The sequence below is a fragment of the Pan troglodytes genome, chromosome 7, assembly GCF_028858775.2.
Source record: "Pan troglodytes isolate AG18354 chromosome 7, NHGRI_mPanTro3-v2.0_pri, whole genome shotgun sequence".
NCBI classification, from domain to species: Eukaryota; Metazoa; Chordata; class Mammalia; order Primates; family Hominidae; genus Pan; species Pan troglodytes.
Window position 1 is genome coordinate 81,942,666 of NC_072405.2, and position 113,409 is coordinate 82,056,074.

The 113,409-nt window shown below is 43.2% G+C and overlaps 2 protein-coding genes and 1 long non-coding RNA gene across 6 annotated transcripts; 1 reads left to right on the top strand and 2 right to left on the bottom strand.

The window, feature by feature from the left end:
• Positions 1 to 4,136: 4,136 nt before the first annotated feature.
• On the bottom strand, positions 4,137 to 7,488 carry RPL7 (ribosomal protein L7). Of its 2 annotated transcripts, none has more exons than XM_063816398.1 (7): positions 7,365 to 7,488; positions 6,187 to 6,295; positions 5,737 to 5,903; positions 5,270 to 5,407; positions 5,049 to 5,158; positions 4,540 to 4,749; positions 4,137 to 4,201 (listed from the first exon to the last, which is right to left on the bottom strand). In XM_063816398.1, the coding sequence occupies exons 2-6, from the start codon at positions 6,187 to 6,189 to the stop codon at positions 4,541 to 4,543; spliced, it is 627 nt and encodes a 208-aa protein (XP_063672468.1). In that variant the 5' UTR covers positions 6,190 to 6,295; positions 7,365 to 7,488; the 3' UTR covers positions 4,137 to 4,201; position 4,540. The 2 variants fall into 2 exon arrangements, with proteins under 2 accessions (XP_063672468.1, XP_519807.6); XM_519807.9 differs by having other exon boundaries at positions 7,098 to 7,419.
• A 612-nt stretch (positions 7,489 to 8,100) lies between these two features.
• Positions 8,101 to 38,442, top strand: RDH10 (retinol dehydrogenase 10). Of its 2 annotated transcripts, XM_528167.9 has the most exons (6): positions 8,101 to 9,077; positions 10,695 to 10,930; positions 32,255 to 32,353; positions 34,081 to 34,226; positions 35,829 to 35,960; positions 36,067 to 38,442. In XM_528167.9, the coding sequence occupies exons 1-6, from the start codon at positions 8,789 to 8,791 to the stop codon at positions 36,188 to 36,190; spliced, it is 1,026 nt and encodes a 341-aa protein (XP_528167.2). In that variant the 5' UTR covers positions 8,101 to 8,788; the 3' UTR covers positions 36,191 to 38,442. The 2 variants fall into 2 exon arrangements, with proteins under 2 accessions (XP_528167.2, XP_016815059.1); XM_016959570.4 differs by lacking the exon at positions 32,255 to 32,353 and having other exon boundaries at positions 8,683 to 9,077; positions 36,067 to 37,725.
• Positions 13,897 to 83,592, bottom strand: LOC107976340 (uncharacterized). 2 transcript variants are annotated; one of them, XR_010159276.1, is made up of 6 exons: positions 83,439 to 83,592; positions 82,479 to 82,612; positions 82,202 to 82,344; positions 58,280 to 58,355; positions 28,710 to 28,749; positions 13,897 to 13,977 (listed from the first exon to the last, which is right to left on the bottom strand). It is a non-coding gene; the product is annotated as an uncharacterized LOC107976340 (long non-coding RNA). The 2 variants fall into 2 exon arrangements; XR_010159277.1 differs by lacking the exon at positions 13,897 to 13,977 and adding an exon at positions 24,138 to 26,630.
• Between the last annotated feature and the right edge of the window lie 29,817 nt (positions 83,593 to 113,409).

Below are 113,409 nucleotides of genomic sequence, written 5' to 3' on the forward strand. Positions count from 1 at the left end.
CCCCTTGCACAGTGGGATCTTAGCATCTGTACTCTTGCCAGATTAAGTTATCATACAAAGCCTCTGCCTTCATGACTTGACTCCCCACTAGAGCTGCAAGCTTATCCCTGGTAACAAGGTTTCAGAGCCCACAAAAACTCCTGAAACTGCTCTCAACACACTTTTCTCCATTCTTATTAAGCTCTACACTAACCTCTCCTAGGTCATTTGGTTATTTTTTTAACACTCAAATTAGGCCTGGTTTTAACACTCAAATTAGGCCTGGAATCGTAACACTGGCCCCACTACTTAGTCATGTGATCCTGGGTGAGGGAAAGTTAACCCACCTAACAAGAGGACTAGGCTGCATATTAAAAATCATGTGGAGTACTTAATTAGAAAAAAGTCTAGGGCTCATCCCAAAACCAATTAAGAATTTAGTTCTGGGGTTGCAATCAAAGTGGAGAAACACTAACCTAGGATTATGTGGATCAAGTGATACACTGGCACTCAGCAAGTGATCAAATGTTTATTAAATGGTCTCCTGTTTAGTTCTGCTATCACACCCCTACCTGACACTTCCCAAACTCCATGCCATTTCTCAAACTGTTCCTATCATCAGGTGACCAAATTCTACCTCTTCCGTGAAACTTGCCACATCTTCACAGCATGAAGCATCTCCTGTACTCTCTCCTAACATGGTTTTCTACTATTACAAATCATTATTCCTACAAAATGCAATTTCTGAGTCCTCCAAAGTAAACTATATATACAGAAATATATATCCATAAATCCACACTCTACCCCATTCCTCCTGTCGCCATCCCCCATCACCAAATACTGAAGGACTACAATATGCCAGTAATTGAAGTCTCAAGATTTTAAATATCTATTTTCCTGATGAGGTTAGATTCCCTTAAAAAAGTGAAGTGCCTACAATGCACCAAGCATTGTTCTAAGTGCCAGAATAGAGAAAGCTAAGACTCAAACCTTACATTGGAGAATGGCTGGGAAAAGCAAGTCAGCAGTTTCAGATAGTAATTAATGCTATGCAAAAAGGTGATATATGAAGACGTGTGTCAGAAAAGACCTTTTTCCAGAATGAAAAGCCAAGTACCCAGACCTGGAGGCTGAAGACACTTTTGAGGAACAAAGAATATAGCTGGGGAGCCGGAAATAAAATATCAAATAATGGGCCTCCCAATTTCCATGCCCTAATTACAGGGACCTGTAAATTTGTTACCTTATATAGCAACAAAAGGGACTTTGTAGATGTGTGCTTGAATTAAGGATTTTGAGATGGGGAGATTATCCTCAATTATTCGAGTAGCCCAATGTAATCACAGAAGTTTTTATATTAAGAGGGAGGCAGGAGGAAGATCAAAGACGATGGAAGCAGAGATGCCACGAACCAAGAAAAGCAAGGGGCTCCCATAACTGGAAAAGGCAAAGAAAAGGAGTCTTCAGAAGGAACACAGGCCTGCTGACCCCTTGATTTGGCTGTGAAACCTATTTTAGATTTCTGACCTCCAGAAAAGTTAAAACAAATTCACTTAAGTTTATGGTCATTTGTTACAGCAGCAAAAGAAAACTAATACATTTAACACTGAGTGCCTACATGTCAGCAAATGGGCAGAAATTAAAAGGCCTGGCCTTAAAGTTTACTACCTAACAGAAGGGAGGCACATGAGAGGAATGTTTTGGCTCTTTGACACCACATTTCTAAGGAAAACCACTGGGAGCAGAAAGCTGTCAATCTTCCCATGGAGGTGGGCCCACAAAGACACCAGACACCCCTAAGAGGCTCTATCACATCCTATACATCCCCAGGGCACTCATTTCACCGTATCTGTTGCCTGTCTTCCCATCAGACTGACACCTGAAAGCAGAGGCTATTTTCCGTAATTCACTGTTGTGTGCCCACATTAAGTGCTGAAGCTATACTGCACAGCAGCATTGAGCACTTTCGAGCTAGGCGCTGCTCTAAGCATTTTACAGGACCTGTTAACATTTAATCTTCATTAAAATCCTATGAAATTAGGCAAAGTTATCTCCATTTTGCTGACATGGAAACCGAGACAGAGATTATTTATTGGCCCAAGCTAACAAATAAGTGGAGACTAAATATGAACCCAAGCACTCTGGCTCCGAAGCCAACACTCCTAATCCAGCCAACCACAAATGAACCTTCAAAGAAGTTACTAACTAGGTTAACACTGGTTAAAGGCCAGTGAGTCCAAGACAACTTTATAAAAACTGAGATAGCTAAGGGACCATCCACTAGAGAAAGCCGGACCTTAGAAGGATGAACAGGAAATAAACATATATGAGGTGAAATCTTGTAGGAGAACCTACTGGGTGCCCAGACCCCTAAGGTTGGTTAGGCCTTCCAGAGGAGGATCCCTTGAAAGCAATGACATTTATAAGAGGTGAGTTTCCTAATCAGGTGTTAATCTGCATTTGAATAGGTTCCACCAGCTCACAAACATTTTCATACCTATTATTGTTCCTCACAATCCTCTTATAAAACCAGATTGGTTATCCCACTTTACTCTGTTCTCTATGGGAATCCTGGTTCTCTGCAACCCCTCCCACATTTCCCCATCCTCCCTGGCCCCAGGCCACACTTACAATATGTGTCTGCACGGGCTATATATTTATATAAATTTTTTTTAAAAAAGCTTTGCTAAGTATCTCTCTGTATATAAAGTGCTTATTCCTATCCCAATGAAGACTTCCCACATTTCATGCACCCACCCACCTGCACCTAGATTAAGCAAGCAATACACCATCTGTACAACTTCATTCCATAATTAGTCTTAATTCTGACCCTGCAGAGGCCACTGATGGCCCTCACTATTCCTCTAAAACCTGGAAGCCAAACAGGCTCTGACATCTTCTGAGGCACAACTACCCTTCACGACACTGGATGTGCTAACACTGGGAACTGTACTCTCTATCTACCAAAGCAGTAAGACAAAACTGAATTTATAACTTAAAAACCCTCTGGAGGCAGTGGGTCATGCCTGTAATCCCAACTATTCAGGGGACTGAGGCAGTAGGATTGCTTGAGGCCAGGAGTTCAGTAACATGCTGGGGAACACAGGCTGGTGTGGACCTCATCTCTACAAAGGAAAATTAAAAAATAAACTCTTTGGCTCTACCTAGATATCCATGTACTATTTCAAAATATTGACCCAACTGCTAAGACAAAAAATATCTAGCAAAACACTGATACAATCATAAATATGTAAAATGATTTTTATAAACGATCATCTTGATTTCTCTCCAAAATTCACTGACCCTAAACAAACTTACTAAGCCAGAGAAATAGGTCCCAAAACCAGGAACAAAGAACTCAAAGAAATTCTATTTGTCTAGCAACTTTCGAATATTAAAAAGCAATAAATGACTGTGGAGCAGTAGTACCAAAATAATTACTAAGGGAGCTGTTTCACAGTGTGTCAGACCTTTGACAACTAAATGAGGACCACAAACATTTTTACTCTCATTCTATGTACTTCATGTTACACTCTACATTGTTCACTAGTCTAGGTGAAACAATACATCAAGTATAAAGGAATGTTATTTACAAAAAAACCTTTGAAGTTTTTGCCCATTAATTTCACCAGATGCTCTGAAATAATTTGCATCCCTGGGCACAAATTTCATGCCTTCCTTCATAATACCCACAGTATGTAACAATTATTAGTAACTCACGTAAGTATGGCAAAAGATGCAAAACAAGAACACAAAAATGGAATGCAAAAGGAAAACAACACATTTACATGGCAGTTTATAAACAAGCGAAGGCCCGAGAAATAAATTTTAGCAACTAAATTCAATTTTTTCCATAAACCAAAGTTGGATTACCTTACCGACAAATCATGTACAAATGCTTGTGAAACAGGCTTTCTTAGAATAAACCCATTTCGAATCACTCAGCACAGTTAAAAAACAAAAAATTAAAATCTTTTGTAGAGAAAAGCCTTTTAAAAACCCAAGAGATGTCTTTCACACAGACTCCACCCTGATTTTGCATGAAATGGGCTGTTGATTTGGCTTAATTTTATCACACACCAGACTTGCCACAGTAGTTAAGGGAAGACAGAGGCAGGCTAACAACAACAACAAAAAATCACAAATACAACAATATATTTCAATTTGAGAGCAAGTACTGTTTATTAACCAACCAGCTTAGAAAAATAATCATGGTAGACACCTGAAAGGAAAAAAGAAAACCATTAGAAAACACTTTAGGCAGCTAACAATTAACATAAACTAGGCAGTTATAAAGTAATGATTGAGTTTACATTTTTAAGACCACCCAATTTCCATCTTTAAAGACTCCCCAAAACAGGCTTTTCCTTTCCTCCAGAAAGGTCCTCAAAAGCAGTAAACAAACCAACTGTAATCATTAAGATAGTTGACCCCCACTCCCCACAAAAGCACTGATTAAAATTCAAACCCCCATCAATATTTAATGGGAAAAGTATTCAAGATTACCACCACTTATACTCTTAACATTAACTCAACCTTTCTCAGGATGAGGTCTCTCACCTTAGTTCATTCTTCTAATAAGCCTGTTGATCTGGTCCTCCCTGTTGCCAGCATCTCCACCTTCTACAAAATGGGTGGTCTTTTTCTTCATTCCACCTCGTGGAGAAGACAATTTGAAGGGCCACAGGAAGTTATTTGCCTCTTTGAAGCGTTTTCCAACAGTATAGATCTCATGAATCAAATCCTCCATGCAGATGATGCCGTATTTACCTAAATATTTTAAGGTTATTTAAGATTATTAAAGTTGCAAAAAGTTTTGAAATAATTATTCAAAATCTTTTTGAATAGGCTGTGAGATAAAAACATAACCAGGAATAAACAAGGTAAATGCATGGCTTTACAAAGATAAGGTTCAAGCTAATGAAACCATGTCTTACGTTTTCTTTTAAGCTAAATCAAGAATCATAGGGAACACATGAAGATTCACAATAGTGAGAAATGTACGGCCACAAGAGGGTGAGAAATTATCGCATGGTCTAATACCAAATTTTCCCCCAAATAGAACCTACCAAGAGATCGAGCAATCAAAGCGTTATCTGTCAAAGCAATTCGCTTCTTATTGATTTTGCCATAACCACGCTTGTAGATTAGTTCATTTACTGACTTCAGATTGGGGTACCTGAAGTGAAAAAGCAAACAAAAATAAGGTGACCACTGTTAAAACATCTAAAATTCATGTTGCTACATAACCAATTTATCAAATAGAAATCAAAGGAGAAAAGAGACTTACCCCCATGCAATATATGGCTCTACAATCCTCAGCATGTTAATCGAAGCCTTGTTGAGCTTTACAAAGGTTCCATTGAAGATTTGACGAAGGCGAAGAAGCTGCAACACCTTTCGAACCTTTGGGCTCACTCCATTGATACTGTGGTGAAAACAGACCAGAAATGCATTTGCCTTTCATCGAAATTTTTATTAATACTAACCATTATAGTTTTGAATATCGAATCCTACCTAAACAGATAGGAATCCTCTCATGTTACACACTGAATTTCTGTATTCTATTAAGAGAAGGGATAGGAGCTTGGGGAACATGGCTCGCAACTAAACCATTAGTGATCAGCACCCTCCTTGTTCTAGCTTCCCCTAAAATATTGTTCCTCCAGTGTTTCAGAATCAGGGCTCCCAGAAGTAATGTGAAGTTTTTTTTTTTTTTTTCCCTTTCAAACCCGAATGCAGTAAAACTGAACTTACCCTCTGATTCTGATGACAAACGCCAATTTGGGTTCTGCAGGTACATAGAAGTTGCCAGCTTTTCTTGCCATCCTCGCCATTCGAATTTCAGTTCTGTACATCTGCCTATATTCCTTGTGATAGTGCTTTGCTTTTTCATAGATAAGCTTCCTCCTTGCCTTTCGAAGCTGAAAACCAATAATCAGTTATTCATAATTTTTAGCTCAATCACAATTAGCAATGCCAATTATTAAAAAGAAAACTAAAACACGTTTCCTTTAAATCTTTTCTTGCCACAGTATGCAATTACATCCCCCACCAAAAAACCCCACTACCTTCAGATTGTAACATTAGGGAGCTAAGCAATTACTCAGTACGGTTAGGAAGTAAATCTTGCCAAGAACATTCACCTCATCCTCAATCCCAATAAGGCGCCTCCTTATGTGCTAGTGCCTCAAAAAGTTTACTTACCATCTTTTGGGCAAACTTCTTTCTCAGGCGCTTGATCTTCAGCTCTGCGAAATTCCTTCGCTTTTTCTTAAGGGTTTCTGGCACAGCAGGAACCTCCTTCTTCTTCTCTCTAACGTTAATAAACAAAAATGTTATCAATAGCTCAAAAAGCTCACAGCGCTGAATTACTCCCGTACTGAGCAGTGTTGTTTACCAGAAATGCTGTCACTGACTTTAGTCACTAGTAACTTTACTTGTTCTGGCATGCTACAGTGTACGATGCATATTTTAGCTCCATGTCAATAACCTTTAACACCATGTTGCCTAAAACGCAATCACAAATATGACAATAGCAATACGTTTTTCCCTATTTCAACCAAGAGGCCCGGCCTCCGACGACTAATTAAAAAACAAAAACAAAAAAAACACACCAACACCCGAATAACAAAATGTACTAGCTGAAAGACTACTGCAAGGCACTGACCCCGAGACTTTAAACGCAAAAATTAAAAAATAAAAATAAAAAAAAAAACAAGCCACCACCACTCTGGTTCAATCAGGATCCACATGTTGAAAGCAAAGGCCTGGCGGCAGGTCGGCCTGTACCAAGCACCAGCCAAGGACGAACACAATGCTGAGGTTCTGCGCCTCCCCCGAAAGACCCTCTACCGAGGACTGGGCCGTCAGCCAACCGACGGGTTCCACACACATTCCAACCCAACATCTCGTTCCCGGGATCTCCAAAACCTCCGTCCTAAGACCGCCCGCATCCCAACCCCAGCCTCGGGTCCCCACTGGTGTCACAAAGCGTCACAATGAAGCAGGGAGGTGGGCAAAGGTGCAAGCTACGGCCAGAGAGAGAAAAAGTGGCACAAAAAGTATCTGGCTCTGGAGATGGAGAAGGATTCTCAAGAGGACCAGAAGCAACTCACTCTACACCCTCCATGGTTCCAGCCGGAAAAAGAGGAAGTTGGCGCATGCGTACTGTCCACTTAAAGACTTCGCGAGAGAAGCCCCACGACTCATAGGTGTCTTAGAATAAGCCGGAAAAGAATCCAGAACTAAAAAGCCGCCTTGCAGACGCAAAGAACTCCCTGATTTAGCCTCTTTCAACAAACTTTCGGGTAAAACTTGTTTGAAGAAAATATATGCATTTGATTAGACTTTTTAATCAATTCAAGAGCAAAGAGTGCTGACACCTTGGCAACTCCGGGTCCTAATCCCCAGGCTGCGCTGACAGGATTAGGCTCCGTTCCTCCCCATAATGTTCCCAGGACGAGCCTCATGGGGACGAACTACAAATCCCAGCATGCACCAGTCTTCGCCCGCCCGGCGGGAGGGCAACGGGTGACCAGGACCGCAGGCAAGCACCGCGGCGACGGTTCCAGCCAGGAAAATGAGAGCCTCTTGGGCCACGTTCCAAACGGCTAGCTGCAATTCGAAGTCACTTTTGGCCGCCCTCCCGGCTCCCTGCCGCGGTAGTCGCAGACTACACCCCTTTCGCCGCTCCGCGAGGTCCTTGTCGTCGCTCCAGCCCACAGGGCTGTCTTCCGCAGCGCCTGATCGCAGGCGGGGCGGTCTGGAGTGCTCTGGCTTACGAAAAGTGGCTAGCCAGGGACCAGTGGGGACCGGACGGCCGGAGGAGGATGGCCGGGGCTCTGCTGACTGCCGAGCTCGGCAGGCGGAGGCCAGGACACCCCACGGGAGGGGGCGTGAGCTGCGAAGGGAGGTGCGAGGAGGGCTGAGGTTGCGGCCACGGCCGTGTGAGAGGGGCTACCCCGCTCGGCTCCGCGGACGGCTGGCGGGCTGGGGGCTGGGCCGGGGGCGGGGTGCGCCCGGGGGCGGGGAGGCCGGGCGGAGGGAGGGCCGATGCCGAGGCTGGCGCGGGCTCTTCCCGGTCGCGGGGTTATATAGCGCGGAGCGTGGAGCCCGCTCAGAGCCGGCCCGGAGCGCTCTGACTTGCAAGCGGGCTACGCTGCGGAGCCCAGTGCCCGAGTGACAGCCGCGGAGAGTGCAGGGCCGGGGAACGCGAGCCCTCAGGGGCATCTGCAAGGCGTTGGGCAGCGCTTGCCTGCGCCGTGCGAGTTTCCCCTTCCCGGCGCTCCGCCGCCCCGCACCCCACTCTCCCACCCTCTCGCAACTTGGGTCGAGTTGACAACTCCCGCGGCAGCCTGCTGGCCCGTGCCGCCTCCGCTGCGCACCCCTCCCCCGGGGTGAGAGGGAGCCGGCGCGCCGGTTCCGGGGACGCTCGGGCGGCAGCAGCTTGGCCATGAGGGCAGTTCGAGTCGTCTAACTCGCGGCTGTCACCGCCACTGCAGCGGAGCCGGCCGGCCGGGCGCTGCGGGACGGGCGGGCGGCTGCCGGCAGGAGGCGCCGAGCCGGGTGACTGCCGCGGCGGGCACAGTCCGGGGCCACAGCGCCGAGCCCGGGCGGGAGTGGCCCCGCGCAGGCAGGGAGCGGCGCCGCGCACTCCAACCCGGCGGGCACCTCGGGGGCGGGCGCGGGGCGCAGCCTTCTCGTCCCGGCCTCTGTGACAAGCGCCCCGGAGCCGGGAGCCCGATTGCCGGGCTCGGGGTGGGCGCGGACGCAGGCACTGGGCTCGTGCGGGGCCCCGGGCGTCGCGATGAACATCGTGGTGGAGTTCTTCGTGGTTACTTTCAAAGTGCTCTGGGCGTTCGTGCTGGCCGCGGCGCGCTGGCTGGTGCGGCCCAAGGAGAAGAGCGTGGCGGGCCAGGTGTGCCTCATCACCGGCGCCGGCAGCGGCCTGGGCCGCCTCTTCGCGCTGGAGTTCGCCCGGCGTCGGGCGCTGCTGGTGCTGTGGGACATCAACACGCAAAGCAACGAGGAGACGGCTGGCATGGTGCGCCACATCTACCGCGACCTGGAGGCGGCCGACGCCGCCGCGCTGCAAGGTAACCTGGACCCGCGCGGGAGCATTGTTGGGTCAAGCCTCTTTCCACCCCGCGCCCTACCACGGCAGGCCCCAAATCCCGCTGCCTGGTCAGCCCCGCTGTGGAGGAAAGGAACACCCCACCGGTCTTTCGGGAGACGAGTGGAATTCGCTCCCTGATAAAGGAACGCGATCACTTCTGTATTACCAGGGAGAAGGTGCCCTGTCCTCGCGGAGGTTCGGTCTCTGGGGACCACGCGGGGGGCGGGGGAGGGTTTCCTAAGCCCTCCGGGGTAGGGAAGGCGGAGGGAACTTGTTACCACAGGTTTGGATCCCAAAGAAATGTCTTGCTCCGACTTACAAGCGGCGCGATGGGAAACTGAAGCGTCTTTGGGAAGTTGTTCTGACTAGACTGAAGAAGTGTCTGTCTTACTGTGGTCTGAACCCCTTAGACGAGGGCAGTATTGACGGTTTCATTATAAGTTTAGCCTGAGGAACATAATTACATTGTTTCGCCAGCGATAAGTGCTTTAGTTACATTCCCTGAGCGTGATTGAAAGACGCCTTGCTTCCTAAGAGAAAGCTCTTGGAGGATTTAGGCTTCGTTGTAAATTTCTTCCATGTTTTTGGTCACCCCAGAAAATCTGCATTTCTGAATACTTATTAACTAACCTGAATCTGAGATTTTTTTTTTTTAAGCCAAAGCAAAGTCCATAACCAACCATAAATATTGGTTCAGGAAATTTGATAATGGCTGTTGGTTTTTAACAAAATTTTTCATTTTTAGGGAAAACATTTACCTGTACGGAGAAAATTGACTTGGGCACTTCTCCCCTGTATTGATAATTTATCATCAAACTTATTGATACCTGCGTTTTTAATTTAAGGGTGAAAATGTACCATTTTCATTGGTGGTATGGAGGTGTAGCAAATACAGATTTTTGTGCTCCCTGCCGAAACCTAAAAGATAAGGGTATTCATTTTCCAGGATACCGATTTTGGTTTTTAAATTGTCAAGTTCTTATGCGGTAAAATTGCATATTTACCTGTAACTTGATTTGTGAGAGTACTTCTTAGAGGAGTCAGCTAGCCCAGTTAGAACAAGCCAGTGATCCCTATTTCTTCATTAAAAATTGTGGATTCATTTCTTGGCTTTGGATGAATTCAGATTATTAATTGCAGTTTTGATTTGTGAGCCTTGAAGTGAGTTTCCATTTTGAGGGTTCTCATACTAAAGACTAAGAGCTGTTTCTCTTGGGCCACTGTTTCCCCAAAAAAAGAGGAGTGTGTAGTGTGTGTGTGTTGTTCTCTGAGCTCTGGGCTGAGATCAGTTCTTTGCAGGTGTCTTTAGCTCCAGCAAGCTGATCCCATGTGGTCTACTTGTATTGGGCTTGTCACAATTACATGACTTTCCCCTAAGCAAAGTTATCCAGTAAATTGCTGTAATTCCCAAAGACTTCATGGGAGGAAGGCAGCTGTAAAGCTCAGTCGTTGGCAAGCCTTGCAGCGTTAGAAATTTGAAGCTCACTGTAGTATTTTTGTTTTGTGTGATCTTTGTCCTACTGATCGCCATGTGACTCACTTTCTGCACTTCCTTCTCTTTTGCATGTTTTCTCCTCATCTGGACTTCTGAGGACAGCTGGGAATGGTGAGGAAGAAATTCTGCCCCACTGTAACTTGCAGGTTTTTACCTACACCTGTGATGTGGGGAAGAGGGAGAACGTCTACCTGACGGCTGAAAGAGTCCGCAAGGAGGTTGGCGAAGTCTCAGTCCTGGTCAATAATGCTGGTGTGGTCTCTGGGCATCACCTTCTGGAATGTCCTGATGAGCTCATTGAGAGAACCATGATGGTCAATTGCCATGCACACTTCTGGGTAAATATAAACATCCTTGTTTTCTTTGCTGGGCCCTCCTCAATGAGAAGGTTGGGAAGGGGAGAGACTTCGGTGCCAGCCTGAAAGCAACCTGTACTCTTTCGCCACAAGGTCTCCTTAGCTCTTCCCTATGGTAAACTGCAGTGTATGCTGGTTACTGTTAGTCGTTTTGTCCCCGCCCACCCCCCCCCCGCCACCCCCCCCGCCACCCCCCCCCCGCCACCCCCCCGCCACCCCCCCCCCCGCCACCCCTAACTCAGTATTTTTGAGAGGGCAGAGGATTGAACATTTTGAACTAGTTTGAAAGATTGCCATAAAAATAACACAAAGGAGCGTAAAACCCTGGGTTTGTTTATTTTACTTTCTGTTGAGTTTATAAAACATTGGTTGTTCTTATGAATTTCTAAAGTCAGGATTTAGGCTTCCAAATTACTGCTCAGCCACATTTTGGAAAGTGCCAAAGATTCTGAAATCAACATTTGTGGTCTGTTGGGAGTGCCCAGGCCACCCTGGCAGTCACTTCGCATCTCCTGACCATCCACTGGGTCCAGGGCATCTTCCTGTTGCAGGACGCTTCGGGACTCTCTCGGGTTAGACAGTGCCTCGCAAATATCACCCTAATAGGACCCTAGAGAGGGAAGCGAGGTGGTGAAACCTGGTAAGCTGGGGATTTAAACAATGTCCGCTTCTAACCATTAAACAATGTCATGATCTACGGAGGGGAGCAGGGCCTTCTGCTGCTCTAGGGGCAAAAGTAACCCCAGTTTTTCATCTCAACTTGTCTTCAGTAAAGGTAGGTGTGACTCTGTCCCCTATAACTGCACACTGCTGACCCACTTTATGCTCTTTTTCCTCACAGTATTTTCCCTTTCCTTTTGTAGACAGATACGATTCAATAAAGAAGGAGTAAAGAAATAGGATTCTACTTTTTTTTTCCATAGGCGGATTAGCCTTCTAATAGAACACAACAAAGAACTGTTTCTCCTAAATAGGTCACATTAAACCTCATTAATTTTTTAGCAACTGCTTAAAAACTTAATCTGGCTTTAAAAGTACTTATTCAAATGTTGCACCTCAAGCATCAGACCTTTTCTCTGCTCTTGGAGGAAGCTTATTTTAATGTTTTATTTTTAAATATGAACTTTATTTATTTATTTATTTTTCGAGATGGAGTCTCAGTCTGTCACCCAGGCTGAATGCAGTGGTGCGATCTTGGCTCACTGCAACCTCTGCCTCCCAAGTTCAAGCAATTTTCCTGCCTCAGCCTCTTGAGTAGCTGGGACTACAGGCACATGCTGCCACACCTGGCTAATTTTTTGTATTTTAGTAGAGATGGGGTTTCATGGTGTTGCCCAGGCTGGTTGCGAACTCCTGAGCTCAGGCAGTCCACCCACCTCAGCCCCCAAAGTGCTGGCGTGAGCCACCGCACCTGGCCTGTTTATTTATTTTGAGATGGAATTTTGGTCTTGTTGCCCAGGCTGGAGTACAATGGCGTGATCTCAGCTCACTGCAACCTCCACCTCCCGGGTTCAAGCAGTTCTCCTGTCTCAGTCTCCCGAGTAGCTGGGATTGCAGGCATGCACCACCACGCCTGGCTAATTTTGTATTTTTAGTAGAGGCGGGGTTTCACCATGTTGATCAGGCTGGTCTCGAACTCCTGACCTCAGGTGATCCGCCCGCCTCAGTGTCCCAAAGTGCTGGGGTTACAGGTGTAAGCCACTGCACCCGGCCAACATGAACTTTATTTAATTCATTTACAAACCTCTAGAAATGAATATATAAATGACCTGAGCTTATATATGTTTTAAACAAGGAAATCACCAAATACAGTTTGGGCAACTTCAGCTTGCCTGTAGGTGTGTGTTGTGTTCAGTGGGGGTGGGGAACTGAATTAAAGTCCTTGCTGTGGCTGGGTCCCCAGGAACAGGCAGCAGGTGTCAAAGGGGTGGTTAGATGAATAAAAGGCAGTCCAACCAAATAAACTTGACATAGAATTTATCAAGAATCTTGTGTGTTTATGACTAATCCTGAGTAAAATAACTGCCATTTGAAATAAAAGACATACATAAGTGGGAGGCGAAGTGTCATTTTCATATTTGAAGAATGGTAAAGATGAAGCTGCCATAAAAACTGCAGTTGATTTAAGTCAGCCCTAAACAGTTACAGCACTATCAGTAGGTTCATTATGAACCGCAGATACTGACTGGGATTGTTTTCTCCCGTAACCTTTGACTAAGATGATGCAAGACTACATAACTGTAAACTTTTACCTACACCAGGTATTCTAAAGTTTAGCCATCTTGCCTACTTTGTCTGCATGATTATTTTGCTTAATTGTAAAATTTTAAGTGTAATCAGGTTTTTAAGAAACCCCATACAATCTGCAGTTAAATACTTACAACAAGAAACCAGCTCCAGGAAGACATCTGATAAAATGAATGCTAATTTAGTGTGTGTAAAGCACAGAAAATTCATAGCCTTAGCTTTGAAAATGCACATAAATTGATATACTGTCTTTCTAATATTAGGCTACTTTTTAACATAAGGAGGAAGTCAAATCAAATCTCTAAATAGAAAAATTATTCTGGACCTGAATCTGTATACCAGGGAGGAGCATAGCACCTTCCTAGAGTCATCACTGTGCTTTGAGATGTTGCTTAACCACACAATTTAAGGAGTTCTTGGAAGCCTTGATGGTAATGACGTCACTTTGTATTAAAATATGGGAGGCTCCTGAATTCTCCAGCTGTTTTTCCCCTAAGCATCTAAACTTAAGAATTTATTTTCAATATTGAGTCAGAAAATTGGTTTTAGAGTTGGAATTTCTGACTTCTTGCTGAAATTTACAAATCTTTTGAGAAGTTTTGATTCAGCAACCAAAATTTAAAGGAAAATTCAGTATAGATTTTACAGTGAATTTTTAACAGGGGTTAAGGAGTGTCACAAGAGCCACCTGAATTCAGCTTCCCTTCCAGTAGTCCTCTTATGCGAAGCGTTGGTGGCAACTTTTCAAAGATGTGTTGACGTTGGCATGTGCTGTTTTCCTTCTAGAAAAAATAATGAGTGTGTCTTTTTACTGTATCTGGGTATGGAAAAGAAGTTACCCCATACATTTTTAAAAGTCCATCAGCTGAGCAAAGAACTGTTCAGTCATTTGCACAGATCATCCTGAACCAGACATTTAAGTAACCGTTAATATCTGTTTTCAGCAGTTAATACAGTTAATACCTGTATTTCAACAAGTAGTATGTTGATCCTGACTCAGAGCCGAAGTGAGTGAAATAGAAAACCATGTGGACTTCCACTGAAAAGCTGTGGGCACTCCCAAACCAGTCCGCATGCTATTCCCCCTACCTGAAACACCCTCTTCCTCCATTCCACGTGTCTTTTAAGGTGTAGCTCAAGTTTCAATATAACCTTTCCTTCCCACTGCAGCACTTCTGGCATTTTTGGATATTAGAGTTGCAAGAATCCAGAGACCTTCTTGTTCAACCCTTTGTTTTCCAGTGAAGTAGGGGTTAAATGACTCATCTAAGGTTTTTCTTTTCTTTCCATTAATCTCTCACAGCATTTGTTATCATTCTCCCAAAGTAGATGGCAAGCTGTCTGAAGGCAGTTTATTATATACATCTTTCATTTCCTTTGCCTGGAACAAAACTCTATTCTTAAGTCACTCAATAAATATTTGATAATAATAGGCTTAAATATTTAGAAGATAACCTATTCAGAGAATACATGGGTCTATGTTCTGAAGTTTTAAAAGGTAAGCATTATGGGCTGGGCACGGTGGCTCACACCTGTAATCCCAGCACTTTGGAAGGCCAAGGCAGGCGGATCACTTGATGTCAGGAGTTCGAGACCAGCCTGGTCAACATGGAGAAACCCTGTCTCTACTAAAAATACAAAAAAAGTAGCCAGCCGTGGTGGTGCTAGCCTGTAATCCCAGCTACTCAGGAGGCTGAGGCAGGAGAATTGTTTGAACCCGGGAGGCCGAAGTTGCAGTGAGCAGACATGGCGCCACTGCACTCCAGCCTGGGTGACAGAACAATACTCCATCTCAAGAAAGAAAAAGGTGAGCATTATGTTGGACTAAAGCTGTGTAAGACCATTATTGCAAACCAGGGCTGTCTCACCCTTGTTATCACTCATATTTTCTTTTGCTTTCCTACGTAACTTTCCATTCTCCCTGTCCCACATGTGTTCTGATTTTTACTATTTTGTGTTAGAACTCTGCTCATTGGTGTGAGGCTAGTGACTTGCTAAGGCTGGTGTTGGTATGCCAGTTTGAATGAAGCTCACAATGAATGTGTAACAGCCATTCATATTTACCAATGATCAGTCCTCAAAAAGAGGACCCCCTTAGCAATTCTTTCCTTCCCTCTTAACCATGTACCATTTCTGTACCCTTTGGAAGCCTTTCCTCAGCCTGGCCTAATTCTGTACAGCCTTCCAGTCTGCTGTGACACTTCATCTTCCAATGTTGTTCCATCACCAGTAGCTCTCCTAGGAACCTTCTCCTGGTCCCCAGTCAAGACTTAGTGATAGATTTGGGTTAGGTTCTAGTCAGCATAATCTACTGTGAAACACCCAGTACAAGACCATGGAAAATGAATGCACTATCATGCACTTTAACACTAGCATAGAAATTATTCATGTGGGCTGTTTGTATCTGGGTGAGATGTAAAAACTTGAAAGATACCTCTCTTGGGCGGGGTGCAGTGACTCAAGCCTGTAATCCCAACACTTTGGGAGGCCGAGGAGGGTGGATTGCTTGAACCCAGGAGTTCAAGACCAGCGTTGGCAACATGGCGAAACCCTGTCTCTACCAAAATACAAAAATTAGCTGGGCGTGGTGGCACGTGCCTGTTGTCCCAGCTCCTCAGGAGGCTGAGGCAGGAGGCTGGCTTGAGCCCAGGGGTTGTAGACTGCAATGAGCTGAGATCGCAACACTGCACTCCAGCTTGGGTGACGAGAGCCAGACTCTGTCTCAAAAAAAGGAAAAGAAAAATATCTCTCTGTATTCTACTTTGAAATATGGAAAGTTGGTCTCCATGCAAACCCATGTTTTCCTCAAAGTACTAACATTGCTTTACTTGTTATTTTTTAAGAGAAGTAGAACCTTAGCTTGCTATTTCTAAAAGCCAAAGTTTATCTGTAGATCCTTTTTAACTGAAGAGCTGCATTTGGCCTTTATACGTGAGCAGCAAATTGATCCCTGATTAACCAAAAGGGGGAAGCAAAAGCATTTAACTCCAGGCCTTTTATATTCTGAAGAATTTTTGCATGGTAAAGGACTAAATCTGTCAAATAGCTAGTAGGTAATTTACTTCTATTGATATGGTAGTCAGACAAGATAATTGGTAGTTAATTAATAGACCACTTAACTTAAAAGGTTTCACAGTTTTAAAATACTAATTACTGAATTAAGCATTTATCTATATCCAAATGTCTAAAGTCTATTTAGTTAAAATCTATCCAGGAAAAGTAAAAGCCCACCAGCTAGATCTGAGTAATGTAGCACTTAAAGACATTAGTGCTGCAGTTGTACCTAATATCTCATGAATGGTCCCTAATCATTAATGTTTAGGTTCTTATGTGATTTACTGGTTTTTAATCTCACATACTGCATTCCTGTGTTCTCTGGTTACAGAAACTAGTTTTGTTCAAGGTTTCTTACATTTAGAATTTCAAAAATCATTTCTAAAGTATTCATAAAAATATTTGGCCAGTATTTCTTTCTCCTTACCATAATAACTGTAAGACTAATTAGTTTATAGAGAATATTGATTTCCTATCTTAAGATAGCTACTAAACACTTGGAATTCATGGCCTATTTTTAGAAGTCTCCAGTAGAACTGGTTTCTGTTATTAAATATATGTCATATGTATAAAAATGTTTGAACTTTAGAAGTACTTTCAATGTCTTAAACAGAGTTGTAAATTGACCTGGGGTCAATTTTATCTTATTCTTGTAGTCACAGTTGAAAACTGAGTAAAACATCTCTTTTGATAGGAACTGCTTGGTACCTGGGACTGAATACCTATATACACCAAATAGGATCACATGCTCATTGAACTTTGAGTTTCTGTATTTGATACATTACATGCTGGGCCCAAATCTGTTGCTACTAGAAATCAAAATCTATGACATGATAAAATATCACTTTACATAGCTGGTGTGAATAGGGAACCAGACGCTGCATCAGATAAAAAGTTCTCCAACATCTTCAATATGTTCTAATCTGTGTCTGTTTTTCTCAGTTGTTTAAAAAATACTGCTAAATAACCAATGTCATAATTTCTAACCTAAATGAAAAAAACAGCAATGCTCCCCTCATTGCCAAATCCAGTGTGCAGCTTCGCCTTTCTACAGAATGTGACCCTCTTGACCGTCTCCTTGAAACTCAAGTGCTTTAGCTTCCATGATAAGCCCACTTTGTCGTGCTTCTCTGTCTGCCTTCAACTACCTTGACTGCGCCACACATTCTCTTAAAGCAGCATGTCACAAAACTGAACAAACTCCTCTTTGCTCCTTCTTGCATTCCCTGGTCACCAGGCTTAGAAACATCAGCATTATCTTCACCTCTCCAGCCTGCATACATTCATGGGTCCCCAAATCCTGACTATTTGCTTGTGCCCCTGTGCTTTGATTGATCGCCCCTTTCCTTTCCTACTTCATCCTGTGTGCCTCCATCACCTCTTGCCTGGACTCTTGAAAGTGCCTCTGATCTTCTTTTCCTGTATTCGCTTTTGGCTTTCCAACCTAGGGTCATCTAAGCAGCCTTGAGTTTGTTATCTGCCTGCTTAAAACGCTTGTATGACCATATTGCTCACAGCGTGAAGTCCAGGCTCATTAGCATGGCATCCTGGGCCTTCCAAAGCTGATTTCCACCTGCTTTTCCAGGTCAGCACCTATTTATCCCCTCATCTACTGTAAACTTCAGATGGGCTGCACTCCTCACTGTGCCTGGAGAGAGCCTTGCACACACTTATGCTTCACACAAGAGCCTCTGCTTGGCTGTTCTGCCATTTGAGTCCTGTTTTACTTGAAGACAACAGAAGTTGAATAGTTCAGAAAAAAATCTGTCACTATTCCTGAGAAAGAAAAACAAGTTCAAAATATTTTCATGTTCACTTAATAATATCTTTATATGTTAAGATGGCAGTCCCTGTAAAATAGTCATGAAATTCTTGGCTCAAGGAATGGCCCTTTCTTGTTTGATCATGGAGTGAGTTGTGCTATTTATCTCAATTCCTGGAAGGAAGCAAAGTTGGTATTTGTTCTTTTCTGCCTCATTATTTCTACATCCCAGGCTTTATCCATTTTCTGCCCAAATAGAAATTAATCTATAGGATATGTCAAAGTGGAAGCATTGTGTAGCCTGTGCTAATGCTAACACTGACTGAATAGCTTTCTCAAAAAGACTGAATGCAAAGTGCCCCGGCAGAGCCCTTAGCCATTCATTGCAGGATTGGGTCACTACAAACCCTATAGTTTAATACTTAACTGCTCACACTCCACTTATTCTCTTCTCCTACATTTGTTTTTACTCTGATCATGCTTCAGATTTTTGAGATCTTTGGCAAATTCTAATGAATCGGTTTTAGTAACTTGAATATATCTAACCCATGACAATCTGAGAAAATTTAATAGCCTCACCTGAGAGTTAGATGAATTTTAAGTAGGAAACCCCTTTACATTTAAGTTTTGTCTTGAGTTGAGAAATATTAATAGCAAATTCATCTAAAATTTCTGCTTTAGTTCTTTCAGAAACTAAAATTAAGCCTCTTTCAATTATGATAAGTAGTCTATTTGCATGTGTCTAATCCAGATGTCTGCCTATATGGATAAATGTGCAGATGACATGCTATGTTTGTTTGCTTGCTTGTCTTTCTATGCTCAGTAATAAGTAGAAGACATGATTATGGTGCAGTTACAGCCACTGGACCTGGGAAAGTCCTAAATACCCAGGATGTTTTTGGACCCCCAAACTGTACTATGCTGAAGTTCCACTAGGGGGTGTACTGGCAGGGTGGATTTGTATCTTATTTCCTGCACATAGAACCAGTATTTTCCTGAGAGAAAGGGTCTTTTGTAACTAATCTTTGGAGTATGACAAAATCTAATAGTCCTTAAGAAATAGAGAACTATTTCCTGCCTCAGCTGAATGGGTTAAGTTCAATATTTTGAGCCTGTAACTCCAGAGATCAGATTAAAATGTGTTAATCTTTCTTATCAGAAGTTGGTATAGTAGTTAGCTATTCAAAGAACTAACACTTCTAGATTCTATCAACTGACCTAGAAGCTCCTTTAGGCTGAGACCCCATATAGACATAATTGAAAAATAACTCAGAAGATAGGGGTTTCTGATTCTTTCTAAAGCATACAGCTGGTCCCCATAATAGGTAGCCTTCAGAAGGTTCCCTGTATTGTGAATTATCATTCTGTTAAGATACCATTGTTCAGAGCCTAGGCTGACAGAGCATGGCCTTGGGATTCATTTGCCTTGACATATCTGGCTGGCCAGTTCCAGTCACCTGCATCCCTGGGTTTATACAGGCCTATGCCATCCCCACACTGGAGTGGATGCGAAGGGACGCAAACCTTTTCATGTGGTCTGAAGGAATGCTAACATTTTTTACTTGAAGAGCTTCCCCAGTGTATTTCATTCTTGAATTTTTTTCTTCTTTTTTACTTTATTTGTCAATTCTCTTAAAACTCAGGTTCACACCTGTCAGGGACCATTTTCCTAAATGCTCTGAAACTGAAATGAAGTGAGCCACAGGGGGAAAAAATGAATATCCTCTTATAATCTTCATAAAACTTTCAACACTGCAGCAAATGCTGCTAGAATATTTAACAAGTAAGGGCAATTACTGCCGCAACCTTGAGTGCTGTCAAATTAGCCCCTTACAATGACAAGCCACTTACAATGAATTCACATTTGGAAACAAAACATTACTTGGTCTGTGAAACTTTCAAAGATCACACAAAGATGTGTGAAAGTGGCAGCGGTGTTAGCATTGTATTTTTTGGTTTGGAAAAAACCACAAGTGTTTCTTACATGCTGCTTGCATAAAATGTGAATTTCTTGCCTTTCCTTCAAATAGTTTAGTACTGGAATTTTTGAATATTAACATGGTGCAGCTTCTTAGTGTTAGCCTAAACAATAGGGCTCAAAATAACATAAGTGTTACTTATGTAAACACATGGGTATTTTGAGGACAAGTGAAACTTAAAATTCAAAGCCTGAATTTTCCCACCTTAAGTTGTAATTAACATACTGCCCCCTACTGATTTCTTAAGGGTTTTTTACATGGGCTAGTCCTGCAGTCTCTTGGGAAAGAGAAGCATAAGGTGTAATGAATTACTTCTAAGTGATTTCGTATTGTATTTTTATTATGTTTGCTGGACTCTTTAAGTGTTGCAATTTTTACTTATAACAGTCGTTTTTTGCCTATAGTAAAATGGGACTGATAAAAGAAGGATTAGAAAGGTGGTGGTGTTGGAAAGTTGTTTTCCAGCGTCATCTAGGACTTGGGATGAAAGGGACTAGGCAGCTGAAGCAACTGCTTAGCAGTGTTTTTGCGACTTCTTTTCTTAGGTCAGATACTGTGTTTTAACCAGAATATGGTCTGCGTGGAGGGCAGGGAGGACTAGGAGCCATACATAGTAGGAACCAGGACTTGCAGGAACTTAAGGAAACAACCTAACCAAAAATAGATAGCACTTATAACAAAAATAGTCTATAAATACATGCTTAATGAGCCTTGTGTACTAAATTTTTATATAGCACTTAAATTTACAAAGCCTTTTCGTAAACACTTTTCTCATTTGAGCCTCACAGCAACTCTGAATTAAATAGAGCCACTATCCTCATGTTTATGGATGAGGAAACAAACCCAGAGAGGTGAAGGGACTTCCCTAAGGTCACTGCCAGGGAAGGAAGAAACTAGGACCCAAACCCTCAGCCTAGGCTTCCAGGTTAGAGCCTGTACAAATACTTAGCTGTGGGCTACAAGTTCAAAGCTCCTGGTACAGTAAGTAGATTTTCCTATGAGTCACTTAGGAGTTTTGCCCTGTGGTATAGTGTAAGAATTAATCTTCAAATGTTGATTTTTTATTAGCATGGTTAGTTTAGCAGTAACTGATTAACCCTAGCTTAATATCCCCAGGAAGCTTGCTCTGTAGATTAGACAAGCATGTAAAATTCAAGCCTGAAGAACCAATACTATACTAGAATTTTATTACGAAAGCCCAACTTGCGTGTTTCTGGGCCTTTTCTGTACTTTTCCATAGCTTGTATTGGAGAGAGTTATTATTTCCTTGAGAATAGTGTAGTGCATCCTTCGTCACCCAGCTTCCTTCTTTCTCTTCCTAGTTTGCATATCAGCATTGACAAATTAGACACAAAAAAAGTCACGAATGGATAGGGCTCTTCTACAAGGACTGGCTGAACAAAGTTCTATGAATAATTGGTACCAAAATATCAGTTAAGTGTGGTTTTAGTTTAGTTCATTTTGTTAGCTTATCTCCTAACAAAATGTAAAACCTTTATTCTGTTATATAATATTCTTATGGGATCAGAATTCCAGATAGCTTCATAAGCTTTGCCTTTGAAATGTTAATCATGGATTTTCAAAATTGTGCACTTTGGGCCACTGGTAGTGTCCAAACTTATAGTCCAAGCATGTGATCTATAAAGCGGTAATTATTCCCTAAATGAGGTTTTCTCACAGGCTTACCATAGTATAAAAGCCTCTATGGTTCACTTGTCCAAGGTAAAGTTGGAAAGCCAGTGAGGTAAGTGCCAAGGCTGACGGAGTCTACAGTCCCTGTCTTGAAAGCTAAGCCTTCAAAGCCTCTGTGGATGCAGAGGGAAGGATTTGAAGTCTTTTAGGTTTCTTCTTTACGAACTTTGTTCTAATGGGATTGGGTGGCTTGCTAGTGCTAAAAATGGATCCAAGGTAAATAGACATAGAGTCAGTCCACAAAGTCCCATGGTCATTCATACTAGGGGCTCTTGCACTAGGGGCTCTTGGCATTGATTTGAACCAGGCTTTACCTGATAAATGCTAGGGGTAGGAGGCACTGGGAACAGAAAGAGGATCAATTATATTGCCTGTTTCACTGAACTCTTAGGAGAGTTGATCTGAAGCCACGTGAGGTTGGGAGTAGACAGATTGCTCAGGCTCACTCTAGAACCTTCTTCTCGGCTTGTAGTCCCGAGCAGCCACAGCAGCACCACCTAACTACTGAATCTGAGTCTGCATTTGATTCAGAGCCCAGGTGATTCCTACACGCATGTGCGCCAAAGTTTGAAGAGGAACTACTCTTCCCACTTTTTCAATATTCCATCTCCCCCTTACCCACATACACACACTTTTTTTTCCCTGAGCTAACCAGCCCTTTAGGAATCTTGTACCTAGGAAGATGTCAGACCACGCACTCTGGGGCCCACTCTGATCTAGGTTTATTTTTTAAATTTTGATTCAGGTCCAGTGTCTGAATGGTTGCTCTGCCCAGGGTGGAGTTTTCACAGCCCTAAGCACCACAGCAGAAAGTCAGGGCCCGCCAGTGAAGAACTGTGTGGCATTGCTGGATAATGGAAGGAATGGTGTCTCATGTATATTTGTTGTCCTTAAAAGGAAGTTTTCTTTTTTCAGTTCTCATAATTTAGTAATGATATTTTCGGTGGTTTAACCAGAGTTGTGATTGGTAAGTGATTGGTGTGATCTTCTATGACATTTCAATATTGTTCCTCTGTGAGGTAGCTAGAATATATCAGACTTGTTGGATCAGTATTATTGTCCTTCAAAGGTACTTCTTAATTTCATGGTGGAGTGGTGGTTTGAAATATAGAAACTAAAAGTGATGAAGTTTTGAGTCCATATTTAAGTTGTTGCCTTTTTTTTTTTTTTCAATTTCCAGCCCCAAATATATTCCAAACCTGGAAAATGTCATTACAATATGAGAATGAAAACTTAAGGGACAATCATCACTGGAGTATATGGGACTTCCTTTCCTAATGTACATGTTCTTTCTAGTGAGTAGTTCTCATGTGGGTGATTTTGCCCCCAGGAAACATTGGTAACATCTGGAGACATTTTTCTTGTCAGACTGGTGGAGCTGCTGCTGGCATCTAGTGGAGAGAGGTCAGGGATGCTGCTTCAACATCCTTCCATGCATAGGGCAATCCTATGGCTTAAAATTACCCAGCCCCAAATGTAATGGTGCTGAGATTGAGAAACGCTGTTCTAGAGCACTGGTTCCCAAACTCAGCTACAAATGGGAGCCACCTGAGGGACGTTGCCTCCTGATGCCTGATTCTCCCATTGGAGATTCTGGTATAATTGGTCTGAGAGGTGTCCTGAACACCAGGAGGAAAAGCTCCCCAGGTGATTCTAATGTACCAAACCACTGATTTATAGGAAAGTTGCCATCTGCAATCTTTAAAATCCTTTAAGAGGTTCACAAATACTTATTTTTGTTTTTTAACAATGCCTATCCCAATGTAGGTACCTCATAGACCCTCATATGTGTTGAGTGAATTCTAAGTTCTAACAGTGCATGTTTAAAAACAGAATAAGTTTTCAGGTGTAATCTCTTGAATATATTTACCCTTCATTTACGTAAAGATTTTAACTTTTTAAAGATTTCACAGTAAGCAAACTAGAAAGCAGGGAAGAATTTGAACTATTTACACTTAGGAATTACAGGGGTTGATGATGATGGGGACATTGAGAGCTGTGCTGTTGGAACAGGGGCTAAGAAGTCTGCCACTGCAGATGGCCGGAGCAGTGGCTAAGCTCGCATGCATGTGTTTATGCGTCATGGAAGTAGTTACTGGTCACTAGAGCAGAACCGAAGCCTTTGCCCTTTGGAAGATCTGTCTTTATTACAATTTCTGAGATGCAGTTTGAGTTTGGGGCAAAGCAAAGAGATCAATGACAGCCTGTTGTTTGGCAAGCTATTTGGCTGCAATTTTGTGGGTTATTTTCATTATTCCATAAAGAGTTATTAAATAGGGGGAGGGGCGTGAGGCTGAAGGAGATCATCGAACACTCGTTTGATCATCTAGGGCCCGGCAGGGGAAAGATCAGGGAAAACAGCATTTCAGAAACACTGTTCAGCATTCATTGTTTAACACATTGAGCCTCCATGGACTCAAGTAAAACGGAAAAAGGATGATTGTTTCAAACAAATAATTTGTAATTTTTTTAATAGATAAGAGGCATACATTCAAGTTATATTATGTTAAAAGGCACAGCTGTGACATCATAGAAATACTCAATGAGATATTTTTGCTGATCACTCAATGCTGGCCACTGCACTAATGGAGTTGATCCCTTATTGAGTCATTTACGAGAGTCTTAGGCAAATAATACCTCAGCGTGACCTCAGTATTCGGGGTGTGTGGTAGGAATTGGAAAAATAATTGTTGAATCTAAATCGTAACATATTTGAGATGAAAAAACTTTGGACATCTCCTCTTTTGTCTCACAAATGAGTTTAGTGAGATCCAGAGAGGTCAAGTAACAAAAGGAAGGTCAAGTAATTGGCAGTCAGGACCAAGTGGGTTTCTGGATTCCAAAGGCCAGTGTATTTTACAGACAAATTGAGTTTTAAGTCACCTTATTTCTGGTATTTCTGCATAGTGAGCTCTAAAATGTAAGGGAACGTTAATATCTGAGTTGCTGCCTTGAGGTAAATTCATCCTATCCTTTAACAGTGGGAAGACAAGTTAATGAAGCATTTATTTTTGCTGAATAACTAATGGTGTCATCATCGAGGTGTTCATTTGAAAAGCCTGGCTCTTTTATTAGCTTCTTGGTTGCAGGGCAACTGTAGGAGTATTCTTGTGCATGTGTGTTAAGTACTAACTGCTGATTCTGTTCAAATGTTGCACTAATCCCTGTGGCCTCACAATAATACATGTTTTTAAAGGGATAGATTTAACATTGGCACAAATTTGACTATTATGACATGTTCTTTAGTCTCTCCTCTATTATCTAAAGAGTGAATGTTTTGTCCCAATCTGATAGAAATTAAGATGAACATCTTGTTAAGTCTGAGAGAGTAGTTCCAGGCTTAAGTATCTTGGGGCTCTATTGCACAATTGGTCAGGGGACCTTTCTGTCTCTACAAACATACCCAACTAGGAAAAAGAGGCTATTACGCAACAACATATGCATGTTAGAATTTCTGTTGTCAGCTGCAACTAGAATATTTAAAGTTGGTATTGCTAGTAAATACAGATTTAGGTTTTACTTCCTAATTAAATATATAATTTTGTAATGATTGTTTTTTTCAAATAATACTTTCTGTGGTCGAAGTAAAATGTCTGAAGTTTGGTCAGTATACTTAATGAGTAGATACCTTTAGAGGTACTTTAGCCATATTTTCCTTACCCAGGTGAGCTGATAGTATGTCACCATTTTACATTTTTTAACACACTAATGATGTATCCTATTAACTTTAACACAGTTCACTATATTTTAAGCACCTTCAGGCATTATAGGAGTTATGGTCCCCTGTGGAAGTCAATGTCTACTCTTTCTTGGATGTTCAAATAAAAGATAAACACTTCAAAACCATTCTTATAAAAGATGGCTTTTTTGAATTGATCACAGGACAATGAATAAAACATTGTGAGGCTACAGGGACTAGCGGAACATTTGAGCAACATCAGCAGTTAGTACTTAACACACATGCACAAGAATACTCCTACAGTTGCCCTGCAAAAGTTTGTGCTTTTGAATCATTTTCCAGGAACAGTGACTGAGTTCTCAGAGAAGAGCGCCACCAGATGTCATTTTAGCCTTGTAAATAAGCAGGAGAGTGTTCCTTTGTGATTCTGATAAAGATAAGTTAACTCTGGCAGCTGCACAGGCAGAAGGGGTGGAACAGTAGAGGAAAGTTGCCCAACCATGTGAAGGGTGCCGTAAGCATTTCCAGTCAGACGTTCTTTGTTCAGTGGAGTCTTGATGGTGTTCTTTTTTATTCAAAGTTTACATCATGCTATTATTTGGAGATTCTGAAAATCCTTAAGCATACGTGAGAAAACTGTACTGTGCTGGTGGTGTTGACCTTTCTCCCAGCGTTATATGATTTATGGTCCTCTTTGGAAATGAATGTCTACTCTCTTTCTTGGATTTCAAATAAGAGATAAACATTTCAAAACGATTCTTTTAAAAGATGCCTTTTCTTGATCACAGGACAGTCAGGTATGTGCACAAAAATAATGAGGCCTTCTCCTACGGTGAGAAATTAACTTTGCTTTTCTCTCAGTGCTCAGGAACCTAGAATTGCTTACAAATATGGAAAACACATTCTGTTATACCTACACCTTTAAAATGTCATCAATCTCAGAATTTCAAAAGTCAGACCTTGCCGGATACCACGTTTCTTCACATTGACTTTTGTTCCACTTTAGGCTAATTTGTCCTGACACTGCAGCTGCAGGCTTTGGGCTGCACAGTCTGTCATTAAGAGTACCAAGAATGGTCTGGAGAGTCGGAGCTGTTGGAAGTTAATTTGGCGTAAACTTTACTTTAAAAGATTTCTCGAGCTATGACATGTCATGTCTATGTGCAGTTACTTACATGTCTGTTTAAGAAGTTCTTGCTTATATTACAAATGTGACCTTTACAGTTATCTTTCAAAGTGCCCAGTGCTTTGAAGAGGAACCCTGAGGAGCTAAGGAGATATTAGACTTGTTAAGCATGTTTCATAGGAATGTCAGTGTCCATTTGAATGTCCTTCCCTTTTTTTTTTTAATCACACAGCAACCCTGTCAGCTGGTAGCAGATTATGGTATTGGAATCTTGTGATCAAATTAATCATGGTAGTCAAAGTTCTAGCTCTACATTTAATAGCAAAAGTCAGTTATTAAAAGTTTTCTCTTTTGCAAATAAGAAAATCCCTAGGCCCCTTCCAACTCTAAATTCTGTAAACTTCCTGTTTCATATATTGGTTACTGACTTTGAGACCCCCTAGATCAAGAGTCAACCATATTTTCCTGCTGAAGAACTTGATGTCCTCTTCTGTTTTTTAGACAGTAAAGAGGACACTGCAATAGAGTGCAATTCTCTGACTTACATTTAGCATCTAGCAAACCTTGCCAACCAGCATGGGCACCAGCTCACTCTGGAGACTGAGCACATGTACTGCATTTAGAGACCCCTTTACTAGATGATAACTCCTGATCTATCCATCCTTATACTTGATGTAACACAGCAGTCCTATTGGTCAGCAAATTATCTGTGCTGCCCTCTCAGATCCACCCATGCGTCACAGGCATTAATCCATACCAAAGCCGTTTGGCTGTGTGTTTCAGATTTGCCCTTTATGTTCTTCTGACGACTCTTTGAGACAAAGTTAAAGATTATGAACCTTAGCTTGAACTGACTGGTGTCATGGCAACTAGCACTTCACCTTTTGCTGGTCTCTACCTCATACATGCTACAATATTTGTGCACATTAATAATTCATTGCAAAGTGCCAGATTTCTTTGTGCTGTCAAGCAGTGTCAAGGACAGAATATGCTGTGCTATCTCAAATGTCATCTACCAGACTGTTGAGGGCAAGAGTAATTAGAAAAGAAAACTAGTCAGGTTACTTGGGAAAATTCCTGAAAATGTGATGCTTTCTAGTCACCCAACTATAGCATTTTTCTTGCAAAGTATGGAATAGAATTCATGTTGATCAAAGTTTATTTAATAATGCGCCCCAGACATAAGGCAGGAGTTTGGAGTAATTGCTCGCCTCTATTCAGGCAGCAAAGGAAATGATTAACAGCCTTCGTGCTCAGTCACGTGTACTGGGCTCCAGCGGGAACCTGAGCACAGGCTTAAAAGAAACCCGAGTGGTCCTGATGTGGGTGCTCCTACCCCACGCCTGCCTTTGCCCGACACAGAGCAGAGCTGAGTAAATGTTTGACACCAGCTTTAGAAACAAGCCGTCTGGGATCTCAGGCTGATTAGCGGCCCTGGATAGCTTTCTTCACCTCTCAGTTCCCTCCGCGCAGCTCTTTGGTGGTTGTTGACGCTGTGAGTGATTGTTATAGTAATTGCAGTGTTGCCTGTAATTAATGAGCCTTTCAAATAAAAAATATGGATCTTTGTCTTAAAAATGTAGAAAATGCAAAGATACATTGGATTTAATTTATACAGAAGGCCAGATTTGTGCTTGATTAGGCAAAGAAATCACGTTTTAAACTGAACATTGACCCACCTGTGCTTTACAGAACAAAACAAATAATCTCCCTCTCAAAAGAAAGCTTCATATTACAACCAGCCAACATGTGTCATACTTTACTCTTTAAAATTGGAATATATTTCTCCAAATGTTTATAGCCCACAGTTGGAAAAGATTTTTTTCACATAGCCATATCTGGATTGTTTGGTTTGTCTTTCTCTCTCCCTTCCTCTCCCCACCGGCCTCCTCTCTCTCTCTCTCCCCCTACCGGCCTCCTCTCTCTCTCCCCCTCGCCCTTTTTTGCTTCCTTTTCCTTTAAACCACTAGCTTAACTCCTCTTCAGACAATTTGGGGGTGGAGGGAGGGTCCCACAGGTGGAAGTGTGACCCCACGTCACATTTTTTAGAATATGCAGCCATACTACCCTCCTTATGGACAAACTGGAACTATTTTATTTAATTTAATACCACCAGATTCATTTCAGGGCAAGAAGGGGAGGGGATATTAATCAGTTTCAGAACCTTGCAACAAATTACACTTAAAGAACAGTTAGGAACTTGTTAATCTTCTGTCACCTACCTTGATGTGGTGCTGGGGATCTGGATTAGTCATTTAATACCTGCAGGCAAGACCAGAGCACGTGAATACAGGGAAGTCATTACAGCCAACCTGCTATGGTGTCTGAGTTTCTAGTCAGAGCCAGCCGCTGGCTGGAGTTAGAGTGGACACGTGAGTGAGTGATTCAGATTTGTCAGGTAACCAAGTAGCAGGTTCTGATAGGAATTTGATATTGGATGTAATTTCTTAGGATTTAATATTGAGTCCTTATACTTTAACTTTTACACAGAAAGATAACTAAGACCCTTTATTGTTAAGTTTATTGCTGTCTTCCAAGACTAGGCAAATTTTCAAAACTTAAAAATGATCTCTGGTTAACGTCAATAATATGTTTTATACTTTTTGGCTAATCTGGGAACAATTAATCATAACTAGATACTTTTAAAAGACATATAGGCTTGATTACTTAGGGATATGTTTTCTAGTTGTTTGAGGCAGGGTCTCGCTCTGTCGCCTAGGCTGGGGTGCCATAACACAATCACGGCTCACTGTAGCCTCGACCTCCTGGGCTCAAGCGATCTGTCTACCCCAGCCTCCCAAGTAGTTGAGACTACAGGCACACACCACTATGCCCGGCTAATTTTTTGTATTTTTTGTAGAGGCAGCGTTTCACAGTGTTTCCTAGGGTGGTCTTGAACTCCTGGGCTCAAGTGATCCTCCCGCCTTAACCTCCCCCAAAGCTTGGGGATTACAAGTGTGAGCCACTGTGCCCAGCTGTTTTCTAGTTTAGCTTGGAATATATAAACTCCATTGTGATGTTACTTTATTTCAATTCTGTGATATAATACCCATGTATAAATTATAGAGCCTAAAGTTGAACCCATAATAACCTGAAGTACCAGTTTTTGACTTTTTCTGGTAACAGATCAAAATAATAATTACTGTCATAATTACTCTTTCTGTTTTTACTACTACAAAGAAATACAATCAAGCTGAAACATGTGTCTCTCTTCCTCAGCAGTGTACTTGGGCAATGCAGTAATGAGAAGTGTGTTCACTTGCTGTATTAGTCTGTTCTCATACTGCCATACAGAAATATGTGAGACTGGGTAATTTACAAAGAAAAGAAGTCTAATTGGCTCACGGTTCTGCAGGCTGTACAGGAAGCATAGAGGCTTCTACTCCATTTCTGGGGAAGACTCAGGGAGCTTTCAGTCATGGTAGAAGGCAAAGAGGGTGCAGCAATAAACACGGCAGAAGCAGGAGGAAGCGAGGGGGTGGGTGGGGGTGGGGGCTGCACACGTTTAAACAACCCGATCTCGCAAGAACTCACTCATCACTAGAGCAGCACCAGGAGATGGTGCTGAACCATACATGAAAGATCACTCCCATGATCCAGTCACCTCCCACCAGGCCATACCTCTGACATTGAGGATTATAGTTGACCTGAGATTTGGGTGGGGGCACAGATCCAAACCGTATCACTAGCTCTCCTCCACAGTGCCTGTCTCAGTGTAGCAAGGTAATTCTCCCTTAATATTTGGAAGATTGATCTGGGTCTTCCAGCTTAGTCTGGGACAGTCAGACAAATAAGTATAAGACAATCAAAATCAAAGCACTATAAAACACATAATCGCATTAAGGTAAATGGTACTGACTATATGTCTTAGAGAAATGTAGACAAAGTCAGGCTGGCCTAGAATAATATTAGATAAAGGTTTAACACCCTAACTACCTTCAATAAAGAATTATTAGGGGGCTCCAGTGACATAAAGCACTTTGAAAAGCATGAGAGACTATATAAATATGTGATGAATATTACACTTTGATTTACACAGGAAGGGTCTGGGATAGATTATCAGAAGAGTTCATGGGTCAAATGCCACAGGTGAGAATAAGCATTTCATGGGTACTGATGAGGAAACTCAAACAGGGTGTGAGTTGGGAGTGGGGTACTACATGATGACTGGGGAAGACCTTGGGATACTTCACAAAAATTCATGGGGCACCTGTATGAATAATTGGTGGGAGCACAGAAAAACATCAGAATTAAGGGAATTGCTGTTTTCAATCTTTACACACAAAAATTATAACAAATTAGGTAAGGCCAAGGGCAGTGGCTCACGCCTGTAATCCCAGCACTTTAGGAGGCCGAGATGGGAGGATCACTTGAGCCCAGGAGTTCAAGACTGGCCTGGGCAACATAATGAGACCCCTTCTCTACAAAAAATTAAAAATTAGCTGGGCATGGTGACGTGCACCTGTAGTCCCAGCTACTCGGGAGGCTGAGGCAGAAGGATCACTTGAGCCCAGGAGTTCGAGGCTGCAGTGAGCTATGATGATGCCATTGCACTCCAACCTGGGCTACACCACAAATCCCTGTCCCCCACCCCCGCCCAAAAAAAAAAAAACCACAAACCCATATTAGGTATTCATGCAAAAACTCAGTGATACCTTAGCCAGCAAATCCTCTGAGAAGGGAATGCAGCTCTTCCTTAAGTCTGCTTTGTAGTGTTTGGTTGTGTGGGTTTTTTTAACTTCATAAATCATGGGAAGCTGTGCTGGCAGTAGGAGATAACTCAGCAGTAGACAGATTGCTCTTCGCTGCTTTCTTTTAAGAAGCAGGTTATAAAACTGTTGGGAGCCTGGTAGAGTAGTTAATAGATCATCGTAAGCAATTTGAAGTAATTTTTTTTTTTTTTTTTGATACAGCCTTGCATTTTGAAGGCAAGCGAGCTAGAGAGAAAAGAGTTTAGTGAGTAAGAAATCAGCGCCACCTCTGATTTTGTGCCACCTCTGGCACAAGTTTCAGGGCCTCTGGGTCCCCCAGCCTGGAACTTGTGCCACACTCTCTGCCTCACTGTGTGGCCAGTCACCTGCATCTGTGGCAGAGTCCCTGCAGTGAAACCCATGTTGGAATGTGACTGTTCAGAATGATACACGTTCTTGTCAGTGCATAGTTGGCATTATGATATGTTTTTCACAAAAATAGTTCTATAATTTAGCCTGTTTTTTACATCCTAAAATACTTTGTCTCCTGCTAGTACATTTTGGTAATAAGCCTTGGGATCCCAGAGCATGCTGCTGGAGTATCTCTTCATTGATAGGTCTGTTACTACGTAGACATCGCCGTAAGGCACACATTAATACAAGGCAATGTTTGTAGTAGGCTGTGGTCCCTCCTAAACCATGAGATAGCTGCATTGAAGTGTCACGAGCAGAAACAAATACCTGGCTTGGGAGTACTTTAAATTAGCAGATAACTGTCACTTGAAAGGTAATTAAGAATCTTCTGCCAATGGCTCTCTTTTTATCTCTAGACACTGTCCCCAAAAGCTTTTAAGTTACAGTCTTGTTGGTCACGACTTATAATAGGCCTGCCATGCCGATGATACAGTGCTAAGTTAGCCAGACACTTAAAAGATCTTTTTGATAAATATAAAATATTTTTAAAGGAATTGGGAAACATAACATCATGTGAATAAAAGTTTGTTTTGTGATCCTGACTGGGTTTTAGATGAAATTCATGAAATCAGTTCTAAAACTTGAATCTTACTTTGTTTCAGACCACTAAGGCTTTTCTTCCTACGATGCTGGAGATTAATCATGGTCATATTGTGACAGTTGCAAGTTCCTTGGGATTGTTCAGTACTGCCGGAGTTGAGGTTTGTCAGATATATAGCATTTCTTTCGTTCAATCTGTTTATCCTGTGATAAGTACACCAGAACCTCCAGGAGAGCACCTGCTGCCCCTCCATTCATGAAAGCTGCACGAAGGCACTCTGCATGTGTGCTGCGTGTAGAATGTTCCACAGGAACCCAGGGCCAGCCACTGGAATGGAATTCTATGTCAGGTGTGGTGGCGCACACCTGTAGTCCTAGCTACTTGGGAGGCTGAGGTGGGAGAATCGTGCGAGCCCAGGTGTTCAAGACTGCAGTGAGCCATGATGGCACCACTGCACTTCAGCCTGGGAGATAGAGCAAGACCCTGTCTCTAAAACAAAACAAACAAAGGGAATGGACTTCTGCCTCTTCTGCCATAAAATCTCTTACACTAGTTTGACAAAGCAGCAGCGACAAGAAAAGTAGATGGGCCAGCCCTCAGTGTGCCCATTTTCATTAGCAGCTTCACTTGACGATGGCAGGAGGCACAGGGCCAAGAATGGAACCATGGAAGGCTGCGGGGAACAGAAGAATGAGGCCAGAGGTTCACATGCGGTTGTGGTCACATTGCCAAAACTGAGCTATCTTATATTAATTAGCCCATCAGATGAGGCGGTCAGGTATCCTGCATTGTAAGTTTGTAGAATTGTAGAACTGGATTTCATCAAACCCTGTTCTTCACGATATTCAGATTATAAAGTATGAGTATATATGTTGTTCTATCCTGTTTGTCCTCTGCATGCCTGTAAAACTGAAAACATCACTCCATGCAAATATGCAAAAGGACACATTATTTAAATAGCACCTATATCAAGGGATTCCATTTCTGAAGTTGGGCCATGGACAATAACTTTTTTTCTATATTCTGTGCCTTTAGGTTAAGTTCTAGTTTAAGATTACAAGGCATGATTATCATTTTCATTTTAACTTCGCCTTACAAAGAAAGTCAAATCATAACAATTTATAGCCTAAGCTAGATTTGCCTTTATTCTTCTTGCATTAATTTAAACAAACTGGTTTTTCTTTCTCCTTTACTGAACAAGAGACCATTTGTATATTTTCCAGACACTTCAAAGTGAACCTCTCTCCATTTTAACTTCAGCTTGTGAGCTTTCATAGAATCCTTTATGGTAACTTCCCCAAAGTAATATGATATTTAGTTGATGTGACAAAAAGTATTCATCTGTTTCTGCTGTTGCTTTGAAAATATTATTTCTGCACTGAACCACATCAGGTATCTGGTTTGTGGTTTTTGTTTTTTGTTTTTTGTTTTTTTTTTTTTTTTTGAGACAGAGTCTCACTCTATCACCCAGGCTGGAGTGCAGTGGTGTGATCTTGGCTCACTGCAACCTCCACCTCCCAGGTTCAAGCAATTCTCCTGCCTCAGCCTCCTGAGTAGCTGGGACTACAGGCACAGGCCCACCATGCCCAGCTAATTTTTGTATTTTCAGTAGAGGCGGGGTTTCACCATTTTGGCCAGGCTGGTCTCGAGCTCCTGACCTTAAGTGATCCAGCCACCTCGGCCTCCCAAAGTGCTAGGATTACAGGCATGAGCCACTGTGCCCAGCCAGGTATCTGTCTTTTAAAATGATTTCCTTTTCTTTGTGTAGTCACCTGTAACCTTATGTATTAGACATCTAAACATGGTAATAGGACCAGGGAAGCTTTAGTTTGGTTGGAGATAGGGGCATATGCTTAGTATTTCTGCTTTCTCCCCTCTTTAACTCAGGATTACTGTGCCAGTAAATTTGGAGTTGTGGGTTTTCATGAATCCCTGAGCCATGAACTAAAGGCTGCTGAAAAGGATGGAATTAAAACAACCTTGGTTTGCCCTTATCTTGTAGACACTGGCATGTTCAGAGGCTGCCGAATCAGGTCAGTGAGAACCTATATTATTACTGATAAAAAGAATAATGTTGGGAGAATATGTGGAACTGGACTTTCAAACATAACCTTGTATTTTAACTATCATTTGACAATCTGTGGCTTTTATTGGTCAAGATTTGTAAAGTTTGTAAAATTGGTGTATAAGATTTGCAAAGGAGAGACTGGTGCTACACACTGATACTAATTTGCAGAAATTAATCCAGAATCATTAGATAGGAAATGGCTTCTCTGTAAAGAGAAAACGTAAGTATCCAGTCTTTTCCTTAGAAGCTCATCTTTTGAAGTTATTTTGTTTCTTTAAAATTGGTATTGGTAAATAAGGATTCCAGAAGAAAATTCCTTCATGTGACTTGGGTCTGGATATGAAGCAATGTTACTGTCACAGAGAGTAACGTGCCTTTCTTCTGAAAAGACCATTGAATATTACACTCCAGATTTGGAAACTTCCTTTTTGCAGCAAGCGTATGTAACTAGATTCACTCTGGCAGAATGAGAAGAACCATTTAGATATACTGAAAAATGAAATAAAATACCCACACACATAGAAAGGAGGTATGTGGGAATATAAATGTCAAGTTACATCTGACTTGAGCTCAGCAGAATAAACAAAACTGTGAATCATTAAGAGGATGCTTGTGAAGACATGCTTACTTTTATCTTTGCTTGGGTGAATTTGAAAGGCAAAGGAAGATAACCAAACCAGTTCCCTGTTGGTTGGGGGCCATTCTTAACGTGTACTGAACTGAACAAGCAGCAAAATAGGTGGAAGGTGATTTGAATCACTCCAAAGTCAGGCTTGGAGTCCCAAGTCTGACCTGGAAAATGGACTCTAGCTCTGCCTCTTATCCCACACATGTATGTGTCTGTGTGAACATGTGTGTGTGTTGGTGGTTTGGTTTGGTTTGTTTTCCTCTTATGTACTTGGGAAGCAGTTGCTGAGGGTCTTGCAGAGCTCTGTTTCCTCCAGTGTAGCATAGCAGCAGGTGCAGGGGTCCAAAGCTATGGTGGCAAAATGAAGAATGAAAGGAATAAATTGCACACTATCATTTCAACCTGTAACCCAGTGAATCAGACTGAAGGTAGGATGTCTATATACCCTTCATTTCAGGGGCCCCTAGAGAATATACCTTAGCTTTCCCTCTTCCGGCATCCTGGAAAGTGGATACCTGTGGCCTTCCTTTCACTTTGAAAGCTTACACCCTCATTTTGACTACAACTAATACTAAAAGCTTGGCATCTTGCTTGAGATCAGTGTTTGCTATGCCAAACACCTTCTCCTCTTTCTATTGAAAGCAAAACATAGGAAAATAATTTGAAATACTTTTAAGGCATCTTAAAAACATGACTTTCTCATCTTATGGAAAAGCAGACCAATTTTGCTTTTTTTTCCCAACTTGTTCTCCAGACTGTGCCAATAAAATGTGTTCATAGCAGGAAAATTTGGAAAATACAGAAAAGCACTATGAAGAAAACAAAATGTACCCAAAATCCCATCACTCAGATAACGTCACTGTTAGTGTTTTGATATGTATTTCCAGTCTTTTCTATTGTGTTAATTTTTCATTTTGTTTTTGAATAAATAACTTTCAGGAAAGAAATTGAGCCTTTTCTGCCACCTCTGAAGCCTGATTACTGTGTGAAGCAGGCCATGAAGGCCATCCTCACTGACCAGCCCATGATCTGCACTCCCCGCCTCATGTACATCGTGACCTTCATGAAGAGGTAACTAACTGGGAGGGGTTCCCTCACTGACTGGGTCTCTACATGCCTGCCTGATGTCTTAATTGAAACTTCAAGTTTGCTAACAGCTGTGACTTCCCTTTTTCAGCATCCTACCATTTGAAGCAGTTGTGTGCATGTATCGGTTCCTAGGAGCGGACAAGTGTATGTACCCCTTTATTGCTCAAAGAAAGCAAGCCACAAACAATAATGAAGCAAAAAATGGAATCTAAGAATCTTTTTGTATGGAATATTACTTCTATCAGAAGATGATCAAGATGTTTCAGTCCAGTGCACATCAGCATTGCTGACATTTTATGGATTCTAAACTTGTGTTGTTTCTTTTTTAAATCAACTTTTTAAAAAAATAAAGTGTAAATTAACCGACTAGAGTACTTGGAAAATGTGATCAGTACAAGTGAACTTAGGTTGTTGCCAACAGGGTCCTTTTAGGCAGAACCCAGAAACCAGTCAAATCTGTAGAGAAGCAGTGTGACATCTTCAGGTTACCATTATTTTTTAATGAGCAGGAAGTCTAGAAATGATAACTAGACTGTATGTTTCATGTGTGTGATTTTTCAGAATTCCCAGAGTTTACTTATTCTTGTTATTAAACTCTAGCCAGTTGACATCTTCGCAATTTCAAGGACTGATAGTGCTGTATTTTCTCACGTTTTCTAAGTTTCCGTTTTGCAAGGCCTAGGTGGCTTTTTCGTGGTGTTTGTATGTTTAGCTCTTTTGAAAAGGAATTTTGAAATCTCCATCAACTGAAGTAAATGATGTCTGAGTGTTACAGTAAAGGTGACCAAGTCTCTTTCTTAAAGTCACAATGACTAAAGTATTAGTTGAATTTTTTTTTTTTTTTTTTTTTTTTTTTTGATGGAGTCTCGCTCTGTCACCAGGCTGGAGTGCAGTAGCACAATCACGGCTCACTGCAATCTCTGCCTCCCGGGTTCAAGTGATTCTGCTGTCTCAGCCTCCCAAGTAGCTGGGACTACAGGCATGCGCCACCAAGCCCAGCTAATTTTTGTATTTTTAGTAGAGACAGGGTTTCACCATGTTGGTCAGGATGGTCTCCATCTCTTGGCATTGTGATCCACCTGCCTCGGCCTCCCAAAGTGCTGGGATTACAGGCATGAGCCACTGCACCCAGCCTTGAATTTTTAATTTTATCTCTGATATACTTCATTAAGTGTCTGGAGACCTAATTATCCTAAAAGATCATACATTTTCTACCTATGAATTTTGCTGCATACAGAAAGTGCCCTTTCCTCAGGAAGTTGCTGTGTTTCATTTCTTTGGATGGACTCTTATCTAGAATACATAGCAGCTCTGCAAAGAAACAGTTTTTAAAAATGGGAACTTCTACATTGAAAAGTCCCCATTTTTGTGCCAACTATGATTAGTGAGAGGAAGAAATCTTATTCTATGGCATATGTATGGAAGGGTGTAAAGATTCTTTTGAAAGGTTTATTCACATTGTAGAACAGCAAATGACATTTTTACAGTATTTTTTTGTAAAGCAAACTATTTTGTGCCTTGAATTTGGTATATGTGTATTAGTGAAACATTGTAAAGGTGAACTTCTACCTCTGTATCTAAATGTATACCATCCACTTGTAAATGACTATAAACTATTATGTGATTGCTTTTTTTTTTAGAATGTCTTGTTTAAATAGTGGCCAATGTTTAAGGCTGTTAAAATAAGCCAACTTTTACTAATTGGGGAGTTTTATAAATGACTGATTAAATTTAAAGAATTAACTTACATGCAATTGTGTGATTATTAGTTATCAGCAGTGTTGTAAGGAAAATTACTGTTTTTTTTTATGATCATTATCCCACTTTAGGTAAAGAAAAATATTGGAATGGAATAGTGTTGGGAAACAGACATTAACAACCTAGGGTGCCTGCACTCTAATATCCGATGTTACTGTCCCTAGATTAGAGATTTGATTAAGGGCTTGTTTGTACCAAAAGTGGGGAAACAATGCCATGACCTGTGTTTTAGTTTGGCTGCACCACAGATCAAATCTGCACTGTGTCTACATATAGGAAAGGTCCTGGTGTGTGCTAATGTTCCCAATGCAGGACTTGAGGAAGAGCTCTGTTATATGTTTCCATTTCTCTTTATAAAAGATAACCAAACCTTATGGCCCTTATAACAATGGAGGCACTGGCTGCCTCTTAATTTTCAATCATGGACCTAAAGAAGTACTCTGAAGGGTCTCAACAATGCCAGGTGGGGACAGATATACTCAGAGATTATCCAGGTCTGCCTCCCAGCGAGCCTGGAGTACACCAGACCCTCCTAGAGAAATCGGTTATAATTTAACAACCCACTTATCCACCTTAAAACTGAGGAAAGTCTTCTTTACATCTAATTTTATTCTTGTGTGTTACAACTTAAACCTATTTCTATTTTTGTTTGTTATTGCCCTTATAAGGGTGTCCATCTCCAAGTTCAATAAACTAATTCGTTTAACTTTTTTGTAGAAGTCTTTCATTCCCATGTCCCAGCCCAGTTCAGTCACTTCTGTGGCTCTTCCTTGAATGTTGTCCATATTCTCCCTCCCATCTTTAGCTGTGGAGTTTGGAAAGGGATACAGTTAATGCAGGTTTAGAACTATGAAATTCCTACAAGTTGCATTTCTTCATCCCAATGTCACGTTCTTATTAATGCTACATTGCTGATTGTGTGCATTATTGTTTCTAAACATGAAATCTCTTCTAGACAAGTCTGCCTGTTTGTGTTGAACACCTATGTAATTGCCAAGGTTGCTTTTCTGGCTGGTTATTTATCTACACCTGCCCCCACCCCTTAACATGAATGCTGACTTTGAATATGTTCTCTTTTTTGTCATCTGGTCCATTCATGTGAACGTTCAGGGCCACTGGACTCAAGGCTGATCCCCTAAGGAGCAGCACCTCTGTCTGTTAGCACCACCCCCAGCTCATACTGGCACTCTCCCTTTCTCTAACCTTTCAACCAATTTAATGATAATTATATTGAGTGGGACCCAGGAATCAAAAGTTCTGAAGCCAACAAACATAAATTCCAACTATTGTTTTCCCCCTTGATCTACCAGGTGTGCTGCTCTGTCACAAAAGATTAGATTAGCCTGACAGGATTGAGCTACGTAAAGCCAGGCTGGGGTGTGTGTGTGTGTGTGTGTGTGTGTGTGTGTGTGTTAGGTATCCTGTTTCCTTAGAAGGCTGTAGCTTTCAAATTTTCTCAAGTTAAAAGAAAATGTTTTCTTTTCCAACTGGCAGAAATAATTCTAAATTGACATTGACCTGAATCTTGGAAATTTGCTTTTGCCTCCAGCAAAATATAAGATCAGTAGGGGTTGGGGGAACAGGGTCATTCTTTCTATGCCAAATGTATTGCCTGTGCCTGAGTCAGAAGAGTAGGGAAAGCAAGGATGTAATGGTTCGGAAGTGGTGAGATGTGGGCCCTGGGCACATGTAGTCAGCATTTGCACACCAGGCATCTGCCGAAGCGCCCATCCCAGGGACTCAAGGAGCGTGCAGGTAACTCACAAGTACACATGTAAGTATCTATGTGCACATGCCACAAATGAAGCCTCAGAGTATGATGACATCTCAGTAAGGGAAGGAAAGGTGGCCTGGAAGGTTGGTGATGCAATGGATGGATTTGGGAATGGGAGTTTGCAGATTCCAGGGAACAGATTCTCAGGAAAGGCCCAGAGATCAAAAAAGGTAGATTATACTCATTATGACTGAAGCATAGAACATGGGAAGAGAATGACATGCGTTCCCTAAGGAGATCCCGTCTTGAGAATGGCCTTCATTCCAGGCTGAGGAATGGGCCCTTCATTTGATACAGAAGAGAGAAGCCCTAGAAAGTTTTTTTTAGCAGGAAAGTAACAGAAGCAGAGTTGTAAGTTAATAGGATCAATGAAGCCGCTGTGAAGAATTTCAAGGCACAAGAAGTAGGGAGCAGTGAGGAAGGAAGTTATTGCAGTAGTCCACGGGGAGGTGCTAAGAATGGGCCAGCAAGAGAGGGGGATAGGGAATGGAGGGAGAAACCCAGGCTGAGCAACCGATACCGCAGGAGGTTGAACTTGCAAGCCTAGGTGACTGAAGATAGCTTATCCCTCGAGCCAAGTGGTTTTAAGTGGGAAGAACAGAATTCACCAACAGTGAATCTGATTTAGAAATGTTGCATTTGAGATGCCGGGTGACAATAGCTGGCAGACAGGCGAATGTTAATTCTGGCCCTCGGGAAACAGGTTGGTGCTGGGATCCTGAAGTCATCCACATAGAAGCTGTGAAGTGAACAAACCTGGGAGGGGGAAAGCACAGAATGAGTGGAGATCCAAGGACCCAGCTTGGGGAATGTGGGAGAGCAGCAGCAGAAGGTGTAAAAGGTGACAGAGTAAAGTTAAGAAGGGAACTTTCTCCTCCCAAGGAGAAACCAGACTAGAAATAATTATCTCCTCTGCTTGGACCTAGTCCCCAGGCTGAGTCACACTTAAGAAACCTCAGTCTGGCCCAAGAAAAAGAGTCTGTGTGGCCAGCCCTGGGGCAGAGGCCCAAAAGGTGAAGGGCAGTGTTAACAGACAGCACATGGAGGCTTCGACCATGCACTCGGGTTTCTAGTAACTGAATCCATTGTTAAAAGGACCAAAGGAAAATTTCTTCCTGAGTGAATCCTGGAAACTGTTGTTCTTTGGCAATTTTCTTTGCTTGGCCTCAGAAGCATGACTTGCTTAGATGTGCAAGCAACGTTTCATCAGAACCCTGGGGAAAAACAAAATGCACTTTGAGTACCACCAAATGGATACATGTTAGTGCAAATGAACTATTTTTATGTGCCAAAAAGATGAGACAGGACCAGCTTCTATCAGGGTGCTCAAAAAGATGGGTTCCTATCTGGTCCTTGAAGCACTAAACTCACAGCAGGCCAAGAACCTCTCAGGCAGGTCCTGGGTCAAGGTGGACATGCAGTGACTCCCAGCTTTCCCAGGAAATGTCACGGCAGAGCAGTGTGGAACCACAGTCTTGCTACTGTTTATTATGACGCTTTCTGGGGATTGCAGTTCCTACATTACGATAGCTATACCAAAGCACTTACACATTTCACAACTCATCTATTATTTGGGGGAAAGCATTGACAACACACAGCCACACAGTCCAGAGAATCCTGCTCATTGAGTAATTATTTCTCATTTAACGTGCTCCGTTGCTGTAGAGAACTTAATGTCTTCCAGGAGCTCCTCACAGGCTTTTGAGCTGTGACTGTTGAAACATTTCTACCACTAGCAAAACGCAAGAGAATTGATTAGCAAGAAAAACAAAGCATCTTCAGCCCAGATTCTAAGTTTGAGGTTTTCCTGTCAAGGTGATTGAAACCATGCTGCAGGGAGAAATGTGTGTGCATAGCAGCCATGAAGAATGCCCCTCTCCTTGTCCATACCTCATGGGTGGTCCACCTGAATGCCACTCAGCAGGCATCCCCTCCCCCTAGGGAGGAACCTGAGCCCAGCTCCTCCAGCCCTCTGCTAGCAGGTGGCCATCTCCCAGCCAGCCCAGCTTATCCAGGGCCTGAGTGGTCCAGGAGGCTAATGAGCAGATGGGAGTCCTGCCTGGACACAGGCATATTTACGTATGTTGACAGCACAGTATCCGGCAGCCACAGAGTTCCTGCTTAAGAGCTCAGTGTTGTGGATTGGATGATGTCCCCTCAAAAGACGTGTTGAAATCCTGACCCCTAGTCCCTGCAAATGTGTCCTTACTTGGAAATAGGGTCTTTGCAGATGTAATCAAGATGAGATCATTTTGGTCAGGCTCAGTGGCTCATGCCTGTAATCCCAGCACTTTGGGAGGCTGAGGTGGGAGGATCACTTGAGTCCAGGAGTTCAAGACCAGCCTGGATGACATAGTGAGACCCCATGTGTACAACAAATGAGAAAATCAGCTGGGTGTGGTGGTGCACACCTGTAGTCCGAAGAATCGCTTAAGCCCAGGAGTTTGAGGTTGCAGTGAGTTGTGATCGTGCCACTGCACTCCAGCATGGGCGACAGAGGGAGGCCCTGTCTCAACAACGAAAAAAGATGAGGTAATTTTGGATTAGAATAAGCCATAAATCCCATCACTGGTGTTCTTATACAAAGAGACACAGACACACACAGAGAGAAGATGCCATGTAACAATAGGCAGAGATCGGACTGACGTAGCTGCAAGCCGTGGAATGCCAAGGAATTGTATCAAGGACCAGCAGCTAGAAAAGAGGCATGGAGCAGGCCCTCCCTCAGTGCCTCCAAAAAGGAACCAAGCCTGCTGACACCTGGATTTCAGATGCATAGCCTCTAGAACTGTGAAAGCATAGATTTCTGTTATTTTAAGTATCACCCAGTTTGTGATGCTTTGGTACAGCAGCCCTAGCAAACGAATACACTCAGGGTCTGTTGTCAGACAGCCTGAGTGCAAGTCCAGCTCTGCATCTCCCTAGCCATGGATCCCAGGTCTTTTTCTTAACCTTCGTAAGTCTCAATCTCCTCATGGGTACACTGGGAATAACTGCAGTACCTATATCAAGAGCATCGTGAGGAATGTGGGAGGACACAGATAAGCACTTAGGACTGTGCCTACCACACCTTGGAGGTGTGCAATAGATTGCATTAGGTTGAATCATATGAAATTGCTGTGACTGAATTCTTTTGACCTACAAAAAAGGCACTTTTATCTCGTTCAACATAACAGTGATGATGGGGGATGGATAGTGACAGTACCTAGATCAGAATCTCTATTTATGGTACTGTTTTGTGTTTCCAACAATTCTTACTTCCTGACACCCACTGGATGTCCTACAGTTCGGTCCAATTCTGACACTTCCCAGAGTTAGTGCAGGCCCCACAGGTTAAGGTTTCGATCCCACAAGACTGCCTCCACTTCAGATACCGGCCAGAGAATCGCAAATGGGGTCCCCAGGCTACCCATGCTTCTGCCCAGCTGACTACAAATTCAGGGTTCACAAGACCCCTGCTCAGGTTTGATAATTCACTAGAATGATCCAGAACTCAGGAAAACACTATGCAGTCCTTGATTACAGTTTATTAGAAGGGCTGCACAGGCACAGCCAGATGGAAGGGATGCACAGAGCAAGCCCTGTGGGAAGGGCACGGGCTTCCCATGCCCTCCCCAGGAGACACCCTCCCAGCACCTCCATGTGTTCACCAACCCAGAAGTTCTCCAAATCTCCTCGTTAAAGAGTTTTTACTTAAGTTTTATTATGTAGACATGATTGACCAAACCATCGGCCACAGGTGAATCGATTCAGTCTCCACCCCTTTTTCTCTCCCCAGAAGTGACGGGGTTTGAAACTTCAACTCCTCCCTTGAAACTCTCTAAGGGCCCACCCTGTCCACATCATTAGCATAGACTCAAGTAGGATGTAAAGAGGCCGGTTATGAATAACAAGAGACACTCGTGTCACTCTGGAAATTCCAAGGGTTTTAGGAGCTCTGTGCCAGAAGCTAGGGACAAAGACCAAATATAGTCTTCACTCTACTGCAAGTACCTAGTGTGTTGCAATTAGTTATTGGTACATCTGAAGACAAGTGTCCTGTTCTATTGATCTCGGTAGTCTTAGTTCCAACATCTCACGTAGACCCAAGCACACAGTAGATGCTCAATAAATGTTGATCTTCATGGCCCTTTGTGCTCTTCAAATACTTGGTGGTCTGTGAAATAGGAATACCCAAGCATGGGGCTTTCCCAAGTCTGTGCACCAGAGAATTTTTTTTCCCTGCGCTGTTGCTCCTAAACGAACTGTGAGGACATAGGAGTTTACTACTTATGTGCTCTTTGAGCCTTTGCTCTGATCAACGTCACCTGTATGCAAGAGGTTACCGAAGGCCAGAAAAGTTTGTAAGGCAACCGCACAGATGCTGCTTCTACCAAAATTAAACAAGGAGAGTCCTCCCAAGCCCTCAGAATATCTGGCCAGTCTTGGATAGTTCAGAGAGTAAAACAAGTTAGCCAGGTTCTGAATAGGACAAACATTGAGACAGATGCAAACAGAGAGAACTTCCATCTGACCCCTATAAACACCATTTTCTTCTGGCTTGCAGTGACAATGGAAAGCTTATCCTTTCAGGGAAAAAAAAAAAAAAAAGAATAAACAGTGTTCTCTGTTCTCCAGAAGCCACCTTTATTTTCTACCCTTTTCTCTGACTTTGGCGATGGTTTGGCATTGTCAGATTTCCTGGGACTCACTGCAGTATGCTGAGGGGGTCTTTGAAACACCCCCAGAAGTGGACCTGAGATGCTTTTCTCATGACCACTCTGGGAGCCCAATCCACTGCCCTGAGTGCTCCTGAAGCGGAGGCCCTTGAGGACTGAGAGCCGGGAAATGCAGAACCTGGCCAGGGAGTGAAGAAATGAATACCGCTGTCAGGGAAGGAAGTAGATGGAGCAAAACTGCAGCCCCAGGGGAGATTCCCTAACCACAGTTCCTCCAGCTGCTCCAACTTCCTGCTCCACCACCGCCTGGAGTCTGTCCCTGAAGACCTTCCCACAGCCAGCTGAAAGCCCAGGAACCATTTCTCCTTACCTGCTACAGAGGCCATAGGGAACTGAGCACATTCTGGAGAAGAGGGATCCGCCAGATTTCCCTCTCCGGGACTGGGCTTTTGGGAATGAGTTTCACTTGCACCTCAAGATTTTAGCTCAGTGAGCCACGAATAAGAAATTTGTGCAACGTGGGTGCTTCTGGCTTATTCTTCACGAGGAAATGTCAGTTTGAAATGATTTATCTTAGAAGGGAAGAAGTATTTTATGTATGAGAAAAAGAATTTAAGTAACTTCAGAGATCAGTTAAATGTCAGCTTAAAAGGAAAAGGAGAGGTTCTGGTGGACTAGAGAGAAAAATGCACAAAATCACAGTGTTCACCAGGCCAGTTTGCTTTGCTCTCCCTGGCAGTGGAGGCTTGCAGGCTGAAGTTGATTTCTTTATCAGCCTTGGGGTTTCTAGTGTTTTCTCATCGTATCAGTCCCCTAAAATTAGATCCATTTGCCATCAAAATTATTGACATACTGGGAATTTTGGGAAGCAGAAAGTTGTAAGAGACTCAGAGAAGAAAACGGTCTATATTTCCAACTTCAAGTGAAACCTATTTAGAGAACACACTCTGCTCTTAGAAGAGCTATTTAAAAGACTAGAACCCCTCTGTACTTTTGGAGGGAATGTAAGATGGTGCCGCCACTATAAAAAGTAGTATGGCAGTTCCTCAAAATATTAAACCTTGGAAGTGCCATATGATTTAGCAATTCTATGTCTGTATATATCCAAGGGATTGCAAGCAGAGTCTTGAAGAGATCATTCATACACCCATATTTATAGCAACACTATTCACAGTAACAAAAAGGTGGAATCACCACATAGATCCATTGGTGCATGAATGGCTTAAAGGAGATGTGTCATATACTTACTGTGAAATATTATTCACCCTTAAAAAAGAAGGACATTCCTACACATACCACAACAAGGATACACCTTGAGGAGATTATACTGAGTGAAATAAACCAGTCATAAAAGGGTGAGTATCATGAGATTCCACTTATATGAAGTACTTAGAGTAGTCAAAATCATAGACACAGAAAGTAGAATGGTTGTTGCCAAGAACTGGTGGGAAAGCGGGAATGGGGAGTTATCGTTTAATGGGTACAAAGTTTCAGCTTTGCAAGATGAAAAAAAATTCTGGAGATTGGTTGCACAACAGTGTAAATATACTTAACTCTGCTGAACTCTACACTTTAAAATGATCCAGATGGTATGTTTTATGTTATGTGTTTTACTGCAGTTTTTCTTTTTTTAAGAAAAGACTAGAATGACCTGGCCTTTGGAGCCACTATTGAGGAGACAGCTTTCCATCTGTAAGTAGCTGCAGCAGATGGTCTCTCAACCCTATGTCATGCTTCTCTATGACAAGACAGGACAGATCACAGAACAAACACTATTAGCTGATGCCACATGCTGGGGACTGAAAACCCAAAGGGGGCCAGGATACAGAAGTCCCCTGTTCTCAGGGCACCAAAGGCCAAAATATTTAGATGAAATAATTTCTCTATGAACAGTACAAAGACTTTTGCGATGTGTATATTCTAAGCCATGTAGCAATGTCTTTCCTGGCTTCCATGGTTTCTCCAGCTCCCCTGACCACTCCTAGGTTGCACCTGTTACAGGTAGTTAGACAGGCATGAGCAGAACAGGAGAGGTCCTTCCCCCACCCACTAGGAATGGCGAGTGACGGTTTGGGAATTATTGTTTTGCCTCTCTAAAAGTGATAAACTGGCAGCCAGGGCTAGGGAGAGGTCATTCCCTGATGGTCCACACCTATTGCACTGAAGTCTTAACTGAATGCAGCTGCCAGGGAGAAGCAACTTCCTGGGCATGTGCATTAAGGGACAAAATGGCAGAGCATGACCTTCTAGGGCACTCCACTGGAAACGGGAAGAAAGTCTCAGATGGGCATGCATGCAACTTCCTAAACACACTGTGCATGCTCACTTTCCAAGGGTAAGGAGGGCACTGCACATGTGGGCAGCCCACACAAAGGGAAGAAGCATGGGAAAGGAGCCAGCCTATAAAGTCCTAGGATCAAGGTTAAATATCGCACTTGACCTCTGTGTCCCACTTGGGTCTCTTCCGAGTGTATTTTCCTTTGTTTCTTGTTCTAAATCCATTTTAAATAAACTTTCACTCCTGCTCTGAAACTTGCCTCAGTCTCCTTTTCTGCCTTATCCCCTCAGTGGAATTCTTTCTTCTGAGGAGCTAAGAATTGAGGTTGCCACAGACCTGTACAGATTCACTGCTGGCAACTCAGATACCTTCCACTGGTAACACACCCAGACATAAGGTCAAGCATGTACAAGATGCCATAAGATACAATTTCCCAAGTGTGTCACTTGGAGCATTGGTCTCACGAGATGCTGCTAGAAAAGCACTCCATGGGCCAGGCGCAGTGGCTCACGCCTGTAATCCCAGCACTTTGGGAAGCCCAGGTGGGTGGGTCACCTGAGGTCAGGAGTTCGAGACCAACCTGGCCAACATGGTGAAACCCTATCTCTACTAAAAATACAAAAATTAGCCAGGTCTGGTGGTGCACACCTGTAATCCCAGCTTCTTGGAAGCTGCGGTAGGAGAATCATTTGAACCTGGGAGGCGGAGTTCGCAAAGAGCCAAGATCGCACCATTGCATTCCAGCCTGGGCGACAGAGTGAGACTCTGTCTCAAAAAAAGAGAAGACAAGCACTCCATGGCCAAAGACTGTTCCCAGTCGCACCGTGAACACCCCTCAGTGCTGAGGGGCACTCGTGTAGAGGCTAAAGTAACTGCATCTTGGATGCTGATCCGCCATGTTGACTTCTAATTAACCCCAGTTCCAGGAACGCCTCTAAGGTTTCTATTGTGTCTAGGGTTCCTTGTGTAAGAGCACGTACTTACTGTAAATCCTGCCCTTAGGTCATAACAACCTCAACCATAAATCCTGCCCTTGGGCAGATTCCCATAGCATTCTTGCTTTTCCCTGAGGTGTCAGCTTCAGCTTCTTTTTCTATGGTATATAGGTTTTGAGTTTGAGAGGTAATGCTCAGCAGATCCACCATCTTGTCACAGTCATGGTTTCTGTTTCTAAGTCCTTATTAAAGGTTTCCTTCTGAGAAATGGATATGTCAGCCTCTTTCTTGAGCCTCTCAGTTTCCTCAGACTTTGAGGTAGGTTTGCATAGACCTGCCCACTGAAACAACTCCGCGCTGAGCAACCCTGGGAATGCAGCTTTTATGCTTCCTGGTGTGTTTGATCCTGGCTGGACTGGGTTGCCTCTTGGAGTCAGGGTGGAATCTTGCTTTCCTTCCTCCCCTTGGAGTGGTTGGTACCCAGTAGGTATTCAGGGCACATGAGCTACTGTCCTTCACACCTGTCTTCCTGCCAAGATAAGGAAGGAGTTTACCCAGTTGGAAATTAGCTCTCTGACTGGCCTAGGGTGGAAAGTAATGAAGCCAGGCTGACTTTTCCCACAAGTCTTCTGGTCCTTCACCTCTGTAGGTGAAGATGTGTAGATGACCTGAGATTTGACAAGGAGCCGTGAGGCTGAGGCACTGCTGGGGAACCAACAGTGCAAAGGCAGCCAGCAGAGCCAGCTGTGGCTCCAGAGAAGCTGAGCAGAGATCCTGGGGACAGGGAGTGAGGCCACACCAACCATTCTAGGCCTTGCAAACCAGCCCAGCTGTTAATGCAGACACTCCCTAGTAAGAAACAGAACACCTCTGGGCTCCAAGGTATTTGGGCCACGTTTTCTTGGGCATACTCGTATCCTTGACTATAACAGCCCAACCACACGTCAGTACAACCCACCTGTTGCTACATCTACAGGCAATTCTTGGCACTTTGTTATTCATGATCCAGGCACTTACAGTCATCAGGCAAAACTTTCCGTTCATTTTCTTTCTTTTTGGTAGCTTTACCTTGTCTTTTATTTATTTATTTATTTACAAACAGGGTCTCGCTTTTTTGCCCAGGCTGGAGTGCAGTAGTCATTCATAGGCCCCACCACAGTGCACACTGCAGCCTCAAACTCCTGTTCTCAAGCAATCTGCTCACCTCAGCCTCCTGAGTAGCTGGAGCTACAGGCTACAGCTGCACCCAGCTCTCTGTCCATTTTTTTTTTTTTTAGACAGAGTCTCGCTCTGTCACCCAGGATGGAGTGCAGCGACACGACCTCAGCTCACTGCAACCTCCACCTCCCAGGTTCAAGTGATCCTCCTGCTTCAGCCTCCAGAGTAGCTGGGATTACAGGAGTGTATCACCATGCCCAGCTATTTTTTAGTAGAGTCACAGTTTCACCATGTTGGCCAGGCTGGTCTCGAACTCCTGACCTCAGGTGATCCACCCACCTCGCCCTCCCAAAGTGCTGGGATTACAGGCGTGAGCCACCGCACCTGGCCTCCCTGTCAATTTTTAACTGTGTATCATCTCATTTATGCATTTTCCTCTACCCATGTTCCTTCCTCCACCTCTACACTTGACATCCTCTTGGATTCACTGTCTCCCTGTGGATCCCTGGGCTCTGGCCAGGCATTCCTACTGCTTTCCCAACTCCAACATTGGCTCCCAAGTTCACTCAGCTCCCATTTCCCTGGGCCTAGCTCAGGCCTTACTCCTTCCACAGAGTCCCAGAATTGGCCAGGTGGAAGTGTCATCTCCTTCCCTCCACTGAACTCTCGGCATGCAGGGTCCCTTGCTAGACTCACTCACTGTGCACATGACAGCTGAAGGCAGCTGCGAGACAGGGGCTGTACCTTATTCATCTTTGCATTCCTCCTCCCAAGTGCCACAGCCCCATGCCTGGCACACAATTTGTGCTCAGAAAATGTTAACTGAAGAATGCATGCCACTCAACAACAAAAATTCAAACGCCCAATTAGAAGGTTGGCAGAAGACTTGAATATATATTTCTCCAAAGGAGATATATAAATGGCTAAAAAGCACTTGAAAAGACACTCAACATCATTAGTCATTAGAAAAATACAAATCAAAACCACAATGAGATACCACTTCACACCCACTAAGGTGGTTATAATAATATTTTTTGAAAAACAGAAAATAGGTGTTGGCAAGGATGTGGAGAAATTTGAACACTTGTTCATTGGTGATGGGAATGTAAAATGGTGTATCTGCTGTGGAAATCTGTTTGGTGGTGCCTCAAAAAGTTAAGCACAGAATTATCAAATGATCCAGCAATTCCACTCCTAGCTATATACCCAAAAGAATTAAAAATACATATTCAAATAAAAGTTTGTAAACAAATGTTTGTAGCAGCACTATTCACAATAGTTAAAAGGTGGAAACAATCCAAATGTCTTTCAGTGTATGAAGAGATAAAGAAAATGTGGTACATTCATACAATGGGATATTATTCGGCCATAAAAAGGAATGAAGTGCTATACCTGTTATAGCATGAATGAGCCTTGAAAACATTATGCTTAATAAAAGAAGCCAGACAAAAAAGACCTTATATTATATACAATTCCATTTATATGAAATGTTCAGAATAGGCAAAACCTATAGAGACAGAAAGATCAGTGGTTATGCAGGACATGATGTGGGAAGATGGGAGTGTGATAGCTAAAGGGTATGGGGTTCCTCTTTGGGGTGATAAAATTGTTCTGAAATTGACTGTGGTGATGGTTGCATGTATATGTGACTATACTAAAAATCATTGAATCACACTTCTTAAATGGGTAAATTGTATAGTATGTAAATTATATTCCAATAGAGCATTTTCTTAAAGGCAGAATGAATGAACATATTTAATAAACTTTCAACATTCAAGTTTTAGCATTCGTGTCTAAGAATATGCATGTAATACCCCAGAGTTCTATGATATGCCATCATTTAAAATTGCTGAGGTCCAATTTGAATTCCATAAGCCAAGAGGCTGCCATACTCTAGGGAGTCCCTGGGCCAAGTGGGGAGACTGGATGCCAGCCATATTCCTTCACCCATGCAACATCAGTGTGCTTTATAAATTAAGGTAAAAGAGCAGAGATACAAACTCTAATACTACTTTTTTTTTCCTTTTTTTTTTTTTTTTTTTTGAGATGAAGTCTCACTATGTCGTCCAAGCTGGAGGGCAGTGGTGCCGTCTTGGCTCACTGCAACCTCTGCCTCCCAGGTTTAAGCGATCCTCCAGCCTCAGCCTTCCAAGTAGCTAGGATTACAAGCATGCGCCACCATGCTCGGCTGATTTTTGTATTTTTAGTAGAGATGGGGTTTCACCATGTTGGCCAGGATGATCTCAAACTCCTGACCTCAGGTGATCCACCTATCTCGGCCTCCCAGAGTGCTGGGATTACAGGCGTGAGCCACCAGGCCCAGCCTCTAATACCACTTTCTTTTTGGGGAAAAAATGGCCCTGATTGGGGTGGGAGGAGGATAGCCATAAAGTCAGTAAGTATAAACAGATGATGCTGTTCACTATTTTAGAGTTTCATGAAAGTCTTTGAGTTTTCATGTGAAATATAGAGATTCTAACATTTAGAACCCTGGCTTTTAGAGAAGGGAGGAAGTCATCATGAATCTAGAGGCAGAATGTCTAGATTTGCTGTGCTCATCCCAGGAAAGTAACTCCAAGTTAGTATTAGAACACCAACAAAGCACACTAGCTGGAGATAAAGACTTTTCCAGGCAGGTAGCAAGCCTTTGGGGCCAAGGATAGCCAATCCTAGGCAACTGAACCTCACCTTTGGCACTGGAGTTGGTCAGGAACAAATTGGGGAATGAGACTTTGCTGGTGAAGGCAGTGCAGAATTGATAAAGTAAGATTGGTAGACAAGGAAATATGACAGCAATGGCACATGGATTCTCTTGCACTTATAGCCAACCACTGCACATTTATGGAATAACAAAACTAATTATTCTTTCTTGGTATGGTTGCTGAAACTATTAGTTCTTTCCCAAACCTGTTTCACATCCCCCACCTCTTTAAAACAGCTGGGTGAGAGGCCACAGACTAGAAAACTGCAGTAAAGGATCAATAAACAAATGTTCACCCTCATTAGAAATTGGAGTAATCAGGGGAATGCAGTTTAAAACCACAAAAGAGGCTGGGTGCAGGGGCTCATGCCTGTAATCACAAAAGTATGGGAAGCCGAGGCAAGAGGATCACTTGAGGCCAGGAGTTCAAGACCAGCCTAGACAATATAGTGAGACCTTGTCACTACAAAGAAAAAAAAATTGTTTGAAGAAAAAATAAATTAAAAAAATTAAAAACAAACACAAAGAGATACCGTTTCATGGCTATCAGATTGCAAAAGTGAACCCCAGCAATACAAATAGTCATCCGGGGTGCAGAGCAACAGGAACTCTCATAATTGCTGGAGAGAGCATATAACCTCTGACACCCAACAAAACTGAAGACAGCACATGCTGAATTATCCAACAGCACACCCCTAGAGGGAAAGCCTAGAGAAATCCTCACACGTGGGCACAGGAGATGTCAGCAAGAATGTCATTGTAGCATCTTTGCATAAATAAATTGAAACAACCTAAATGTCTATTAACAGGAGAATGAATACATTGTGATATGTTCATTCAATTAATTGTTACGAAACAATGAAAAAAGGATTGAACTATTGTTATATGCACCAACATGGATACACCTCAAAAGGTACTGTTGTGCCGGGCGCAGTGTCTCACGCCTGTAATCCCAGCATTTTGGGAGGCCGAAACGGGCAGATCACGAGGTCAGGAGATTGAGACCATCCTGGCTAACATGGTGAAACCCCGTCTCTACTAAAAATACAAAAAATCAGCTGGGCGCGGTGGCGGGCGCCTGTAGTCCCAGCTACTCGGGAGGCTGAAGCAGGAGAATGGTGTGAACCCAGGAGGTGGAGCTTGCAGCTAGCCGAGATGGCGCCACTGCAATCCGGCCTGGGAGAAAGAGCGAGACTCTGTCTCAAAAAAAAAAAAAAAAAAAAAAAGGTACTGTTGTTGTTTTACAAAACCTATTATTGGATACAAAAAGTAAACTGCAGAAGGACACATTATACAATGTCATGTATTTACAGTTTAAAAGATGCAAAACTGGCCAGGTACAGTGGCTCATGCCTGTAATCCCAGCACTTTGGGAGACCAAGGCAGGCGGATCACCTGAGGTCGGGAATTTGAGACCAGCCTGACCAACATGGAGAAACCCTGTCTCTACTAAAAATACCAAATTAGCTGGGCATGGTGGCACATGCCTGTAATCCCAGCTACTCGGGAGGCTGAGGCAGGAGAATCGCTTGAACCCGGGAGGCAGAGGTTGCAATGAGCCAAGATTGCACCATTGCACTCCAGCCTGGGCAACAAGAGCGAAACTCCGTCTCAAAAAAATAAAATAAAAATAAATAAATAAAAATTAATAGGGCGTGGTGGCACCTGCCTGTAATTCCAGCTACTTGGGAGACTGAGGCACGAGAATTGCTTGAAGCCAGGAGGCAGAGGTTGCAGTGAGCCAAGATGGCACCACTGCACTCCAGCCCGGGCGACACAGCAAGACTGTCTCAAAAAAAAAAAAAAAAAAAAGATGCAAAACTATTTTATGTTGATTTATGGATGCACATATTAAATAAGAGTAGAAAAGCATACCCAAAATGCTAAGCACCAAGTTTCAGGTAGTGCTTATCTCCTTAGAGGAAAAAGAATAAGATCAGATGAGAGACAAGTATACAGGGCTTCCGCTGTATAATGCTTTGTGTTTCTTTTTTAAAGTATATATAGCAAAAGCAAATATGGCAAAATGCTAAGCTCAAACAGACTGGGTGATGGATAATTGGGTTTTCTTTATATTATCCTTTATTCTTTCTTGCATGCTTGAAATCATAGTTTTCTAGAAGTAAAAAGATAAAAAGAAGGGAAAAGGAAGGGAGAGGAAGAAGAGAGAGAAAGGAAGAAGAGAGAGAGAGAGGAAGAAAGAGAAGACAAGGAAGGAAGGAAGGAGAGGAAGAAAGAGAGAGAAAGAAAATAAAGAAAGAAATGAAGAAAGGAAGGAAAGAAAGAGAAACGAATCTCTTCCTGGTGTTTGCTTTCTAAATCCTGAGAACTTGACTCCTTAGAGAAAGGGGACACACAGACAAATTTCTTGGGTTCAGGGGGTTTAAGGAAGATAAAGTGATCCCACTCACCCCTGACACTGTGAAAATATTCAAATACACACAGGGCTAGCAGATGAAGAGAAGAAACTCAGAGAGGAGTAGTCAAAAAAAAATATGGATTTTGTGGTCTCTAAATAAAGAGCCCCTGCCCCTGCCCTTGCCCTGTGCAGGGCCCTGGGGAACTGGCAATAACCAAGGCAATTATTTGGAATTTGAGCATAGAAGAGACCCATACCCCTCTCCCAGGGACACTGTTTGGGCTACCTGCTGCCTTAGAGGACACAGAGGTGGTAAACAGCTCCTGGGCCCCCAGTCAGTTCTCCAGCACGATTTGTGTTCTGAGTGTGGAGCTAGACAAAGCCATTAGAGAAGTGCAGAATCCAACTGGGTGTCATTAAATAGCTGAGAGTTGTCGTCCCACTAGACAGGAAGGATATATGGGGATGGGATACACTTGCAGGGAATTCTGAACAGAATCAGGCAATAAATAAAGCAAAGCAACCTAGGTATAAGGAGTTAGAAACTCAAACCTGGTGGGAGACTTAGGCAATAGAATCACGTGAACCCTAGAGACTCCAGCCCCTCTCTACAGGCAAGGAGTTCCTGTTATGATTGTTCAACTTGCCTGTGAGTGTTATGAGGAAAACTGGATCTCGGTCCACAGCAAAATCTGCTGTATCACCTCAGTCCACTGAGACGGAAACTGCAAATTGCTTACTGTTCAAGTTGTTGAATGTTTCCTCTATGAGTCTCTGTTGACCTTGGGAAGGGTTCAGATTGAGTATTAATGCTTTTCTGTTAGGTTTAGCAACAATCTGTTTATATTAGGCATTTTGAGGGTTTGTAATGTTTAAGAGGAGTGGCATTAAATAATCTAATATATTAGCCTCATGATTCCAATTGTAAAAGTGTTATTGAGTAATTGTTTAGATTTGTGATTTTACTAGGTTTGTAAACAATATTGGAATGTTCATGAGAACTTGAGATGCACTGTATTTTAAAGTTTAATTTATTATACTTATTAGAATTGTTTAAGTGTTTGGGAATGTTCTGATTGTTAGGGATTTCGAGTGTTTGTAAATGAATTCAAATATACTAAATTTATAAGTCCAGTTTAAAATATATAAGGGGATTTAATTAACTAAGATGTAAAAAGCCCCCTTAAAAGTGATTGTTAAAATTTATTAGATTTATAAATAAAATAATGAGAGTTGTCGGTTGACATGAAAAGCTTATAGAAAATGAGAGTTCTTTTCAATGTATTAAATAAATTGAATATAATTTTTGAAAAATAACTACAAATAGAATCTCTCCTTTCACACACAAAGCTCCCCTCAAGGAGATTTAAACAATCAACTTGCGGTGCCCACAGCACCTTACAGAAGTGGCACAGGGGCTGCTGAGGGAGCATGCGTGTGAGAAAGAGGGACACCTGGGGACAAGCTGACATCAAGGGCAGGTGTTCCTGTCCATAATCCCTGCAGTGCACAGGCACAGAAACTCCCTGGATTTTTTTCCCCACCTTCTTATGAATATTTCCAAATATGCAAAATCTTGAAAACATAGTACAATGAACATCCATTTATCCGCCACCCAGATTCAACAGTGGCAAACTTTTTGTCACAGTGGTTTATTTACTTCTAACTAGATCTATCGGTCTATCTATCTATCTATCTATCTATCTATCATCTATCTATCTACATATAGAACTATTTCAATCATTGGCAGATATTATGACTTTTTTTTTTTTTTTTTAGATGGAGTCTCACTCCGTCATCCAGGCTGGAGTGCAATGGTGCGATCTCGGCTCACTGCAACCTCCGCCTCTTAGGTTCAAGCAATTCTCCTGCCTCAGCCCCCCCGAGTAGCTGGGACTGCAGGCGTGCGCCACCATGCCCAGATAATTTTTGTATTTTTAGTAGAGACGGGGTTTCACCATGTTGACCAGGCTGGTCTCGAACTCCTTACCTCAGGTTATCTCATGACATTTTATCTCAAAGTGCTTTAGTATAAATCTCCTGGATGTTTTATTTTATAATCATAATGTTACATCACACCTGACAATGCTAACAATTTCCTATTGTCATCTAAATCCCAGTTCCAATTCAGACATGTCCAAATGATGGGTTTCTTCTTCTTTTGAGTCTGGTTTATTTAATTCATGTTATGTTTTTGAGATACATTTATGTCATATAGTACATTCTGCTTTATAGCTGTATAATATTTCATTATATTATATACATGTTTATAGATCCATTCAACTGGTTATCTATATTATTATTGTTTCTAGTTTCTGCCTACTCAGATGATTTTTTCTAACAACATTCCAAGCAAATCATTATGCATCACATGTATCTTTATATCGTTTTAATCTAAAACAAGCTTTCACTTTTATAATTATTTTTCTGAAACTAATGTGTGTTCAGTGGCTAGGCCAGTTGTCCTGAAAAATGTCCTAAATTCTGAATTTGTCAGCTTTTCCTTCATAGCATTGTTTTAACATGTTTCTCTGTTTCTGGTTTTCTTGTAAACTAACAAAAGGCTTGTTTAGATTCAGGTTAAATATTTTTGGCAAGAATACTTCCTAAGTAATGGTGTGTACTGAATATTGAATCACATCAGGAGACACCTAATAACAGGTTGCCTCACTGCAACTGAGTTAGGCTCAGGCGATGTGCTTGGTAAGTGCCTGGAACACAGCAAATGCAAAATAAATATGATCTATTATTAACCCCACTCCACAGATGAGAAAACTGAGACTCCCACACTTTCAGCTAACTTTCTTCAGGTAACCTGGTTTTCAAGTGACAAAGCTGGAACTCAGACCTGAGCCCTCAGATTCATGACCCAAAATTACAGCTTCTTAAAGCTAATGGATACCTTACAAGTCATTCATTCACTTATTAGTTCATCTAGCAAATATTTAATGAAAGTCTACTATGAGATAAATGGTTAGGCACCATCTCAGACACTGGGGGTACAGTGGTGACAAATCAAGTCCCCAGGGAACTATGCTGTAGTAGATGGAGAAGGGCAGCAAACACAAGAAATAAGACAATTATAGAAGATGTTACATGTCTTGGAGGGAAATACAGCAGGGTCAGGGTATGGAATGGGTGTCACTGAAAAGGTAATTTCAAAGCAAAGGCTTGCGTGAGGTGACAGTGTGAGCCACAGAGAAGTCTGGGGGAGAGTGTTCTGAGCAAAGGAAACCGCCAGTGCAAAGGCCCTGAGGCAGGAGCATAGCAGCCATATTTGAGGAAATTTGAGGAGTAGACCCTCCAGCCCCCAGCCCTGAGTTTATCCAACAGAAGAGTCCCCTCACAGCTGATCACGGATATGAAGACACAGGGACATATTCCTTTGCTTCTTTAGAGTCCATGGATGGGTCCCTACTCACACATGCACAGGCACATTTGTGCTTCCCTCTTGCCAACCTGTCCAAAGGATCCTCCCAAGGCCCAATCACATGGGGTGGGATTCTTTGTACCTCTACAAAGAGAAGATGAGGGAAGAGCAGCATGTCACAGGAGTACAAAGGAGATGTGCACAGATTTGGAGGCTGCAAGCATATGTGTCGGAGTTTGAGGCCAATGCCATGTATAGGAGCTGGAGCATCACCTCCTCCCTTTCCCTCCCTGAGGCTTTCAGGCTTCCCCGAAGTCCCCACCCCAGGTGATGGCATCAATTTGCCCCAGCTCAGCCTGCAACCTCTTATTGGTAATTCTTTTTTTTTTTTTTTTTTGAGTTGGAGTCTCATTCTGTCACCCAGGCTGGAGTGCAGTGGCGTGATGTTGGCTCACTGCGGCCTCCACTTCCTGGGTTCAAGTGATTCTCATGCCTCAGCCTCCCAAACAGCTGAGGCTACAGGTGAATGCCACCACGCTTGGCTAATTTTTGTATTTTTAGTAGAGATGGGGTTTCACCATGATGGTCAGGCTGGTCTCAAACTCCTGGCCTAAACTGATCCACCCACCTTGGCCTCCCAAAATGCTGGGATTACAGGCGTGAGCCACTGTAATTCTTGAGAGATAACATGAGGAGTGCAGTGACTAGCAGGCTGAATGATCCACTAGTTTAAATCAATAAGTAGGTAGATTAGAGGTGAATCCTCGTAGAGGAACTTGGATTTGAAGCTGTGGGAAAATTGAGTTTCCAGTCACTGCAGACCTGCACCCCTAATTTGCCACACTGGAACCTGGTAGATTCTGTAGCACATACTGGGAGGCAGCTCTGGAACTCCTCAGAGGAGAGTAGGGAGCCTATGTGTGTCTTCAGCCTGCCCTGGAAGTGCCCAGGAATCTTCCTGTGTTGGGTCTGGGTTTTCAGGATGGATTTCTACACGTATCTGTGGAACTGAGAGTGTGGACTAGACTCTCTCGGGTCAATCATTGGAAAAGTCAGATTAAAGGCCAGTGAGTTCATTAGACCCCACTATTACAAACAAGGACAAAGCTACAAGTAGGTAGCCGGGATTTGGACCGGAGCCCTTGCTTTCACGGCCTGCCTAGCTCCAGGAGCTGGCTGAAAGGGATCCCTAGGTGGTTAACCTACTCTGCTGTGAGCATGAAGGGCACCCAGACACTTTTTTAGACCAGACCTGGTGACACAGCCATGGGCAACTCCCCCCGCCCTCCATCTCCCACTCCATTCAGTACCTTGCTTCCTTTCACCAGCAAGAATGTGCTCCACCATCTCAAACAGCTGTTGCTCGCTGTAGTCAGGAAAAAAAGGCTACAAAAGGGATAAAGTAGTTCAAAGTGATTTTCTTCTCTTCCTACAAAGTAAGAGTTTTCCTGCCTAAGTTTTTTTTTTCCAGCTTTTAAGTTCGGGGGTACGTGTGCAGGAGGTGCAGATTTGTTACATAGATAAATGTGTGCCTTGGCGATTAGCTGCACAGATCATCCCACCACCCAGGTATTAAGCCCAGCGTCCACTATTCTTCCTGATCCTCTCCCTCCTCCCACCCCTAACACATGCCTAAGAATTTTGAGGCCCAAAATGAGGGTGTGAGGAATCAAGGGAGCTGAACGAATCACGGATGCGGCAGAGGAAGCCATCCTTAGGAGAGGCTCATGGCGCATTTCTCTAGAAGACTTTCCTGGGATGTTTGGATTAGGTTGGCTAAGCCGCATGCTGAAGGGACTGGGGTGGGATTCAGAGATAAGGCAGGGAGGCCTGTGCTGGAGGAAGAAACAGATTTTCCCCTCTGTCCTGCAGTGCCCAGGCAGCTGTGGTCTGGGGGGTTACACTGGCCTTTCATATTTGACTTCTCCCATTCTGCGTTCCAGGCCTATGTCTGATGATCAGAGGTGCACAGTTTTTAAAAGGTTTTATCAAAGTCTTGCTTGGACACAAGATGAGCTATTAAATGAGACCATGCTCTTTTTGCTTTGAAGATTGGTACAGACAAATAGCAGATAAGAGAGTTCCTATGTAGTTCAAATGGAAGACGGTCCATAAAGAACTCCGAGGAGGCTTTTGGGCAGAAGAACAAACATGAACTTGATAGCCCATGTCCATCCGAAGCCGAAATACGAAATGCTGGGGATAATGATAGCCGACCCTGACTGAGTGTTGGCTTTTAGATATTAACTCATCTAATCTTCATGACAACCCTGCGAGGCAGTTACTATTATTAAACTCAGTTACAGACATGAAACTGAGGCAGAGACATTGACTCATGTAGCCCAAGGTCATAGTTAGATAAGGTAGAGCCAGGACTGGGATGCCAGTAGTCTGGTTTCAGTCTGCTCCCTTAGTTACTCCCATATCTCATGTGCTATCCCTCTGAGCCAGGTACCACTGTCCCTGTATAACAGACGGGGGCGGTCTCCAATTCCTGGGCCCACTCGGAGGTAAAATAGGACCCAGGAAGCCAATCCCACGCCCTGGTATGAAGGGAAAACCAGGGAGGAAACATGGAACTCTCCAAATACATTTCCCTGTACTGTACAACCTCAGACAAGGCCATCAAACTAAGTCCTGCCCCTGGTACAACAACACACAGTATATGAAAAGATGCTTAACATCGTTAGTCATCAGAGAAATAAACATCAAAACCATAATGAGCTACGTCTTCACACCCACGAGGATGGTTAGAATCATAAAACCAGAAAATAACAAATGCTGGTCAGGATGTGGAGAAATTGGAACCCTCATACGTTGCTGGTGGGAATGTAAAATGGTGCAGCCACACGGAAAAACAGTCTGCCAGTGCCTCAAAAAGTTAAATATAGAGTTACCATATGACTCAGCAATTCCACTCCTAGAGATATACCCAAAAGAACTGAAAACAGGTATTCCAGCAAAACTTTGTATGCAAATGTTCACAGCAGCATTTCTGTGACCGTCCCAAAGTGGAAACAACCCAAATGTTCCATCGAAGGATAAATGAATAAACAAGATACGGTGTCCACCTACCATGGAAAATGACTTAGCCCTAAAAAGAAAAAGTACTGACGCATGCTACAATGCAGACGAACCTTGAAAACATTATGCTAAGTGAAAAATGTCAGACGCAAATGGTCACGTATTTGTATAATCCCATTTATATGAAATAGCCAGAATAGGTAACTCTATAGAGACAGAAAATAGATGACTGGATTTCCAGGGGCTGGGGGAAGGGAGACTGGGGATTGGCTACTTAACAGGTAGTTAATAGGCGTGGAGTGAGGAAAGGTTTTCGAACTAGATAGAAGTGGAGTTGCACAATATTGTGAATGTACTCAATGCCACTGAACTGTACACTTGAAAAAGGTTTATTTTATGTTATGTAAAATTTGCCCTGATTTTAAAAACTTATTTATTTGTTTGTTTATTTGAGTCAGAGTCTTGCTTTGTGACTCAGGCTGGGGGTGCAGTGGCACAATCACAGATCATGGCAAGCTTGACCTCCCCAGCTCAAGTGATCCTCTTGCCTCAGCCCCCCAAGTAGCTATAATAGAACCACAGGCAAGCACCACCACACCTGGCTAATTTTTAAAACATTTTTTGTAAAGACAGGTCTCGCTATGTTGCTTAGGCTGGTCTCAAACTCCTGGGCTCAAGCAGTCCTCCTGCCTTGGCATCCCAAACTGCTGGGATAATAGCTGTGAGCCACCATGCCCAGCCTGGTTTTTAATTTTTATTTTAAAAAATTTTTTGTGATAAAATTAAAAAAATAGAGACAGGGTGTCACTATGTTGACCAGGTTGGTCTTGAACTCTTGGCCTCAAGCAGTCTCCCACCTCGGCCTCCCAAAGTGCTAGGATTACAGGCATGAGCCACTGTGCCTGGCCTCTTTGTTTTGTTTTGTTTTGTTTTTTTAAGCTAAAAACAAGACAGAAGTGGCAGAAGAGAGTAGAAATGTTGTTATCTGCTCTTTTGAAAACTCGAGCACTTTTACTGAGTGTGCCTTGGTATAGTCCACAAGTGCCATCAGCCAACTCTGACACGTGCAGGGTTTCCTCTGCCTGGGCCCTGATGCATGGACTTCACGAGGATTCGCCCACTGACTCTTCAACACCACAAAGGCCAGGCCTAGAGGCTGTGCCATGGACTGTGCAGGTAGAAAAGGACAGAACTGGGACTCGAACATAGGCACCGTGCTCTGGAGCTCATGCTCCAACCCAAATGACTCTGCTTTGCCGTGGTGATATGATAATGTTAAGAGTCTCAACCGCCACCGTTTAGTGGGTACCGACTGTGTGTCAGGTGTGTGCTAAGCAGTTCGTTTATTCACGCACTCATTTCTTAAATATTATTGAGACCTCATATGTGCCAGTTGCTTTTTCAGACACTGGGTCACACCAGTGAAGGAGACAGACCAGGTGCCTGTGCTCGGGAAGCTTACATTCCAGAAGGGAGAAACGATACACAAATAGTTGTGAATAGCACATCATGTGCATGGAAGGGCTCATCCAGAACACAAGGTAAGCGGGTAGGGAGGGGATAGGAGGGCAGGAGGAAGCTAGTTTAGAAGGGAGATCCTGGAGGCCACTCTGAGGAGGTAACATTGAACAAAGACCTGAATGATGTGAGGGAGAAAGATTTGCAACGACCTGGGCAAGAACAGCTCCAAGGCGCGAGCTCTGAGATGACAATAAGCTTGCAGGAATAGCAGAGTCCTAGGGGCCTGAGAGGAGGACAGGGGGTAGCCGGGGGCAGGTGGGCGGCCATCTAAGGTCAGAGTACATGGAGACTCACCAGGCTACCATGAGAAATTTGAAGTTATTCTAAGAAGAAGCCATCTACTATCTTAATTAACACTCACCAACAACCTGACGAGGCATGTGCTATTATTATCCCTGTTTTGTTATCCTCTGAATCTCAAGCTCAGAGTGGTTAGGTAAAAAATTCAGGATTCCACGGCTAGTAAGTTTGGAGCTGGGACTTGTCCCTGGTCCTGTGACCTCAGAGCCCACTGCCTTAAACAAAAAACAAAACTGCTACAGATCCCTTACCAAAGACATCTCAGCCTTGGGCTGCACCAGTTCAAGCTCCCCGCAGTAGCACCCCAACGCTGCCTACACCCTGCATGGGAAGCAGAGCCTTGGGAAACTGGGAGATGCCCAGAGAAAAAGCAGGAAAGTGATGCTAGCTCTGGGCACACATGAGCTCAGCTTAATCCTCATGACAACCTGTGAGCTGGTATGATTAATAGGCCCGTTTTACCAATGAGGAAAACCGAGACACAGTCTTAAAGTTCCCAGAAGTCCTAAGGGAGTCAGGTGGCAGAACTGGAAATGAACCCAGACAGCCTGCAACCAGACCCAAGGTGTTTATCCTCAGGACCCCATGACCTTTATTATGGATCCCTGACCCTCCCACCACCCTGCTTCTCTCCCTGCATCCCTCTTCTCAGGGCAGGCTGAACCCTCAGAGCTTTCTTTCCACCCTGCCCCTGCCGTTGCCTGTTGCCAGATCCTGCCAGGCTGCCTGGAACCTATCCATTCCCTCTTCTCCACACCCAGTGCCCCATTCACTCCTTCATTCTTTCACTCACAAAGTAGGAATGCAAAGATGATCAGATGTGGCTCCACCCTCAAAGAGCTTACTGTCCAGTGGGCAGAAAGAGATGAGTAGACAATTAATAGACAGTGAATAACTCCACGGGAAAGGAAGGCACAGGGTTACACCTGAATGGTGGTGGCGGAGGATAGTCATCCAGAAAAACTGAGGAAGTTGGGGAAGGCTTCCTGGAGGAGGTGATACCTGAACTGAGACTTGCAGGACAGAAGGGACAATAGACACTAGTAAGAGACAATAGGTGCTTCCACCTCATTCACAGCCCTCTGCAGTCCTGATCTCCAAAGAATCCTGTACCCTGCACACTCTCTGCCCTCCAACTTTCGTTCAAGCAGTAATTGGATAAGCACGAAACACATGCTTTTATTTTGCCAGACCTGGGTTCAAACCTCCATTGTGGCACTAGTTAGCAGTCTTGGGCTAGTTGTTCAGCCTCTCTAAGCCTTCCTTTCCTCAGCTGTAGAAGAATGAGACTAGAAACTACCATGTGTAGCTCTGTTGGCAGAATTAGCAACAACACCAATTAACCTGGCACATGACAATTATTTAATCAGCAGTTGCTCTTAATGTTACACTGTTTGTGCTGCCTGAAATACCTTTTCCCCTCAAATCTCTAATTTTTTTTTTTTTTTGAGACAGAGTCTCACTCTGTCGCCCAGGCTAGAGTGCAGTGGCACGAACTTGGCTTACTGCAACCTCCGCCTCCCAGGTTCAAGCAATTCCCCTGCCTCAGCCTCCCAAGTAACTGGGACTACAGGCATGTGTCACCACACCCGGCTAATTTTTTTTTTTTTTTTTTTTTTGAGACGGAGTCTCGCTGTCGCCCAGGCTGGAGTGCAGTGGCGCGATCTCGGCTCACTGCAGGCTCCGCCCCCCGGGGTTCACGCCATTCTCCTGCCTCAGCCTCCTGAGTAGCTGGGACTACAGGCGCCCGCCACCACGCCCGGCTAATTTTTTGAATTTTTAGTAGAGACAGGGTTTCACCGTGTTAGCCAGGATGGTCTCGATCTCCTGACCTCGTGATCCGCCCGCCTCGGCCTCCCAAAGTGCTGGGATTACAGGCGTCAGCCACCACGCCCGGCCTACCCGGCTACTTTTTGTATTTTAGTACAGACGGGGTTTCACCATGTTGGTCAGGATGGTCTTGATCTCCTGACCTCGTGTTCTGCCCGCCTCAACCTCTCAAAAGTGCTGGGATTACAGGCGTGAGCGACCATGCCCAGCCATCTCTACTTTTTTTTAAAGAAATCATCGGAGATCCAAGAGTTGAAATTCCTATCTCCTCCTCCATTCCCATCTCACTTCTATTAGAGGACATCTGAGAGCATTGGTGACGAGGGGCGTGTCTGAATCTCCTACTAGATGCTCAGCTCCTGAGAACGATTGTGTTTTATTCTTTTTTTTTTTTTTTTTTTAGACGAGGTCTCACTCTGTTGCCCAGGCTGGAGTGCAGTGGCACAATCTCGGCTCACTCTAACGTCTGCTTCATGGGCTTAAGTGATTCTCCCACCTTAGCCTCCTGAGTAACTAGGACTACAGCACGCGCCGCCACCACGCACAGCTAATTTTTTTTGTTTATTTGGAGAGACAAGGTTTTGCCATGTCACCTAGGCTGGTCTTCAAATCCTAGGCTCAAATTATCTGCCTGCCTCAGCCTCCCAAAGTGCTGGGATTATAGGCATGAGCCACCATACCCAGCTGTTTTATTCATTTTTAACCACTTCAGTATTCAGCCTAGTCCCTAGCTCACTGAGGTTCTCGGCCACTGTTTATAAGGTTGAAATATGAATCAAATCCTATCCTGAGGAGTGTCTGAGGCAATCGGGGGTGTGGAGGGGAGGATCATCCTGGCCTTGGGCTATGGCAGGGACAGGCCAGGGGCCCAGACCAGGCTAAATAGGTGCAACGGAGGGAAAATGACACAGGTCATGTTCAGAAAGTGAGAAAAAACAGAAAAGAGAAAATGGAAATGAATAAAACTGACATGCTTCAAACAGTCTGACCTTGTAAATTTGAGTCATTTTGTTTTACATTAAAAAATATCATCCACAAATAGGCAATACCCAAAAAAGAAATCTAGGGACCTTAAACATATGAAAAAACTTAATAGAAGTCAAAAATGACACTTAGAAAAAGATATAAGAGCTCAGAGTACTAAAGACAAAAAAGAATGTGTGTATCCCATTGGTGGTTCTCCTGTCCATCGTTGGCAAGATGTAGATTATAGCTGGGCCCAGTGGCATGCACCTGTAGTTCCAGCTACTTAGGAGGCTGAGATGGGAGAATTGCTTGAGCCCAGGAGTTCGAGACCAGCCTGGGCAAAATAGAGAGAACCCCATCTCTTTTTTTTTTTTAAGTGAATTAAAAAAATGTAAATCGATGCAATATTAAAATGTGCATACCCTTCAATTCGATAATCTTCCAGGAAATTCTCTTAAGGAAGTTATCAAGTCCTGGCACTGTAATCATAACACTTTGGGAGGATCACTTGAAGCCAGGACTTTAAGACCAGCCTGGGCAACATAGGATGACCCCTGTATCTACAAAAAATAAAAATAATTAGCCATATGTGGTGGCATGCACTTGTACTTACAGCTACTCTGGAAGCTGAGGCAGAAGAATCACTTGAGCCCAAAAGTTCAAGGCTGCAGTGAGCTATGATTATTCCACTGCACTCCAGACTAGGCAACAGAGTGAGACCCTGTCTTAAAAAAAAAAAGAAAATTGTCAAACAAATGTATGCTAGTATGTACAAGATTTTATTGCAGCATTGCCTATAATAATAATAATAAATGGTAAACAACTAACTGGTTAATGATAGGCTGCTATTAAATAAATTACGGTACACCCACGCAATAGAATATTATGTAGACATAAAAAAAGTGACAATTCTGTATTTTTGACATTGAAAGATGTTTATGATATAGTAAAAGTGAAAAAAATCAGGTTACAAAATTATCATATAATCCCATTCTTGTATTTGTATGTTGTTATAGGCTGAATGTTTGCATACCTTCAAAATTCATATGTTGAAATCCTAACCTCCAATGTGATGATATGAGGATGTGGGGCTTGGAAGGTGATTAGGTCATATGGGTAGAACCCTCATGAATAGGATTAGTGTCCTTATAAAAGTGACGCCAGAGAGATTTTTTGCCTTTTCTGCCATGTGAGGTTACAACAGTCTGTGTGGAAGCAGGGCTCTCGCCAGACAGTGAGTTTGTCGGCAACTTGATCTTGGGCTTTCCAGCTTCCAGAACTGTGAGAAATAAATTTCAGTTGTTTATAAGCCATAGTAGTTTTGTTATAGCAACCAAAATGGACTAAGATGCATGTATATTGATAAATACATAGAGAATTTTCAAAAGTCTGGAGGAATGTCTGCTACGTATGATGGTTATGTATGCATGCTTTAACTTTTCCTCAGTAAAACAAAATAAATTTTATATTCCATGTGAACTATCCATGACCTGGCAGTCAGGTGAATGAGTTAGCTGCCTCCCTTCATGCACTGACTACCTGTCCACATTGGCCATGACTGGAGATTCCAGTTACATGATCCCCATCAGGACATGAGTCTAAAGCCACTAGCAGAGAAACTCTTCCCAGACCAGAGCAGGTCAGACAGGGTGGGTGGCCTTTTTTTCTCTCTTGCCTGCAAGAGCAGAAGAGGAAGAAACTGCTCCTCAGATGGGCAGGTTCATGAGGACAAAGGTGGTGACCGTCCTCAGTAGCTCTGCTGTGGAATTAGGACACTCAGGTGAGAGCTGGGACAGCCTGAATGAAGTCCTACTCCACAAAGCAGTGGTAGACGGGCAGTGGGGAGGAGGAATGTAAGACCCTTTCCCCCAAGGGGTCACCAAGTCCAGACCTAATTGTCATGCCTCCTTACTGAGGCACATCCCTGAGCAAATGGGTCACAAAGCAGCTAGCTCCAGGCACCAGCACATATTTGAAGTAAACACTTGGGCTTGAGCGTGGCCCAGGCTACAGAAAAGCAAAAACGTCTCTGGATGAATGGAGAAGCAAACAGGAGGGAGTTCAAGCAAAAGTCAGGATGGTCCCTAGAAGTAGGTCCTACTTTATCTGAGAGTCCACCAGAACTTTTTCTTCTGTTATTTACTGACACTTCCAGCTGGGTGCTATTGTCATTGCATGTCTCTTCAGGCATTTCATATTTTACCTCCCTTATTATTAGGCTGGCCATGCCCCAAGGAAAGGCTAGTTTCACAGATCTCATCCCACCTCTTCAGTACCAAGTATGGTGCCTTGTGCAGTAGATCATTCCTTTGGTATGTGGTTATTGAGAGCCTGCTATGCCAGGCACCATGATAGGCATTGGAGAGTCTGTAGTGACCAGGACAGATGGGCCTCCTAACTCAATGTATGCACATTCTAGAAGATGAGCACCATACACTGTACAAATAAGTAAACAAGAGAATATGAAACTGAACGCAAGCAAGTCCACCTGCCATTCAACTCAATGAGCCCAGTCCAGAGAGAGCCTGAGATGGGAGAAGTGAATCTGCTGTTTCCTCCTGAGCATCTCCCCATGCTAAATGAGATTCAGCTGTTAATGTATTTTCTTATAAAACATCATGCTTAAATAAAAGCCAACTGCTTCCTCTGGTGTTTGACCACAGGAAACATCAATGTGTTCCAATTTGGAGGAAAAAATGGTTCTATCAAACTTACTGAGTGATGGTATGTGTTTTTCAACATGGTCACCTCCCTAGGGAATTTTCAAGGGTTATGTTGATTACATGTGATTTCCACATCTTATTTATTTATTATTTTGAGACAGGGTCTTGCTCTGTTGCCCAGGCTGGAGTGCAGTGGCACTATCATGGCTCACTGCAGGCTTGACCTCCTAGGCTCAAGCAATCCTCCTGCCTCAGCCTCTCTAGCAGCTGGAACTTTTCAGGTGTGCACCACCATACTCAGCTAATTTTAAAATAATTTTCAAATTTTTTTTAATAGATACAGAGTCTTGCTATGTTCCTCAGGCTGACCTTGAACTCCTCGGCTCAAGCAATCCTCCTGCCTCAGCCTCCCAAAGTGTTGGGATTACAGACGTGAGCCACTGTGCCCAGCCTGTGTGGACTTTAGAACCTAATCTCTAATAAAGTTGGATTCCTCTGCCTCTTATGCTGTCCACTGACTATCCTCTAATTCAATCTGTGGCATTCACTAACTCAGTACCATGTGTTACAAAGTCCCTACTATGTGTCAGTAACTATTCTACACACCGAAACTAGAGAGATGAATCCAAAGAAGTACCACTCTCAAAGAGGGAACAATATCTTCAATATCTAATATTTGTATAATGTTTTACATCAACAAAGTGTTTTGTAATGCTGATCCAGTTTTATCTACCCAGCATCTCTCATTTTCTGGGATTGCACCTCTGTCTTAGCTTGAGCTACTATAAAAATACCATAGACTGGGTGGCTTAAACAACGGATGTTCATTTCCCAATTCTGGAGCTGGGAGGTCCAAGATCAAGGTACTGGCAGATGGTTCTTGGAAGATCCTCTTTCTGGTTTATAGATGACTTTTCACTGTGTTCTCTTCTGACCTTTCATTGGTGTATGTGAGGAAATCTCTGTCTTCCTCTTCTTAAAAAGGTGCAAATCCCATTTTGAGGATACCAGCCAAGATCTCATCGAATCCTAATTACCACCAAAGGCACCAGCTCCTAACACTTTGGGATTTAGGGCTTCAATGTATCAAACTTAGGGGCCTACAAACATTCAGCCCATAGCAACCCCGTAGCACCCATACGTTTAGGAAATACTCTTTCCCACACTGCAATCCTGTGTTCTCAGTGGGAGCCATCACAGTTTCTAAACTGTGGCTCCCCTGGTCGTATTTAATTGACTGAAGTGGGGCCACAAGGCTTGAGTTGGGTCAGTCATGATATTTTGCCCACTGTCCAAACTGACCAGTCAATGGAAGAGTACCCAGCCCCAACCTGGCCAATCAAAGTTCTTTCCAGGATTTGTCCACCAGAAACTACAGAAAGAGACTACAGAAAGTGCTGAAGCTCTGTGATCTGTGGCGTGTGAACAGTAGCTGGCCATGTTTCCAGGGAGGAATATGGCACCAGTGCTCAGAGGGCAGCAGGAGTGTGAAGGATGGAGAGAGAGCCTCCAGCAGCAGCTGTTTCTGCCACCCTGAGGGCCTCCATACCGCTGCCTCTTCCAGGGCAACAGGAGATTACCCATAAATTCTTCCTTTTGACTGAGCTGGTTCAAAATGGTTTTCTGGGCCAGACGCAGTGGCTCACACCTGTAATCCCAGCACTTTGGGAGGCTGATGTGGGCAGATCACTTGAGTTCAGGAGTTCGAGACCAGCCTGGCCAACATGGAGAAATCCCATCTCTACTAAAAATACAAAAATTAGCCAGGGGTGATGGTGGTGCACCTGTGGTCCCAGCTACTCAGGAGGCTGAGGCAGGAGAATCACTTGAACCAGGGAGGTGGAGGTTGCGGTGAGCCAAGATGGCACCATTGCAATCCAACCTGGGGGATAGAGTGAGACTCCGTCTCAAAAAATAAATAAATAAATAAAAATAAAAGATGGTTTTCTCTGTGTCACTTACAACCAAAGTGCCTGAGATATTCTTTTTCAGACATCTTTTCATTTTCTCCTCACCTTGAGGAAGGAGCTCAGAGAAGTTAAGTGAACTGCCCAATATCCCACTACTCCAGAAGAGAGCAGCAAGAATTCAAATGCTGCTTCATATCCTGGTTCACGCCCTCAAAAGAGGTTTCCCACCCTGGATGCCAGCCTTTCTCACAGGTGTTTTCTGTACTCTCAGTGGTGTCTTTTTTACAGCCCAGAGCCGCACATGTCCTGTCCGTGTTCCGGTCCTGCGGTGACTCACAGTCACATCACAGTGCATGCAGACGCTCCCCTGACAGCCCATTGGCTCTTCGTTATCTGACTCCTGCCTACCTCGCCCAGCCCCCTCCTCCCTCCAGCTCATGTGTGCTCCCCATCCAACCCCCTGCGTGAGTCACATGCTGCTCCCTCGGCCAGAGCCTTTGTTTGCCTGCCTTGGAGGCCTGGCATATGCCCCAGTCCCCACCCACCCAGGAAGCCTCCACTGCCACCTACCACCCAGGCGGAGCCCCGGCCTCCTCCTTCCTCTGTGTCTTCCTGGGATCGACCTCCAACCCAGCAGCTGTCTCATTGTTTTCAAATTCCCAACCTCTGCCTTCCAGAATAAAGGCATGTGGGGACAGGGACAGGAACTTCATCTATCTCTAGCCCCCTGCACAATCCCTGCCACATAGTGGTATTCAGTTTGTTGCTCAGGGGATAAACAAGGGCACCAGGAATATGAAAGTCAATGCAAATATCCAGTATTCATATTTCTTTAATAATCCACATTGTTTGGGAGTCGACTGATGTGATGCTTTGAAGCCAGTGAAAGCTGAACAGGCAAATCTGAAATACCTTTTCAGAGATTCATCTGCACTCTATGTACCCAATTAATGCTGAGCCATTAGTCCTTTCCGAAGCTGCCACGATCTATTAAGCCATTTAACTTATCCTTCCGCACTTCAGGATCAGTCCCAAGGGCATTTTTTCAGGCCTGGGCAGCCAAAGTATAAATGACTTAAGTGGTGAGCTTTCTCTCACTCCCCCTGGGACCCCAGTCCTCCGAAGCAGAGCTTTAATGGTGCTAAAGCACTGCGAAGCGAGGAAGCTCCTAAAGCTGCCACTAGAGTCGGCCTCAACCCTGAAGGAAATCCTGGTTTGGAGCCCTTGCTCAGGGCTGGTCTTCTGAATAACTGCAACAGGAAAGCACCCTCTGTGGGGTGATTGGAATGGTCCCAGGAAAGTCCCCAGGCCTAAGGATGCCCCTCAGGAATTCACAACAGTGCCTGAAATCCCCTCCATTTATCACTTAATAAGTATTTCTTGAGCACCTACTAGGTGCCAGGCACTTAGGGATTCTGACAGGAATCCTTATAGGTTTGTTATTTTGAGCTAACTGAGGCTTTATCCTGAGCTCAAAAGCAAATATCTCTTGGAGGGTAACCCACTGAGCATTATCAAGTCATCAAATACCATCCTTCCCAGGACACCACTAAGGAAGGTGGCAGCTGTATGGGGAGGGTCTTAGGACTCATATGGCTACAAGTTGCTGGGGAAAAGAAGAGGAGTGAATCCTGTGGAACACAGGCTAACTCCCTGTGTCATGAGTGGCTGCCATGGGTCAGGTCAAAGGCAACTTCCATTTCTCCACCCCTGCAGCCTCATGAAATTGCAGAGAAACAAGCAGGGTGGGCATGTCAAATACACCTCGTTTATCAGATTCTCCTATATTCCTCAACCTGGTATCCCCCCCTTTTTTTTTAAGATGGAGTCTCGCTCTATCACCCAGGCTGGAGTGCAGTAACGTGATCTCAACTCACTGCAACCTCTGCCTCCTGAGTTCAAGTGATTCTCCTACCTCAGCCTCCTGAGTAGCTGGGACTACAGGCGAGCACCACCACGCTCGGCTAATTTTTGTATTTTTAGTACAGATGGGGTTTCACCTATTGGCCAGGCTGGTCTTGAACTCCTGACCTCAAGTGATCCACCTGCCTTGGCCTCCCAAAGTGCTGGGATTACAGGTATGAGCCACCGTGCCTGGCCCAGGTCCCATTTTTAATTCTCTTAAGAAATGCTCTAGATCTGCAAGTGGGGTGTGCAGATCTAAGCTTCCTAGGTTTGGCATATAGTTTAGCCTCTGTGAGCAAAACCTATTTAGCCAGGACCAACTCTAAGTTGCACCCATAATAATAACACAACAGCTAGTGCTCTCATTTATCAAGTACCCACTAGATGCCAGGTGCAGTAGTGGATGCTCTGTGTGATTGGTGTTTTGCAATCATGTCAAGGGCATATACTTTTAAGAACCCAACGCTTCGAGGGGATATTTGCTCAAGATCACACAATTAGTCAACAGATGAGGTAAGAGTAAACACAGTCCCCACTTGTGCAACTCCAGGACCCATATTCATGACTATTATGCTGCGGAAATCATGAACCAGATAAAGTTCACCTTTAGTCCCTTGTCTACACCCTGAAGGTGTAACACGAGGGATCCCATCTGCTATGGTTTGAATGTGTGTGTCCACTCCAAAATTCATGTTGAAACTTAATCCCCAGCGCAACTGTATCGGAAGGTAGGGCCTTCTGGTGATGGGGTTGAGTGCTCTGCCCTCATGAATGGCATTAATGCCTTATAAAGAGGCTTCACACTGCGTCTGCTCCTTTTTGGCCTTTAACCTTCCTCCACGTAAGGACACAGTGAACAAGGTGCCATCTTGGAAACAAACAGCAGCCTTCACCAGACACCAGACCTTCTGGCACCTTGACCTTGCGCTTTCCAGCCTCCAGAACCGTGAGAAATCAATGTTTATTGTTTATAAATTACCCAATCTGTGGTATTTTTTTAAAACAGCATAATGGGACTAAGACACCATCAGAACTTGGGACTAGAAGAATACTTTTGCCCTCTGAGAGCTGATTCTTAACACAGAATAAAAATGAAGAATTACTCTAAAGAGATGGACTACCTCAAGGGTAACTTGATTAAAGGTCTGGAGGGAGGAGGAGGGTTCAGTGGTCGGTCACAGTCTCCCACAACAGATAAAATTAGGGACACACCACTATCATTTCAAAATGTGATTAATGTAAAAAATTTAAATAAGATATTTTATATTCTTTAAAATCAGGACTACATTTTTAACCACATCCTCTTACTACCAAAAAGAAAGTCCTGCGCCATCACTAGGGCAGTTTTCTCTCTGGTGGGGAGAGATGTACTGGGAATTATCACAGCCCGGTGATTCCAGCCGCTGCCACTTTCTAAGTGCTTCTCCCACCCAGTGTTGGTTCTCCACAACATGCTGTTCATGGATATCTGATCCTTGGCAGTTACAGCTCACAGTAAATTAGCAAACAGAAATTGGGATTATTCATCCTCTCTCGTGAATTTCAGGCCTAGTCACCTCCAGGTACACCATGAATATGCCAGGCCCTGGGACCCAGTGCCCACCCGTGAGGCCCATCCAGGCACTGAGCTGGCCTGCCCAGGCAGACCTGTAAGTGCGTCTCAGGCCTTTAGATGGTCATGGGCCCTGCCAACCCTCTCCCTCCTTGGGAATCCTGTGTCTTTGAACTGGCCCTGGTCGGCCTGCACATCTCATGGGAAACAGGTACGACCTGCTACCGCAGGGCCAGAGTGGGGCACTGGTCTTTTCAGCCTTCCTCCCCAGTCCCTTTGGACTCCGCCTTCTAAGGGCTCATGACTCTTTGCCGGACAAACCAATCATGCTTTTACCTTTGCCAGGTGTTAAAAATAAAAAATAGCTTTGGCGGCATCAAAATTCATTATAACTTATTATATAAAATATATACTTTTATTATTAAATATAGCATTATAGAGTATAAATATAGATATGTATTAAATATTTATAATTAAATTTTAGAACTTTTCAACGTGTAAAAAGTAGAAAGAAAAATATAATGAACTCCCATAGCCTCATCACCTTGTTTCAATATTAATCAACATCTAGTCAGCCTGGTTTTACCCAACCACCACACCTTCCTACTCTGAACATTTTAAAGCAAATCCCAGAGGACACATGATTCCACCCACAAATACTTGGCTATGCACTCCTAACAGATAAGCACATCTTTAAAAACATAGCCGTAATACTGTTATTACCTCTAACAAAATAAACAATAAGCCTTTAAGATGATCTAATACCCAGTCTCAATGTTCAAATTTCCCAGATTGTTTCAAAAGTGTCTCTTTATAACTAGTCGTTCTGGAAGCAAACAAGATTCAAATACTGCATTTGGTTGTTATATCTATTTTAATCTGAGACCACCCCTCTTCCCAATTTGTTCTAATACCATTTATTTGTTGTAGGAAGTAAATTGCCCCACATTCTGGATTTATTTCCTTTCGGTGTTAACTAGTTCCATTACCACCAGTATTTTCTATAAACTGTGAAGTTATATTTAGAGCAGTGCTGTCCAGTGGAAATACAATTTGAACCACATATTTAATTTTAAACATTCTCTTTTAAAACTTAAAAAAATAGGTGAAATTATTTTAATAACTTATTTAATGTAAAATAGCCAAAATATTATCATTTCAAAGTGTGATTAACATAAAAAATTATAGATGAGATATTTTATATTCTTTTTCTTTCATATTCTTCAAAATCAGGTATGTATTGTGCACTTAAAGCACATCTCAGTTCAGAATAGCCACATCTCAAGTGTTCAAAGGCCACCTGTGGCTACCGGATAGGATAGGGCAGATCTAGGAGTTTCAATAGATTCCATTTTAAAGTTTTAATGTGCAACGAATACTTCATGGGTGTTGCTATGTAGTTCCTGCTTTAAAGTTCTCTGTCAGCCTGGTGTGGAGGCTCACACCTGTAATCCCAGCACTTTGGGAGGCAAATCACCTGAGATCAGGAGTTCAAGAACAGCCTGGCCAACATGGCGAAACACAGTCTTTACTAAAAATACAAAAATTAGCTGAGCATGATGGTGGGTGCCTGTAGTTCCAGCTATTTGGAAGGCTGAGGCAGGAAAATCACTTGAACCTGGGAGGAGGTGGCAGTGAGCCGAGATTGCACTGCCACTGCACTACACCCTGGGCAACAGAGTGAGACTCTGTCTCTAAATAAATAAATAATAAATAATAAAAAATATAAATGCATGGGTAGGTAGGCACCAAAAGCAGGATTTGAACCTTGGCCAAGTATGTTAAATACTATGTAAGAGTGGTTTTTTTTTTTTTGAAACAGTCTCACTCTGTTGCCCAGGCTGGAGTGCAGTGGCATGATCTCAGCTAACTGCAGCTTCTGCATCCTGGGTTCAGGCGATTCTCCTGCCTCAGCCTCCCAAGTAGCTGGGATTACAGGCACCTGCCACCATGCCATCAGTATCAACTGATGATCATTTCTGAATTCATTATTTCATTAGGGACTGCAAACTCATAATTTTCTAATTCTGTTATTCCTTCTGCATTTATTAGGGGGAAATTCTTACATAAAAATGACCTTTACCTTGTTGGCTCTTTAGTTACTCTGAAATATAGTTCACACAGGAAAGATGGGATCGATGCTTGTTCTCTGTCAATTTTTAGAGAAATTAGTTGATACCCAAACAACCTCTAGTGGTGATCAATGAGGGGTCTCTTTTTATCATCGTGAGCTCATGGATTTCTATATTTACTACCTTTCCATATATTGCGGTCATTATTCTTTTGCAATGTTAAAAATGAACCCATCTTTGGCCAGTAGGACTCTCCAGCTGGCTTCTGGACCAGTTTTTAAGAGCTTTTCTGCTATCTGGCAAAATCACATGTATAAAGCTCATCTTGGACATTTCCTATCCCAGCAGGAATCAGCTATTTCTCCAAAGGAGTCATTGCTCATTTTACTGCTCTGGGCATCTCTGAATGATACAAAAAGATCTAAAGAAAGGGAATTAGAAACACCAAGATGATCAATAGGACAAAGATGTTACCTTTTTGGAAGAAGATGGGTAGGGTGAAGGAAGACAGCAAGTTTGAAGAGGGTCTTGCATGGCCTTACCTGCTCTGCTCATCTCTTTCTCTAAATCTCTGCTCTCCTCTCCCTTTACTCTTAGGACTAGAACTATTGCCACTGAGGGCAGGTGAAAGTTCAGCCAACTCGGAACCCGGAGGCCCCACCTTACCTCCCTTTGTTAAGAGCCCAGAGCCTTTGTCCAAAGCTGCATCACTTCCCACCCAGCCCTTCCTGAGCCAACTCCCCGATGTCTCCAGAAGAACACAGTCGGCATCATCGTGATAACATCAGGGAAACTCCTATTTCCAGCAGTTTCTCCTTCAGCTGCAAAAATGTGCAGCAGTAGACAGGGCGTGGGTTTTTGAAGTCTCTGCAGGAAGTAGAGTTGTTTTCTCAGCACCACATCTGAGCGCATCTTCTAAGGTGGCCAACTGTGTGGGAGCTGCAGGAGCTCAGCCGGGATGCAGCCCTCCCATTCCCCACCCTGTCCACCACCACCACGCCTGGATCCGACAGGCAGGGCAGGACCCCATGCCACGTGGTAACTGTTAAGGAAAATGGAGCCAGGTAGGGGGGATCTCTGATACCCTTCCTGGTTTTCCTGAGTGTTCTTTGTCTCCCCAACTCCTACTCACAATAAATCTGACTACACTTAAACTTAGATCATCATAAGAGACCCCACAAATGCCCACCATCCTCCACTGCTGTGATCATGAATCTAGAATGGACATTTCATATCGATGCCACAGTCTCCTGAGACCATCAGCCAGAAATGTTATCACAACTCCCTCACTTTACCCTCTATTCCCAGAAGGCAAGGAAAGAAGGAACCCAGTTTCCCAGCACCCAGATGCCTACTGATCCTGGCACACAGCTCAAAGTTCAGTTACATTAATGGTGGGCCTACTGCATGCTTGGGGCGCTTCCCTGTGTGTTTTGTGTGGTCCTTTCAGAAGTCCTATGGATAGACATTGTTAGCCCCATGGTATAGCTGAAGTTGAGAATCCCTGGTGGTTAAGTCATTCCCCCAGATCACATGGATGGCAAGTGACAGAGGCAAGACCCGTCCTTGAGTCAGGTATGAACGTCTCGAAGGCTTGGATCTGTCTGCACGTGGGTGATTATCACATCCAGACTTGCACTGAAGGTCATGCTGGCTGCCATGGGCTGTGAATACCTTTCCTCAATCAGGCACTTTGTGTCTATTATCTCATTTAATCTTTGTTCTGCTTTATAAAGTGGCTCTTAATATGCCCCCTCTACAAATGAGCCACCTTATCTAATGTCACTAAGATGTGTACCTGGACCTGATTCCAAAGCCTATGCAGTTTCCATTAAGCACCTCTGCCTTTTGAAAAGTAGGTAATTTCTCCATCTCTCCTAACCCCCATTTTCTGAATCTGTGGCACATTAAATGCATATAAATGCAAAGACAGATGACAGTATCTCCATGTCTGAAAGGTAGCCTACGTGTGTTAGCCTCTGGAGGCACCCTGCTAGGAGGCTGGAATCTGGGATCCAATGCAGTCCAGCATTTAGCAGAGTGTGCCGCTGCTCCAGGCTCCAGAGCATTCTAGGTGCTATGTAACATTTGACATTTTGACATGGGCATTAGAAAAAAAAAATACAACTAGCACACTAAACTCATTATTTCAAATATTGATCAGGATAAAAATATGTTAACAAAAAAGTCATTAAAAATAATGAGCTTCTTGTGAGTGATTTACAGATTTGACTAAAATGCAAACTGTCAATGACAAATATGAGAATTAATATACTCCAAAGGGTAATGAAGGAACAGTCCTCCTGACATCTTTACATGCCAGGTAGCACCCTGGCCTTTTAGAGAGGTAGGGATAGCAATTGTAAAGCAGCACTGGGTCCCCTAGCTAGAATCGTCCATTACTGGCTTTTGTCACTAACTGAAAAATGCAGTCATGGTTTCCTTTTCTCTGGCACATTAAAAATAAAGGACATCTTTTTCCTTTCGTGTGGACATCTGATGAGATTTACTGAAACTCTACCTTTAACGCTGCAAGAGTTTATGGGAAATAGTAATCCACCCCAAGAATAAACAGTAAATGGAATGACGATTTTCTAGGAAGTGCTGTGTCTGGCTGCGGCAGAAGCAGCAATGAGCTAAGAGAGGTTTTTTGGCAGCCCTGAAGGGCCATTGAGAACTGTGAACTGTGATGAAGAAAGCATTCATCCGTTTATGTCTCTGTGGGAGTGCCTTCTGTGAGGCATCAGGGTGTCTGCCTTATCTGGGGATTTCCTCTGGCATTACAGAAAATGATGCAGGTTTTGCCTCTGTTCCCCGGAACAAGAGGTGAGAGGCTGGTCTGGCTGGCGTGAGATTCTCACTCGTGGTCATTCTCACTGAGGTTGGCTCAGAAATCTGGGTGAAATGATTCACCTGCTGCGTTGGCATGGCTTGGAGGGCAGCTTGAAGCTGAGTTTCCAAAGCTGAGCCCTTTGCCCAGGAAAACTCATTTCTGTTCTCTCCTTTCCTAAGGACAGGCCATGGTCAGCAAGCTCAGTGGTTCATGAAGTCTTTAGAAAACAAGTTGCTCCATGTACGCAAGAAACTGGTACCCAAATGCCAGTTGTGGCAGTATTTGCAGCAGCAAAAGGTTGGAAACGAGTCTATAATTCATGAGTGGGCAACTGGCTTATGTGATGCGATGTGACGTGATGAAATATAATGCGGCTATTTTCAAACGATGACAGCACACTGCTGTCATTGACAGTGTCAGGTCCAATAGATTTAAATGGGCATGGTGAGGCAGAAAATGATCTGTAGAGTGATTCCATTGCCGTGTACAGTGCATCTGTATGTATGACCTAGGGAAGGGTCTGAGAGGCACTCCTTGCCTCCAGATGGGGTGCAGGGCTGCTTGATGAACTTGGGGTGGGTGGGGTGAGAGATGGATCCTTTCCTGACTTACTGTCCTATAAGGGGCAGGGGGACACTTGCCTGAGTAGGAGAGGAGCAGTGGGTAGCTAAGCTTGCTCCCAGGGCCCTCTCGCGGAAACCTGCTTCTTTTGCATTTTTCCAGGACTGGGGAGAATCCAGCCTTGGACTCCACCAGTGGGCCTCACTCATTGTCTATGAGATGGCCAGGCTCACTGTGTCCTGAGGGCCAGACACCCCAGGGTGCTGCTGAAGAGGATAGTGCCCATTCTATCTCTGTCTCTCCCTGAGAGCGGGACCGCTTCCTCTTCCCTCTTCCATGGTGGTTGGGGTCCTCCATCCCACACTTGAACTCCCCAGGGCCCGTTGTCCTCCCTGCAGCTCCCCCGACTGTGTTCTTCAGTCCTATCAAGTCTCAACCCTCAGAATCCTGCTCTCTGAGAAGGAACCAATGCACGAACTCCAGGCGTCTCTGCCAGGCAACACATTTGCATTTTAACTGGGATTTTCTGGGGGAAAACTCCTTACGAGGAACAAGGTAAGGAGCGCCCACTTCATCCAGGTCAGGTTTGGGAATAAACAGTGAGCCCACCCAGTGGGGGCACCTCCAGTGGCGGAGGCCAACAGAGGTGGGGCTTTGGGGGACTTCAGACAAAAGGGCAGGCAGGTGCAAAAGAGGTCTTGGGGGAAGTGAGTTTCCTCCACGTGATCAAAGCAGACCCAGCAGGCACTGCCTCTGCACTTGTGGGAAGGCGTGCTTCTGGGAACCAGAAAGCCTGGACTTAGGGATGGAAGAACTAGGCTGGGTTCCAATCTTGTCTCCTCCCTCTACCCACAAACAAACCTAGGCAAATCCAGTCAAGGAACTGTCAATTCCTCATGAGTAAAATAGTGATAAAAACAGTGCCTTCGTGTGACCTTAACCTGAAAATGGAAAGAAAGGAAAAATTAAAAGTTAAAAAAAAATAGTGCTGGGCGTGGTGGCTCACATCTGTAATCCCAGCACTTTGGGAGGCCAAGGTGGGTGGATCACCTGAGGTCAGGAGTTTGAGACCAACCTGGCCAACAGGGTGAAACACCGTCTCCACTAAAAATACAAAAATTAGCTGGGTGTGGTGGTGGGCACCTGTAATCCCAGCTACTTGGGAGGCTCAAGCAGGAAAATTGCTTCAACCTGGGAGGCGGAGGTTGCAGTAAGCCGAGATCACGCCACTGCACTCCAGCCTGGGTAACAGAGAGAGACTCTATCTCAAAACATAACTAACTAACTAACTAAATAAATAAATAAATAGTGCCTTCATCCTAACCTATGGGATTCTTATCATACTAACTGAGGTATGCTGGAATTTACTTTCCACATCGCACTGTACCTAATGAACATGATTCAAATGTCTACTCTCTCCTCCCTGAGGCGGCAGTGTGGCCTGGTGGCTGGTGCACCTTCTGCCTTAGGGGGCCTGTGACACAGCAAGGGCCACAGTGGTCAAATGCACAGACTCTGAGGCCAGGCAGCTGGGGTCCACCTCTGAGGCTTTAACCTCTCAGGACCCCGTTTTTCTATTTTAAACTGGAGATAATAATAAGACTGTCTACACAGGCCCACTGGGAGGATTAAACACTTGTAAAAGCAAGTGAGCAGTGCTTGACTCGGTTGGCCCTGTGTGGGTTCCTGGCAGGGACCTCTGAAGAGGGGTGAGGAAGCCATTCTCTACCCCTGACTATACAGCCATGCACTCAACGATGACGAACCTGTGGGGGGCTGCCCAAGCACCCCGGTGTCGGAGAATCCTGCTTCATTTCCTAGCAGGATCGAGCCATGCAGAAGCAATGCATGACTAGTGGTTCCTATCACGCTGACTCTCTAAGGCTAAAATGAATTAGTCACAGATAAAAGTGGTCAGATCTCAGGATTCGATGCTTCCCTTTCTTTTTTAAAGCAAGGATGAGGTCTGAATAATAAAATGAGCAATAGGCCATTTAAAAAGAAGCAAAGCTAGGAACTTTCACAACAATTTTTCAGGATAAATAAAAATCAGTAAAATAAAGCTATTTTAAAATGAATTAAATTTATGAAGCTATTGAATTCTGAGAAACTGCTGCCTATCTGGTGGGGATCATGGGGTAACCCGTGTAACAGGAATACTAGGGGCTTCCAGTGTCACTCAAATAGCTCTGACTATGTCACATACAATTATGTTGGTCCTGGACATAGAAGGGGAATACAGGGAGGCAGGAAATTGGCCTCCGTGGTGAGGCGGATGCCACATGCTGGGGAGGGGGGCAGCAATGTATCCTTTGGGACTTTAAAAGAGGGCCTGAGTTGTGAGGCCAGGAGTGAGGCAGAAAAGATTCAAGGAGAGCATGGAGTCTGAGTCAGACAGAATGATAAGAAATGAGGCATCCTCCTAGGGAAAGATATTTGGTACCAAAAAAAGGTCCATTGTAAGCTTCTTTAAATTCAGTATGAGATGGGCTGGAAAAGCAAGATGAAAGGAGAATTGTAGCTTAGAAAGCAATTCATATGGCAAAGAGTTAGTGGGCAAGGTCTCTTGGCCAGAGTGGAACCAGAATCTATCAATGCAACATCTTCCTGGGAAGCTGGGAACCTCAGGCTTTACATCATTATGCTCTTGCGGCACAAAATCAGACAAAGGGTATGTTCCGGATCAGGACCCAGTTTATTTTCCAAAAAGAAATTGTTGGATGTTCCAACCCCATAATATGTCCTCTACACTGAGGGACAGTTCAAAGCATTCAACAAAACTCCTTTGTGGGGGTGTTTCCTTGAGCAACAGGAGAACATTATACACAGATTTGTGACACAGCCTGGTGGGGTTTGAGCTTTGCTTTGCTGTTTTGCTTCTCTCTCTTTTTTCTAGTAAAAACCTAAGCAAGAAGGTATATTTATAATCCCCAAAGGGAAATTCTATGCAATAGCAAAATGTAGGAACATTTGCAGTGGTGGGTCTGGCTGGGATGCCGGGTGATGGAGCTGGTTCCTACACAGGTATCAGTGGCTCCCTGTTCAAGACAGATCTGAAGTTCAATCAGCGGCCAACTTTTCTGTCCACTGTCATTGATGGGTTCAAAAGGACCAACTTGGAGGGCACTGCTTCTAGTCAGTCATTCACCACGAAGCCTGGGGGTGAATGGCCCCCAAAAGACACGTCCTGCCCAGAACCTGTGAATGTGACTGTCTTAGTCGTTTTCTGTCGTTTATAACAGAATAGCTGAAACTCGGTAATTTATGAAGAAAAGGAGTTTATTTCTTACAGTTATGGAGGCTAAGTCCAATGTTGAGGGGCTAAGTCTGGTGAGAGCCTTCTTGCTGGTGGGGACTCTGCAGTGTCCCCAGGTGGCACAGGTCACCACATGGTAAGGGGGCTGAGAATCTTAATGTACTAGCCCAGGTCTCTCTTCCTCCTCCTATAAAGCCGCCAGTTCCCCTCCCATGGTAACCCACTAATCCATGAGCCTATTAATTTATTAATCCATGAATGGAACTAATCCATTCATGAGGACAGAACCTTCACAATCCAACCAGCTGTAAAAGGCCCCACCTCTCAGTACTGCCACGTTGGGGATTAAGTTTCAACATTAAGTTTTGGAGGGGGCATTCAAACCACGGAAGTGACCTTACTGAAAAGCATATTTTATAGATGTAATTAAACTACATGTGAGATCATCTTCAATTAGAGTGGGTCCTAAATCCAATGACAAGTGTTCTCATAAGAGAAGAGAAGGTGATATGAAGGCATAAGTAGAGATTGGAGGGATATGTCTACAAGTCAAGGTATTGCCATGAGCCACCAGAAGCTGGAAGAAGCAAGGAGGGATTCTCCCCTGGATCCTTCAAGAAAATGCCATTCTGATTTTGGACGTCTGGCCTTCAGAACTGTGAGAACACATTTCTGTTGTTGTAAACCACCTAGTTTGTGGCAATTTGTTACTGGCAGCCTCAGGAAACCAGTACAAACCCCTAGATTTTTCTTCATATGGCATTCAATAGAATATGTTCATTCGGAAGGGGTTCGTTGGTTTTTAAAGGCAGTCCCTCCCATTTAAATTTGCCAAGTACCTGCATCACTGTCAGAGAGTTGGGCCAAGGAGAGAGGAGAGGCCTTGGAGTGGGGAGAACAGGAAAACAATGGCCCTGGAGTTGGAGCTTCAAGAAAGACTCTGAGCTGTGGGGTTGGAGGGGTCACTTCATCTCTTGCTCATCTGTCAGATGGGAATATTATGAAGAAGAGCAAATTAGATAAATTGCAGGAATGCACAATGTCAACATAAAGGGTTGGCTGAGTCCCCACCATTACTCTCACCCTGGGGGAGCCCTGCTAGAAAGACCCCCTTACTGAAGCTTTGGATCAGTGGCTGTAGAGTCAGTGTGAGCTCTGCAGGCAGACACCCCAGGTTCTGTGTCTTACAGCTTCGTGACCTTGGCAAATTCCTTCCCTGAGCCTCAGCTCTTCATCTGTATGGTTGATACCTAGAATAGGTAAATTCATAGAGACAGAAAGTAAAATAGAGGTTATCAGGGGAGGGGGGGTGAGGGATGGGGAGTTATTGTTTAACAGGTATGGGGTTTCTGTTTGGGATGATGAAAAAGTTCTGGAAACTGATAGTGGTGATGGTTGCACAAGACAGCAAATGTACGTAATGAGACTAAATTGTACATTTGAAATGGTTAAAATGGTCATTTTTATGTTATGTATAGTTTACTACAATTTTAAAAAGCATGTTAGCTGTGTTTCCCATCCCAGGGCATTGTGGCAGTAGATGACCAGGTAGCCAGTATGGTGGGCAAGGCTGGCCAATAGGCTGGCTGCACCAGCTCAGTATTTGTATAAATGGAACCTTAATGATTTAACCCCAAGAAGAGACTAACGTGGGATTTCAGGATCTTAGGCAGGGCCCAGGAAAGAAAAACGTGCTAAATAACTTTGAGTGGAGGAGCGGGGTAAGGGTTGAAGAGAAATCCTTCCTGTGCTCTTGAAAGTCCAGCAGGGGCCAGGCACCGTGCCCCACACCTGTAATCCCAGCATTTTGGGAGGCCAAGCTTCACTTGAAGCTAGGAGTTTGAGACCAGCCTGGGCAACAATGGAGACCCTGTCTCTATAAAAAATAAATAAATAAACAAATATTTTTTTTTAAAAAGAAGAAGAAGAAAGTCCAGCAGGTAGGTGGAGACTTTTTCTTTTCCTTTGCAAAAGCAGCCAAGAACCTTCTGAACCTTGGGGCTGCTCTTGGATCCCTTTGCTCTGTATCCTCCCATTCAACTAAATGTCCCATATTTGGCCCAATTTCAAGTTTACATTCGTTTGTCTGGCCTGGAGCCTGCCGTCTTCCAAGGAAGCGCAGTGTGCATTATCCGCCCTCTCTCTCTGAGGAAGACAGATGGATCGGCAAATCGTGGGCTGGAGACAGGAACTCGGGCCCCACCTCCGGCCTGTCAATTCCAAGCCCCTCAGAGTCTTTGTTGTACATCGCTGCCATGGCGACTGCTGGGGACAACACCTGGCCAGCGGAAGCCTGCCAAAGCCCACTGCAGCAAGAGCAAGGGACGAAGAGGGTATTTCCGGGACAGTTAGTGAGCAATTAGAGACCAGGGGCTAGAGCGAGCCAGCCCGAGCAGTCGGGAAGTGTTTGACCCAGAATTTAAACCACAGAGGCTGAAAATATAATTTTTAAAAATCAATATAATTGCTTTTGTAAGTGCTAAATACTGCAGAACTCTTTATAAGTTACTTTCTGATTCTTTATTCTGGGGCATAGTGACCAATAAGCATGCTGGCCTCCATTCCTGGCCCTTCTTGGGGTTTATAATTACAGCAGATCCACGGAGAGCTCGCAAACACCCTGGCCCGGCCAGGCAGAGACCAGCTGTTTGCACACAGACCTCGAAGCGAGCAGGGCTTGCAGACAGTGAAACATGTTCTCGTATTAACATCTTTCTCACGAGCACTGCCCCCTACACTGCTAACACAGTCAGAGGAGTCAAAAGTGGCTTCCCCGTGTGTTTCTCCATTGCACTCCCCGTTATTTAAAAAAACATGGAGTTTTAAATTTCACGTTCTGTGATCTAACTTCCCATTTCCCACTCACAAACAAATGACATCTGGCCACTCTCAACAATAAACTTGGAAAGATGAGACATTTCCTGTTAGTGCTCCATGTAACCCCTGCTTAAACTTTCAAATTCCTGAAAGAATTGCCTGAAAAATAAATGGATCATTAAAATGTGAAGAAAAGGGAGAAGAGGGGGGTTGGGAACCTGCCAGGAGCGCCTCTGACAGTCAATGTTGATAAGTTTTTAGCAATATTCCGGCATTTATTTAAAAAACCGTGTTTTAACACTGATAGATGAAAACAGATTTGTTATTCTGCACAACCACCTTGTGGAAATCGCAATTGGATAAACCTTCCAGGCTGCTAGATCCAGCATCACAGCTAATTGCCCAATTCCTTGAAGTGGTGGTAGAAAATATTATTTTAAAGTCCTCATCTGTTTTTTAGCACTCTGCTTATCTATCCACCTAATTCCTAAGAAATGGCATATGGTCTCACAACTTCAACAGTTACACAACCCCATTATTTTTCAAAGCTGCGTTTCCAAGCCTGGATTTTCTTCCTCATCTTCAGCTGCCAGCTGGACATTTCTTCCTGGAGGCCCTATCCTTATCTCCCATTCAGCATGACTAAGGCTGGTTACTCTGCACCAGCCTCCCAAAGCCGGCTCCGCTCTCCACACTTCCTCTTTCTCTCAATGATAACAGCTTTCTCCAAGATCCAGGCTCAACCTATGGTGATATCATGGAGGCCTGGGCTCTTCCCCTCCCAGCCCATATACACAGGGATCCATCCTATCACATCACATGTGACCTTTCTTTCCATTCCTACAACAGCCACCAACCTTGACAAGTCCAGTGATTTCCTAACAGGTGTCCCTCTTCCACTTTCTGTCCCCATCCATCCAGGCAGCACCCGACAGCTAACCCATCTAATAGACCACTCTAATCCAGCATTTTTCTGCTCAAAATCTTTCAATGCATTCTTAACATAAGGCTTGCACACAAGGTGGGCTTCATGGGTGTAGGACCTGGCCAGTCGCACAGGGCCCCATGCTTGGGAGGGCTCTGCATTTGGTTTGATCTCTGTTGCACTGTCTTGAAATTCTTAATCATTTTTGAACAAGGGGCCTTATGTTTTCATTTTTCACCGGACCCTGTGAATTAGGTAATGGGTCCTGCTTACATGCTGAGTCCAGAACCCTTAGCTTGGCATTCAGAACTGTTGCAATTTGGCTGGCTCTGCTTTATAGTCTAATGAGTACATCTTGACTCAGACCTCCAGTCCAGCCATTCATATTGATAATTTACTGTAACTGAGATATATCATGCTTATTTCTGCTTCCAGCTCTTTATTCGTCCAATTCCTCTCTCCCACCATATCATCCCTGCTTTATCTCTCTTTCTCTCTCATTTCTATCCTACCTGCCCAAGGCTGTAGGAGCCCACCTCTTGCATCAGCATGATCTGGATGTGAGACATGGAGTCAAAGGGGATCACTTTGGAACTTTAAGGTTTAATGACTACACCATTTGGATTTCAGACTTGTATCGGGCCTGTAGCCCCTTTGTTTTGGCCAATTACTCCCATTTGGAATACGCGTATTTACCCAATGCCTGTACCCCCATTGTATCCAGGAATAACTAACTTGCTTTTGATTTTACAGGCTCATAGGCGGAAGGGACTTGTCTTGTCTCAGATGAGTCTGTGGACTTGGACTTTTGGGTTAATGCTGGAATGAGTTAAGACTTTGGAGGACTGTTGGAAGGGCATGATTATGTTTTAAAATGTGAGGACATGAGATTTTGGAGTGGCCAGGGGAAGAATGATATGGTTTGGCTGTGTCCTCACCCAAATCTCATCTTGAATTGTAGTTCCCATAATCCCCATGTGTCGTGGAAGGGACCCAGTGAGAGGTAATTGAATCATGAAGGCAGTTAACTCCTTGACATTCTCGTGATAGTGAGTGAGTTCTCATAAGACCTGATGGTTTTATAAAGGGCTTTTCCCCCACTTTGCTCTGCATTTCTCCTCACTGTCGCCATGTGAAGAAGGACGTGTTTGCTTCCCCTTCTGCCATTATTGTAGGTTTCCTGAGGCCTCCCTAGCCATGCTGAACTGTAAGTCAATTAAACCTCTTTTCTTTATAAATTACTCCGTCTCAGGTATGTCTTTATTAGCAGCATGAGAGCAGACTAACACACTACTCATATTTGAAGATCCTTCTCTCCCATCAACTCTCCCTGCAATGATGGTCTTTTCCTCCTGCAATGATGGTCAGCCTCATTTGGCTTTTATGCTTATTTTTCTATCAGTTTCTTCCTTTATTTCATGAGTGTTATTCTCCCAACCAGTAAATATTTGGGTTCAAAGAGCATGTTTTATTTGTCAGTGCCATGCCTGACAAATAATGCCTTACAGTGTGCATGGTTGATAGTCGATTGATGAGCTATTTCTCCTCTGTCTGCAGTGAGGGTTTTAGGTAGTTTCCACTTTACGTACAAGTAACAGGCATAACACAGGTTAAAATTTGCTCAGGCAAAGCGTAGAAAACTGGAAATAGTCATGGAGCAGCTCTCTATATTATTTCCATAAATATGTATTGAATGCCTGCTTTGTGTCAGGTGCTGTCCCATGCTCAGCAACAGGAAGGCAGCTGCAGAGTGGCCGCTCTCATTAGATCTACAGCAAAGTGCTGGGGTCACAACTCCAGCCCCATTGCCCAAGAGCAGTATGGTCTTATACAAGCAACTTAACTTCTGTGTGCTAAATTTTTCCATCTGAAAAATGGGGATAATAATACCAAAAGCACAGGCAAGAAAGGAAAAAATTGATAAATAGGATTTCATCAAAATTAAAAACTGTACATCAAAAGATACTGTTGAGTGAAAGGACAACCCACAAAATGGGAGAAAACATTTGCAAATCATGTATCTGATAAGGGATTAATATTCAGAATATATAACAAACTCCTATAACTCAACAACAAAACCACAAACAACCCAAATCAAGATGGACAAAGAGGCCAGGTGCAGTGACTCACGCCTATAATCCCAACATTTTGGGAGGCAGAGACAGGAGAACTGCTTGAGACCAGGAGTTTAAGACCAGGCTAAGCAACATAGCAGGACGCTGTTTCTAAAAATAAAAATAAACAGCCAGGTGTGGTGGCACGCGCCTGTAGTCCTAGCTACTTGGGAGGCCGTGTGAAGCAGGAAGAATCTCTTGAATCTAGGAGTTTGAGGCTTTAGTGAGCTATGATTGTGCCACTGCACTCTAGCCTGGGTGAATAAACACAGGAAAATATGCTCAACATTACTAGTCATTAAGGAAATGAAAATCAAACCACAATGAGATAACACATCTCACCCATTAGGATGGCTATCATCAAAATGGTGGAAAACAATAGCAAAGACATGGAATCAACCTAGATGCCCATCAATGGTGGACTGGGTAAAGAAACTGTGGTACATAAACACCATGAAATACTACACAGCCATAAGAAAGAAATGATGTCCTTTGCAGCAACATAGATGCAGCTGGAGGCCATTATCCTAAGCAAATTAACACAGGAACAGAAAACCAAATACTCCATGTCCTCACTTACAGGTGGGAGCTAAACATTGAGTACACATGGATATAAAGATGGGAACAATAGACACTGGGGACTAGTAGAGGGAGGAGGAAGGGAGAGAAGTGAGGGTTGAAAAACTACCTTTTGGACACTATGGTCACTACCTGGGTGACGGGATCATTAGTATCCCAAACCTCAGCATCACGCAGTATACTCATGTAACAAACCTGCATATGTACTCCCAAAACTAAAATCAAAGTTGAAAAAAATGGTGGAAAATAACAGGTATTGGTGAGGAAGTGGAGAAAGCAGAGCCCTTGTGCTTTGCTGATGGGAATGTAAAATATTGTTCCCACTGTAGAAAACAGCATCATAAGTCCTTAAAAAGTTAAACATAGAATTACCATATGATCCAGCAATCCCACTTCTGGGTATATACCCAAAAGAACCCAAAGCGAGGACTCAAACTACCTGCTCATGCTAGTAGCAGTACTCATTCACAATAGCCAAAAGGTGGAAGCAATCCAAATGCCCATCAATGAATGAATTGGATAAATAAAATGTGTATACATACATATATAATATATTTACACACATACATACATATATGAATATTACTCAGTCTAAAAAAGGAATCAAATTATTTTTCCCTCCTCTACTCTGAAGGAAGAAAAAAGAATGAAGTTCTGATACATGCTACAACATGGATGAACCTTCATGCTAAGTGAAATAAACCAGTCACAAAAGGACAAATATGATTCCACTTATGTGAGGTACCCAGAATAGGCAAATTCATAGAGACAGAAAGTACAATGGTGGTTGCCAGGGTCTAGGGGGAGGATAGATGGGCAGTTATTGTTTAATAAATATGAAGTTTCTGTTTGAGATAGTAAAAAAGACTGGAAGTGGGTAGTGATGATGGTCACACAACACTGAATGTGTTTAATGCCACTGAATAATAAACCTAAAAATGGTTACAATGGTAAATTGTATGTGATGTATATTTTACCACAATTTAAAAAGCATGGATAATAATAGTCTACTACACAGGTTGTTTTAAGGATTGAATAAAATATTATTTGTAAAGCACTTAGAAGAATGCCTGGCACGTACAAAGTTTGGTTAAACAAGTAGGTGCAAGGGTAAGACCAACTGATTTAATTCTAGGTATTATTTCCCCAAACTGAGCCATGCTGCTGCCTAAACCCTGCAATCACAAGATAATTTCCTTTTTTTTTTTTCCCCTCCAGTCCATGTAGGTCCCACTTTTCTCTGCACCTCTGATATGGTTTGGCTGTATCCCCACCCAAATCTCCTCTTGAATTGTAGCTCCCATAATTCCCACGTGTCATGGGAGGGACCCAGTGGGAGGTAATTGAATCATGGGGGTGGGTCTTTCCCTTGCTGTTCTCTTGAGAGTGAATAAGTCTCATGAGATCTGATGGTTTTATAAAGGAGAGTTCCCCTGCACACACCCTCTTGCCTGCCATCATGTAAGACATGACTTTGTTCCTCATTCGCCTTCCGCCATGATTGTGAGGCCTCCCCAGCCATGTAGAACTGTGAGTCCATTAAACCTCTTTCCTTTATAAATTTCCCAGTCTCAAGTATGTCTTTATTAGCAGTGTGAGAACAGACTAATACAACTGCTGACCTATGCAGAGCAGTAGTCAAGTCTGTAGCATCTCTGTCATCCTCTACTTGTTTCAGCATGTTAGTCCTGTCCACTCAGGTTGGCTGCAGGTTTTTGAGGACAGAGACCAATCCACGCATCTCTGTACAGAGTTTGGCAGTGCTGGGTCCATTGTCACCAATAACGAAACAAGTGTCATCCAGTAGATCCTCTGAATTCAGTTCTGCATTCGTGGCTTATCAGAATAAGGTGAAAAGGGATGAAAGGAAAGGTGAGCATCTGTCATACACAGTCTTCCCGCAGCTCATTTGTTCATTCATTAGTAGTGAGCATGATTCTTTTCCCATATACCCTGTTATGAAAGAAAATAAATGTATTTTCTTATAGCTGTTCTGAGTTTCCAGCAAGGCTCCCTGGGTGTAGGAGAAACTTACTTGCAGTCAATCTAGAGTTTTCCTTCCATCTCCCCAGGTTGGATCTAAGAGCTGGAGAGGCTTCCATTGTTCTATAGCTGGGGAGGGGAGCTGGAGATGGAGGCCTGGTCCTAGGTGTGATCTAACCTCTGTGAAGGACTTGCTGAAACATTCCCGGCTTCTATGGCTGGTCACAGCTGTATCCACCCACTTTCTCAACCTCAAGGCCTCCAAGTGACTGTCAGTTCCCTGTGCTCTTAGGGTGCCACAGCCAGCCTGAGGGATGTTCTGCAGCTGGGCCCACAGAGCAGGCTGTCCACCATTTATGCCACCCTCGGGCTCACAGAGAACATCCTATGGCTCCCAGGTGAGGCCTGCACAGCCATGTCTGCTCTGGGGCCTTGGTTCCACCTCCTCCTGGGCTTAAGCAGAGGCTGGGGCTCAGCTCTCATCTCTGTCAGGTTCCTCAGGCACACCTGGGGTTTCTCTTGTCATCTGTTCACCTGGGATGTGCCTTGTAGGAATGATGCGGGAGAGAGGGCAGGGGATTCATCCACGCTCTCCTGGCGTCTCACTTCTCTGCAGGACATCTAGTTCTGATTAGAACAATACTTGTCCTAATCAATGGTTTCTGCCCTGAGTTTCCTCAAAAGTCCTTCCTTCCCAGTCACTTGTTTGCCAAGACAATCAGCTCTATTCTGTGGCTGCCTAAATGGGGTATAGCAATGGTTATGGGGTAGAAGGAAGTGTTGGGGAGAGAAGATGTTAATATTTTTAAATTATGAAATGTCTCACACTCATCCATCTAACAAATATTAATCGAGCATGCTTTCCACGTGACGGGCACGGTGCTAGTGCTGGACAGACCACAGAAAGAAAAATGGGGACATCACTGCTCTATGGAGCCGACAGCACAGTGCAGAGCTTCCAGTCTGGAGGCAAAGAGCTATGGATCTCTCCTATGCAGAGGAAACTCTTAGCAGAAAACTGCAATCTCAAAGGATTTAAAAATGACTTCTTAGACAGAGGGCAAGAGAATCCATTCAATTTTTTATTTTATTTTATTTTTGGACAGAGTTTTACTCTGTCACCCAGGCTGAAGTGCAGTACATTCTGGGCTCACTGCAGCCTCTGCTTCCCTGGTTCAAGGGATCTTTTTTTTTTTTTTTGAGATGGAGTCACCCAGGCTGGAGTACAGTGGCATGATCTTGGCTCACTGCAAACTCCACCTCCTGGGTTCATGCCATTCTCCTGCCTCAGCCTCCCGAGTAGCTGGGACTACAGGTGCCTGCCACCACGCCCGGCTAATTTTTTTGTATTTTTAGTAGAGACGGGGTTTCACCATGTTAGCCAGGATGGTCTCGATCTCCTGACCTCGTGATTTGCCCGCCTCGGCCTCCCAAAGTGCTGGGATTACAGGTGTGAGCCACCGTGCCCGGCCTCAAGGGATCTTTAGGCCTCAGCCTCCCAAGTAGCTGAAATTACAGGCATGCGCCACCATAGCTGGCTAATTTTTTTTTTTTTTTTTTAGTAGAGATGGGGTTTTGCCATGTTGGCCAGGCTGGTCTCAATCTCCTGACCTTGAGTGATCCACCCGCCTCAGCCTCCCAAAGTGCTGGGATTACAGGCATGAGCCACCATGACCACCCTGCCATTCAACTTTTATTATAAATAAGAATTAAAAGAAAAGACAGCCCCTGAGAAGAACTAAAGCATTGTATGGGCCACACTTGTGTACTTACAAAATGCACACACACAAATACGTGGTGAATAAAATACCCATCTCTCTGAGCAATGGCATCCCACTTCCTTAAACTCTCCTCCATTAGGATTAAGATGCTTGGAGGTGGGGAAAGGTGTGTGGGTGCTGCTGCTTCCCTGATCCCTTTTTTGGAAATAAAGGAATGGAGGATCGGGGTCCTCTCACGGGCAGGTGTGTTTCAGCTCCCAAGGCCTCCGGCAATGGGGGTAGCCAGGGAGACCAAGGGTGTCAACTAGGGGAAGAGAAAGTTGAACTAGAATGAAGAGAGGAAACCAAGTCCTGCAGTGCCCGGGCTCCGGCCTCAGGGTGTCGGGCCAGCATGGCCCTGAGGATAACACTGCCCAGAAGGATCCTCACGGAGGGGCAGGGGACAAAGCAACACAGGACACCAGCTACATTCTGAGAAGAGCGGAAAAGAGATTATGAAACTCCCTGATGGCCCAGTACAGAAAACGGGGATTTGCTTCTCTAATGCCACAGAAATGCATCCAGAAAATACTAATTTTTTACTCTGATTTATTTATGATTGCAAAGGAAAGGCATGTTGATTTCTGGCTCTCTGTGATGTGCTTTTGTTGATGGAACTTTTTTTTGAGACAATACAATTGACCCTTGAGCAACATGGGTTTGAACTGCGTAAGTCTACTTAAATATTCAGGTTTTCTTCTGCCTCTGCCACCCCTGAGACAGCAGAGCCAACCCCTCCTCCTCCTCAGCTCGCTCAGTGTAAAGAAGATGAGGATGAAGACATTTATGATGATCTACTTCCACTTAAGGAATACTAAATATATATTTTTTTCTTCCTCATGACTTTCTTAATAACATTTTTCTCCAGCTTATTTTATTGTAAGAATACAGTATATAATACATGTAACATACAAAATTTGTGTTAATCGGCTGTTTACCTATGGGGAAGGCTTCTAGTCAACAGTAGGCCATGAGTAGTTAAGTTTTGGGGGAGTACAAAGTTATACACATATTTTTGACTGTGCAGGAAGTGGAGACTAGTGCCCTTAACCCCTGCATTGTTCAAGGGTCAACTGTATATCACACATTAAATTATTAACAGAAAAATAAATCTGTAGGCCAGGCACGGTGGCTCGAGCCTGTAATCCCAGCACTTTGGGATGCTGAGGTGGGCACCTGAGGTCAGGAGTTCGAGACCAGCCTGGCCAACATGGCGAACCCCTGTCTCTGCTAAAAATACCAAAATTAGCTGGGTGCAGTGGTGTGCACCAGTAATCCCAGCTACTCGGGAGGCTGAGGCAGAAGAATCACTTGAACCTGGGAGGCGGAGTTTGCGGTGGGTGGAGATCGCGCCACTGCACTCCAGCCTGGGTGACAGAGTGAGACACCGTCTAAAAAAAAGAAAAAGAAATATGTAAAATATTTATTTGAGGAAGTCTGCATTTTTCTCAAGCAGTTCTTACCAGCTCCAATGAGAATCATGCCAGAGGAACACAGCGGCATTCTTGCATTTGTCAGTGTTGGTTGTGTGGCCCTGGGCATTGCTAGATACTGGGATAAAGATGGCTAAGACAGAGCCTGGGTCCTCAAGGAACTTAACAGCCAACAGGAAGGGGAAGATAAATACTCAATGAGGAAGGAAAGAAGTGTGTGAAGAAGGAGGAAGAGGTGGTTACATTCTTGGACTAGCTTGCACACTCAAAACTCTCCAGTGGCTCCCATCTTGTTCTGAGTAAAAGCCAATGGCCTTTTACTGAGATGGCCTCCAAGGCCCTGCTTCAATGGCCTCCAAGGCCCTGCTCCACCTGCCTGTCTCTTTTCCTCTCAGGCCTCATCTCCTCCTCTCTCACTGCTCTCTTTTTCCCCTTCTTCCCTCCAGCAAGCCAGCCACAGTGGCCTTCTGCCAGACACAGCAGCCTCAGAGGCTTTAAACTTGCTGTTCCTGCTGGAACACTCTCCCAGGGACAGCTCAGGATGGCTTCCTAACCCCCTTCAGGCCTTTGTTCGGCCATCACCTCCCTGTGAGGCTCTCCTCCCACCCCAACATACTGCATTATTCCTTCCTGCATCACAAACCCCCCAAAAGCATTTGGGGGACCCTCAGGGGCCCATGGACCCCACTTTGAGAACCACTGAACTGCAATTCTCTTGAGGAGACTTGTTTAAATCCAGCTCCACTGCCTGCCCCTTAGAGATGCTGTTTTAGTGGCTCTGAAGAGGAGCCTGGAACTCTGCATTTTAACAAGCAGCTCAGAGCCAGGCACGGTGGTTCCACTTATAATCCTGGCACTTTCGGAGGCTGAGGCAGAAAAATCACTTGAAGCCAGGAGTTCAAGGCCAGCCTGGGCAACACAGTGAGATCCTGTCTCTACAAAAAAATTAGCGGGGCGTGGTAGTGTGTGCCTGTAGTCCTCGCAACTTGGGAGGCTGAGGCGGGAGGATCAGTTTCAGGCCAGGAGTTCAAGACTGCAGTGAGCCGTGATCACACCTCTGTACTCCAGGCTCAGAGACAGAGTGAGACCCTGTCTCAAAATAAAAAATAAATACATATATAAAGCAGCTCAAGTGATTCTAATGACTAATGATATGATCCAAGGCCACATTTTGCAACAATAATGGGAAGCCATTGAAAGGCTTTTAAAGTGGGAGTGACAAAATTAAATCAGGCCTACAGGGAGCCCTAAGGGTCTTAATCCCAGAGAAAGATCCGAGGAATCTAAATCAGGTGCCAGAAAACTACACCCTGGAAGGTGAAACCCTGCCTGCTACCTGCTTTTGTAATAAAGTTTTATTGGAACACACAACCACACCCGTTCTTTTATACACTGTAATTGTCTATGGCTGCTTTTGTACTAGAATCACAGGGTTGCATCGAGTAGACTCCCCCCTTATCCAAGGGAGATATGTTCCAAGACCCCCAGTGGATGCCTGAAATTGAGGCTAGATATGTACTATGTTTTTTCCTATACGTATGTACCTATGATAAAGTTTAACTTATAAATTAGGCACAAAAACAATAGTACGAGATGAACAACAACAATAATAAAATAGAAGAATTATAGCAATATACTGTGATAAAATATTTTATCGTACTATACTCACCTATTTTTGGATTGAGGCCAGTTAATCGCAGAAAGCAAAACCATGTAGAAGAGGGCAACTACTGTAGTTACAACAGAGAGTGTGAGGTTGGCAAAGCAAGAGATAATTACCTGACACTTTCCAGAAAGAGTTTGCTGACCTCCAGTCTAAAGCAAGAGCTGGAAGGCAGGGAGAAAAAGTGACCAGTATTTAGAGACAGGATTAGAGGAGTGGGCGGGATGCGGTGGGGGTGGGAAGGGAGCTGAGCCCCTGAGGATGGGTCCTGACTTTCCAGCTCAGCCCGCGGGGGAAGGTGACAGCAGCAGATGAGATACATGTTTTTGCAGGAAGAAGCCCAGAGTTGAGTGAGGATGGTAAGTATGTTTGGGAACACATGTTCCATATATTCTCCGGGCTTAATGTACAGCTTCATTGAGATTTTCTCTACTTTGTCCCTATTGGCTTGGTATTTACTTTCAGAAATAAGACTAATAGCTATAGCAGAGGAACCCTAGGCACTAAGAGAAAATGTGTTATCTCATTCATCCTCATCACCCTAATGAAAAGGTACAGTCATTTCCATTTTACAGACCAGAAACATGAGGCTTATTGGTTAAATGACTTGCCCAAGGACAGATCTGTCAGACTCTAGAGTTCTTAACACCGCCTTTTGTAAACCCGAAGATCCGCATACTTTGTATGGTTTACAAAAGCAATTTTTAAAAGGCCACTGCTGAGTACGGGTAATGGAGGATTCTGTTGTTGGTGTGTTTCTGTCCCGAGTTTGCCTGTACCCTTTGCTTCCTGTTTCTAAGTCAGTTTCTGATCCATACCAAAACATTACACTTAATCCCATCTACAGTAACGGAATACTTTTATTACTAGTTGTTGTGGAGCCTCGCCAAGGCTTTTGATAAGCTAAATAAAATAGACTACATCCATTGGTGATTTATTCCCTCTCATTGATTCCTTCAAAGCTGGAGTAGGGGATGAGCCTCAGAGCAAGGGAAAGTTCTGCCATCAAGGTCTAATCCTCGGTGCCCCCCATAGCAGCATCGGGGCAAGCACTTTATAAAGGAGATGAAATGCCCCCCAAGCTGGTGATGGTCCCACTGAGTTTCAGCACAAACTCCACTTTCATCACATTAAAGCCTGAGTTTATTTCCCAGCCAAGAGGAAGAAAAAAGAAATATTACTCAGATACTCCATTTCTTTTCCACCTTAACTAAACAGCACTGCAAAGCTGCTACCAAGCAGTAAAATAATGAAAAGAACTGGATTTATTTGCCAGGTTACTTCAAGAAAGGCCATAGAAAAATCTCTCGATAACCTGGGATTACTTTCCTACAAAAGATCAAGACTGAAAATAAAGGAGAAGGTAGTAACAGGAAAAACAGTAAATAATATTTGTTTAAATAACACAGTAAATGATAGTTCTAGAAGATATCCACTTCCAAATTTGTTACTGTTAAGAGCCTGCCCCAGTCTCTGACTCCTCCCCTAATCTCATCCCTTCCTGGCTTCTCATTGCAAATAAAATGAAATTTGAATTCCATACTGTGGCCTTCGATCCCCTAAAGATCTGGCCCTGGTCTCCACATTGGCTTCTGTGGGATCCTCAAGGCTGTGTCTTCTCCACCTCAAGCCTCTGACCCTCGGACCTCTGTCTGAAACACTCTCTCTTGCTCTTCATTCTCTGGGTCTTGGCTCCAGCTGGACTCCTGGAGAGGCTGTCCGGAAGTGCTCAGTCTCTCAGCACTCTCGGCTTTCTTCCCTTGTAGCATTTATGACAATCGAAATATCTTGTTTACGTGTTGGTTTAATTGTCTCTCTTTTGTCCGCCCCACTAGAATGCAAATTCCCTAAAGTTAGAAACTGTGTTTGCTTTTCTTCTGATAGGTTTTGACTAGAATAATGTTGGGCACATATTAGGCATTCAAAAACTCTTAGCTGAAATTCCACACCTTTGCCCTTACGTTTTATTTTGTCTCATTTTTGTAAGTCTTTGAAAATATCTGTGTGATGTTTCCCAAATTAGTCTGTAAGTTTAAAACAGTTTTAATCAAAATCCCAACATAGTTTTTCATAGCCCTTGACAAACCAATTGTAAAATTCACAAAGAAGAGTAAATGTTTAAGAATAACCAAGATAATTGTCCCAAAGGGAAGTGGAGTAAAGATTTACTGCATGAGAGATCAAGACACATTACAAAGCTAAGGTAATTAAAACAGCATGGGATTGGCACAGGAACAAATAAAAAACATAGATCAGGAGTATGGACATGGGACGTTGGTGCATGGTAGAGTTGATGTTTCAAATCAGTAGGGAAAGAGCAGATTATTCAATAAGTGGAGCTGGGACAGTTGACTAGCTGTGTGAAAGAAACGAAAATCATCTTGCATCTCACACACACACACACACACACACAAACTTCAGATGGCTTAAGAGCTGAGTGTAAAAAATAAAACATTAAAATTATTACTAAGAGAAAAAAATTATTAGAAAATGTAGAAATTATCATTATGATCTTAGCAATACTCTGGAAGTAATATTAGGGAAGCCTTACTAATCTAAGGCCCCAAAAATGCGAACTATAGAGAAAAAAATGATTTTTGACTACATCAAAATTAAGTCTTCTCTCCAACAAAAGGCATCATAAAAAATGTCAAAATTTTAGCAACATGACCTGGCATGGTGGCTCACGCCTGTAATCCTACCACTTTAAGAGGCTGAGGCGGGCAATCACTTGAGCCCAGGAGTTCAAGATCAGCTTGGGCCACATGAGAAACCCCATCTCTACAAAAAATAAAAAAATTAGCTGGGCATGGTGACGTGTGCCTGTAGTCCCAGCGACTTGGGTGGCTGAGTTGGGAGGCTCAGTTGAGCCTGGAAGGCAGAGGTTGCAGTGAACCAAGATAGCGCCACCGCACTTCAGCCTGGGTGACAGAGCAAGACTCTGTCTCAAAAAAAAAAAAAAAATTGCAACTTGGTGAGAATTTTTTTTTTTACATTTTATGAAACAAAGGACTAGGAAAAAAGTAGGAATGTAAATTAATAAGAAACAGACCATCAAATTTAAAAATGATCAAAGAATATATATAGTTTTAAAATGGAAATGTAAATGACCAATGGAGACATAAGTTACTCAGTCTCCTTAGCAAACAGGGAAATGCAAATAAAACAATGAGATGCTAGTTCACACCTATGGGACTGGCAACATTTAAGTCTGATATTATCTAGTGCTGGTGAAGATGTGGGTGGTGGGCAAAGTGCTGGTGGGCAAAGAGAGATCTTCAATTGAAATGTTTCAATTGTAGGTTAGCACACTCTGCTCTTTGGGGACAGCAATTTAACTGTATCTGTTATAACTAGAGTTCCTACTCCACCACCCAGCAATTACACTTCTAGGCATCTTCTTTAAAGAGACCTGAGCACAAGGAGGTACATGGAAGACTGTCAATGCAGCATTGCTTGTTAATGTGAAAATTGTAAATGTATATCATGAAGGCAAATGTCTAAATAAGAAAATACACAGTACATTAAGAGAAATGAATCAGGTCTATAGGGATTAACACAGATAACCCTCAAAACCTATTACTAGGTGATAAAAACAACTTTCAAATTATGCATACAGTGTGGAAATCATTTATACAAAGATGCCCACATGAAACAATACTATGCATTTTCTGGGGTGCATATAAATGCATGCAAAGTGGTGAAAGTGGTCTGGCTATATACCCACCAGTTCATGACCATGGTTTCTCCTGGAGAGAGGAGGAGTGTGGTAAGATTGTGGCAAGGTGCTTGAAGAGTACCTTAAGAGCTAAGTGTAAAAAATAAAACAGTAAAATTATTATTAAGAGAAAAAATTATTAGAAAATGTAGAAATTATCATTACGATCTTAGTAATGTGCAGTATTATGTGTAGAAGAATGTATTCATCTATCTCTTGTGTAATTGAAATGGTTAGTAAAAAATACTTTGTATTTAAGAAAATAAACTAGTCCTCCATGAGCTGGGTACATAAATTGAGAGTAACCCATTAGAAAATTGTATTGTGATTTGACATTGCCTCAACATTCAATCTCATGATCAGTGGGCTCATCTGGAGAGCTTAGACCAGCCGTTAAGCTCAGCAAGAGTTTTCCCCAGCTGGGGACACAAGAGAAAGGTCAAGAGATTCCAAGTGAGAGCAAGATTCAACGCATTGTTCATGTGAAGATGGAGTGGGCACGTGAGAAAGAATGTGAATGGCCTTTAGTGGCTGAGAGAAGGTCCTGGCTGATGGCCAGCAACAAAACAGAAACTTCAGTCCTGCAACCACAAGGAGCAGAACTCTGCCAACGGCCTGAATGAGCCTGAAAGCAATTCTCTCCCTGAGCCTTGAGATAAGCCCAGCTGGCAACTTGATTTCAGCCTTGTGATACCCAGTGGAGCCCACCTGGCCTTCTGACCTATGGAACAGTGTGCTAGTAAATGGGTGTTATTTGGAAAAAAAGCAAAACAAAGCAAAAAAACTAGAGTAAAACACCATGATCAAGAATATGTTTTCCTGGGATGGGTCTTTCCCAAATATTAGGAAGTTGGTACCCACATAGGCCCTCCTTCGGCTCTGTTTTCTTTTGTTTAAGCCTGTGGTTCTTAACTGGTATGGAGGAGAGGTGGGGAGTGCTCCCTTCCCAGGGGATGGTTAAACATGCTTTTAGGAAAAAAAAAATTGTAGGCATTTGAGATTGTCACAATGACTGGGGGAGGTCGCTCCTGCCACTTACTGTGAGCATTGAAGAAGCTAAACCCTAAACATCTCGTAATGCAGGCACTATGCTGCCCCATGAACGGTTTTGCCATTTATGAAAAACATTGGCTTTAGGTGAACCAAACTGAAACTCACATATGTAAAAAGGTCTGGGATTTTCTTTTTTTCTTTTTTCAAATACAAATGTAAAATTGGTTGGAGAGGGCCTATGAAACATTTCCACACAGGCTGCTCCTCTGTGCAGTTGGGGCCTTATCATCATCTAATAAGACTCAATAGTGGCTGAGCCAAGCTTACACATCGCTCGAAATCAACGAGAAGGAGGAAGGGTTAGTGCCATTGGCAGCCGATAGCACACCCAAATTACAGTCCTGTTTACTTGTGGGTTGGTGTGAATTTATGAGGAAGGCCACAGGCAGGGCGTGAAACAATGAGCTGCTGCTTGTGGTGTAATAGATTTGCTGCTGAATATGCGTTACTGGGAATGGAAACTGGAGTCTGGAGAAGGCACCACAATGTCCTGGGGTGCAGGGCAGTGTGTTGGCAGCCTGAACTCAGCCCCACAATAACTCAGCCCCCATGGGCAGTCGGGCCAGAGAGATTTATAGACCCCAAGGAACTCGTGCGACCAAGGTTGCTCAAAGGAGGCAATACATTGTGAGATTCTGACTGTCAAATAACATGTTGGGGTTTCTTCAGTGGTCCCAAGACTTAGAGATTACATCTTTAACACATCAATAACTTAGCCTCTGGTTAGCAAGGCTCACTGGGGCATGACTAATCAGTGGATGAAAGTGTCTTTGTGGGGATTAGCTTTAATGAAAAGAAAAAGGATAGTTATTTGGGGAGTTTGAAATCTTCCATAAATCAAAGGGAACACTGACAAAGCAGGTTCATAAGGTAAGAATGAAGCCATTGTGGGGAAGATTAAGGAACAGCTACTTTTTATATAAATCACAGATCAGGGCTACATTGGTTGAGGATTCCATGGGAACAGGATTGTTTGACTTCTTCAGGTGTAAAAGGGTGATACTTGGGGAAGCTCTGCTCTCCTTAAGGAAAAGCAGATGTCCTGTGTCATTAACACCTTCCTATTGGCTTCCAGAATATCTGGCAACTGGCTAATTAAATCTTTGAGGGAGTGATTCCACTTATTCCAAATGCAGCTTTCAAAATACATCCTGAACCCATCGCTTACCAAAGGGCCCTGTAATTCAAAGTCTATCCAGGAAACCATGGGAATGACTCCACGCAGCCCATGGACTATATAAGAAAGATGATTCTCTGTCTCCCTGAGAGCCATAAGAATGAACCAGAGATGGTCTCCCCCGTAATCAAGTGATCAAATTTACTCCACCAGTAATGGCTGACATCATGACCCTCTGTGGGGTGCACTGAGAGGGACACATCACCAATGTCCTGTTCCTGCCAAAACTGTGTAACCTAAATCTCATCATGAGGAAACTACCAGATAAACCAGGTTCAGGTAAATTCTACTAAACAACAGGTCTGTTCTCTTTTTTAAAATGCCAATTTCATAAAAGACAAAGAAAGTCTGAGGAACCATTCCAGGTGAAAGAGATAGGATGACTAAAATGCAAGGTGTCAACCTGGGTTGGATTCTTGTCAAGACAAAAAAGTATTCCTGTAAAACAGCATTGAGGCCATTACTGAAATGTGCATGTGACCCATGCTTTAGATGATACTGCTGTATCAATGTTAAATTCCTGACTTTCATAATTGTATAGTGGTTATGTAACAGACTATCCTTGTTTCTAAGGGATACACATGGAAATATTTTGGGGTTAAAGTTCATGGTGTCTGCAACTGACTTTCAAAAGGTTCAGAAAATTGTTTTCATATATGTAGAGAAGATGAGAGAGAGATGCAGCAAAACATTAACTGACAATTGGTGAATCTAGATGAAAGGTATCCAGGAGTTTATTGTACTATTTTGCAACTTTTGTGTAGGTTTAAAATGTGTTCAAAATAAAAAGCAAAAAATGGAGCCAGGTATATTTAAGAACAGTAAATGCAGTATAAATGCATAGAATCTTCAAACAGCAAAAAGCAGTAAATGCATAGAATCTTAAAACAGCAAAATGTCTAGCTGAGTTCTGGTTGTTGCAGTCAGACACAGTCCACCAGGGAAAGTGTGTAGCATGAAAGAAATGCTTCAAAAAGTATCCATTAAGAATGCTTTTGGGCTGAGCATGGTGGCTTGTGCCTGTAATCCCAGCGCTTTGAGTGGCTGAGGTGGGCGAATCACCTGAGGCCAGGAGTTCGAGACCAGCCTGGCCAGCATGGCAAAACCTTGCCTCTACTAAAAATACAAAAATTAGGCGGGCATGGTGGTGCGCACCTGTAATCCCAGCTACTCTGGAGGCTGAAGCAGGAGAACTGCTTGAACCCGGGAGGCAGAGGTTGCAGTGAGACGAGATCGCACCACTGCACTCCAGCCTGGGTGACAGAGTGAGAGTCCATCTCAAAAATAAAAATACTTTTGACTTCAAGTTTTATACAACCCAGCTTGAGCAAATAGGAATCTATCTTTCCCACACTAGCTATTCTGGAGCTGGGGAGGAGACTTCTAGGCTCCTGTCTTTTCACTGTGCCATTTTTAGTGAACTGGCTTTTTGCCCGCAGATGCAAAGTGGCTACAGCACTCCCGGGCATCAGATCTTACTTCTAGGAGGGAGGAAGATAGAAGAAGAAAGATGGGGCAACACCTGTTTAGAAAAGCAAAAGCGGTCCCATAAACCTCTGTGGTGCAGTTTTAGGTAAATGTGTTCAAAACACATCTATTCTCTGCTTACCCCTTCCTTTGACCATGAAATTACGGATGGTCACGTTTCAGAGAAAGAGTGATAACTAGAAGCCCGGAGGCTGGCATCAGTTCTGGTTCTGTTTTTTACTCTATAGATGTCACTCAACTTTTTCTGGGCCCCAATTTCCTCATTGCAAAATGAAAGAGCTTTAAATTGAATTATCTCAAGTTCCTTTCCAGCAATAACAACCTATGATTGGATAATCTTTCCTATTGTTTAAGGGTGCTTTTGTCTGAGGTTCACCAAACGCTGACTTAAACTGGCTTCAACAATTAGAAAATTTACTATCTCACAAAAGAGGAAGGCTGGGTAGGGCTGGGTTCAGGGTGTTTGATTTTGATTTAACTGCTTAAAAGCAGCAAACAGCTTGCACAGTTCTTTTTTTTTTTTTTTTTTTTTTTTTTTTGAGACGGAGTTTCGCTCTTGTTGCCCAGGCTGGAGTGCAATGGTGCAATCTCAGCTCACCACAACCTCCGCCTCCCGGGTTCAAGTGATTCTCCTGCCTCAGCCTCCCGAATAGCTGGGATTACAGGCATGCATCCCCACACCTGGCTAATTTTGTATTTTTAGTAGAGATGGGATTTCTCCATGTTGGTCAGGCTGGTCTCCAACTCCCGACCTCAGGTGATCCGCCTGCCTTGGCCTCCCAAAGTGCTGGGATTACAGGCTTGAGGTTCTTTCTGTTTCTTAGCTTCATCCCCATGCTGCTGATGTGGCTGTTCCCGGTAGTGGATCCAGATAAGACGATGTGCATAGGAAGGAACACAGTGTCGTGTCCTCAGTTTTCTTAGAGGAATTGGGTGATTTCCTCAGAAGCCTCCTAGCAGATCCTCTTATGTCTTATGAGACAGAATTGGTTTGTGTGTGGGTCCTGAACCATCATTGGCAAAGAGGACAGAATTTCATACAGCAAAAGGGATGGAAATGACAAATAGGTACAAACTCTGTGTCCTCCCATGACAGAAGAGCCGAAGGGAGTAAACCCACTCACTCAAGCCCTTTGACAAGGGCTCTAATCCTAATCCTATTCATGAGGGCTTTGCCCTCATCCCATCATTACCTCCTAAAGGCCCCACTTAATGCTCTCACATTGGCCATTAAGTTTCAACATACAAATTTTGGGAAGCACATTCAGACGATATTACCCCCCAAAAATTCACATGTTGAAATTCTAATCCCTCAAGGAGAGGGTATTAGGAGGTGGGGCCTTGGGGGGGTGATTAAGTCATGGGGGTGGAGCCCTCATGACTGGGACTAGTGCCCTTATAAAAGAGACCCTGGCCGGGCGCGGTGGCTCATACCTGTAATCCCGGCACTTTGGGAGGCTGAGGCGGGCGGATCACGAGATCAGGAGATCGAGACCATCCTGGCTAACATGGTGAAATCTCGTCTCTACTAAAAATACACACACAAAAAAAATTAGCCGGGCGTGGTGGCGGGCGCCTGTAGTCCCAGCTACTCCGGAGGCTGAGGCAGGAGAATGGCGTGAACCTGGGACGTGGAGCTTGCAGTGAGCCGAGATCGCGCCACTGCACTCCAGCCTGGGCGACAGAGCAAGACTCCGTCTCAAAAAAAAAAAAAAGAGAGACCCCATGGGCAGGGCGCAGCAGCTCGTGACTGTAATCCCAGCATTTTGGGAGGCCGAGGTGGGTGGATTGCCTGAGGTCAGGAATTTGAGACCAGCCTGACCAACATGGTGAAACCCTATCTCTACTAAAAATACAAAAATCTGCCAGGTATAGTGGCGCTCGCCTGTAATCCCTGCTACTCAGGAGTCTGAGGCAGGAGAATTGCTTGAACCCAGGAGGCGGAGGTTGCAGTGAGCCAAGATTGCACCACTGCACTCCAGCCTGGGTGACAGAGCAAGACTCTGTCTCAAAAAAAAAAAAAAAAAAAGAGAGAGCCCAGCGAGATCCCTTGCCCCTTTCACCATGTGAGAACATAGCTAGGAGTGTGCAAGCCAGGAGACGGCCCTCACCAGAACCCAAAGGTGCTGGCACCCTGATCTCGGACTTCCAGCCTCCAAAACTCTGAGAAATACATTTCCGTTGTTTACAAGCCACCCAATTTGTGGTGTTTTGTTATAGCAGTCCAAACAGCATAAGACAAGGTCTATGTAGCCACAGGGGTAATTACGATGGTTGTTTTCATTTCTGTAATCTTTAGCTATATGATCTTATTCCTACACATTCGTTCTTCTTACATGTATGATAAGAGCTACAAATTTTCCTTGAACATTAATGTTGAGTCCCTAGGGTGTCCCATCTCCAAGAGTCTCCCTTTTACATCTACGGGTTTTCTTACTCTAATCATTCTCTGCCTACCTCAAGAAACAAGTATCCTCTAGGAAAATCTGGGGCTCTTCTCCCTTAAAAATGACTTTCCTCATAGCCTAATCAATATCCTTTCTATATTTGGTTTTGATACCTCTCAAGAGTACTTCGTGACTTGGGGTAAGTCTCAGTTTTCCATTTGTTAAATGGGGCTCAGAATGTCAACTTTATAGACTTGTAAGAATCAAATATGATAATGTTTGTGACAGTGCTTTGTAAACTCTTAAATTATATATTGATAAAAGTTATTACTAAAAGGAGGTTATATTATCAATTGTAGTGGTAGAAACCTTCAAAGAAGGGGCTTATCTTTGAGAAGATTAAAGTCTAATAGATGAAGGCCTGCCTTGATGTTATGCATAAGTGAAGTAGGTACTTCCTATGTGGATTTATACTCTAGGGACTGGGAAAAACAATGAGGTAATGAAGGCCGGGTGTGGTGGCTCACGCCTGTAATCCCAGCTACTTGGGAGGCTGAGGCAGGAGAATCACTTGAACCCGGGAGGCGGAGGTTGCAGTGAGCTGAGATCGCTCCATTGCACTCCAGCCTGGGCAACAAGAGTGAAACTCTGTCTCAAAAAAAAAAAAAAAAAAAAAAAAGAAGTAGCTTCCATCAGCCTCCTGAGGGCCAGTATTCTACCATTTACTTTCATTCTTTAGCCTAAGTCTTTGGTTACTCTTCAAATACAAAACTTCAAGTTTCAGGGTTTTTTGGGGACAATAGTTTTTGGTATGTATGTGCAGGCTATTCTGGAAGCACAGATGGCCTGCCACACTTGGAAATGGAGAGTTGGGAAGAAGTAGAGAGAGGTCCCAAGGACCCTAATAGCCTGAGTGGATCCATGAAGAGAACAGCCACAGAATGGGGAGGCTGAGGGAGTGGCAACAATGCTGCCGTCATCATTTTGTCCTAAGTCGGCCCTGGCACTAGCACTGCCAGTAAAGCCTGAACTTCCGGAGTTCAGGTTCTAGTCCCAGCTCTGCTGCCAACTGGCTACATGACTTTGAGTATGGCACATACTTTGTCTCATTCCCCATTTAAGATCCTATTATATACCTTCCTTTTATAATTCTATGGCTAACTAGGAGTCCTTTGAGGCCCTCCTACTACAGGGCAACTATATTCTGCATTAAACACACCCTTTGATTATTGTTGCTCCCAAGAAGTAAGTGAGGCTTCCCAGGCCCCATCCCCACTAGCTCAAGCTATGGATGCTAGGAGCTGGGACCAGAAGAGTAGCCAGATCTTAATGGTAGATTGCCCTGAGTGTAGATTCCTGAGTTTTGGGCTCGAAGCTATGTAGGGAAGCTGAACCTTGGATTTCAGTGCTGAGCTGAGACTCTTTATATACCATAGTGCCTGGTAGAAGCAGGACTCGAACCTGAGCACCAGAAACCCAGGCTCTGCTGGTGGTGCTGGTGCCAGAAGCAACTTGGGTCAAAATGGCAATGTCGGCACTGTTTCAGTCCCCTCAGCCTCCCCATTATGATCTTTCTCTTCATGAAGCAAAATTCTTTCTTGAAGAAATATTGCTCAGTTTAGACCTGCCGGATTCCCAGAGAATAAGAACAATGAGCTCACAATCAAAAACCAGTAAGTACGTGAGAAGATAAACCACTCTCAGTGGAGTAAACAGAAACTATAAACAACAGATTTTTGGACCACAAGGACTAAAAATATTGGAATTGTGAAATATGTATAAAATGTTTTTTTAAATAAAGACTGCAATCACAAAGATAAGTAATAATCGATATCAGCACAAGACAGATTTTGAAATAAATATATAACTTCTAAAAATTAAAAATATAAAATTTTAAATATAAAGCCTAATGGAAGAGTTAAATATCAGACTAGACACACCTGAAGAGAGAATTTGTTAAATGAATGCTATGTTGGAAGAAATTATGCAGAATGCAAGGCAAAGAAAGATTGTCAGACTGGATTAAAAATGCAAGAATAGGCTGGGTACAGTGGTTTGTGCCTGTGATCCCAGCACTTGGGGAGGCTGAGGCAGGAGGATCACTTGAGCCCAGGAGTTCAAGAACAGTTTGCACAACATAGTAGGACCCCATTTCTACAAAAAAAAAATTAAAAATTAGCTAGGCTAATGTTGCCCAGGCTGGTCTTGAACACCTGGGCTCAAGTGATCCTCCTGCCTCAGCTTCCCCAAGTGCTGGAATCACAGGCATGAGCTACTGTGCCTGGCCAATTGTGACTTTTATATTATAAACATTTTACCAACATTTTCAAAAAGTGAAAAAAAAAACTTCAGTAGTAAGAGAACAACCTGATTTTCAAATAGTCAAAGCGGTTAAGTAGACATTCACCAGAGAGGTATATAAGTGACCAGTAAGTACAGGAAAAGATGCTGACTTTGATTAGCCATTATGGATATGCAAATCAAAACCACAATGAGATACTAGTACACAACCACTGTGATGTCTGTAATTTTAAAAATTAACGCTACCAAGTGTCGGTGAGTACGTGGAGAAACTGAAATTTTCATATATTGCTGATGGGAATATAGAATTATACAGCCACTTTAGAAAACAGTTTGACAATTTTTAAAAATAACAATTTTTAAAAATTTGACAATTTTTAAAAATAACATATACTTAACTATATAACACAGCAATCTTACTATGAAAAAGTTGTCCACACAGACTTGCATAACCAGCATCACTAATCATAACCAAAAACTAGAAACAACCCAAATGTTCATCAACAGGTGAATAAATGACATCTGATATATCCATACAATGGAATAATAGCAATAAAAACAAATGCACTATTGATGCATGAAACAACATGGATGGACCTTAAAACCACTAGATTAGATTTTTTAAAAAACCAAACACAAAAGACTGTGTATTGCATTTGTATGAAATTTCTAGAAAAGGCAAATTCATGGAGATCAGTGGTTGCCTGGGGCTGGGAGTGAGAGTACGTATTGGCTAAAGCAGGTCATGAGGGGACTTTTAGGGGTAGTGAAAATGTGTGGTTGCACAACTGCAAATATTTACATGCACCAAACTGTACACTTGCAATGGATGAACTTTATGGTATGTAAATTACATAAGAAAACTGTTAAAAAAGTAAATAGATTGGCCGGGCACGGTGGCTCACGCCTGTAATCCCAGCACTTTGGGAGGCTGAGGCAGGATCACGAGGTCAAGATTTCAAGACCAGCCTGGCCAAGATGGTGAAACCCCTCTCTACTAAAAATACAAAAATTGTCCGGGCGCAGTGGCAGGCGCCCGAAATCCCAGCTACTTGGGAGGCTGAGGCAGGAGAATCGCTTGAACCCAGGGGGCAGAGTTTGCAGTGAGCTGAGATTGCGCCACTGCACTCCAGCCTGGGAGACAGACTGAGACTCCGTCTAAAAAAATAAAATTAAATAAATAAATAGATTAAAGAGATGTAACAACCAAATACAAATGATCTTTGATTAAATCCTGGATCCAAAACCAAAATTTATTCAAGGAAATTCGGGACATTTTTGGAAATATGAATGTGGGCTCTAAATTAGATGGAATGGTAATTTTTGTAGTAGTAGGTTATGTAAGAGAAAGTCTGGCTTAAAAGATGTCTGCTGAAGTTCTTAGGGATGCAGTCTCAGGGTTCTACAACTTGTTTTCAAATGACAAAAAAAAAGAGAAGAGATAAAACAAATGCAGCAAAATTTATGTGAATATAAATGAAGGGAAAATAGATGTTTATTGTATTAATATTCAAGCTTTCTTTAGATTTAATTATTTTCCAAATAATATTTGAGAAAAGAACAAGAAACACATGCTTATTCACAATAATGAAACTAGAATACCAAAGAAAAGTAGGAGATATTAAGAGCAGACAGAGGGGAAAAAAAAGACAGATTATCTACAAAGGAATGACATTTAGAATAACAGCAGATAAGAGCAACAATTTTTTTAATGATTTAATTAATGTTTTTAAGATACAGGGCCTTACTCTGTTGCCCAGGCTGGAGTGCAGTGGTGTGATCCCTGCAGTCTTCACCTCCTGGGCTCAAGGCATCCTCCCACCTCAGCCTCCTGAGTAGCTGGGGCCACAGGTGCATGCCACCACACCTGGCTAATATACATACATACACACACACACACACACACACACATATGTGTGTGAGCCGCACCTGGCCTTGATATTTTTTAAGGTTTGAGAGAAAATAACTTAAAATCTACATTTGAGTAGCCAGCAAAACTATCTTTCCCAAGAGAGTGGACTGCACGGGACATTTAATAAGAAACATCTGAATCTAAAGGACTATGCTTCCGCAAGAAGGAAGGTTTACCCATAAGGAGTTTGAGATGGAATGCTGGGAAAGAAAAGCAGAAAACATACGTGTAAAAATAATAGTAAAAATGGTCATGCGATATCACATTTGTATGGTTGATAAAAGGACAGATTAAGACCCTGGACCACAAATAAATTGGGAAGGGATGATCAGAGGGAAAACATTCTAAGATGGTTGCATTCATTTGGGAGGGTAAAATACAGTTTAACTTTAGACTTTGTTAAGATAGATGGGCATTGTGATATTCCAAGAGAAACCACTAAAATACTAAAGGAAAATATAAATTCCAAACTAGTAGAAAGAATAAAAGTAGGGGGAAAAAAAGAGAAAGAACCAAAATACCTAATTAAACCAAAAAATATATCAAGTTCAATAAAACAGAACAAGGAAGTATAGAAACCCCAGGAATTATAGACATTTAAAAAGCAAGATGGAGAAACAAATCCAAATGTACTGCCAACCAAAGTAACTGGAAATGTATTACATTCATCAGTTACAAAAACAGAGATTGTCAGATTGAATTAAAAATAATTCAGCTGTATGTTGTTCACAAGAGATGCACCTAAAATAAAAGAACATGGAAAATTTCAAAGGAAATGAATGGAAAAACATATGCGAGGTAGATGCTAACCAAAGGAAAGCTGGCATAGCCATGTTAATTTCAGAAAAAAATAGTATCAGGACAAAAATCATTTTAAAGTATATATGAGGACGGGTACGATGACTCACACCTGTATTCCCAGCACTTGGGAAGGGTGAGCCGGGCGGATCACCTGAGGTCAGGAGTTCGAGACCAGCCTGGCCAACACAGTGAAATCCCGTCTGTACTAAAAATTCAAAAATTAGCTGGGTATGGTGGCGGGCGCCTGTAATCCCAGCTACTCAGGAGGTTGAGGCAGAAGAATCGCTGGTTGGGAGGTGGAGGTTGCAGTGAACCGAGATGGCGCCACTGCACTCCAGCCTGGAAGAGAGTGAGATTGTTGCAAAACAAACAAAAAAAAGTGTATATGGTAATAATGACTCAGTTCAACAAGATGACATAGCAATTTTAAACATAAAAATTAGAGTCTCAAAATATATAAAGCAAAAACCTATAGAGCTATAAGAAATTTATAAGTTCATCTTGAGAGTGGCAGGTTTCAACATATTTCTCAATTATTGATAGATCAAGCAGACTATATATATGTAAAAAATAGGAACAACTGAAATAACGATGCTGTAACTGACATATATAGGACACTATGCCAGTTAGGGAACACAGATTCCTCTGAAGAATACGAAACATTTGCACAAATGGATCATGTAATGGAAGTCTCAATGAATGTCAAAGAATTTCTGCTTGTTTTTCCTCATTGCAATTAGTTAGAAATCAATAAGAAAAATATAAATAATAAAGAGAAAAATACTTCTAGATCTAAACAAATTAGTAAAAATTGTAGTACATGGCAGATCTTGTGGGATGCGGTCGAAGCTTTACTTAGAGAGATATTTAGGCCTTAAATATTTGTATTAGCAAAGCAGAATCAGCCAGACATGGTGGCTTGTGCCTGTAATCTCAGCACTTCGGGAGGTCGAGGCAGAAGGATTGCTTCAGCCCAGGGATTAGAAACCAGCCTGGGCAACATAGCATGATCCCCATATCAAAAAAAAGAAAAACCTTAGCCAAAAATAACAACAACAAAAATCAGTGCTGCATGCGGAAACTTGAAAAGAAAACCAGAAAAGCTGGAAGTTAAGTGTCTAACTTAAGAGGTGGGAAAAAGAACAAAATAAATCCAAATAAAATAAAACGATGATAAAAGTAAAAACAAATACAAAGCAAACCTACAGTAGAGAAGATCAAGAAGCTAAAGTGACTGCTGTGTTCTGAATGTTTATCCACCCCTCCCCAGCCTGCACTCGATGTTGAAATCCCAGCCCCCATGGTAATGGTATTAGGAGCAATGAATTTCTGTTGTTTATGAGCTTATGGTATTTTGTTACAGCAGCCTGAACAGACTAAGACAGTGACAAACTTCTTGTCACTTGTCTAGAGGTGTCATTTGTCAAGAAGAAAAAGCAAACAGAAAAGATGTCAGAAATGAAAAGGGGACATACAAATGGAACAAAAAATTAAAAACATAATCAGAAAATATTGTGAACATATGGAAACAAATTGAAGCCAGGATAAATGGGAAATTAATAGGAAACCAAAAATAATGACCCAAGAAAAATTAGAAACTGTGAAGAGCCCTAAAGCCAATCTAGGAACTGAATCAACAGCTAAAATGTTCCCACATTTGATTTCTTCAATAAATAAGTAATAATTATTATTATCATTATTTTGAGACAGGGTCTTGCTTTGTGGCCCAGGGTGGAGTGCAGTAGAGAAATATCGGCTCACTGCAACCTCTGCTTCCCAGGTTCAAGCGATTCTCCTGCCTCTGCCTCCCGAGTAGCTGGGACTTCAGGCTCGTGCCACCACACTTGGCTAATTTTTGTATTTTTCGTAGAGGTGGAGTTTCACCATGTTGTCCAGGCTGGTCTCAAACTCCTAACCTCAAGTGATCCAGCTGCCTCGGCCTCCCAAAGTGCTGCAATTACAGGCATGAGCCACCGCCCCCAGTCATTCAGCACATAAATTATAAGGGAGAGACAGAATGAGAGAACATAGAAATTTTAACTAACACAGCAACCAAACCCCAAATGGAATGTATAGACCTTATTTGAATCTTGATTCAAACAATAAAATTGTAAAATATGTATGAATAATTGAGGAAATTTGAACACTGACTAGATATTTAACAATATAAGGAATTATTGTTACTTTTGGTATGATAATTATACTTTGGTTATATTCTAGATGTCCTTTTATTTAAGAAATACATCCTGAAATATTTGTAAATGAAATGATATGACATCAACATACTTCAGTGGGGAGGGAATTGGGATTATTGGTGACAAAAGATTGGTCATGATTGGATCATTACTGAAGATGGGTGACAGGTATATACGGGGTTCAATATTTCATTTGCTCTACTTTTTTACATGATTGAAATATTTTATAACAATACTTACATATAGAAACATTCCTACATCCATACCTGTAACTTTCATATATATACATATACATGCACGCACACACACCTGGTGTCAGAGAGGAAGTGGGGTAATGGGGAATTCTTTTTTTTTTTTTCTTTTTTTTCTTTGAGACAGCATCTTGCTCTGCCACTCAGGCTGGAGTGATGTCGTGCTGTCACAGCTCACTGCACTCTCAACCTCCAAGGCTCAAACAATCCTCTCTCTTCAGCCTCCTGAGTAGCTGGGGCTACAGGCGCGTGCCACCACGCCTGGCTAATTTTTGTATTTTTTTGTAGAAATAGGGTTTTGCCATGTTGGCCAGGCTGGTCTCAAACTCCTGGGCTCAAGTGACCCACCCCCTCAGCCTCCTCAAGCACTGGGATTATATGCGTGAGCCACTGTGCCCAGCTGAGTGGGGGAGCTCTTTATACATTACTGATAGGCATGTAAAAGTAAGTCCAAACATTTTTGAAAACTATCTGTAATTGTTTGAGAATTTGCACATCTGCAGGTCCTACTAATCAGCAATTCTATTCTTTGCACATATGCACACTGACAAAAAAGTGGATACATTGATGGAATGGTATACCCGTAAGTGAACATAAATGTACTACAGCTACATTCAATGTGGAAGTATCTTTAAAATGTTAAGAGAAAAAAAAGAATCAGAAGACTACATAAAATAGTGTGATATCATTTTTATAAAACTCAAGAATAAGCAAAAGTAAGCCATATGCTTCCGTTTGTGTGTGTGTGTGTGTGTGTGTGTATATATATATATATATATATATATACCACAGTTTCTTTATCCACTCATTGATCGATGGGCATTTGGGTTGGTTCCATATTTTTGCAATTGCAAATTGTGCTGCTATAAACATGCGTGCACAAGTATCTTTTTGTATAATGACTTATTTTTCTCTGGGTAGATACCCAGTAATAAGATTGCTGGATCAAATGATTTTATACATGCAAAGCAGTGACACAGTGATACAGAGATACACTCCCAAATTTAGGATAACAATGACCTCTGTGGAGGAGACCTGGGGCTCCTGGATGGGGAAAGAGCATCAGGTTTATGCCTTATTGGCAATGTCCTAGTTCTTTCGGTGATGGGGCCACATATTTTCATTATATAAGTAATCTGTATAAAGTAAACACATGTGATATATATGTATATCTATATATAAACAAATATTTTTAAGATAATTTTTTTCAAATAAAAAAAAATCCCACGACGTTTTGATTGGTCGCTCCCGTGGGACTGCCCTCTCTTTGTGAAGCTGTGCTGCATTTCTTAGAAATCACAGGGTTAAGTGCACAGGATCCTGACTCCTGCAATTATTCTGTGGGTTTGAAATGGAGCATGTTTTACCAGGCCAAGAGCCCACCCTCTGGCACCCCTCCTGGTTCCTTCTCACTATTCATCTCAATCAGTCTGCATTCAGTGGCTTTATAATGTTCCAGAATTTTCCATGAAGATAATTTCCAGATGAAT

Excerpts from the sequence above, each read along its gene's own strand:
- RPL7 (XM_519807.9), bottom strand. The coding sequence starts at position 7,144 with ATGCGCCAACTTCCTCTTTTTCCGGCTGGAACCATGGAGGGTGTAGA. Across the intron at positions 5,904-6,186 it reads AGAAGTTTGCCCAAAAGATG|CTTCGAAAGGCAAGGAGGAA; the intron begins GTAAGTAAACTT and ends ATTGGTTTTCAG. Across the intron at positions 5,159-5,269 it reads GAGCCATATATTGCATGGGG|GTACCCCAATCTGAAGTCAG; the intron begins GTAAGTCTCTTT and ends TTTTCACTTCAG.
- RDH10 (XM_528167.9), top strand. The coding sequence starts at position 8,789 with ATGAACATCGTGGTGGAGTTCTTCGTGGTTACTTTCAAAGTGCTCTGG. Across the intron at positions 32,354-34,080 it reads TCAGTACTGCCGGAGTTGAG|GATTACTGTGCCAGTAAATT; the intron begins GTTTGTCAGATA and ends TCTTTAACTCAG. Across the intron at positions 35,961-36,066 it reads ATCGTGACCTTCATGAAGAG|CATCCTACCATTTGAAGCAG; the intron begins GTAACTAACTGG and ends TCCCTTTTTCAG.